The following is a 144,179-nucleotide window of genomic DNA, read 5'->3' on the forward strand; positions in this document are numbered from 1 at the left end:
TATTGATCATGCCTGTGGCTCAGATGATATTTATCCCTAGGTTTTAAGGGAATTGAGTTTAGTAATTGATAAACCATGGTATCTCACTTTCTTCTAACAGGGACGATATTGGAACATCGGAGGATAGCTGATATTGTATCAATACCTGAGAAGGGTGAAAAAGGTGGAATGATGTAACTACCCTCAGGTATGACTAATATCTGTTATGTGTAAAATATGTTAAGGGATTCTAAAAAATAACCTGCGGAAGTATATGGCGGAGAAAAATGTAATAACTCATGAACAGTAATGATTCATGAAGATGTCTTGTCCAACCAATATGCTGGATTTCTTTTTGAGTAATTTAAAGGAACCTGTCACTAGATTTTCCCAATATAAAGTACGACCAGCACCTGTAAGTCCTCTGTTATATCTTTCTAGTATGCTGTATGTATGTCCCCAATTTCCAGTGCAAGATTACAAAAGACGTTTCATTATACTCAGAGGCGGCACGGTCCGGTCCGATGGTCTTCATCTGGCGCTTTCTCTCTACTTACACTTGCCATCCTCCTTCCATGCTTCATGTGGTTGACGTGTCTTACGTCATACACACGGTATCCATCATCATGCTCCTGCTCAGGCATACTACTCTCTACCATACCCAGGGCAGAGCAAAGGCCAAAGAACACCGATGACCCAAAAGTAAAGCCGGTACATGCGCGTCACAGGGCTTTGCTCTGCCATTGGCGGGGCAGAGAAGAAGTGCGACTGAGCAGAAGAAAGATGGAGGACACTGTGTGGATGACATAGGACGCATCATCTATATGAAGCACGAAAGGAAGATGGTAGTCGTAAGAAGAGAGGAGGCGCCGAATCCAGACCAGGGATGCCAATCTGGCCGGACAGCGCCGTCTGTAGTTATGATAATCAGTTTTTTTGTGTGTCTTGCAAATGGATAGGGAACATGCATACTTCAAATTAAAGAGTGCCGAAAGGAGCTGGCTCTATATTGGAAAAACCAGGTGACCGGTCTCCTTTAAGTGCAAGTCTAAATGTTGTTCATCCAACAGATGTGATGTAACGGGATCTGTAAATGATGTTGCGCCAAGCCTCCAGCTCAGAAGAGGAGCTGGGGATTACGACAGGTAGAAGCTTGTTCACCAGGCTAAATCCATGACCACGGACTACTGGCATGGCCTCTGGACCAGGATCCTGTGAAGGTATTCACTCTTCTCTGTTCAATTAATTCCATTTAATTGTTCTTAACATTTATTATTCGGTATTATATTAATTTGATCTTTCCTTAAATTAATCCATTATATTTGATTGTTCGTAAAACTCATTAATTGATAATATGTATTTCATCAGTCATACTGTTCCTTAATTTCATTGGCCCTCCATTCATAGACAATACGCAAATTTTATTCTTTTATTGCAAAGCGTAATATGTTGATTGTACAATATAGCTACATCAAATGGCGTTACATAAATGTTATTGTTTATTACATTATTTTTATTGATTTTACTAGTAAGTTAAAACATTTAGTAGATAAGTGCACATCTACACGTTACAGGAGCCAGAGTTGTCAACTAAAAAAGTGGAGGTGGAGATACATGTAAAGAAAGTAGGTAGGAGGTGCACTGAGCCGTTTGGCCCCACCAAGAGTGCACAAAGCATCTCATTACACCTCAATGGACTATAGTACTAAAATTTTTATTAGGGATATGTCCACTAAAAGGTGATGTTTTTAGGATGGACACTTATTTTAGTCTGCATCTGACAGACTCCCTTGAACCCCATAATGCAAAATATATATATCATTTGTGGGGCATCTGTGTATGGCGTTGGCTCAGGAGACCTCTCTGCAGACGTGGTAGATGCCGGATGTGTTACACAGCCAGCATCCGTGTCTAACGGCAGCAGCCAGAGTTGAGCTCCGATCGCTGCTGTTAACCACTTAAATGCTGCTATCTCTGACAGTGGAGTTTAAATAAAATATGCTTTGGTGCTCATGCACACTGGCTTTCATCGGCCCCCTATGACGCAATTGAGGAGCACCAATAAATTACCATTACAGCTGGGGGCCTACTGAAGTATAGGCACATAAAAAATATATATATATATATATCACATGCCTTTCTATATTAAACGGAATTGGTCATTGAGTTTTTGCTACCTATTCTGAGAGCAGCATGATGTCGAGACAGAGATCCCGATTCCAACAATGAGTCACTTACTGAGCTGCTTGCTGTAGTTTTGATAAACCCACTCTTTTATCAGCGGGAGATTATCAGTAGAGGACTAGTAAACCTGCTGATATGTAGTCCAACTCCGCCCCCAACACTGATTGGCAGCTTTTTGTGGTGTGGGTGGGGTTATACACAGCTCAGCATTCAGAGATCTGCAGCAGATAAAACAGGAATTTTACGAAAACTACACTACGCAGCCCAAAAATTAATACATCGCTGGGATCAGGGTCTCTGCACCCTTTGTAATGCTGCTCTTAGATGGGGTTAAAAAAAATCTGGTGACAGATTCCCTTTAATTAGCCCATCACATATCCTTTAAAGGAATACAAAATATTTCTCAGTTAGACATACTGACATTCCATAACAAAAAAAATTACACTACACTTCAGATTAACAGCAATAGCTGGGATCAGATGGCAAATATGTAGAGGAATGACGCAAGATGCGAATCTGAGCATACGAGACGGATTCCATGTCATATTCATTAGCAGCATATGAATACCAAGGAGAGAAATATATCAATACCCAGGCATTCATCTTACAGACCGCAATCATTCATTGCATGAGGCAGAAAACCATTTTGCCAATGTTTCTTCTGCAAATGCATGAGGGTATTCGAAGACATGAAAATAATGAACCTGCAAACATCCTCTATTGTACGTTTGTAGTAAAATGTGTATTAAATGACATACGCTACATACAACTCACAGCCGTCACCTGGTTACTAATGTTCGTGCTGCTTGACGTTGCTTGGTTTGTGCAGACAAAAGCTCTCTCCGTCTCTCTAGATATATATATATATATATATATATATATAATCGATGGTACGCATGTGTTCTTATGACATTGTACCATGCAGCATCTCGGGGGGAATTGCAGATTTCTAACATGAATATAATGAAATCATGTGGGGAACAGGTGCAAATTTTATGAGTTTAACAAAAAATTTTTTTTACAAGAATTGTTCTCCTCATCCATCTTCATAGAAATGCAAGCATCTCGCTGATGGTGATAAATGCAGTACGGAATTTGCAATTAATATAACCAGCAATCTTTCTCAGATAGAGTAAGAATAATTGCTTAAGATCAAAAACTGCGCGTGGTGGAAAGTGTGGAGAATTTTAATACTGTATTAGGTGAACACATCCAGAGATGAGGACTGAACTATCTGATACTGTCCCTTCTTGTCTCTTCCTCCTTGAAGAACATGCGTATTGCTGTATTGTGTAATGGGAACTGTGACATTCGTTAAAAGCGTTGGTATTGTGTTCTGTAGTAGGGAGAGTTAGAGTTTAAGACTGGGACCAGTCCAGAGTGGGAAGGGTTAAGGGGAAGGGACAGAGACAGTTTCCTGTCAGATAGGGCCCAGTGTGCGTCTGAAGAAGGCCTAAGGTCTGGACAGTAGTTAGCGCCGCATGACGTGGGTTTCCCTGAGTGGAATGAGCTAAGGTGAAAGGACAGAGAAAGTTTCCTGTCAAAACGTCAGATAGGGCCCGGTGTGTGTCTGAAGTAGACCTAAGGTCTGGACAGTAGGCAGTACCGCATGTCGTGAGTGCCACATGAGGTGGTTAGTGTGAATCAGAGTAAAGAGAGAAGGAATACTGGCCGGAGGATGAAGGGATCAATTGGAGATGGGTCCTGGGAAAGGACGCCTAGCAGTACAGACCAGAGTTTATAACTTAGAGAGGTAACGGGTCAAGACGGGACAGAGTACATGAGACAAAGAGCATGCCCTGGGCGGGAGTTCCACATCGGCAGTAGCAATGAAGCTATCAGCCATACTGGCAAACTAGGACCCTTTGAGGGGAAAGAAGATGCAGAACCGCGAGTTGAGAATTGGACTCCTGCTAACTAGACTTTGATACTGAGCTGAGAGAGAAACAGTGGGGATAGAGAAGAAACAAGTAAAGAGAAAGGAATTAACACCATGTGAAAATGCTCCGTATGGTGAAGGAAATGTTTTTAAAGTTGTGCACCCGCTACATACTGTGCATAATTTCCACAAAGTTATTAAGTAAAAAGTTTATTTTCGACTGGTGGTCTCCCTCATTGAAGTCCTCAATATTTATTCCTGGCAAACCAAAGTCATTGGTAACATGTGGCCTGCAAGGGTGTTGTGCCCCAAAAGCATAAGTCTACCTACCTGCCAGGATCTCCACATTCATGTAATGTCCCGGGGCATTAGATACGAGCATCTCGCCCATGGCTACTGCCCCACACCATATTACATCTCTATCAAAAAAAGATTCCTCTAGAGTACAAGTCAACAAACTTGGCCAGCGAATAAAATAAGTCACTGGCACTGATAGACACTGTCGATGACTACTAATCTACCCTGGCCTGTTTTGGGGGTTCATCAGGGGCATTATTAGCCTCTTATTCCCTATCCCTAGATTGCAAATAATAAATTGAAGAGACAGACTGGATACATGTCATCTCCTTGGGTCCCCAAATAATAATGCCACGGTTTGGCAAAATAACTAAATAAATGTGCTGACCACGTCTTCTGTTTTCATGTCAAACATTCGCTGGGTGTGGGATAGATCCATAGCGCTTAATAATAAAATACTATTGATCAATTATCAATATACTATTTCCCTATCTCTAGATTGGAAATAGTGTATTGAAGAAGAGCCAGATAGATGTCATCTACTTGGGTACCCAAAAAACAATGCCATACTTTAGCCAATCAAATGTGCTGGCTATGACTTCTGTTGTGACCTCAAACATTTGTCAGATGTGTGATAGATCCATAGACATCAATAATAAGAGACATAAGAGCGCTATGTAAGTAATAAAAATCACAATAAATAAGTGCATACAGGACATACAGCTGAGTCTATTGAATCAAGCAATTCCCTCTCCTTTGAATAGGCAACCACTGGTAAGTAGAACTCACACAATGATGCTCGGGTGCTGTATGTACTGGAGTAAATTCTCAAGTTGTCTCTTGAGCAGCTAAGAGCCGTGCAGTCTCCTTACTTCCTGGTTTCTAGTAGGGCAGGCTCTACTACTTGAGCGACAGATATGGTGAAGAGTAAAAATATAGTATTAGTAGAACTATAAAGCGCTGCACAAATTCTGCTGTAACACATTCAGATACAAATAATTTGTTCTAAGTCTACACTGCGATCACTATGTTTACGTATCCCTCTTAATGAATCAGGCGAGGCACTTAGTAGTGTGCGCCACTGCGTGTGCCTCGCTACAAATCTTACCCCAGCCTCTGGAGGAGTAAGATTTGAGGCATAGCGAATTCTGTTGCTTGTCATGAATTTGACAAGCGTAGGTCATCACACATCATCACGCTTCTGCCCACTTTGTTTGGTCAAGAATGGTGTGAAAATTCCAGAAAAGGCATATTTTGAGCAAACTCATTGTAATGAATGGAAGCGAAGGCACAGATGGTGAAGTGTACATTCGTTTATTGCGATTTTGGTGGAGCCACTGGACCACAGTCTGGGGGGCGTGACTATGCGAACCCCAGACACCCGTAGTAAGACCCATCAAACAGGATCAGAGTGGAATGTCCGAGGTACACAGGTGCTACCTGCAGTGAGACCCCGGACATGTGGAAGTTGGCCCAGCGAAACGGGTGCACAAACATGGGGTAACAGATAATGTAGAACTCGACAGGCTGGATGCGGCTGGCCGGGACAGAGCTGGCAGGCAGCACAGACGTCATCGTAGATAACGGAGAGACGGACATCAGAGCCTGATGGAACTTGCACAGGCAGCACTGGTGTCATCCTGAGGATGGAGTAGCAAGCCGCAGATAGTCTAAAAAAACAAGTAGTATTAGCTGGGTACAGACAGGACACAGGCAAAGCACAACAGATCACTGGAACGTCAGATCACTGAACCGGAAACTAGCAACAGGAAACACTTGTTGCTCCGGAGCCCTCTCTATGGCAGAGGGGCCAGAAGTAGTACATACAATGCTATCATTGGTTAATCACATTTTAAAAAATGCGCACTGTCTCTTTAAGAGACAGAGAGAGCATGCTCGGCCTTAGTCTCATACTCAGGGATATGCTGGCCGCGCGCCAGGAAGCAGGGGCAGGAGCAGAGCAGCAGGAAGCAGACTGAGAGCGGGGACCCCGCTGGGGGCCCCGCGAGGGTATGGGCACCACAGTAGAAGGACGGGGCCCCGGCGGGGACCCTGTGCGGGCATGGGTGTTACACTCATTTTGCAGAAAAAGTAGGAACTTTTCAAAGCTTTTCTCACCAGAAATCTGGCAAAAAAGCTTTGATGATTACACCCCTTTCTTTTAAAATAAGCTGTGGAGACAGATTCTCAGTGAGATCTATGTCAAGCCCATAGATCTTAATAGCTCATTTGCATATCAATAAAAACGTGGATTTCTCTGAAGTAACACATCAAATCTCAGATATCAAGGTGTCATTTTATTTCACTTTCTCTGATCTACATGCCTGTAAAGATGGCTTAGGGAGATTGATTTTCTGATAGATGCCCTTTAACATGACACAAAATTGTTTTTAACAGATTCCCCAGTGACCTTAATTAGTAATGAGTGAACCAGAACAGTAAAGTTCTGGGTCCGTATTGGATACCAAGTGTCCGTGCACGGACTCTGAACAAGGAATTCTCATGGATGTCCGTGTTACTGTTCAGGTTCAGCAGCCATGACAAAGTTTCTTGAAAGACACTTCCGGCTCCATCAAGAACATGCCAAGTGGCAGGCACAATATGTAAAAAAAAATGTAATTAAAAAAATAGACGTTGGGTCCCCTCTATTTTTGATAGCAAGCGCAGGTAAAACAGACAGCTACAGACTGCAGCCCTCAGCTGTCTGGATTATCTTCGCTGGATATCACAAATAGAGGGATTCCGATGCCGTTTTTTAATTATTTAGATAAAAAAATGGTGTGGGGTTCCCCCTATTGTTTAATAACCAGCCAAGGTTAAGCAGACAGCTGGAGGATGGTATTCTCAGGCTGGGAAGGTCCATGGATATTTGGCCCTCCGCAGCCTAAAAATAGCAGCCTCTCCAGAAAAAGTGCATCCCTTAGAAGCGCCACATCTGCTGCTTTGCCCGGCTCTTTCTGCTTGGCATGTTAGCAAGTGGGGTAATGGTTTTGGAGTTGATGTCAGCTGTGTAATGTCCTCTGACATCAAACCCAAGGGTTAGTAATGGAGAGTCATCTATAAAACACCCCATTACTAACCCCATAGTCAAAAGTAATAAACACACTGAGAAAAGTCCTTTAATTGTATAAAACACTCTCCGACCCTCTTTTACACACTTATTACCTTTAAAGAATAAATTCATCAAAGGGGTCCTCCGTAAATCAGTCCCACGGAGATCCCTGACTCTGCTACATCTGAATGCAGTGCTGAGCGATGACATCACTAATGTGACCACTCAATACGACTGCCAGAACACAATGACAGTAGCATATGAATCCGGATGCTGTGACGAGCACTGACATCAGTAAGGTTATCGTAGTTCACAGCCAATGAACATCAACCCCAAAACCATTACTTGCCAACCCATCAAGGCAATTGGGAAGAACCGAGGCTAAGAAGCATGATTGGTGCATCTAATGGATGCGTCATTTCTGGGGCAGGTGGTGTTATTAGTTAGGGATGGGGCCAATATCCATGGCCCCTTCCAAGCCCATTAATATCAGCACCCAGCTGTCTGCTTAGCCTTTACTGGTTATTAAAAATGCATAGACCCCATTTAATTTTCTGGTTGGGTCCCCCCATTTTGATAACCAGTTAAGGATATGCAGACAGCTGTGAGCCTGGAAAGCTTCATGGGTATTGGCCTGTTCCCAGAAAAATAACACCAATTCCCAGCTGTCTGCTTTCCCTCAGCTGGGTATTAAAAATAAGGGGAACTGCACACCATTTTTTTGTTTTATTTCTGAGCTAAATACATGTACGTAAGCTACACATGCGCTGCACTTATTATGTATCTCACTGATATATTTCTTACTATGCAAAGGCTGATAAATACTCTCATCAGCACACGCCTGCTTTCTGTGCTATCAGCGAGAGCAGACAACACTGAGGAGGGTACTAGTCATCAGCTGATGCCTGATCGGCGGTAACCTTTTCACTGCCGGTCACAGCCGCTGACTCACACGCTGTCCTTTGTGCAACAGTGTGGGAACCCACAGAGGTCCGTGATACCCAGCTACTGTAACTGTCGGTGACTTCAGTAAGGTTAACGCTGGTCAGAACCATTGTTTCATGCTGTCAAACAGAGGACAACGTGGGAACCGCCGGATGTTCGGGTCCTTCATTCACGTGAATGGGGTCCTGGTTCGGGATCAAGTTCAGGTACCAGTTTTGTACCTGAACCAAACATTTTTTTATAAAGTTTGGCCGAACCCGACAAAACCGAACATCCACTGGTCCGCCCATCCCCAGTCTTAATAAAACAACTAGGTTTGTTCCTTTCCTGTAAACATCTCTGCAAATATTTATTTCTATTATCACTGTTTGTTTTATTACTATTTTAAGTGTCTAATATGTGGTTATTTGTCTTCCTTTACAGTTCGGTTTACATGCACTAGTGTTTCCCTGTATCTCACATCCTATTGAGAATTATATGTGCTTTTTATCTTTTTACCTAATGAAGAAAAACTAACAAATAAGAAAATGTAAATGTGAAAAGTGAAATGTAATAAATATAAAAAGCATTTAATCAACACTGAAGAAATTATTCACTTATGCACTTTTTATATATTATTTTTATTTTTTGCGAATAACTCTTAATATTACTTCTACAATGTAATTATCTTATTTGTCCTATTAATTATGCTTTCTTCACATGTTTTCTCAGCAATGTTACTATCATAATCACAAGACTTATATCTTAGTTTGATGTATTGTTGCCATTCTCAGCAGTTGGAGCACATGTGTACTTAGCCTCCGCGCCTCACTCCATTGTCTTTATGCAATTGTGCCTTCCTGGTATGTGATAATATACATCCTCAACCCAGATATGCTCAGTTTGGCTTGACTAACAGGAAACATCTCAAGAGCTGTGAGATCAGGTGCACATGTGCCACAAATTGTGCTGTGAATGACTGAGTTCTGATCATATGAAGGACAGACTGGACTGAACATTTAGGAGGCTTTGGGACTGATTACAACCACGACCCCTGAAGAAGCTGCAGATGCAAAACACACATTGGGGTTGGTGGCTGGCTAGCAACTTTGGCACAATGTGTGTAAAGATTATCCTGGGATTTTTGTCTATATGTTATGTGATGTTCTGTATAGCACTTTTTTTTTGTATATTTTCATTTGTTCGCATCCATATGTGGTTTATAGTGACCTTTATTATTTCATTTCTACATTTATATGCATCCACAATTTGTCATGTAAATCTTACAATCTCTCATTTGAATCTGTGGCATTTCTGATGATCAGACAATTCAGAAATCATATATATAGTATATCATATACAGTACTGTATATAGCATTGTGTATTTACAATTGCTCATTTTGCTATTTTACCCAATTAATTCTTATCTTTTATATTAGGTCTATAACATCACATGATTTAAAACAGACTAGTGGAATGCTTCTAAGCTTTTTGTAAAAACAGGAAGTCTCTTTTCCCTCCATGAATCATCATTAGTAGAGTTGAGCGAAACGGGTCGAAAAATTTCAAAAGTCGCCGACTTTTGGCAAAGTCGGGTTTCATGAAACGGAACCCGACCCTAGGATGAGGTCGGCCACGAGGTCGGCGACTTACGCGCCAAAGTAGCGTTTCAAAAGTTTGTTTTGCGCTCTTTTTCAGCCAATCAGGATCCACGGACACTGTGGGCAACGTGATGACATAGACAGGGGTCGCCACCATCTTTCAGAAGGGCATGCAAGTGATTGGCTTGCTTTGGTGGGCGTCACAGGGGTTATAAAAGGGCGTGCACGCCGACCGCCATCTTACTTCTGCCGATCTTAGCATAGGGAGAGGTTGCTGATTCTGTAGGGAGAGCGTTAGGCAGGGAAGAAGAAAAAAAAACTGCTTCTGCTGCTAGCGATTTTGCCTGTACAACACACCAGTCACTGTGTGTGCAGTGCAAGGGGAGGCTATATTGTGGTGGATCAGCGGTGTTAGTTGTTAGGCTGCCTTCTAAGGCTTCCTGACAGCTGCATTGCTGTTTACCCACTGCTCTGCAAACTGCTTTTTTAAAAGCAATCCCAATTTTTTTTTTGTCCTGCTGAGGTACTGAGCGTGCATTTTTTCACACCATACAGCGTCAGTGGGCCTCACACAATCCAGAAGTGTCCAGTGTCCACAAGTGTCTGCAGAAATTCAAAATCTCCCTTATCCTGTAGTCACTTTTTTCACACCTGTGCCATCGAGCCTGTGACATACTGCTCTGATATTCAGTGGGCCTCACACAATCCAAAAGTGTCCAGTGTCCACTAGTGTCTGCAGAAATTCAAAATCTCCCTTAACCTGTAGTCACTTTTTTCACACCTGTGCCATCGAGCCTGTGACATAGCGCTCTGATATTCAGTGGGCCTCACACAATCCAAAATTGTCCAGTGTCCACTAGTGTCTGCAGAAATTCAAAATCTCCGTTATCCTGTAGTCACTTTTTTCACACCTATGCCATCGAGCCTGTGACATAGCGCTCTGATATTCAGTGGGCCTCACACAATCCAAAAGTGTCCAGTGTCCACTAGTGTCTGCAGAAATTCAAAATCTCCCTTATCCTGTAGTCACTTTTTTCACACCTGTGCCATCGAGCCTGTGACATAGTGCTCTGATATTCAGTGGGCCTCACACAATCCAAAAGTGTCCAGTGTCCACTAGTGTCTGCAGAAATTCAAAATCTCCCTTATCCTGTAGTCACTTTTTTCACACCTGTGCCATCGAGCCTGTGACATAGCCCTCTGATATTCAGTGGGCCTCACACAATCCAAAAGTGTCCAGTGTCCACTAGTGTCTGCAGAAATTCAAAATCTCCCTTATCCTGTAGTCACTTTTTTCACACCTGTGCCATCGAGCCTGTGACATAGCGCTCTGATATTCAGTGGGCCTCACACAATCCAAAAGTGTCCAGTGTCCACTAGTGTCTGCAGAAATTCAAAATCTCCCTTATCCTGTAGTCACTTTTTTCACACCTGTGCCATCGAGCCTGTGACATAGCGCTCTGATATTCAGTGGGCCTCACACAATCCAAAAGTGTCCAGTGTCCACAAATGTCTGCAGAAATTCAAAATCTCCCCTGTCCTATAGACACCTTGTACCTTGTTTTACATTACTATATAGTTTGTTGGATTTTGTCTACATTTCTACCAAAAATGAGGAAGGCTGGTGGAAGAGGCCGTGGAATTGGGCGGGGGTTGGCAGCTGGTAATGATGGTGTTGGTGGTGGATCTGATGGTAGTGGCAAAAGAAAAATAGGACCGAATGCAGGAGGTGTTGAGCCTGCGTCATCATCTGGCTCCACAAGGCCTCAAAGGCTTAGTTTTCAAAGAGTTGGCAAACCGCTTTTAAAGCCAGAGCTTCAGGAAAAAGTTTTGTCTTACATTGCTGACTCAGCCTCCAGCTCTATCGCCTCCTCTTCTGAAGTTGTAAAAAATAAAAGCACTGAGTCGTCATTGGAGGCTCATGTTCATGAACCACACCTTTCCTTGTGTCCTTCACCCCAACCAAGATTGAAGGATGACGCAGGCCATACTACTGATTACTCCATGGAGCTGTTTTCACATACCATGCCTGGATTATCAAGTGAAATGGTGAATTACCCAGGCCAAGATGAATCTGACATGGAGTGCACTGATTCACAGCCGCTGATAGATGATTCTGTTGGTACATTCACTCAGAGCACTACATTGTCCTCGCAGTGTACAGAGCCAGATTCTGACCCTGATGAGACTCAGGTGCCCCTTCCCGCACACTATACCACCATACACGGTGACACAGAGGAAGGTGCACATGACATTGAAGAGGAGGTGATGGATGACCCAGTTGCTGACCCAGATTGGCATCCATTGGTGGAAGAGGGTGCTGCTTCCAATAGCTCAGATGAGGAGGAGCATCCACAGCAGACATCGACATCGCAACAGCTGTTATCTGGCAGGCCCGGAGCACTCCAAAGACAGGTTCCAAAAATCAAAAGAGTTGCTGGACAGCTTGTCCAGAGGGTCAAAAGATCACAGCGTGCTAGGCCGCAAAATGTCTGCCAAAGTAGGAAGAGTGCAGTGTGGCACTTTTTTGAACAAAATCCTCATGATCAGGCCAAGGTTATCTGTAAGAAGTGCGCAAAGACCTTTAGCCGAGGGAAAAATCTGAAAAATTTGAATACCAGTTGCATGCTTAGACATTTAACCACCATGCACTTGCAAGCGTGGACACAACACCAAACCTCAAGTGCCACATGTGCAACTGATCACAAAGAAGGTAGTCAACAACGCTACATTGTTTCCCCCACTGTAAGCCCACCAGTTAGCACAGCAGCAAATGTTGAGGTGTCGTTGCAAGGCCACAGCAGTCAGGGAATCCCACTGTTATATCAACGAAATACTGAATCTAGGCCATCAGAAAGAACACCAACTCCATCACCATCATCAACCCTCTCTCAGTCCACCCTGTCCACCGCTACTTCCACCATATGCAGCTCTCAAGTCCAGCTCACCCTCCCAGACACTATGAGTAGGTCAAGAAAGTACTCAGTCTCTCATCCGCGTACACTGGGTTTGAACGCCCACATTGCCAAACTAATCTCGTTTGAGATGATGCTCTATCGGTTGGTGGAAAGCGCAGCTTTCCGCGAACTCATGGCCTATGCAGTACCACGCTATGACCTACCCAGTCGCCACTTCTTCTCTCGCAAAGCCATCCCAGCCCTCCACCATCATGTAAAAGACCGCATTGTCCATGCACTCAAGCAGTCTGTGAGTGGAAAGGTGCACCTCACAACTGATGCATGGTCCAGTCGGCATGGCCAGGGCCGTTACGTGTCCATCACTGCGCACTGGGTTAATGTGGTGGATGCAGGGTCCACAGGGGACAGCGGTGGTGGGACAGTGCTGCCTAGCCCACGGTATAGGAAACAGTTGGCTGTAGGCGTTCGACCCTCCTCCTCCTCCTCCTCCAGAAGTGAAAGCTTGTCCACAGAGCGCAGTCGTACGAGCACTCCATCTGCAGCTGCCACTGTTGCACACGAGGTGTCCCCCTATCGAGCAGCTAGTGGAAAGCGTCAGCAGGCTGTGTTGCAGATGATGTGTTTGGGCGACAGACACACCGCTGAGGTGCTGGCCGAGTACTTGAATCGACAAACTGATTCATGGCTTGGCAGTGTACATCTTGAGGCAGGCAAGGTAGTTAGTGATAACGGCCGTAATTTTGTGGCAGCCATAGGCCTTTCAAAACTCAGCCACATACCTTGCTTGGCTCACACCTTGAACCTGGTGGTGCAGTGCTTCCTCAAAAATTATCCGGAGTTAACAGCCCTGCTCCAGAAGGTGCGAAGACTGTGCGCGCACATCCGCCGGTCGCCTGTACACTCCGTTCGTATGCAGAAGCTGCAGCGATTGCTCCACCTTCCCAACCACCGCCTCATTATCGACATTGCAACAAGGTGGAACTCCACCCTGCACATGGTGGAGCGGCTGTGCGAGCAGAGGCAGGCCATAATGCATTTGTGGGAGGATACACGGCCAGGCACTTTGAGAGCAGACATGGAGTTGACAGGTGTGCAGTGGTCGAAGCTGAAAGACCTCTGTAAAGTCCTTCAGTGTTTTGAGGAATGCACACGGCTGGTAAGCGCAGACGACACCATCCTAAGCATGAGCATCCCACTTATGTGTCTGCTCATGCAAACTTTTACGCACCTTAAGGAGCAGGCGTCTGCAGCCAATGTTGATGAGGAGGAAGAGGAGGAGGGAATCCTTGATGACATTCAGCCATTGTCTGCTCAGGGACCTCTCCTGGACGAGGTGAAGGAAGAAGAGGAGGAGGAGGATGATGATGGGGATGATTACTTAGGGGAGGAGGATGCATCTCGTGGGGCAAGTGAAAATATTGGCGTGGCAAGGTCTGGTACAGGGTTTGTGCGTGACTGGAGGGATGTGGATTTGCCAGAAAGTGCTCCTCCACCCAGCACTCGCAGTGCATCATTGACACCGGGAACATTGGCCCACATGTCAGATTATGCCTTGCAGATCCTAAAAAGGGACCCCCGCATTGCCAAAATGATGAACGATGATGACTACTGGTTGGCCAGCATCCTGGATCCACGCTATAAAGGCAAATTACAAAACATCATGCCACAGGAGAACCTTGACCTAATATTGGCTAATAAACAAGCAACTCTGGTAAATCGGCTGCTTGAGGCATTCCCAGCACACAGCAGCGGTGATGGTTCTCACACGAGCCGTACGGGCCGGGGGCAGCTTGGCAGAGGTGTTCATGGTGCACACAGCAGAAGTGGCGTTGGAGACAGGGGTTTCATGACAATGTTGTGGACTGATTTTTCACGGACCGCTCACACAACTGGTAATACTGCATCGATGGAAAGTGACAGGAGACAGCAGTTGTCAACTATGGTTGCAAACTACTTTTCCTCCCATATCGATGTTCTCCCACACAGGTCATTCCCCTTTGACTATTGGGCCGCTAAACTGGACACCTGGCCTGAATTGGCACAATATGCCTTACAGGAGCTCGCTTGCCCAGCTGCAAGTGTGCTATCGGAAAGAGTCTTCAGTGCAGCTGGATCAATCCTGACAGAAAAAAGGACCCGTCTGTCAACCCAAAATGTGGATGATCTAACCTTCATTAAAATGAACCACGCATGGGTTTCCAAGGATTTTGTCCCACCTTCCCCTGATGACACATAGGGTGACAGAAAAATGGCTTGCTTTGGTCCACCTCTTCCAGGGACTTGACCTATTTCGCCTTTTGCATCAGCTGAATGTCCAACATCAACATATGCCACTTTCTAAAACTCCCTAACTGTGCTGACTCCCCCCCCATGGCCGGGGTCACCACCTAGCGCATGACAGCGTGCGAGTGCCGTTGCCCTGGACAGGTGGGTAGGCCGACTCTTGGGCGCGGGCACTGGCACAGGGTCCCTCATAGTGCAATCAAGTGTCTCTGACGGTGGTGGTGCACACCCGCCGTCAGACACACCACCGTACTATGAGGGGCCCAGTGCCAGTACCGACGCCCACGAGTGGGCCCCCCTTGCTTGGGCAGGGCCCCAGCATTTGCAATCTTTACCTCTCCCTGCTCCTCCGCTGTGTAGTCTGGGCCGTCAAATCCATACTGTGCCTGACACCGTCTGAGCCTGCCTCCTGATGTATAGACATATATTTTGAATGTGTACGCTATACATACATGTTATCCGGGGATACGGTACCCTTTCTCACCTTTGTGCAATCACTTGCAAGCCATACTGGGCCTAACACCGTCTGAGCCTGCCTCCTGATGTATAGACATATATTTTGAATGTGTACGCTATCCATACATGTTATCCGGGGATACGGTACCCTTTCTCACCTTTGTGCAATCACGTGCAATCCATACTGGGCCTAACACCATCTGAGCCTGCCTCCTGATGTATATACATATCTTTTGAATGTGTACGCTATACATACATGTTATCCTGGGATACGGTACCCTTTCTCACCTTTGTGCAATCACGTGCAAGCCATACTGGGCCTAACACCGTCTGAGCCTGCCTCCTGATGTATAGACATATCTTTTGAATGTGTACGCTATCCATACATGTTATCCTGGGATACGGTACCCTTTCTCACCTTTGTGCAATCACGTGTAATCCATACTGGGCGTGAGAACGGCTGGCGAGCTGTTAAGCAAGTTACAGCACCTGTGGTTTGCACACGTAAGTTTTTCATTTTTTCAGGAATGACGGTTAGGCCTAATTCCGGAACTGCGGTTGACCTGCACTTTCTGGGAAATCATCGTTCGCGGGTAATAATTGTAATCAGTGATCCCCATCACTAACGTTGTTCAGCGGGTTATCTGCACCTGTAAGCGACAAACGCTGGCCTTTTCAGTGTAGCACACATGCAGCCACGGACATGTAAGGGCATGACACACCAGTTATTGGCCAATCTCATGTGCCAGAGCCTCACGTGTCCCTCTAGTAAGCCGGACTCGGACCGCGGGGCATGACGGAGTCTCGTTCGTTAACGGAATTAAGCTTGCAATCTGTGCATCTTTTCTGTAGCTGGCATGGTTGAGGTTTCCCAGGTGGAGTCGAATTTAACCGTACGCTCCACTCCTGGTGGTGCCCTTCTGGACATTCCTTTAAGGTTCAGCTTTGCAACCATACTGCCCACGTAAAACAAACACTTTGCCTTCATGAACGCTGTTTGGAGGGTCATGACTCGTGGGAATAACGCCGCCCAATCAGTTAACCTGCTAGAGAGATCCTTCGTTGCTCCCAAGCATGACATCACACTCCCTAGGAGGAAGGTAATGCCACTGTGGCGACCGTACTCCTGGGGGCGACACAAGTGCACTGATGCCCAGCCACTGCTCGATGAATCTGCTGGTACATTGACCCAGACCACTACATTCCCCTCGCACGCTACACGGCCTGAATCTGACCCTGATGAAACTCAGGTTACCCTTCCCATATACAGTTCCATCTTACACGGTGACAAAGAGGAAGCTGCAGATGAAAGTGCAGGTTCGGCCCACCCGCCATCAGACACACCACCGTACTATCAGGGGCCCTGTGCCAGTGCCGTCGCCAACGAGTGGGCCCCCCCTGCTTGTTCAGGATCACAGCACTTGCAAGGTTGAAATACTGTGCAGTGAGATGGAAGATGGGGACGACGAGGAGTCCAGACTAGTACAGGGATTCCCTAGCGAGGAGACTTATTTGATTGTTTTCAATGTTGGGACAGCAATTTTTGGGGAGCACTACACTCTGGAGAATGATAGATGGGGCCCACCATACACTGGAACATTCCAAAGGTGGACATCAGACACTGGAGCAGCATTTACAGGGCCCATTATACACTAGAGCATTAGAAATGGGGCCCATTATGTTTGGAGCATTATTTGGGCCCATAAGACAGTGGAGCTTCATCCATGGGGACCAACATATACTGTAGCATTATGTGGAGCTCATCATATACTGTTTCAAACATTATATGGGACCAATGATTCTGTATGGAGAAATAGATGGGCCTCGTCATGAGATGTAAAAAGTGAAGTATTTTTCATTGTACTATACCGCTATTTATCTGCCGTATCGGAGCATGATGAGTTGTGATATGTGTTAAAGGGGCGCTCTTTCGCCCAGGGCACATGAAAACCTGGAGCCAGCCCTACCCCCCCACAACTTTAGCCAAATAACCCCCATTTTTCAGTGCGTAACTTGTATTATGAAGTTAATTAAGGTTCACAAGCTTAAGTAAGAAGAATTGATGCTTTTGGCATTCAAATGGGCACTGTAGGTGTGTTTCCTGTCCTCCTCTCACTGCCGACTTTTATTCCCCATTGACTTACATTGGGTTTCGTGTTTCGGGACGACCCCGACTTTTCCCTATAATCGGCCGATCTTGCTCGACCCGACTTTTGGAAAAGTCGGGTTTCACAAAACGAAACTCGACCCTAAAAAACCAAAAGTCGCTCAACTCTAATCATTAGAACTACAATTCTACCTTACTACAAAGTAACTAACAGGCAAGCTCAATCTCCTCTTCAACTCCTGACCCAGCTTCTTCACTCCTTCCCCTGCCAGGGAATTTGCAGTAATGTAGAATTGCAGTTCTAATGATGACTCATGCAGGGAAAATAGATTTCCTATTTCTACATGGAGCTTAGAAGTATTTAGCTAGTCTCTTTCTAATCATATGATGTCATAGACCTAATTGAAAAGAGAAGAATTAACTGGATAGAAGGGCAAAATGAGCAATTGTAAGTACCCAGTGTTCTATAATATAATGACTGCTATATTTTACAAGAATAAAAACTTTGATAGGAGTGCTACTTAAACATTTTTACTGTACTTTATGTGCAGCTTATTCATTTGTTTTGAACTGATGTATAGTTATATGGATTTTGATTAGCGATAAGCTGATCTTTTGACATTCAAATTCTCCAGCTTCAGAAAAAAAATTGATTTGCGGCAAACAAATTTGTATGAATCTCAATACTGGAAAGCTTGTGCTTGCTTGGAAAATACACATAGGAGAAAGGATAAATAGGGAGAGCGAAAACCCTATTGTTCAACATTCATACACAGTGTGCACTCTAGCATACAGCATAAACCACCTTCTATCTTCCAAAATAAGCAGACTGTTCTCTGTAGTCTAACTGGCTTATTGGTGAAGAGTATAGAACATGCGGTAAAACTATAAAGAATACAAACATGGGTAAGTATTGGGCAGATGATCACACAGTTAACACAGTTACAGGAAGTATACAGTGTGATGCTGTTAGGCGTCGGGTTTCTGCGTCTGCTCTGCAGGAATCCAGAGCCTCACATTCTGCAGTCTCCTGCTGTCTATCTACTGCAGAGGAGATTACTTTGCAGCAGACCGCTCCAGAGACTAAGTCCCTCTGTGCTCCTACTGGGCATGCTCACGAGACGATCTCCCATTGGAGATCAGGAGTCATATGCTCAGGTCCTGTTTCTGATCTCATTGGTCCATCTCGGAGATCTGGAAGGTCCCGCATGGCTATAACAAGCGCGCATGACCGTTTGGCCATGCGCTAGTATAGGTTATATTTGCTAGATGTGTGAATGGTGACGGATGTATGATTCTGGTGACTGACTCATTTGAAACCCCTTCCCTCTGATATTACGCATGTGGATAGGGAATTAGTTCAGCAGTCAGCGCCAGTCAGTGGCAAGTCTTAGGCCACTGTCTACGCTAGCACCTCTACGCTAGCACCTCTACGCTAGCGTCCGACATTGCGCTTGCTTTCTAGCTTTGTCGTCGAGCGGCAGTGTCCTACGCCGCGCTGCAGTTGCAGTCCTTCTTGGCGCTTGCAGTAGCGATGCCGCACACACGGTAGGTCTAGACAGACGCAGCTCCTCTGTCTTAGGTCCTGCTCCTGTGACCAGATACCGTGTGTGCATTTACCTGAGACCTGTGACACTAACAGGCTCAGAGTTTTTGTATGTTTATGTTGCGGCGCCTCTGTGTGTGCACAGAGCCCGCACTGCGCACTTCAGGTGAAGTTGAACCCGTGCGCATTATACCGCCATATTGCTCGTCTGTTATTACCTAGCAGTGGTGTAACATCTACTGCACGGTGGACCCCGAGTGGCGAACGCACTTTATTATTTATTTTTATTTAGTGCGTTCCGCCGTTCCTAACAGATGCAAACTTTACATAGAAACACACAGGTGTCTAATTATATCTACTGAGCACTGGCTGCCATACAGTTAATAACATCTCTGTACAACACTGCATTGTAAGAAAAGATATTAATCTTACCAGATATGCTTTACCCGGATAACCAACTCAAGTAGGGGAGTTACAGGAGGACAAAAAACACCTGTGTCCTTATGAAATACACAGAATAAAATGGCATCTTCCTCATCCCAGAACACATTGCTTCAACCCACAATGCAACACTCTGTTAAAGACACAGGCTGTAAATGCTAGTAAAGACACAGCTATAAATTCAGCCACCACTAGATGGGCAGAACACCTATAAGAGCTTACACTATACAGGAGAGAGAGGACCCCGCTGATCATAAGCGCTCACACTCTACAGGAGAGAGAGGACCCCACTGATCATAAGAGCTTACACTCTACAGGAGAGAGAGGAACCCTGCTGACCATAAGAGCTTACACTCTACAAGAGAGAGAGAGCGAGGACCCCGCTGACCATAAGAATTTACACTCTACAGGAGAGAGAGAGGACCCTGCTGACCATAAGAGCTTACACTCTACAGGAGAGAGAGCGAGGACCCCACTGACCATAAGAGCTTACACTCTACAGGAGAGAGAGCGAGGACCCTGCTGACGGTAAGAGCTTACACTCTACAGGAGAGAGAGGACCGCGCTGACCATAAGAGCTTACACTCTACAGGAGAGGACCCAACTGACCATAAGAGCTTACACTCTACAGGAGAGAGAGAGAGTACCCTGCTGACCATAAGAACTTACACTCTAGAGAAGAAAGAGAGGACCCCACTGACTATAAGAGCTTACACTCTACAGGAGAGAGAGAGAGGACCCGCTGACCATAAGAACTTACACTCTACAGGAGAGAGAGGACTCCGCTGACCATAAGAGCTTACACTCTACAGGAGAGAGAGGACCCCGCTGACCATAAGAGCTTACACTCTATAGGAGAGCGAGGACCCCACTGATCATAAGAGCTTACACTCTACAGGAGAGAGAGGAACCCTGCTGACCATAAGAGCTTACACTCTACAGGAGAGAGAGAGCGAGGACCCCGCTGACCATAAGAACTTACACTCTACAGGAGAGAGAATGGACCCCGCTGACCATAAGAGCTTACACTCTACAGGAGAGAGAGGACTCCACTGATCATAAGAGCTTACACTCTACAAGAGAGAGAGGACCCCGCTAACCATAAGAGCTTACATTCTACCGGATAGAGAGGACCCCGCTGACCATAAGAGCTTACACTCTACAGGAGAGAGAGAGCGAGGACCCCGCTGACCATAAGAACTTACACTCTACAGGAGAGAGAATGGACCCCGCTGACCATAAGAGCTTACACTCTACAGGACAGAGAGAGGACTCCACTGACAATAAGAGCTTACACTCTACAGGAGAGAGAGAGACGAACCCTGCTGACCATAAGAGCTTACACTCTACAGGAGAGAGAGGACCCCACTGACCATAAGAGCTTACACTCTACAGGAGAGAGAGGACCCCACTGACCATAAGAACTTGCACTCTACAGAAGAAAGAGAGGACCCCGCTGACCATAAGAACTTACACTCTGCAGGAGAAAGAGCGGACTCCACTGACCATAAGAGCTTACACTCTACGAGAGAGAGAGGACTCTGCTGACCATAAGAGCTTACACTCTATAGGAGAAAGAGAGGATCCCGCTGACCATAAGAGCTTACACTCTACAGAAGAGAGAGAGAGGACCCTGCTGACCATAAGAGCTTACACGCTACAGGAGAGAGAGAGGACATCACTGACTATAAGAGCTTACACTCTACAGGAGAGAGAGGACACCACTGGCCACAAGAGCTTACACTCTACAGGAGAGAGGACCCCGCTGACCATAAGAGCTTAAACTCTACGGGAGAGAGAGAGGACCCCACTGACCATAAGGCGGAGTTCACACGTGGCGGTTTTAACCGCGCAATTTTGCAGCGAAAGCGCAAAAAATAAGCATCCCATGCATTCCTATGGGATTCCGCAATGCTGTGCTAATGCTGCACTTTTTACCGCGGCAGAATCGCTTCGCGGTAAAAAACGCAGCATGCTCATTAATTTAGAGGAATCGCGGCGATCCCACACCCATAGGAATGCATTGTTCTGCTTACTTTCCTCATGTGGCTGTGCCCACCATGCGAAAAGTAAGCAGAACATTTGCGGATGGTACCCACGGTCCAGAGGAGAGGAGACTGTCCTTCAGGCTCTGGGTACCATATCCCTGTAAAAAATAGAATTAAAATAAAAAATATTGTTTTTCTCACCTTCCGGCATCCCACGCAGCCTTCCCGCCTCTCTCCATGCTCCTGGTCCCAGTAATCCTTTGCGAGAATTACCGCGATGACGTCCGTTCTCGCGGGATCGCGAAGTCTCGCTGTCATTCGCGCGACGTCATCGCGAATGACCGCGAGACGTCACGATTAGAGTTGAGCGATACCGTCCGATACTTCAAAGTATCGGATCGGAATGGATCGGCCGATCTTAAAAAAAAGTATCGGTATCGCCGATTCCGATACCGGAAGTCCCATTCAAGTCTATGGGACTTCCGGTATCGGAATAAGAAAAATCCTGTTTTTCCCTTGTACAGCCTCTCTGGGGTCTGTACGGGCCTTTCGGGGGGCTGTGCCGGCCTGCCAGGGGGTCTGTGCAGGCTCCGGTGGTCTGTGCCGACCTGCCGTGGGGCTGTGCCGGCCTGCCAGGGGGGCTGTGCAGGCTCCGGTGGGCTGTGCCGGCCTGCCGGGGGGCTGTGCCGGCCTGCCGGGGGGCTGTGCAGGCTCCGGGGGGCTGTGCCGGCCTGCCGGGGGGCTGTGCAGGCTTCGGGGGTCTGTGCAGGCATCGTCCGATGGGACTACAAGTCCCATCGGGCGATGTCTGCTACCATGACAGTGATTGACACATTAGCCAATGATGGGACAGTAGTAGTCCCATCATCCGGCTAATGTGTTGAATGTAAAAAAAAAAAAAAAAAAAAAAAAAAATTACATGCTACATACATACAACATGCATACTACATACATGCTACATTCATACTACATACTACATACATGCTACATTCATACTACATATATACTACATGCAACATACATACTACATACATACTACATGCAACATACATACTACATATATACTACATGCATGCAACATGCATACTACATATATACTACATGCTACATACATACTACATATATGCTACATACATACTACATATATACTACATGCATGCTACATACATACTACATACATACTACATATATGCTACATACATACTACATGCTACATACATACTACATATATACTACATATATACTACATATATACTACATGCATGCTACATACATACTACATACATACTACATATATGCTACATACATACTACATGCTACATACATACTACATATATACTACATGCATGCTACATACATACTACATGCTACATACATACTACATATATACTACATACATACTACATATATACTACATGCATGCTACATACATACTACATACATACTACATATATGCTACATACATACTACATGCTACATACATACTACATATATACTACATGCATGCTACATACATACTACATATATACTACATACATACTACATACATACTACATGCATGCTACATACTACATGCATGCTACATACATACTACATGCTACATACATACTACATATATACTACATGCATGCTACATACATACTACATGCTACATACATACTACATATATACTACATGCATGCTACATACATACTGCATGCTACATGCATGCTACATACATACTACATACATACTACATGCTACATACATACCACATATATACTACATACATACTACATACAATACATTCATACAATACATACATAGACATACAGTACATATAACATAGAGTAACATACTTACCAATACTTGTCACATTGTTCCCCGAAGCCATTGTCTTTTACGGAATAAATATTAACATAACAAACCACAAAAATACTCACCCACGATCCGAAGCAGTCCACGAGTGTGTCCCACGACGATCTTGGGTAGAGAACTGCAGCATCAGCTGTTGCTGCCGTTCTCTACGGGCTGCAGGAATCCAATGACAGAAGGTAGGTATCCTTCCGCACTGTATTCCTCCGCCACTTAAAAAAAAAAAAAGTCCCTAGTCTCACTTTATGCCATTGCTGCGTGGGAATTTCCCACACAGCAATGGCATAAAGTGAGACTAGGGACCTATGTGGGACCTATGTGGTATGCGTGGGACCTATGTGGTATGCGTGGGAATTTCCCACACAGCAATGGCATAAAGTGAGACTAGGGACTTTTTTTTTTTTTAAGTGGCGGAGGAATACAGTGCAGAAGGATACCTACCTTCCGTCATTGGATTCCTGCAGCCCGTAGAGAACGGCAGCAACAGCTGATGCTGCAGTTCTCTACCCAAGATCGTCGTGGGACACACTCGTGGACTGCTTCGGATCATGGATGAGTATTTTTGTGGTTTGTTATGTTAATATTTATTCCGTAAAAGACAATGGCTTCGGGGAACAATGTGACAAGTATTGGTAAGTATGTTACTCTATGTTATATGTACTGTATGTCTATGTATGTATTGTATGAATGTATTGTATGTAGTATGTATGTAGTATATATGTGGTATGTATGTAGCATGTAGTATGTATGTAGTATGTATGTAGCATGCATGTAGCATGCAGTATGTATGTAGCATGCATGTAGTATATATGTAGTATGTATGTAGCATGTAGTATGTATGTAGCATGCATGTAGTATATATGTAGTATGTATGTAGCATGCATGTAGTATGTAGCATGCATGTAGTATGTATGTAGTATGTATGTAGTATATATGTAGTATGTATGTAGCATGTAGTATGTATGTAGCATGCATGTAGTATATATGTAGTATGTATGTAGCATGTAGTATGTATGTAGCATGCATGTAGTATGTATGTAGTATGTATGTAGTATTTATGTAGTATGTATGTAGCATGTAGTATGTATGTAGCATGCATGTAGTATATATGTAGTATGTATGTAGCATGTAGTATGTATGTAGCATGCATGTAGTATGTATGTAGTATGTATGTAGTATATATGTAGTATGTATGTAGCATGTAGTATGTATGTAGCATGCATGTAGTATATATGTAGTATGTATGTAGCATGCATGTAGTATGTATGTAGTATGTATGTAGCATGTAGTATGTATGTAGCATGTAGTATATATGTAGTATGTATGTAGTATTTATGTAGTATGTATGTAGTATATATGTGTTATGTATGTAGTATGTATGTAGTATATATGTGGTATGTATGTAGTATGTATGTAGTATGTATGTAGTATGTATGTAGCATGTAGTATGTATGTAGCATGCATGTAGTATGTATGTAGTATTTTTTTTTTTTTTTTTTTTTTTTTTTAACATTTAACACATTAGCCGGATGATGGGACTACTACTGTCCCATCATTGGCTAATGTTTCAATCACTGTCATGGTAGCAGGCATCGCCAGATGGGACTTGTAGTCCCATCAGACGATGCTTGCACAGACCCCCGGACATCAGCACAGCCCCCCGGCAGGCCGGCACAGCCCCCCGGCAGGCCGGTACAGACCCCCACAGGGTGCACAGACCACCGGCAGGCCGGCACAGCCCCCCGGCAGGCCGGTACAGACCCCGGGCAGTCCACACAGCCCCCCGGCAGGCCGGCACAGCCCCCCGGCAGGCCGGCAGAGACCCCCGGAAGGCCCGAAATGACGGCGCATCATGATGCGCACACACCGCGCATCATGATGACGTCAGGCTGTCAATCAACTTTGAACTTCCGATTCCGATGCCGACTTCCGATATTGAAAAAATATCGGAAGTCGGTATCGGAATTCCGATACAGCAAGTATCGGCCGATACCCGATACTTGCGGTATTGGAATGCTCAACACTAGTCACGATCCCGCGAGAACGGACGTCATCGCGGTAATTCTCGCAAAGGATTACTGGGACCGGGAGAGTGGAGAGAGGCGGGAAGTCTGCGCGGGACGCCGGAAGGTGAGAATAACAATATTTTTTATTTTTTTTATTATTTTTTACATCCTATCTTTTACTATTGATGCCGCATAGGCAGCCTCAATAGTAAAAAGTTTTTTCACACTCGTCAAACACTATGTTTGACGAGTGTGACCAACCTGTCAATCAGTTCTCCAAGTGATGCTACAGATCGCTTTGAAAACACTAGCATTCTGCAAGCTAATTACGCTTGCAAAACGCTAGTTTTTCAGCGGGAAAATCGCGGGAATTTAAAATGTGATTTTCCCGCGGAATGGAATTCTGAATTCTCGCGGTAATTTCCACGAGAGTTCCGCTATGTGTGAACGTAGCCTTAGAGCTAACACTCCACAGGAGAGAGAGGACCCCGTTGACCAAAAGAGCTTACACTCTACTGGAGAGAGTACCCCACTGATCATAGGAGCTTACACTCTACAGGAGAGAGAGAGGACCCTGCTGAACATAAGAGCTTACATTCTACAGGAGAGAGAGAACCCCGCTGACCATAAGAGCTTACACTCTACAGGACAGAGAGGACCCCGCTGTCCATAAGAGCTTACACTCTACAGGAGAGAGAGGACTCCACTGATCATAAGAGCTTACACTCTACAGGAGAGAGAGGACCCTGCTAACCATAAGAGCTTACACTCTACAGGAGAGAGAGGACCCCGCTGACCATAAGAGCTTACACTCTACAGGACAGAGAGGACCCCACTGACCATAAGAGCTTACACTCTACAGGAGAGAGAAAGGACCCCGCTGACCATAAGAGCTTACACTCTACAGGAGAGAGAGGATTCCACTGAGCATAAGAGCTACGCTCTACAGGAAAGAGAGGACCCCGCTAACCATAAAAGCTTACACTCTTCAGGAGAGAGAGGACCCTGCTGACCATAGGAGCTTACACTCTACAGGAGAGAGAGTACCCTATTGATCATAAGAGCTTACACTCTACAGGAGAGAGAAAGGACCCCGCTGACCATAAGAGCTTACACTCTACAGGAGAGAGAGGACTCTGCTGACCATAAGAGCTTACACTCTACAGGAGAGAGAGGACCCCGCTGACCATAAGAGCTTACACTCTACAGGAGAGAGAGGACTCCGCTCACCATAAGAGCTTACACTCTACAGGAAAGAGAGGACCCCACTGACCATAAGAGCTTACACTCTACAGGAAAGAGAGAGGACCCCACTGACCAGAAGAGCTTACACTGTATAGGAGAGAGAGGACGCCGCTGACCATAAGAGCTTACACTCTACAGGAGAGAGAGAGGACTCCACTGACCATAAGAGCTTACACTCTACAGAACAGAGAGGACCCCACTGACCATAAGAGCTTACACTCTACAGGAGAGAGAAAGGACCCCGCTGACCATAAGAGCTTACACTCTACAGGAGAGAGAGGATTCCACTGAGCATAAGAGCTACGCTCTACAGGAGAGAGAGGACCCCGCTAACCATAAAAGCTTACACTCTACAGGAAAGAGAGGACCCCACTGACCATAAGAGATTACACTCTACAGGAGAGAGAGAGGACCTCACTGACCATAAGAGCTTACACTCTACAGGAGAGAGAGGACTCCGCTGACCATAAGAGCTTACACTCTACAGGAAAGAGATGACTCCACTCACCATAAGAGCTTACACTCTACAGAAAAGAGAGGACCCCACTGACCATAAGAGCTTACACTCTAAAGGAGAGAGAAAGGACCCCGCTGACCATAAGAGCTTACACTCTACAGGGGAGAGAGAGGACTCCGCTGACCATAAGAGCTTACACTCTACAGGAGAGAGAGGACTCCGCTGATCATAAGAGCTTACATTCTGCAGGAGAAAGAGGACCCTGCTGACCATAAGAGCTTACACTCTACAGGAGAGAGAGAGGACCCCACTGACCAGAAGAGCTTACACTGTACAGGAGAGAGAGGATGCCGCTGACCATAAGAGCTTACACTCTACAGGAGAGAGAGGACCCCGCTGACCATAAGAGCTTACACTCTACAGGAGAGAGAGGACTCCGCTCAACATAAGAGCATACACTCTACAGGAAAGAGAGGACCCCACTGACCATAAGAGCTTACACTCTACAGGAGAGAGAATGGACCCCGCTGACCATAAGAGCTTACACTCTACAGGAGAGAGAGAGAGGACTCCGCTGACCATAAGAGCTTACACTCTACAGGAGACAGAGGACTCCGCTGACCATAAGAGCTTACATTCTGCAGGAGAAAGAGGACCCTGCTGACCATAAGAGCTTACACTCTACAGGAGAGAGAGGACTCCGCTCACCATAAGAGCTTACACTCTACAGGAAAGAGAGGACCCACTGACCAAAAGAGCTTACACTCTACAGGAGAGAGAGAGGACCCCACTGACCATAAGAGCTTACACTGTACAGGAGAGAGAAGACGCCGCTGACCATATGAGCTTACACTCTACAGGACAGAGAGGACCCCGCTGACTATAAGAGCTTACACTCTACAGGAGAGAGAAAGGACCCTGCTGACCATAAGAGCTTGCACTCTACAGGAGAGAGAGAGGACTCCGCTGACCATAAGAGCTTACACTCTACAGGAGAGAGAGGACTCCGCTGACCATAAGAACTTACATTCTGCAGGAGAAAGAGGACCCTGCTGACCATAAGAGCTTACACTCTACAGGAGAGAGAGGACTCCGCTCACCATAAGAGCTTTCACTCTACAGGAAAGAGAGGACCCACTGACCAAAAGAGCTTACACTCTACAGGAGAGAGAGAGGACCCCACTGACCATAAGAGCTTACACTGTACAGGAGAGAGAAGACGCCGCTGACCATAAGAGCTTACACTCTACAGGAGAGAGAGAGGACTCCGCTGACCATAAGAGCTTACACTCTACAGGAGAGAGAGGACTCCGCTGATCATAAGAGCTTACATTCTGCAGGAGAAAGAGGACCCTGCTGACCATAAGAGCTTACACTCTACAGGAGAGAGAGAGGACCCCACTGACCAGAAGAGCTTACACTGTACAGGAGAGAGAGGATGCCGCTGACCATAAGAGCTTACACTCTACAGGAGAGAGAGGACCCCGCTGACCATAAGAGCTTACACTCTACAGGAGAGAGAGGACTCCGCTCAACATAAGAGCATACACTCTACAGGAAAGAGAGGACCCCACTGACCATAAGAGCTTACACTCTACAGGAGAGAGAATGGACCCCGCTGACCATAAGAGCTTACACTCTACAGGAGAGAGAGAGAGGACTCCGCTGACCATAAGAGCTTACACTCTACAGGAGACAGAGGACTCCGCTGACCATAAGAGCTTACATTCTGCAGGAGAAAGAGGACCCTGCTGACCATAAGAGCTTACACTCTACAGGAGAGAGAGGACTCCGCTCACCATAAGAGCTTACACTCTACAGGAAAGAGAGGACCCACTGACCAAAAGAGCTTACACTCTACAGGAGAGAGAGAGGACCCCACTGACCATAAGAGCTTACACTGTACAGGAGAGAGAAGACGCCGCTGACCATATGAGCTTACACTCTACAGGACAGAGAGGACCCCGCTGACTATAAGAGCTTACACTCTACAGGAGAGAGAAAGGACCCTGCTGACCATAAGAGCTTGCACTCTACAGGAGAGAGAGAGGACTCCGCTGACCATAAGAGCTTACACTCTACAGGAGAGAGAGGACTCCGCTGACCATAAGAACTTACATTCTGCAGGAGAAAGAGGACCCTGCTGACCATAAGAGCTTACACTCTACAGGAGAGAGAGGACTCCGCTCACCATAAGAGCTTTCACTCTACAGGAAAGAGAGGACCCACTGACCAAAAGAGCTTACACTCTACAGGAGAGAGAGAGGACCCCACTGACCATAAGAGCTTACACTGTACAGGAGAGAGAAGACGCCGCTGACCATAAGAGCTTACACTCTACAGGAGAGAGAGAGGACTCCGCTGACCATAAGAGCTTACACTCTACAGGAGAGAGAGAGGACTCCGCTGACCATAAGAGCTTACACTCTACAGGAGAGAGAGAGGACTCCGCTGACCATAAGAGCTTACACTCTACAGGAGAGAGAGGACCCCACTGACCATAAGAGCTTACACTCTACAGGACAGAGAGGACCCCACTGACCATAAGAGCTTACACTCTACAGGAGAGAGAGGACTTCAGCGACCATAAGAGCTAACACTTCACAGGAGAGAGAGAGGACCCCGCTGACCATAAGAGCTTACACTCTACAGGAGAGAGAGGACCCCGCTGACCATAAGAGCTTACACTCTACAGGAGAGAGAGGACTTCGGTGACCATAAGAGCTAACACTTCACAGGAGAGAGAGAGGACCCCGCTGACCATAAGAGCTTACACTCTACAGAAGAGAGAGGACCCCGCTGACCATAAGAGCTTACACTACCATATACAGAGACTTACCCAGTAATTCTGGAGATTGAAAACGACTCTCTCGTATAAACTATGCTGACCACCACTCAGGTATGATAATAATAATAATAATAATTTTATTTCTATAGCGCCAACATATTCCGCAGCACTTTACATTATAGTATGATAATCAGCTAGATGTCATAGCTGCAGGGCATTATGGGAGACCCGCATGGCAACGCAAAAAGACATTAGCCCACTCTCTTATGCTTCAGCAGTGTGTAAAAGGGAACGTTAACGACAACAAACAGCAAGAATGTCATAGGTGTGTCAATGGATTTATCTGTACAGGAACACACATGTGTGATCACTGATATCTACCATTATAAGTTCACTGTATGTTGGTATTATCAGGCTTAGTTACAGAAGTTTTGGCTAAAGATCAGTATGGTGGTATTATCACTGTTGAATGCTGGCAAAATGTGGTTTTGGTCTGGCCATAGTATTTGTGCCTTATATTGCAGTATTGATGTTAAAAACGGTCTTGGTACAGTCATGTTGGTAATGTTTAGTATAATGTCAATATTAGGTCACTACGTAGTGGTATTATGTGGTCACAGCGTGGCAATATTATTTACCCTTGCATTGCAGAAATATTTTTATTATTCGTCTTGCAATTAATTTTTATTTCCCCCAACGTTAGTCAAGGTCATATTTGTGATGGAGACCCCCCATCTAGGGAGTGAATGTGTGGTGGGGAGGGCTTTGTTCTTTCTAATGCAGGGCTTCATTTCAGTCCCCGTCTGGCCCTGCATATTACAAACACTGCAAAATATGTATCCAATTATTATTGCACGTGTACAATCATCACATTATATTTTATTATTATTTTTGTCGTGATGATGATGATTATTATTATAAATTAGTTTTTCAGCCACTTAAAATAAACCCTTTTCACAAATAATTAGTTCAGCGCTCACACGTTTATGCCACTCACATCAGACTCACTTAGAACATTCCCAGTAGCATTTTTGTCCACTTTAATTACTATCAATTTTTTTTTCTGAAGCTTTGACAGACAACGGCCATTTATTTAACATGTGTTTTATTTTATCACTAAACCTTCTCATCATAGAAAATTAGTGGGAAAAACATGTCACGGCAGATGTCCTGCTAATATTGTGTTACGCTATTCTGGTAGTGGAGCTGATTGTGCCTTGTGCTGTATATTTTTTTAATCATTTAGACTTAGCAAAATTTGATTTATTTGCTATTCTATTTAATTTTTAACCCAAAGCCTTCGATTCATTAAGAATGACGTTATGTATCTAAATAACGAAGTTGCGCCGGAGTGAAATGCACCAAGTTCATTAAGAGGCATGCACCGCTTAATGGATTTAGTGCATTATTCAGCTGCCGCATGTCACCGCCAGAAGTATACACCGGCCTGTCGTAATTTACTGCACTTTTATGGCAATGATGATAATGAATTTGTTGGGCACACTCGGCAACACTCCATCCAAGCTACTCCCACTTTTCAAAAAGCTGGCCAAGACTGCGTGAAAACACCAAAAATGACAACATTTTTGCATACAAAATTTGCAACATTTCAAACTATTTTTTTGCCAGAATTCTTAAAAAAACTGCTCGATTAATTAGGTCCCAAGTCATAATGTCATTCGCCAATGTGTAAGAACCCACCCGACATACATATTTTACCTGTTGTATGGCGGCCACTATTTCTATTTTTCCTTACTTTTCTTTCCAAAGTATCTTCCAAAATCTTCCAAAGTGAATGCTTTATCTATTACCTGTGACAATCTTATTTCTCCCTAAAAAGTAACTTTGGCCTTATACACATTGTAAAACTGTACAAATAAATTGGCACACACAGCATGGGATTTTCCAACAGACACAGTAGGCTCTTTATTACAGGCAGCTCTGAAGGAAAATGAATATACAGTATGCCTATGCAAACTTTTACAATTTGTTGGGATTTTTTTTGCCTCATCCACCATATAAAGTTACCAGTATTTTTCATGTGCATTTTCATTGTTTTATTAGTCAGTAGCAAAATCTTTTTTTAATCCAATCATTCTCCAGAAAGTACACAGTTTTGAACTTTCATGCTATACTTCATTATATTATTTTGTTTTCTTCTCTCCCAAACACTATGCCACAGTGCTGTTTCATGCTCTTTTATATTCTGCTTTCAACTGCTTCTCAGCAAGAACACCACATAATTTTCTAAAAGTCTGTGTATGAGACATTCCCTATCTGAGACTTTTTGCTCTCATGTTTTTAATCAGACAGGGGAATTCTGAGTGTTTGAATATAGTGTATGGGTCTTACCAAGCAGAAGTTGAAAGATCTGTGTGTGTATATATATACTGTATATACAGTGGGCACGGACAGTATTCAGACCCCTTTAAATTTTTCACTCTTTCTTTCATTGCAGCCATTTGGCAAATTCAGAAAAGTTCATTTTTTCTCATTAATGTACACTCTGGGCCCCATCTTGACTGAAAAAAACAGAAATGTAGACATTTTTGCAAATGTATTAAAGAAAAACTGAAATATCACATGGTCATAAGTATTCAGACCCTTTGCTCAGTCACTTATAGTGGAAGTGGAAGCCGAGGTGGTGGATGATGTAGTAACTGACACAACCTGGCAGGAGGACATGCAGAGCGAGGACAGCAGCACACAGGGGGAGGGAGGTGTAGCACCCCAACAGGCAGGAAGAAGCAGTGTGTTGGCCGCAGACAGAAGGCAAGCAACCGTTACTCGTAACACCAACACGACGGAAGTTGGCTGTACAATTGTTAGGTCTCGAGTTTGGTTGTTCTATAAAGACTCTGCCGATAACCCCAAACAAGCACCACCTGCCAAGCTCGCATCAGCAGGGGTAGCAAAACTAACAGCCTGACCACCACCAGCATGATCAGGCACATGGCAGCAAAGCACCCGACTTTGTGGGCCCAACCCCAGGCTCCAGGAACAGTGTCTGTGGATGAAGACACTGCTTCTTCCACTGTTGTGCGTGCAAGCCAATCCCCTGTCTACGGTGCATGCAGAGATGCCTCCTGCCCTGCACCTGTCGTTGCCCACACTCAACTACCACCATCATCAAGCACATCCACGTCCTTGTCCCAGCGCAGCCTTCAGTTGTCCATTCCCCAGTCATTGGAACACAAGCGTAAATACGCAGCCAACTCCCCTCAGGCCACAGTGCTAAATTCACACATTTCTCGTCTGCTTGTGGTCGAAATGCTGCCTTTTAGACTTGTGGAGACGGAAGCTTTCCGCAACCTGATGGTGGTGGTCATCCCAAGGTACTCGGCCCGAGCCGCCACTATTTCTCCCGGTGTGCTGTCCCAGCATTACACAAGTATGTTTCCCTCAACATTACCCATGCCCTGAACAATTCTGTTACTGGGAAAGTCCACCTAACCACGGACATGTGGATAATTGTTTGTGGGCAGGGACGCTAGACCTCACTGATGGCACACTGGGTTAACATAGTGGAAGCCAGGACCCTGACGGACTTTGGAATGGAACACGTCCTCCTGACGCCGAGAATTTTGGGCCCTACATCAATCAGGGGTGCCCCCACAGTTCGTTGGACAACCAAAGAGTACAGGCAAGAGAGACACAACTCCAATCCAGCAGAGGCAGGGGAACACTGGCAACATTCTGGGAGAATTTTCTCATACCCTCCCATCGCAGTGGCCCTGATGCGTGGCGTACTCTCACAAGCAGTTTTGGAATATGGTGTGAGAGTCCCTTGCTGACCGTACCAACGTCCTCCAAGATTCCTCTGTGCCTTTTAATTACTGGGTCTCAAAGCTGGACATGTGGCATGAACTGGCTCTCTAAGCCTTGGAGGTCCTGGCCTGCCCTGCTGCTAGCGTTTTGTCAGAGAGCATTTTAAATGGCGCTGGAGGAATTATAACTGATAAGTGCATTTGCCTGTCAACTGAGAATGCTGACAGGCTGACTCTTATAAAAATGAACAAGGGCTGGATTGAGCCAGACTTCTCTACACCACCGAATGATAACAGCGAAACATAACCTCCAATACAGTGTCTTTTTTTGTGAGGTATATTCCTATGCACCTCTTCACACCCACACATGGGTATACGCTTTCTGATTTTGGATATTTGCTGTTATCCTCCTACTTCTCCTCATCCTCATCATCCACCACCACTAGATCACCAAGGTGACCCTGGTCCGTGATGCAACAGCCACTAGAAAGTTTTGCAAGGGTGTTTATGATGCCCGTTCCAAAAATGTTTACACTCTATGTTGTGGTGCCCCCCAAGGGGAAAATGTTTGTCAGCCCATACACTTAGTGTATGGGCATTACAAGTATAGGAAACCTGCTTCTGTAAACTGGGAAAACAGTTTTAGTAGGCCATCCTCCACGTCTCTTCCGACACCACCTCTAGATCACCAGGGCAATCGTGGTCCGTGATGCAACAGCCACTATACTTTTTTACAAGGGTGTTTATGATGGCCATAAAAAAAATATTTACACAGTAGGTTGATGTGTACCCCCTAGGGGGAAATGTTTGTCAGCCCATACATTTAGTGTATGGGCATTACAAGTATAGGAAACCTGCTCCTGTAAACGGGGAAGACTTTCTGTGGAGACCATCCTCCACATTTCTTCCTTGGGGGATTGGAGTGTGTGCAAATTTTGGACAGCCCTGCCACTCACTGCATACGCAATAGTAGTTTAAGAGACCCAATGTTTAATTATGGGAGCAACAAAGCATAGCCGGCTGATGGCTCTCTAAGAATAGTGAGGGCCGTCTGCTGGCTCTCTAAAAATAGGCTTTGTGACTTTCAGAGTCCCTCCTTCATGAATGAAACAGGATGTGTCTGATGATGTGTTACACACCACATGGCCAAAGAAGGTTGTAAACTGTTAAAATGACATTTCCCAGTGAATGCATTTGTCTTGGTTGAAAGCAATGTTAAAGTTGAAAAACGCATCAAAAACGCTACGTGTGAAGCTAGCCCAAGTGGTGGAGGAACATTTTTGCTTTGGGTTAATTATTTTGCGTTGTATAAAAGTCATTACCCTTAACATATTTCCCAGGAAAATCCATTTTGGTTTCGTTTTTGTACTTTTTATTGTGCGCCTGTAAAAATGGCGTAAGACTCTGACAGCATTGTTCACAGCTGTGACCTGGGAGTCAGAAATTCTTCCAGGGACATTCCCCATGATGTTCCCATATCATCTGAGCACTGTTTCCATCATTTTCAGACATTTTTAGACTTTAGAAGGACCCCCGGGGGGGTCGTGGGAAAAATACTCGGTTTTCCCATAGACTTACATTGGGCTCATTGTTCAGGTCGAGTACCCGAGTATTCCAATTTGCTCGACTCGAGCAACGAGCACCTGAGCTTTTTAGTGCTTGCTCATCACTAGTCTGGATGGTTCGGCCAAACAGTTACAAAAAATTCAGGTTCGGGTACCAAAACAGTACCCGGACCTGAACCCTGAGCATCCAGTGTTTGCCACGCTGTCATTTGCATGTGCATGTGCTCTCTGACCAGTGGTAATGATTTTACTGCCAATCAGAGGCAGTGTTTGCCATGCTGTCATTCACATGACAGCGCGACAAACATCCACTGTTCGGGAGGCCGAACACTAACAGCAGCACAAACTTCCTGTTGAAGTCCGTGTTAAATGTCTGTGCCCGAACTGTAGGTGTTAGGTTCGGACGCCGAACTTTACTGTTCAGGTTCGCCCATCTCTATTAGTGCCATGACATTGGGTGTGTAATGGTGTGGCCTATAAAAAAGGTGGAGCTGGTGTGCTAGAGAGTTGGGTGGATGCCTGTTAGTGTAAAGTGATCGTCATTCTTAGAAAGAGCTTTCATCGTAGACCAAAGTACTGTGTTTCACAGAGCTCCTGTGAGTCCAACTACAGCGGCAATGTTTTGAGGCTTTAATAAGCTGGTAGAGAAAGTGCGATCCTATGTTACGAATCCGAGCGAGGTTGAGATTGGAATTCCTGATTGAGAGGGCAGGCAGACTGAGAATGACGGACCCTTCCCCTTGAGAGAGAGACCTATAGGCATGCCCTAAGAGTTGTTGGCCATCAGAGAACTATAATGGACTTAAAAGGACTACCACCACCGGGCTCATTGCTATTGCATTATATATAACTAGCCTATATTATGCCTCTCCGGAGCACCATAAATCTCATGTGCCTCATAAATCAATGTTTGTATTTATATATAACTTACATACTCACAGGAAGACACACATGGGATTTGGCATTGGAAGGAGCCAGAAGGGCATGTGAATGTTTAACTTTATTTATATAAAAGCAAATATTTTAACTCCCTCGTAGGTTTGTCCATTTTAAAATAATATTAGTCCATAGGCTCAAAGATGTATAAAATAGCGAACTCAGTTTTTACTAACTCTTCTCCAATAGTTTGCAGCAAGGACTGTATATCGATAGTAGAGAAGAGCAAATTTTTCAAAATTTGGTTCCGATTATGATCGGCAGCGAATATTGTTTTGGCAGGTGAAAGTCATTGGAGACAATGGGAGTAGAAATTACTGAATATGTTCGGAACCGATCATCGAACATAAATTTGGTACGAATAGGGTAGCAATATGGCACGAATATGGCAAATTCATATTCGGCGACCTGTTGGGGTCCGCGAGGACTGGAGTTTGGGAACCACTGGTCTAGAGAGAGAAAAATAGGGCATATTCAATCTGTGGAGAATACCTTGACTTCCGGTAAAATCTGCACAATTTGGCAAATTTGATCAAATTTGCCATATTTGTCACATTTGCTATTTTCACAGATTTTTTCATCTCTAGTTGTGAGTCATACTGGCCTTTCATTGAGAGTAGAATGAGATGTTAATATTGTTTTTTTTGCTAATTTTCACAATGCATTTAAGTACAGTAATCACTGCAATCAAAGAAAACTATATTAAGAGTAGAGTATATAACCTGGCACTCGCTATACAATTCTGATGTGCCGTGGATATTAAAGCATAGCCAAGAAAAGAAATCTATCTTGCTCCATAATTATTTCACCTCCTTTCCGTTCCCAATAATGGTATGGGCAGCGTAATTTCTCAGCATGAAGCTATTATTAGTGACGGAGACAAAAGATTCCTGAGAACAATAAGACGACATTGTTAGCGCTACAATAGTGTGCCACATAGATGGCATACATAATACGACCGTAAAAATAGCCCGAGACGATAATTAAGACATTAAGGTCATCTTTGTTGTACAATGGCAAGTAAGCCAGTACCCAAAGAGGTATAGAGCTATAAAAAAAATCCTTTTGCCGTTGAAGTAGAGAAATAATAAAGTAAATGTAACATATAATAAAACGTACTTGTCTAGATTCAATAATAAAAGTATGTGCATTATCAGCGGTAGGTCAAGCTTTGTAAATGCGGTAATTGGCACATATACCTTGGTTATAATGAAGGCATTCCCTGCGGAGGTGTTACCACTGACTTGTGTCTCTGCTGTTTTATGTATCTCTTTCTGATAGCTTTAAGCTTCTGTGCTTGTATCACACCAGGGGCAGGAAAGGTCCAGAGCAGCCGAAATCAAGGACACCACATTATTCTCACGTGTACTGTTCGCAGTACCGATACATAATGTAATGTGGCATGCGCTGATTTATAGTGTTCTTGATGTGAGAATAAAATATCATCCATATTGCTTAAGTGTAAAACAGACTGACATATGCATTGGGGTATGTAACACGCAACCCTAGAATGTTGGGGGGGGGAGGATGCAAGATCCAACGTGAAAAAATAGGCTTTGTTTCTGAAAACAGCTTCTGGCGTATATTAGATAAAAGCTGTCAGGCAGCAGGAGGGTTCGGCCCTCTCCCGCTAAGTCCCACTCACTTTTGAGCCAATCGACAAGAAAGGTGTAAAAACTTCAAGAAGTTGACATTTGTAGCTTTTTCTCTCCAACATTCTAGTGTAAAGTCAATAATACATTTTACGTAGAGATATTTTAAATAAATATTAAAAAGAGTGATCAAGGGCGTACTTGTCAGAGGAAGACCATGCCATCGAGAGAGGGCAGCAATTTGTTATAGTTTTCTGATCTTATTTGATTACACGGGACATACTGTATTATTAATGAGATCGAATAACTTTTCTGTAAATCAGCTCAACCCAAAAATACAACCAGAAGTTCATTTGATACACACCTATCCCAGGCATCAGATTTCTGTCGCTGCACAGCAAGAATCCCGCGCCTTACTTTCAGCGGTCTCCCATTCCTCTCCAGCCGCAGAGGAGGTTGCTCAGCAAACTTGTCGGTCCAGGCGCTCTGCCCAGACCAGCTCCGTGGGTTTTCTTGCTGCTGCTGCTCCTCTGGCACATCTATGGCAATACATACTGCTCAGCAGCGAGATTCTCCAGGGACTAAGTCCCCATGTCAGGCCACTGAGCATGCCCGTGGAGTGATCTCCCATTGGAGATCGAAGGTCACATGCTCAGGTCCTGCTCGTGTTCGGATTAGCCCATCCGAGAAGCCAGGAAGGTCCCGGACGCTCGCGGCTATAAAGGGTTCGCATGGCCGCTCGGCCATGCGCTAGGATAGACTGTATTTACAGACTATGTGGAATGAGTGATGTATGCATGTATGAATGTCTCTGGTGAATGACTCATTAAGAAACCCCTACCCTTGGTACGTATGTGTTGTGCAGCTTAGCCTGCTAGCGCCCAGGCTGAGGTGTAGGTAGGACAGAGGTTGAGTCAGGCATCAGTCCTCACCAGGGACTCGGCACGCCTCAGTGCACGTGCTCCACTTCATAGCCAGCGTCTCTAGTGGCGCTTGCGGCAGCGACGCTGCGCGCTCAGTGGGCCTAGAGGGACTCTAACCCCGTGTCCTTGGGGTAGAGTTCTGTGGCCATACACTGTGCGCTCTTTTGGCCGGGCTGTGTGAGCTAAACAGGCTCCGGCATTTACGTTCAGCGGTTGTGCGACTCTGTGCATTAACAGAGTTCGCACCTGTTCACATTGGGTGACGTAACCCACGTGTGACTGTTTTTACGCCGCTCTATTCTTCTGCCATTACTTAGCAGCAGTGTACCACCTCTGCACGGTGGACCCCGGGCTGCGAATGCACCTACTATTATTTTATAATTTGGTGCGTTCCGCCAGCCCTAACATTATCCTAGTGCCAGGGTCTGGCTAGTAATGGCAAACGAACAGCAACTGCTGCAGTACATCCGGCAGCTGCAGGGCAGGTTGGCGGCTCTCGAGCGTCCAGCCTCAGCTGTGGATGTTACTGCGGTCGCTGTTCAGGCAGCCACAGAGGCTGTCTCCCGTGTGACCTCTGCCATCCCTGCCCCGACTTTGTCCCGCCTCCCACTGCCCGAGAAGTTCTCGGGTGATAGTGCCTCTTGTAGGGGTTTCGTGAGCCAGTGCTCGATACAGCTGGAGCTGCTGGCAGCACGATTCCCCTCCGAGCAGGCCAAAGTGGGATTTATTATTTCCCTCTTGTCGGGCAGGGCTTTGGAGTGGGCCACACCGCTGTGGGAGCGTAGTGATCATGTGGTGCAGAGTGCCTCTCGGTTCCTGGACACTCTGAAGCATGTCTTCCTGGGACCACGAGTCACCCATGACACCGCGCTCCGGCTGCTGGCATTGTCACAGGGTTCGTCCATGGTCAGCCACTTTGCCTTCCAGTTCCGGATGCTGGCCTCGGAGTTAGAGTGGCCAGATAAGGTCCTCATTCCGGCATTCTGGAGAGGTTTGGCTGGCCATGTGAAGGACGCTCTAGCCACCAGGGAGATTCCTGCTACACTGGAGGAGCTTATCACCGTTTCCACCCGTATAGACCTTCGGTTTGCCGAGCGAAGGTTGGAGCAGACCCAGTGTAGGCAGAGGTTTAGGTTGGCACCCAGTTTTGCTAAACCTCTGGAATCTCCCGATCGGGTGTCTGAGGGTCAGGGGGCTTCCCGCGAGGGATCCAGGCCCCGGCCCGCTCGAGCCCCTGTGATCTGTCATGGTTGCCGGCAGTCCGGTCACTTTGCCAACCAGTGCCCACAGCGGCTGGGAAGACGCTCGCCCCTAGTGGCCGTAGGAGGCGGCTCACTAGGATCTACGGCGTTTTCCTCCAAGTTGTCCTTTAAGGGGACACTTGGGTTTGGTTCTTCCACTCTGGCGGTGGAGGTTTGCGTGGATTCCGGAGCAGAGGTCAATTTTATGTCATCTGCCTTCGCTCAATGGCACGCTATACCCCTGGCTATGATGTTTACACCAGTCACCGTCAGAGTAGTGAATGGCGCTGCTATGCCCTCACATAGTTACCCACCAAACCGCTCCACTGTTACTCTCGGTGTCTCCATATCATCAGGAGATGATATCCCTCCTCATCATGCCCGATGGTATCGACCTGGTCCCTCTGGGGTCCCCTGGTTGCTGTATCACTCTCCCCATATAGAGTGGTCCTCGGGGAGAATTCTTGGTTGGAGTAAGTCATGTGAGGGTAGATGTCTGAGGGAATGCATCCAGATTGCCTCCACCGAGGTCCCCGCAGATCTTTCCTCGCTTCCCAAACACTATCGACAGTATGCGGACGTGTTCTCCAAAAAGGCGGCGGAGACACTTCCACCGCATCGCCCCTATGACTGTCCTATTGACCTCTTGCCTGGTGCTGAGCCTCCTCGGGGTCAAGTCTTTCCCCTATCTCTCCCGGAGACAGAGGCCATGTCTCAATACATCAGGGAGAATCTGGCAAGAGGATTCATTAGGAAGTCAGTGTCACCAGCAGGGGCGGGATTCTTCTTTGTCCAGAAGAAGAACGGGGAACTACGTCCTTGCATCGATTACAGGAGTCTTAACGCCATCACCATTAAGAATAAGTATCCTCTACCCCTGATATCGGAGCTGTTTGATAGGCTACGGGGAGTGAGAGTGTTTACCAAACTTGATCTGTGGGGGGCTTACAACCTGATTCGCATCCATGATGGGGACGAATGGAAGACCGCATTTAACACCAGAGACGGGCACTATGAATATCTGGTGATGCCCTTCGGGTTCTGTAATGCCCCAGCCATCTTCCAAGACTTTGTGAACGATATCTTCTGGGATATGCTTACCACCTCGGTAGTAGTCTATCTGGATGATATTCTCATCTACGCTCCAGATACTGACTCCCACCGGAGAGATGTTTGCAAAGTTTTCGACCTCCTGCGGGCAAACTCCCTCTATGCCAAGTTGGAGAAGTGTGTGTTTGAGCAGGAGTCCTTGCCTTTTTTGGGCTATATCATCTCAGCCCAGGGTTTGGCCATGGATCCTGCCAAGCTACAGGCGGTGATGGATTGGCAGGAACCCCATTCTCTCAAAGCGGTGCAGCGCTTTATGGGGTTCATAAATTACTATCGCCAATTCATTCCCCACTTCTCAACTTTGGTAGCGTCCTTGGTAGCCCTCACCAAGAAGGGTGCAAACCCCAAGTTGTGGTCAGAACCTGTCTCCAAGGCCTTCTCCTATATTAAATGCCATTTCGCTAGCGCTCCCATTCTACATCGCCCCGATGTGGATAAACCCTTTATTCTGGAGGTGGATGCCTCTTCCGTCGGTGCTGGAGCAGTCCTGTTCCAGAAGGACTCGCAAGGTCGGAAGCACCCATGCTTCTTCTTCTCCAAGTCCTTCACACCGGCGGAGAGGAATTATTCCATCGGGGACCAGGAGTTGCTAGCTATGAAGTTGGCCTTTTCAGGGTGGAGACTCCTCCTGGAGGGGGCTCACCACCCTTTCCAGGTATTCACCGACCACTAGAATTTGGTCTATTTACAAACAGCCCACTGGCTGAATTCTCGCCAGGCCAGATGGTCCTTGTTCTTCTCCCATCTCCACTTCACCCTGCATTTTCTCTCCGGGGAGAAGAACGTCCGGGCTGATGCTCTCTCCCGCTCCGTGGTGTCATCGGAGGAGGAGGAGCAGCAGCCTCGGCTGATAGTCCCATCTGAGAGCCTGAGGACAGTGGCTCCGGTCGCCCTTGAGTCTGTACCTCCGGGCAAGACTTTTGTCCCTGCCCATCTGCGACCGGAAGTCCTCTCTTGGGCTCATTCGTCCAGACTGGGTGGACATTTTGGGATCAAATGGACCTCTGAGCTTCTGGCGAGAACGTACTGGTGGCCGCATATGGCCCGTGACGTCAGGGACTATATACGGGCATGCGTCTCTTGCGCCCAAAATCGGCCCTCTCGGCAGTGGCCCGCTGGGTTACTCTACCCTCTGCCGGTTGCTGACAGGCCCTGGGAGATGGTCGGTATGGACTTTGTGGTGGGTCTGCCCAAGTCCAGTGGCAGCACCGTCATTTGGGTGGTCACGGATCATTTCTCCAAGATGGTGCATCTGGTACCACTCTCTCGGCTACCTTCGGCACGGGGCCTGGCAGCGTTGTTTATTAAACATGTTTTCCGCCTGCACGGCAAGCCGGATTAGATTGTCAGCGACCGGGGTCCTCAGTTTCTGGAGAGAGCTCTGTTCTCTGCTCAGCATAGAGCTAAACCTCTCCTCAGCCTATCATTCCGAGACGAACGGGTTGGTTGAGAGAGCCAACCAGACCCTGGTGACATATCTGCGACATTTTGTCTCGGCCATGCCGTGGGCGGAGTTCGCCTTGAACAACGCTGTGGCCGACTCCACTGGTCAGACCCCATTCCTCTTAAATTACGGCCAGCATCCGCGCTTCCCCGTGCCCATACCCGTGTCATCCACAGACTCTAGGGTGGCAGACTGGGCGGTGGAGGCACGTGACATTTGGGATCGCACGCAGGATGCTATCCAGGCCTCCAAGGAGAGAATGAGGTCCTCCGCTGACACTCGCCGGCGCCCGGCTCTGACCTTCGCTCCTGGCGACTTAGTGTGGCTCTCCGCTCGAAACATCAGGCTGCGGGTGGAATCTGCTAAGTTTGCACCGCGCTATATTGGCCCTTTCAAGGTCCTCGAGCAGATCAACCCTGTGGTCTACCGCCTGGCTCTTCCACCACACTTGGCTATCTCGGACACATTTCATGTGTCTCTCCTTAAGCCGGTGCACATGTCCCGGTTTTCTGAGCCATCTGCCGGGACATCAGACCTGTCGTCAGACGAGTTTGAGGTCAATGCCATCGTGGGATGCAAGATGATGCGGGGCAAAATTTTTTACTTGGTGGATTGGAAGGGTCATGGTCCAGAGGCTCAGACCTGGGAGCCAGTGGAGAACATCCACGCTCCTCTTCTCATTGTAGAATAAGGCTCAGAGAGGGGGGCCCTAGGAAGGGGGATAATGTTTGGTGTCGGATTTCTGTTGCTGCACAGCGAGAATCCCGAGCCTTACTTCCAGCAGTCTCCCATTCCTCTCCAGCCGCAGAGGAGGTTGCTCAGCAAACTCATCGGTCCAGGTGCTCTGCCCAGACCAGCTCCATGGGTTTTCTTGCTGCTGCCACCTCTGGCACATCTATGGCAATACATGCTGCTCAGCAGCAAGATTCTCCAGGGACTAAGTCCCCATGTCAGGCCACTGAGCATGCCCGTGAAGTGATCTCCCATTAGAGATCGAAGGTCACGTGCTCAGGTCCTGCTCGTGTTCAGATTGGCCCATCCGAGAAGCCAGGAAGGTCCCGGACGCTCGCAGCTATAAAAGGTTCGCATGGCCGCTCGGCCATGCGCTAGGATAGATTGTATTTACAGACTATGTGGAATGAGTGATGTATGCACGTATGAATGTCTCTGGTGAATGACTCATTAAGAAACCCCTACCCTTGATAGGCATGTGTTGTGCAGCCTAGCCTGCTAGCGCCCAGGCTTAGGTGTAGGTAGGACAGAGGTTGAGTCAGGCATCAGTCCTCACCAGGGACTCGGCACACCTCAGTGCACGTGCTCCACTTCATAGCCAGCGTCTATAGCATTGCTCGCGGCAGCGACGCTGCGCGCTCAGTGGGCCTAGAGGGACTCTAACCCCATGTCCTTGGGGTAGAGTTCTGTGACTGTACACTGTGCGCTCTTTTGGCCGGGCTCTGTGAGCTAAACAGGCTCCGGCATTTACGTTCAGCAATTGTGCGACTCTGTGCATTAACAGAGTTCGCACCTGTTCACATTGGGTGACGTAACCCACGTGTGACTGTTTTTACGCCGCTCTATTCTTCCGCCATTACTTAGCAGCAGTGTACCACCTCTGCACGGTAGACCCCGGGCTGTGAACGCACCTACTATTATTTTATAATTTGGTGCGTTCCGCCAGCCCTGACACCAGATCTGGGCTATGCTCCCCTCACCCTGGTCCACTTAACTCTGCTGTCTTTTGTGTCTCCTGTACTCCCTTGTGATCGTCTGCTTAGGCCTCACCACCAACACACACACACACCTACGTCTTGGTATTAAGACTCTTAGTTTCATCTGTGTCCTGTCCGCCTGCAGCCTCCAGTGCTTCCAGTACCTGCTCTATATCCATACCTACTGTCCAATGTCAGGTCTGCCTGCAGACCCAATTGCTTCCAGTCCTTGTATCTTGTATGCCTTACCTGCTGCACCGACGTGTGTGGCCCGTGTGCCCAACCAGCCCATAGGCTTGGAGGATCCACCTCACTAGGTAAGCTGAAACATAAGTGATTGGGCACCAAAGTGAACTTGAAATAAAGCTGTCCTCTACTGTACCATGGAGCTCCATAGTTTTAGAGACTTGGCCCTTTGAATGGTCCCCTGGTTCTCTGGTGGGCCAGTGTTACCATCAGTTTTGCGGCACAGGCTCTATCCAGCCACTTAGAGTAGGATGGCCGAGACCTGCAGTTATTAACTCATCTGGACAGCGCTCACACCTTTCCTGCTAGTTGAAGTAATCAGCTTCATGCTTCAACCAACTGGACAGCACCACACCCTACTAAAGCTCCCAGCTTACCGGTGGTATCTTCCAGTTGTAATTAGCTCTTCTCCTGGATTGCCGCTGCTTCTCAGCTCCTGTTTAGCCTATTCGTTTATTGCTCTGACCTTGACCCAATTATTGACCAATTTTCTGCCTCCTGATTTTGTACATTGTCTGCACTCCTGATTCTAACCCAGCTACCTGACAATTTCTGCCAGCTTGGACCACCAGCCAGTAGCTTACTCCATGGCCCCAACTCAGAGGCCCTGTGTAATTCCATATCCCTGTAAAGGTGTTAAAGAATGAAGGCCAGGGCAACACATGGGATCTGATAAACAGTGTGGCTAGCGCTGAACATCTAAGCCTGTCCATTTTTACATCTGCCAGGTGACCACTGACAAAACCCCATTGCAGGCCGAATGTGACAATACACTTTAAACAGATTTCTACCCTTTGTGTTAAAGCCATTTTGTTATATATTCAGTATAGTAAAGAACTCATGTAAGGTAATGTTTATTCAAGTTGTTTCATTTTAAAGTTTTAATTCAGCATCATCTAATATGTGCTGGATAGAAATATGTGTTTTACTATATAGTAAAATAAAATCTTAAAATAAAAAAACATATAACAAAATAAATAAATATAATTTTCATACCACTTTTCTGACATCAAATAGTTGCATGATTTGGAGCAATTTTAGAGAAAAATAATGTGAACTTTTTGTATTTTAATGCTGCGCTTGCCACTTTTCAAAAAGGTGGTTAACAAGGAAAATAAGGTTTTAGCCTTATTTATGAATTACGACTTGTAATCTTGCAAAAAAAAAAAAATTGGAATATCACTCCTATAAGGGTATGGCATAAAATAGTAGACTAACATTTCTAGGTAGAATAAATGTGCCTTAAGATGTGACAAATTTAACACTATAGTCCCAAGGAAAAATGACTTTAAAAAGTCTCCTCTGAATAATTTTACCCCTTTAACAGACAGTCTTAAAATTAGCCAGATATATTACAGAGGTTCATACAGTTTGAAAAATATGGCATATTTTTAGACTGTATAATTTAATTTGAGCTGCTGGTCAGTGCTGGGGCGGAGTTGGACTAGATCTCATGTGGGCACTAGTCCAGGCAGTGATAATCTCCTGTTGATAAAACACTCATTGTGCCGAAACAACACCAGACAGCCTAATAATTGACCCATCTCTGAAATTAGTGCCTCATCACCTAAGTCATGCTGCCCTCAGATTACATAGCAAACACCTGGTGACAGATTCCCTATTATATGGAATTTCAAGTCTTTATGATCAGGGTCAGGTTGTTGTTATACTAATACTGTATTCCACTTTGTGTTATTTAGTTGTGAACACTTTTATAGCACTTTCTTATACAGGATTTTTTTTATCTTGACAAAAGACAGGAAAAAAAATAACTAAAAGCTATGGAGTTTTTCTGCTGAGTTTTCGAAGCATAAAAACCAAGTTTTTGAGATTTCGAGAGTTTCCGTTCAGGTTTTGACCCAAAAACTCAAGTCCCTAAGAAGTTTTTAATATCTTTACTAACCAGTTCCATTTTTCTTAAAAAAAAAAAAAAAAATTTTGTGAATGATTCTTTTGAAATACTGTTGAATTTTTTCCACTGCCGTCGTACAATTCAATCCACCTCTCTAACTCCCTAATCCGGAATAAGTTGGAATATTGTTTGATAATGATAACCATTTATACGCGATATTAAAGTTTGCCAAAAGCAAGAGTGGAAGTGTCAATCTCACATCTTCGCCACTCTCGATTTTTCCCTTTTGTCTAAAATGATTAAAGTAGGATTCATCATGTCCGACCAATACTGATGCAATTTTGGGTACTTCCATATCGAGTGCAAGAGGTAGAAGGACGTATTTGTAATCACTAGGAAGAATTAGGGCATTCCGGTTACAGTTTGTGCCGCAGATTCTCAGACGTTCGGCTTTCCGGCGGTTGATAGAAATTCAGCATTTGATTCTTCTATCTGATCTTCTAAATTCCCTTAATCTCAGGGTCAAAGACAGATCCTTGAGGGACCAAAACACAGCTTTATTCCGCATTTGACAGCTCGATTACTGCATTACTGGGAGGCATATGACCAGAACACCACCTTTTCTAATGATTCCAATGTTCTTATTGTTTTAAATTAATCGGCTAAAGAGGACGCATGGTACTTGTCTTTTATAATCTATCTACCAATATTTCTCAATTAGTCCTACTGAAGAAATTGATATGTTCTATTGTATAGAGGAAGAGCAAAAGATCACTTTAATTTCGTACTTCTAAATTTATTTATTTTTTATTATTAAATCTAGCTATCACTGAAGCTCAAAGTGGATTTTCCTCCTTAACATTTTACAACATAACTTTCTGAGCCAGACTGATGATATCAAGATTAGGATGAGTCCTTTTCCCATTTACCGGGAAAGGACCTATCCGTCTGCCATCACCAGCATGTCGCTTATATGCAAGGGCCCCAGTAGCATGACTAAAGAAAAATACTGATAAAATATATAAATCTCAAAGAAAACTCAGCAATAAGATCATTTTCTAAATAATAGTTGTAATGAAGTCAGTTACCAAATAAATATTATCACCGAACTGTTACTGAACAAAGTCCACTATGCCGAAACCAATATTTACCAATATTCCTGTGCAATGGCAAAATAATATTACCGCTGTTAAGTGCCAGGATTTTTCCACTGCACAGGATAGATCCCAAGCCTTGTCTGGTGCTGTGGTCTCCCATTCAAGCTCGGCCGCTGGGATGACTGCTCAGCACAGACTCCGGACCCAGCACCTTGCCCAGGCTCTTGCTGCATGTTTAGTTGCTGCTGGCTCTCTAGCTAAGCCTATGGTGACTACTGGTTTACACGTGCAGCGTTGTACTCTGGAGACTAAGTCCAGATTTCACCCTACTGAGCATGTCCATGATGTGGTGCCTTCTCATTGGTGCTCGGATGTCAGCTGCTCTGGTGATGTGGCAGCTTCAGATTGGTCCACAAGCAAGGTCCTGTCTGGACTTGAGCTTAAGGTATAAAAGGCTCTCAATGGCGCACGCCTATGCGCTAGTATCATTTGTGATTGTGTGTGGGTACACTACCACTCTGTGAGCACATGTGTGTGGGACGCTCTTATAGTGGTGAATGTGGGTCTAGGCAGGCAACTCCCGCTTGGCTAAGCATCTGACTCCGGGCGTCCTAAGTCGAGGGTGCAGTTTGCACACCGAGTGTCAGAGCAAGCACAACCACCAGCCTAGACTACCCTAGGGGAAGCGATAGGGACCCCACCTAGCTTCATATTGGCTGTATCCCTGTGGCGGTTAACAGGGTATAGTACTCAGTGTTCTGCTGTACGTTACCGCTCTGTGGAGTAACAGAGCTTGGAACTTAGCTTTCTGTTGACACAGTGTGACAGCACTGTGCATTTTGATTGCTTTTAGTTCGCCATTGTTCACATTAGCTTCAGTTTTACATCTCTGCATGGTGGACCCCGGGTTGCGAACCCACTTCATTATTATATTTTATTTAGTTGGTTCCGCCAACCCTAACAACCGCAACATGGCCTGTTGTTATCCCGATTCATCAAAGCTTTCACGCCAGAATTCTTGAGTAAAACCTTTGAAAAGTTGAAAAATTTTGGCACAACTCAAAATTGCGCCTAAATTTTGAGACTTTTAGCATTTTCACGACAGTTTCTCCCAGCTCTGCCAAAATAGATGGTGATAAATTGGGATAAGGCATGGCGGTAGCTGGATGCCAATGGTCATCTAATTCATGACGAGCTGTGACATTCCGTATGACAGAAATCTCACTCCAGTATTTGACTGGAATGAGATTTCTGGTGTAGCGCATGGAGGCGCACACCACTGGTTAGACTTTCCAGATTTGTGAAGAATTGTGCACTTCTTCAGGCATCAGGAGCAGCTGACTCCAGCGTGTCCCCTCATCAAGAACAACGCCAGCCTTGATGAATCAGGCCCATAGTATCAAAATATAACTATTATCCTATAAATAAAGAGATGCGTGGTACTCCTTATTAAATGAGTGCTCAAGTAGAACTCCACTCCATCTTTAATATAGACAAAAAACATGGAATTACAAATGGATGCAAAAACCAAGAACTGTTTCTTTCAGGACAGCAATCCTCTATATATACAGTTTAAGGTTTCAGCCATTACTCAGGCCTTCAGCAGAAACAGATTGCAGAGTGTAAGAGAAAAACGGAGAGATGCAGCATTTCTGATGAAGGCCAAAATGACGGCCGAAACGTTAAACTGTATATACAGAGGTATGGGGTCCGGAAATAAACTGTTCTTAAGTTTTGAAGTGCCAAGCTTTTTGCCTACACAACAACAATCCTGTTAGGCTAGTTTCACACTAGCGTTTATGAGCGCAGCGACGGCCTGCGCACGGCCGCTGCTAAGCCCCGCCCCCTGCCGCGCCTCCGCCGGTAGCTCCGCCTACCGGCGCATGACGCTGCATGCGCCCTGCATCCCCTTTCTTTATCACTGGGGGCGCAGGCCGTGCGCAGTATGCGTTTGGCGGCGCATGCGTCCTTTTGACGGTGCGCCGACCTGCGCCAAACGCAACCTGCTGCAGTTTGGTTGCGCCGGCGCACCGTCAAAAAGGCGCATGCGCCGCCAAACGCATACTGCGCACGGCCTGTGCCCCCAGTGATAAAGATAGGGGACGCAGGGCGCATGCAGCGTCATGCGCCGGTAGGCGGAGCTACCGGCGGATGCGCTGCAGGGGGCGGGGATTAGCGACGGCCATGCGCAGGCCGTCGCTGCGCTCATAAACGCTAGTGTGAAACTAGCCTTACTGAGCAAAGTTCACTATACTAAGACCAATATATTAATAATGTATCATACAAGAGACAAATAACATCACACAGTGACCATCTATTGCCAACATACTCGTATACAGTCACAACCAAATATTACCACCATACTGATCATTAACAAAAGCCACTATACTATCACTAATATCTCCACTAGTGACAGTTGTAAACAGGAGCTCTGTAGACCACATAAGTGTAAATCCACTTGACTTATCAATGATGCCTACGCATGAAGTAATTAATTTTCACTTATATTCTTTATCAGACATGTATGACCTCTTCCAGCCATGACTCTTCCCCGCAGAACGCACAGACACCTATGGCTGATCACTTTTAGCGTGGCCTTCTACTTATGCCCTACTTCTACACTGTATTGGATGAAGAAGAAATGTTCCATCATGCTGCCCCGATGCACCAACACATTAACACATCCTCCTTCTGTACCACCTCAAAGTAACAGTATCCCCAAAAATAAAATACTCTCACTTAGGCAAATCATCAAGATCCGCTGCTGGCAGTGCCCAGTGCAGTCACCAACCAATGACGCCCCAGATGTACTCGATAGGAGACAAGTCCATTGATGATGGAGAGGAAACAGAGAAAAAAATAGATTGAGGAGTCTTGGACTAAAGGGAAACACCTGACTAGTCAAATGCTGCCCTTCTTCCTGCACTGTTCTAGTTGATTGACAGGACTCTCCCTATGTACACACATAGGAGAGAACTATCAATCAAATGAAGCAGTGAGTGAGAGAATCCGGCTGGAAGCGTTGTTGGACTAGTCACGTCACTTATTATAGTCACCAGCTCTTCATTTCATGTTTTCTTTTAAATGCCGGAGCATTTCCGAGAAAAACATACCTGGCTGCAATCATACAATCGGGCTGATTCTTGCTGCCCATGGTTTAGGAGTACGAATCAAGAGACAGGTTCCCTTTAAGCTAAAAAGCTTTTTTTCTCAGACGATTCTTTGTCGCATAGACAATCAATACTTTTTTTTTTATGTTCAACCACAGAAATACCATGAAGATATTCCGACCACGGGAGACTGGCCGAAAAAAATTGCATATTTCTCTGCAAATCTACGTAGCAGCATCAAGTAACGATACCGACTTTTATTAAATTTCCATTCTTTTATAGTGTCGGATTCCATTTGAAGGAAAATAAAAATTTACCTTAACTTGGAAGTCTGCAATAAAAAACAAATTTACAATAAATATTTTCTGCAGCAATCAGAAGTGTCATATAAATACCAGAAACATCATAAAATGATTACAAACTCCTGTTGGCAAAACTATGAAATTTGTAGTGCAGCCAAAATCACATTATTTATTCCTTCCAATGAGCTATGTCTTCCAACTCTTGAAATGTAAATGTGCATGTGATAGAAACTTTGTGAACTTTCCTAATCTAGCAGCAAAAAAATAGCAAATAATATATAGGTATTGGCACTTTTTTCCCTATGCAATATTGACAAAAGTACATGCGTGGACATCACACAAATAAGAGCTTTCTGGACCGCACGTCACTCCGGCAGCACATCACCCGGACAGCACATTACCCAGACATGGACTCAACCAGGACAGCACATCATAGTGACAGCACGTCACCCAGACATGAGCTCAACCAGGACAGCACGTCACCCAGACAGCACGTCACACAGACATGAACTCGTCCTGGACAGCACATCACCCAGACAGCACGTCACACAGACATGAACTCAACTAGGACAGCACATCAACCAGGACAGCACATCACTCGGACAGCACATCACTCGGACAGCACGTCACACAGACATGAACTCAAATAGGACAGGACATCAACCAGGACAGCACGTCACACAGACATGAAATCAACTAGGATAGCACATCAACCAGGACAGCACATCACTCAGACAGCACATCACCAGACATGAACTCAACAAGGACAGCACGTCACTCGGACAGCACATCACCAGACATGAACTCAACTAGGACAGCACATCAACCAGGACAGCACATCACCCAGACATGAACTCAACCAGGGCAGCACGTCACCCAGACAGCACGTCACACAGACATGAACTCAACTAGGACAGCACATCAACCAGGACAGCACATCACCCAGACATGAACTCAACCAGGGCAGCACGTCACCCAGACAGCACGTCACACAGACATGAAATCAACTAGGACAGCACATCAACCAGGACAGCACATCACTCCGACAGCACATCACTCGGACAGCACATTACCCAGACATGGACTCAACCAGGACAGCACATCCCACTGACCGCACGTCACCCAGACATGAGCTCAACCAGGACAGCACATCACACTGACATCACGTCACACAGACATGAGCTCAACCAGGACAGCACATCACACTGACAGCACGTCACCCAGACATGAGCTCAACCAGGACAGCACATCACACTGACATCACGTCACACAGACATGAGCTCAACCAGGACAGCATGTCACCCGGACAGCACGTCACACAGACATGAACTCAACCTGAACACCACGTGATACAGACAGCACATCTTCTGAACAGAATATCATTCAGACATGATCTCAACCCGGACAGCACATCATTCAGGCAGCACGTCACACAGACATGAACTCATCCTTGACAGCACATCACCCGGTCAACACCTCACCCAGACATGAACTCAACCTGAAAAGCACTTGATCTGGACAGCACATCATTCGGACAGCACAGCACATCACCCGGACAGCACATCAACCAGACGGCACATCACGCAGACTTGAACTCAACCTGGACATCATGTCACGCATACAGTACATCACCGAGACAGCACATTACCCAGACATTAACCCAACCAAGCCAGTACATCACCCGGACAGCACATCACCTGGACAGGATCTCATTCAGACATGAACTCAACCCAGACAGCACATCACCAGTACAGTACATCACCCGGACACCACATTACCCAGACATTAACCCAACCCAGACAGCACATCAACTGGACAGCGCATCACCCGGGCAAGACAGTAAGTCACCCTAAAACCTTTAGCAGTTACAGTTGTGGCCAAAAGTATTGACACCCCTGAAATTCTGTCAGATAATACTCAGTTTCTTCCTGAAAATGATTGCAAACACAAATTCTTTGTTATTATTATCTTCATTTAATTTGTCTTAAATGAAAAAATACAAAAAGAATTGTCCTAAAGCCAAATTGGATATAATTCCACACCAAACATAAAAAAGAGGGTGGACAAAAGTATTGGCACTGTTGGAAAAATCATGTAATGCTTCTCTAATTTGTGTAATTAACAGCACCTGTAACTTACCTGTGGCACCTAACAGGTGTTGGCAATAACTAAATCACACTTGCAGCCAGTTGACATGGATTAAAGTTGACCCAACCTCTGTCCTGTGTCCTTGTGTGTACCACATTGAGCATGGAGAAAAGAAAGATGACCAAAGAACTGTCTGAGGACTTGAGAAACCAAATTGTGAGGAAGCATGAGCAATCTCAAGGCTACAAGTCCATCTCCAAAGACCTGAATGTTCCTGTGTCTACCGTACGCAGTGTCATCAAGAAGTTTAACCCTAGAACGCATACCTGGGGCCTCGCAGGCCTGCCAGGTTACTTGTTTTCTATTTTCTGTAAAAGTACTTTAGTTAGAATTTTGAAAATCTAGGTAATCCTCAGGTATATAGTTGTTAGTAATTTCCAGTTATTCATATATTTTTATGTTACAGACATTTCGGTATAACAACCTTTTTTTGGAACTACCCCATATTCACGCACCTGGGGCCTTTTAGGCCTGTGTGCAAATAACATGGAATAACTCAAATAAAAATACTTTTCAAAATTTATTTTACAATTGCAAAGTAAGGATGCATTCCCACTAGCGCTGGGGTCCGCCAGGAGGTGATCCGTAATGGATCCGTAATCCGTAGAGCAAGTGTTTTTACTATGTCGGAACTGGGGTCACCAGGAGGTCAGATCCATTACGGAATCCCGTACTGGCGGACCCCAGCGCTAGTCGGAATGCATCCTTACTTTGCAATAAACTTTGAAAAGTATTTTTATTTGAGTTATTCCATGATAATTGTAAACAGGCCTAAAAGGCCCCAGGTGCGTGAATGTGTAGATTTCTATGGGTATGCGTTCTAGGGTTAAAGCCCATGGCACTGTGGCTAACCTCCTTAGATGTGGATGGAAAAGAAAAATTGACAAGAGATTTCAACGCAAGACTATGCGGATGTTGGATAAAGAACCTCGATTAACATCCAAACAAGTTCAAGCTGCCCTGCAGTCCGAGGGTACAACAGTGTCAACCCGTACTAACCGTCGGCATCTAAATGAGAAGGGACTGTATGGTAGGAAACCCAGGAAGACCCCACTTCTTACCCCGAGACATAAAAAAGCCAGGCTGGAGTTTGCCAAAACTTACCTGAAAAAACCTAAAACGTTTTGGAAGAATGTTCTCTGGTCAGATGAGACAAAAGTAGAGCTTTTTGGGCAAAGGCATCAACATAGAGTTTACAGGAGAAAAAAGAGGCATTCAAAGAAAAGAACACGGTCCCTGATGTTTTGGGGTTGCTTTGCTGCCTCTGGCACTGGACTGCTTGACCGTGTGCATGGCATTATGAAGTCAGAAGATTACCAACAAATTTTGCAGCATAATGTAGGGCCCAGTGTGAGAAAGCTGGGTCTCCTCAGAGGTCATGGGTCTTCCAGCAGGACAATGACACAAAGCACACTTCAAAAAGCACTAGAAAATGGTTTGAGAGAAAGCACTGGAGACTTCTAAGGTGGCCAGCAATGAGTCCAGACCTGAATCCCATAGAACACCTGTGGAGAGATCTAAAAATGGCAGTTTGGAGAAGGCACCCTTCTAATATCAGGGACCTGGAGCAGTTTGCCAAAGAAGAATGGTCTAAAATTCCAGCAGAGCATTGTAAGAAACTCATTGATGGTTACCGGAAGCGGTTGGTCGCAGTTATTTTGGCTAAAGGTTGTGCAACCAAGTATTAGGCTGAGGGTGCCAATACTTTTGTCTGGCCCATTTATGGAGTTTTGTGTGAAATCATTAATATTTTCCTTTTTGCTTCATTCTCTTTTGTGTTTTTTCATTTAAGACAAAATAAATGAAGATAATAATACCAAAGAATTTGTGTTTGCAATCATTTTCAGGAAGAAACTGAGTATTATCTGACAGAATTGCAGGGGTGTCAATACTTTTGGCCACAACTGTATATGGAGTTATACCCTCTCATGCACATAGAAAATGTTCACCTCTCTTGGCAAGAAGGTCTAGCTGCCAATCTGGATTCCAATGTCCAAATGTGTTGGCCGGACTACCTGCAGACAACTCCATTTTCAAGCATGACTTTCTTCTTCTGACACACGAACGCATACATGTGGATTTATCCTATTTCCTTGCCCAACCTTCATCACCAGGCAGGGTCACTGACGGAGGTAGGAGGACAATCAGAGGTATAACAGTACTGACAGTGAGTCTTTCCGGGCAGAAGAAGCTGAATTTATACCTCCTTCCTCAGCTATACTGCATATAATGTGTGCTTTTTTATGTAATTACAGTTTGCTTCATGTGAATATATGTGTATATGATGTGTATGTAATGAGTGTTTTTTGTCCAGTGGGTGGTTGCTGTGTACAGTATATACCGTATGTGTAATGCCATATTCCTAAATTGTACATATATTTAATGGTATAGTATATAGAGGTGTTACCGTAAAGATACGCCTAGTTGCATCTATATGGCGATAATACTGCTGCAAGTCACAACAGCATGTAGCAATACCGCAGGTCGGCGCAGTTCTCAATTGTTAACATCCTTGAAGATTTTTTTGAAATAAAATTGCTGTTTCGAAGACATTTGAAAGTTGCACCAATTCACAGCAGAAGTAAATACAAAGTGCCTTGAAAAACTATTCATACTCTGTGAACTTTTCCACATTACACCCACAAACTTAAATGCATTTTATGGGATTTACCAACACAAAGTAGCAAGTATTTGTGAAGTATAAAGGAAATGATATCCGGTTTTCTAATTATTTAAAAAATATAAATTTGAAAATTGTGACATTCATTTGTATTCAGCCCTTTTGAGTCAATGCTTTGTAGGACCACCTTTATCTGCAATTAATGCTGCAAGTCTTTTGGGGTCTGTCTCTATCAGCTTTGCACACCTATAGGATGAAGTTTTTGCTAACCCGTCTGAGAAAATCATAATGTAAGGGCATAGATCCTGATTCCAGTGATGTTTTACTTACCGGGCTGTATGCTGTCAATTTGATAAGATCACTGTGTCTACTGCACAACTACCAGTTCTATAAATGCTGACCTCTGTATAACCCCTCCCACACCATTGATTGGTAGCTTTCTGTATACACTGTGCATAGCCAGAAAGATGCCAATTAGTGGTGGGGGTGGACTATATGGCAGCAGGTTAAGAGTCTTCTAGTAATACTCTCTTGCTGATAAAAGAGTGATTTTATCAAAACTGCAAGTCTCTTTCTCACGTGCTGTTGCTTAGTTCTATTCGTCCCATTCTGTAATTTTTGTTTTTCTTGCCCAAATGTAGAATCTTACATTTCCCCCTGCTAAGTACCATTCTATTCGTCGCTGTCCATTGTTCAAGCTTATCTAGATCCTTCTGAATCCTTTCTCTGGCTTCGCTAGAGTTAGCTATCCCTCCTAACTTTGCATCATCTGCAAATTTGATCAGTTTACCTTCAGTTCCCTTTTCTAGATCATTTATAAAATGTTGAACAACACTGTGGCCAGGACAGAACTTTGTAGTGCCCTAATTGAAATGCTTTTCCAATTGGATGTGCAAACATTTATCACCACTCTTTGAGTATGATCACTGAATCAGTTATTAATACACCTATCCGTAGCCTTGTCAATCCCATACCTGGCAATTTTTTCCAATAAGGATAGTATGATGTACTTTATCAAACGCTTTGGTGAAGTCGAGATTTCCTATATCTACCGCATTTCTCTGATCCACCCAGTCAGTGTTTCCATCATAGAAGGAAATTAGATTAGTCTGGAATGTCTTGTTTCAAACCCATGCCAGCTCTGGTAAATTAGTATATTCTTATCCAAGTACTTACATACATGCCTTTTAATAATTTGTTCTTTCCAGGTATAGAAGTAAGGCTTACTGGCCTGTAATTTCCTGGCTCCATCTTCATTCCTTTTTTAAAGAGAGGGACAATGTTTGCCTTTCTCCAATATTCTGGGACTTCTCCTGTTCGCTGGGATTTTTCAAAGATTCTGGCTAGTGGTTGTGCAATTTCCTCTGCTAACTCTTTCAGTACCCTAGGAATAATCCATCTGGACCAGGAGATCTAAATTCCTTTAAATTAGCTAAGTATTACCTCACTATCTCTCTGTTTATAGATAGTGTGGATTCTTTTATTCTTTCGATGGAACTGTGAAGATCAGTGGATGTTACAATAGCTTTATTGGAGAACACAGGTTCAAGATAGGAACCTTATCTGCATAGTGTACCTAAATCCCTGGTCCTGGCTCTGTTTACAACATTCACTTAAAACCTCAAATAATTTTATTTTTTTATGTTGCATCCATATTGAGTCTTAAGGTTGATGCTCCATTTTCTATTTCCCTTTACAGTCATTATCTATAGTAACCTGAAAAAAATATAATACATTGCATTACTTACTTAACTCGTCTTGTTAGCTCAAAATTCCATGATCTGACTAAAACCCTCTTATGGAAGGTATAAATTATTATTTGCTCTCAACATGGCATAAAATAGTTTATTACACTCAGAATGCCACTTTACTGGCTTGTCTATGACCTTTAAAATGGCTGACTATAACAATGTTTTTAGCACTAGAAATCTTTTTTTGCCTTCTAAATATCTCCCAGAACAGTAGATCCAATAAAACATGTAATATTTTATATTTAGAGCCTGCGGACAGCTTTAACATGGAAAAATATATTATTACTTGTGTCTGGTGCTTGCCTTTAGTTAATAAACATAATAAATATGCATTTTTATTTTAAAATCTTCATATCATCATTCATTTTCATACCCTACTGTGTCCAATTTGCAACTTCATTCAAGTTTCTAATATTCCTCTCGTAGGAGCATCACTCCCAGCAATGTAGGCTGGATGGTATATCTGTGTATATCCAGGGTACTGTTGTCTTCACTAGCAGCAAAGCTTCTATCCTGCACTTATTTCTTCTTCCTGTGCTTCCTTCATCTGAAATCTGCTTTCTCTGCACTCCTTGAGACTGTAAATACTTTCACCTCTCTACACACTGTGAAGACCTGTATAGAACCTCGGCCCCTCAGTGCTGCTATCTCTAAGACAGAGAGAAGGGAGAAGGAAATCAGAGACGGCCGTAAAAGTATCTCTATCAGTTTTGCAAAAACACTTAGTTAGATAAAGGACCTACAGACACTCTACAGCAGCAAAATGTTAGTATTTTTAATGAAAAACAGTGCTCAATTGTTGCTCCATGCATTTTCTATGAAACTTTTGGAAATAATGACAGTCAGTGATAAGCTTAGTAGTTAGCCGTCCATAGGTCTAGAAGTTAGCATCTATAATGTGGATAAGTGATATCTTTTTTTTATCAGTATACGCCTTTAATTCACAATACTATGTCACAGCCTATATAATCTCAATTTCTTGGATCCTACAGGACAGCCCTTCTTCTGCCCTGAGTCCAAAACAATGGTGTCAATGATTCCAAATGTAAAATAAAGCAATTAGGAAGAAATAATCCTTTGTCAGATCATCATATTTTGTAATTAAATGTTAGCCAAGACTTTAGAACAGAAGAATTTAGAGTGACTGATTTCCAATAGCTTCAAAATAAATTAATAGTAAGGTCAGCAGGTAAGTAAAGGAAGTAGGATGCTTACCTGTATAGATAGAAGTATAACCGGCAGAAAGATGAAGATTGTTATCCTAGTGTATTGTCACGTGTGTGTCAGAGGCTGCAGACAGTCACACAGTATCTGACTGCAGAAGGTCTCAGCGGTTGGCCTTGCAGACTAGTGGCCACCTCCCCCGGCCTTAATGGTGTCACCTGGATCTCGGTGTTTATAACTCCCAACTTCCTGTTAGGAGTTGCAGGTGTTATTTTCTATTTGCACTTCCCTGTTGAGGCTAGGAGCTGTAGCAGTCGGCTAGCATCCTCTTTGGAGTTTGAAGGATGACAGTGTTTCTCTCTGAGTCTACTCAAGCTAAGTGTTCCCTTGTTTTGTGTATCCTTGCTGTCTGTAGTGTTAGTAGGGTTCGACCTGTGTTCACCCCTTCCTTCCCTAAGCAGGGCTTACCAAATGTCTCCATTTTCTCCATTGTGTCAGCGCGCGGATTCGAACTGCACTTAGATGACATCCGAGTACAGTCTGATGTTTTTCCCTTCCCTCATTGACTTGCTTGGCCGAGTGCAATCTGAATATCGGGTCAAACTCAGACATGTAGCGATATTTTTCCTCGGACGGACTCTGCACAGCAACATAAAATAGCATTGGTCCAGATACAATCTGATGTTTTGTCGGTTCGCATTCAGACCAATAATATGGCCATCTGCAGGAGCCCATAGATGTTTGGAAGAAATTTCCAACACATGTAATTGGATAATGAAAAGTAAGTCAATGTATCCATGCCCATAAACATATATCTATCCTAATTTATATAAGTAAAGGACAAAATGTTATCATAACCTAGGTCGACCATGTGGTCTGTTTCAACCATCAGGACTAGAACATATAAACTGAGCTATGTTGTGTCTTACTCACAGAGAGGGAACACTTTCACTTGGCAGTGTACAGACAACTTATTTTTCATAATTTGCTGAAAAATTTTGACGAGCCAGTATGGCCACCTGGCTGCCATATTGCTGGATTCTAAGGGTCGGGAAGGAGATAGGGAAAACAAAATGTTATGCTGATGTCTCCTTGGCCCTCTCCAAAACACTAATGCTTTCACTAGTCCTCAGATCGATTCTTTCATCTTCTCTCGTGTTATGTCTTCTTCTCTTTCCGGGCCTTCACAGCTGTCGTTCTTCTCCAGGCACCAACCGGTCGTATTGGACGCGACACACGTTATCAACATTAATGTTGTGCATTGCACCCGAGGTGAAGGAAATGAAGAAAAGAAAACGGACAGAAGATTAAGGAACTGGTCAGAGGACTGACTGTGGTATTAGAAGAATTGGAAGGGCCAAGTAGAGGTGAATATATGGGGTGGGGTTAACTCATTCCTGACCGTTTGGTTTCTTAATGAATTTATTGACTGCAATTTGTGTTTTCCAGCAAAATTCAAGCAAATCTGACAAATTTGAATTTCAAGCATATACCAACTTATCCTCCGGCTCATTTCTTTGGTTTTGATGTAGTTTCTTGTACTTTGTACAAACAGGGGTGTGGCCCTCTTTTTTGAGCTAGGCATTTTATCTATATACGTGTCTGAACAGTCAAATCCTAGTCCTGCTCTGCCAACATCTACTATGAGGTCATCTGACACAAGGTGAGATTTTAATACTAGAGGATCAGAACGTCCCAACCGGGGCACACAGTGTCATGGTGGGATGGCTCTCACACTTTTTTTTGAACGAAAACAATATTTACTAACGATCCTATGTTATTTATATGTACCATCACTTTCACTTCCAATATGCTCATTTTGTTTTTTGTCTTGGGTTTTGTCGGTTAAATAGCGACAGTGTGAACATGCTCTTATACATTGTATGTATGCCAACTTGTGCTCCGGCTCATTTCTTTGGTTTTGCCGTAAATCTAAATTTTGGCAAAATTTTCTAACCTCAGCTCTTAATCCTGATTGATTTGGATACTGATTCAGAGGAAAACTGTATATGTGTCATGGAGTGACTGGCCCTGTTTGACATGACCCAACAATCGGTCGGTCACTAAACGGTAAAACAAACAAGGGAACACCGGGGACACAATTACAACGGTGGGCCCGGCAATAGGGAATGGGGAAATGGACACCTCCTGCACTCTCCTGAGGATGTGCCCTTCTCTTACTAGTGTCCCTATACAGGTTCTTTCAACCTGTCGCCGAGCAGGATACCTTAGCTCTCACTTGCCCTGCACCTATCCCTAAGTAAGCAATTGGCAAGTGAAGACACTGGTCCCACCACTGCACTAATACAACACAAGGTAAGAATAGACAGACAGCAAAAGGAACAGGGTAGCAAAAACCACATGTCAGGAACACCGCACTGAACTTGCTCACTGAGCCAGTGCGCGTGTTCTGAGTAAAGCGAACTGTGCTCAAAGATACCTGTGGATTTGGCAGCTGCCGAGTAGGTGCGTACTTCAGAACAGCAGGACCTGAAGCACATGACTACTAGGGGCGTGGCCTAAGCTCCAGAGAGCTAGGAGCTGCAAGATAACTCCTAGCAGGGTAACTGAGAGACAAAGTTTCCAAGGGGCATAGACAGGGAGGATAGTCAGGACTTAGCCAATGAGTCATACACAGAGATAGCTGCAAGGTACAAGAGGGGCGAGCAGAGAGTAGTCAGATAACAGTCCACGAGTCATATACAGAGAGGATAGCGCAGTACCGAATCAACAGGCAAACTCACAACGGGGAACAGAATGGGGTCAGAACCATATAAACAAGCTATAACAACGAACAGGCACACAGAGGTCACCACACTCGGCCAAAGGCAAAAGTATAACTGACAGGGGTTAGAGCTTCCCAGGGGTTTAAGAAGCTCTCCCAGAACCAAAAAGAGGCCACAATCATTGACCCGAGGTGTGCAGGTCAAAACCTGCACTGAGCTCCAGACATTAACCCCTGACGTGCAGCTCAAAAACCTGCACTGGGATCATGACACCACACTTAGCTTTCTCTGCTGCAATGCACCGCACGGCAGAGTAAGGCACCAGATAACAGCATACAGCTGAATTGCCACTGCACCAGAAAGCTCCTGTCTAAAGCACGGTTGGTATCCAAAAGGACCTGTATCACCAACAGTCAGCTGATTGATCAGGTGCCCTTTTAAAGGAAGGAAGGAGTGGTCACCACCTGCATCAGCAAACTCACCAGCAATTAACCCCCCGATGGCCTGAAAGGAAAAAAGTTTATATGTGAAAATGCAGATCTGCCACAGATCCAAAAATGGATTGTGACAATATGCCACTAACCACAGAAAACAGGGCTAATAGTGGCAAGTAATGTACGATAAAGTAGGGAGCACACATCAATTTACGGGTGTGCTGGCCCATATACTGATATAATAGTCAAACCTTCAGAAACAATTCTTATAATGTGTGAAAAAAAATCTATATAAGGAATTTTACATGGGACGGATAATTATATAAAACATAATTATGTAAAAATCCTGGTTAACGGTCTGGATTACACAAACCAGGACTGTAATGTGAAATCGTTATATCTTTTACATAGTTTAACAGTAGTATCTTCTAATGAAAATTCCCTTTAAGCATTTAAGTAAGCAACTTAAGTCTTACGACTCCCGAAATAAAATAAAAAAATTAAAAAAAATGAAAATAGATTCATGTAGTTAGAAGTATTTTAATATGAAGGATTAGAAAAGAACTGGAAAATCCAGATGGTAATGCAGTTTTAATCACTGAATGAGATATTAGATTTCAGCCTCATACCAGACCCTTTCGGTAGCACACATGGATAAATCCATTGTAAGGGAAGCATGAAGCAATTACCCATATGTTCCAAGCTTTCAATTCTGTATGACACCAATTAAAATCACGGATAGTATAAAAGGCAATCGAGTGAGTTGTGCGCCAGTGAAAAACTATAAAGTAGATATAGCAAATACATCAACAAATGGAGACATTACTTATCTACAGTGCATCCGATATACCCGCTGCAAGAATGCGTTCACATGTTGCAGTTGCTTTGCATTTGTTTCCAAAATTGAACCAAGAACTTTGCAGGTCTATTGTGATTACGGCAAAAAAAATGCGAATGGACGAAGGTTCAAATTCCCCTAGAGGGGACTAAATAAAAGAAACAAATGTTTTAAAAGTTTACATAAAAAAAATAACTACATTAAAAAAATAAACCTATTTGGCATTGTCGTGTCCCAAAAAAAAAATCCAATCTATCAAAATATAAATTTAGATAAATCGTACATTAAACACCAAAAGGATAAAAAACTGGAAAACTGAAATTGCCATTTTTAGGTTGCCGCACTTCCTCTAAAATAATGCGATCAAATTGTCATGTACCACAAAAGTGTCAATAAAAAGGACGGCTCATCGTGCAAAAAAAGCATTGATTGAAAAATCAAACTTTTATAAGTCCCAGAAAATGACGACTAAAATTATTTTTTCTAAGAGATATGAAAGAATGACTAGAGTTGAGCGAAACAGGTCGGCCAAATTCAGAATCCTCCGACTTTTGCTAAAGTCGGGTTTCGCCGATCGAAACCCCACCATAGCGTGAGGTCGGCCATGAGGTTGCCGACTTGAGTGCCAAAGTCGCGTTTCCCACAATCCTTCCAGCACCTATTCTCAGCCAATCATGAAGGACGCACACTGTGGGCAACGCGATTACGTCGGCAGCAGCCCCCACCATGTTAGAGCAGGGCATTGCAGTGATTGGCTTGCTTTGTGTGGCATCACAGTGCCTATAAAAGGCAGTGACCGCCGACCGCCATCTTACTTCTGCCGATCTTAGCATAGGGAGAGGTTGCTGCTGATCGTTCTCAATAGGGAGAGTGTTTAGGCAGGGAAAAAGAATAAAAATTGCTTGTGCTGATAGCGAATGTCACTATAAAACACAACTGTATAGTGTGCAGTCACAGGGGAGGATATATTTGTGTGCAGCAGCTGTGTTGGTTATTAGGCTGCCTTGTAAGGCTCCCTGATAGCTGCATTGCTGTTTGCACACTGCTGTGCAGACTGCTTTTTAAAAGCAAAAATCCTTTTATTCCTTTTTTCTGCACAGTAGATACTGAGCATAAAATTTTTCACACACCGTATAGAGGTGTACGCTCCTCACACACTACCGTGTACCGGCTGGTATCACAGAGAAATACTTGCTAAATGTGTGTGACTCCATAAAAAAAAATACACGGAGATTAACATTTTTCCATACATACACCGTATAGAGGTGTCCGATTCTCAAACAGTGTTTTTATTACGGTCACATCTACACAGAGTCAGCGTGTGTGTGTGACACTCCATTAATACATATATGGACATTTCCATTTCTCCATACACCGTATTGAGCAGTCCGATTATCAAACAGTATCTGATGTCTGGTGTTCTTATTACGGTCACATCTGCACAGTGTCAGCGTGTGTGTGTGACACTCCATAAATAAATATACGGACATTTCCATTTCTCCATACACCGTATTGACTGCTGTCCGATTATCAAACAATATCGGATATCTGGTGTTCTTAGTTATTACGGTCACATCTCCACAGAGTCAGCGTGTGTGTGTGACACTCCGTAAATACATGTATGGACATTTCCATTTCTCCATACACCATATTGACTGCTGTCCGATTATCAAACAGTATCGGATATCTGGTGTTCTTATTACAGTCAGTGCACATCTACACAGTGTCAGCGTGTGGGTGTGACACTCCGTAAAGACATACGGAGATTGACATTTTCACCAACAACATATACAGCTGTACACTTCTGATACAGTACCGTATATCTGCTTGTTGGATTACAGTCAAATACATACTTGGTGAGCATCTGTGACTACCAAAATATATACGGAGATTCCACTTTTTACATACACCTTAAACAGCTGTACGCTCCTCAGACAGTACCATTTCTCTGCTGGTATTTTTGGTACATTTTCCCAAACATGAGGAAGTGTGGTGGAAGAGGCCACGGACGTGGGCGAGGGGGCGCAGCTGGTACTGATGGTGGTGGTGGTGCATCTGCTGGTATTGCTAAAAGCACAATAGCAGCTAAGGCAGGAGGTGTTGAGCCTGCATCATCGTCTGGCACAAGAAGGCCTTTAAGGTTCCCTCTTCTGGGAGTAGGTAAACCGCTTTTAAAGCCGGAGCATCAGGAACAGGTTTTGGCTTACATTGCCGAAACAGCCTCCAGCTCTAGTGCCTCCTCTTCTGAAGTTACAAAAACTGCAAGCACAGAGTCATCAGTGCAGGCCTCTGGTCAGGAACAACACCTTTCGTTGTGCCCTTCACCCACACCAAAAGTGAAGAATGCTGCAGCACACACTTCAGATTGCTCCATGGAGCTCTTTTCACATACCATTCCTGGGTTATCAAGTCAAATCCTGAATTCCCCAGTCCAAGATGAATCTGACATGGAGTGCACTGATGCACAGCCGCTGATAGATGAATCTGCTGGTACATTCACCCACAGCACTACATTGCCCTCGCAGTCTACTTAGCCTGAATCAGATCCTGATGAAACTCCGGTGCCCCTTCCTGCATACTATACCACCTTACACGGTGACACAGAGGAAGGTACAGAGGAAGGTGCAGATGGCATTGAAGAACGAGGTCATGGATGACCCAGTTGTTGACCCGAATTGGCATCCATTAGGGGAAGAGGGTGCTGGTGACAATAGGTCAGAACAGGAGAAGGATCTGCAGCAGGCATCGTCATCGCAGCAGTGGTTATCCGGCAGGCCCGTAGCTGTCAAAAAACTTGGCAAGAAAACTAAGAGTTGCAGGACCGCTTGGCCAGACGGTCAAATTGGCACAGCGTGCAAGCCCTGAAAATTTGTACCATAGTAGGAAGAGTGCAGTGTGGCACTTTTTTGAACAAAATCTTACTGATGATGCAAAGGTTATCTGTAAGAAGTGCCGAAGGACCTTTAGCAGAGGGCAAAATCTAAGAAATTTGAATACCATTTGCATGCTTAGACATTTAACCAACATGCACTTGCAAGCATGGACGGACTACAAAAACTCAGGTAGCACATGTGCACCTGCTCCGACTGAAGTTAGCCGGCAATGGTCCATCGCTTCCCCCACTGTAAGGCCACCGCTAAGCACACCACCATCAAGAAACGTTGAGGTGTCGTCGCTAGGCCAAACCAGTCAGGGAATCAGAATATTTTCGCGAGGAAAAACTGAATCTAGGCCATCAACACCCTCACCATCACCAACCCCTTCTCAGTCCGTCATGTCCAAAGCTAGTTCCCCCATATACAGCTCTCAAGTCCAGCTCACCCTACCAGACACTCTGAGTAGGACAAGAAAGTACTCATCCTCTCATCCGCGTACACTGGCTTTGAATGCCTACATTGACAAACTTATCTCATTAGAGATGATGCCCTTCCGCTTGGTAGAAAGCAAAGCTTTCCGAGAGCTCATGGCCTACGCTGTCCCACGCTATGACCTACCCAGTCGGCACTTCTTTTCTCGAAAAGCCATCCCTGCCCTCCACTGGCATGTGAAAGACCGCATTGTCCATGCACTAAAACAATCAGTGAGTGGAAAGGTGCACCTCACAACTGATGCATGGACCAGTAGGCATGGCCAGGGCCGTTACGTGTCCATCACTGCGCACTGGGTTAAAGTAGTGGATGCAGGGTCCACAGGGGACAGCGGCGGTGGAACAGTGCTGCCTAGCCCATGGTATAGGAAACAGTTGGCTGTAGGCGTGACCCTCCTCCTCCAGAAGTGAAAGCTCGTCGACAGAGCGCAGTCGCAGGAGCACTCCTTCCACATCTGTCAGTGTTGCACACGAGGTGTCCCACTATGGAACAGATAGTGGTAAGCGGCAGCAGGCTGTTTTAAAAATGATGTCTTTGAGCGATAGTAGACACACCGCGGAGGTACTGGCCGACTACTTGCAGCGACAAACTGAGTCATGGCTGGGCAGTCTACATCTTGAGCCAGGCAAGGTAGTCAGTGATAATGGGCGGAATTTTGTGGCAGCCATAGCCCTTTCAAAACTCACACACATACCTTGCCTGGCTCACACCTTGAACCTGGTGGTGCAGTGCTTCCTTAATAATTATCCGGAGAGTTAACAGCCCTGCTCCATAAGGTGCAAAGACTGTGCTCGCACATGCGTCGCTCAAACGTCCACTCCAGTCGTATGCAGAAGCTGCAGCAATCACTCAACCTCCCCAAGCACCGCCTAATCATAGACGTTGCTACAAGATGGAACTCCACCATGCACATGGTTGAGAGGCTGTGCTATAATGCATTTGTGGGAGGAAACACGGGTAGGCAGTTTGAGGGCAGACATGGAATTGTCGGGTGTGCAGTGGTCAAAGCTGAAAGACCTCTGTAAAGTCCTTCAGTGTTTTGAGGAATGCACACCGCTGGTAAGCGCAGATGATGCCATCATAAGCATGAGCATACCACTTATGCGTCTGCTCATGCAAACTTTGACGCACATCAAGGATCAGGCGTCTGTAGCTGAGGAGCAACAGGAGGAGGAGGAGGAGGGAAGCCTTGATGACAGTCAGCCATTGTCTGGTCAGGGAACTGGCGTGAACAAGGTGGAGGAAGAAGAGGAAGATGAGGAGGAGGATGAGGGGAATGATTATTTTGGGGAGGAGGATGCTTCTCAGGGGGCAAGAGATCATGTGGGCGTGCCAAGGTCAGGTACAGGGTTTGTGTGTGACTGGAGGGATGTGGATTTGCCAGAAAGTGCTCCTCCACCCACCACTGGCAATGCAGCATTGACACCTGGAACATTGGCCCACATGTGGGACTATGCCTTGCGGATCCTAAAAAGGGATCCCCGCATTGCCAAAATGATGAGGGATGACGACTACTGGTTGGCTAGCATCCTCGATCCACGCTATAAAGGCAAATTACACATCATCATGCCACAGGAGAACCTAGAGCTAATATTGACTAACAAACAAGCAACTCTGGTAAACAGGTTGTTTGTGGCATTGCCAGCACACAGCAGCGGCGCTGGTTCTCCCACGAGCCGTAGTGGCCAAAATGGAAGAGGTGTTCATGGTGCACACAGCCGAACTGGCGTTGGAGACAGGGGTTTCCTGACCATGTTGTGGTCTGATTTTTCAAGTCCCGCGCACATGACAGCTAATACAGAATCGATTGCAAGTGACAGGAGACAGCAGTTGTCAACTATGGTTACAAACTACTTCTCCCACATCGAGGTTCTCCCTCACAGGTCTTTCCCCTTTGATTATTGGGCCTCAAAATTGGACACATGGCCTGAATTGGCACAATATGCCTTACAGGAGCTCGCTTGCCCTGCTGGTAGTGTACTATCTGAAAGTGTCTTCAGTGCCGCTTGATCAATCCTGACAGAAAAAAGGACCCGTCTGTCGACCCAAAAAGTTGATTATCTAACCATCATTAAAATGAACCATGCATGGGTTTCAAAAGATTTTGTCCCACCCTCCCCTAACTAGATAACTAGAGATGATCGACTTTGCCTTTTTTCGGGTCGAGGCGGGTTTCATGAAACCTGACTTTCGCAAAAGTCGGGTCGAACGAAATCGGCCCATTATAGTGAAAAGTCGAAGGCCGACTGAAACATGAAACCCAATGCAAGTCAATGGGGAAGAAAAGTCGGCAGTGAGTGGAGGACAGGAAACACACCTACAGTGCCCATTTTAATGCCAAAACATCAATTCTTATTACTTAAGCTTGTCAACCTTAATTTACGTTATAATAATAGTTAGGCATTGAAAACTGGGGGTTATTTGGCTAAAGTTGTGGGGGAGGGTAGGGCTGGCTCCAGATTTTCGTGGGCCCAGGGCCAAAGAGTGTCAATGGGCTCCTTTAACACATGCCACAATTCATGATCCTCTGATACGGCAGAGAAATAGCGGTATAGTACAATGGAAAATACTTCACTTCTTACATCACATGACTGATATCCATTTTAAATTCTCCAATAGCTCCAAAAACGGACAGTATATTACTCCATACAGTATTATGGCCACCACCTAGTGCGCCATACAGAGTAATGAGGCCCATATATTTCTCCATACAGAATCATTGGTCCCATATAATGTTCCATACAGTATATGATGAGCTCCACATAATGCTACAGTATATGTTGGTCCCCATGGATGAAGCTCCACTGTTTTATGGGCCCAAATAATGCTCCATATATAATGGGCCCCATTTCTAATGCTCCAGTGTGTAATGGGCCCTGTAAATGCTGCTCCAGTGTCTGATATCCACCTTTGGAATGCTCCAGTGTATGGTGGGCCCCATATATCATTCTCCAGAGTATAGTGCCCCCCAAAAATTGCTCCCAACCTTTAAAACAATTAAATAAGTCTCGTCACTAGGGAATCCCTGTACTAGTCTGGACTCCTCATCGTCCCCATCTTCCATCTCTCTGCACTTGGACTGTTTAGGCAGCGTGCGTACAGACGTGATGTCATCGCGCTCTCTGACCAGAATGTCACTGTCAGGAAACGTGGAAGACGTCACGGCGGTGGAGCAGGGAGAGGTAAATATTTCAACTTTGCAAGTGCTGTGATCCTGAGCAAGCAGGGGGGGCCCACTCGTGGGCAGCAGTACTGGCACAGGGCCCCTCATAGTACGCCGGTGTGTCTGATGGCGGGTGAGCACCCCCCCCCCGTCAGAGACACTTGATTGTACTATGAGGGACCCTGTGCAAGTGCTGTCGCCCAAGAGTGGGCCCACCCACCTGTCCAGGTCAACGGCAATCACACGGGTGCATGCGCCAGGTGGACCCCGGCCCTGGGGAGGAGGCAGCCCAGTTAGGGAGGTTGAAAAAATGGCATATGTTGATGTTGGACATTCAGCAGCTGAAAATGGAGGAATTGGAAAAGTCCGAGGAAGAGGAGGACAAAAGCGAGCCATTTTTCTGGCAACCTACATGTCAGCAGGGGAAGGTGGGACAAAATGAAGGTTAGATCATCAACATTTTGGGTCGACAGACGGGTCCTTTTTTCTGTCAGGATTGATCCAGCAGCACTGAAGACTCTTTCGGGTAGCACACTAGCAGCAGGGCAAGCGAGCTCCTGTAAGGCATATTGTGCCAATTCAGGCCAGGTGTCCAGTTTACAGGCCCAATAGTCAAAGGGGAATGACCTGTGAGGGAGAACATCGATATGGGAGGAGAAGTAGTTTGTAACCATAGTTGACAACTGCTGTCTCCTGTCACTTTCAATTGATGCAGTATTATCAGTCGTGTGAGCGGTACTTGAAAAATCAGTCCACAACATGGTCATGAAACCCCTGTGTCCAACGCCACTTCAGCTGTGTGCACCATGAACACCTCTTCCATGCTGTCCCTTACGGCTCGTGGGAGAACCATCACCGCCGCTGTGTGCTGGGAATGCCTCAAACAAACGGTTTACCAGAGTTGCTGTCAGGATCCTGTCAGCGCTGGCGTGCAGCCTCCGCTGAGCAGGGACTCACCCGCACTGTAGGGGGGGCCCAGGGTCAGGTACAGCTGGAAAGTACAGATACACAGGACCTGTGGACGTTAAAGTTTAGCAAGCAGTCATAGGACCTACGGTCATGTGACTGCAAGGGGGCGGGGCTTAGCATCCTGCTTTCAGAGATGGCAGGACACTAAACAGAAATACTCAGAGTCAGGCAAAACGGAGGTCACACACAGAGATATCAGTAAAGTACCAGGGATGAGACAGAACGGATAGTCAGGGCCAAGCAGAAGTCAAAACCAAACAGACATAGAAGGTACCAAGCAGAATCCAAAGCAATATCCAGAGAACAGCCCGAGTCATACACAGAGAATCAAGCAACCAGAACACAGCACAAACACACTCAGGGGTCACCACACAATGCCAAGGGCAAAAGTATAACTGACGGGGATGGGAGCGTCCTGAGGTTATAAGAAGCCTCTCCCAGAACCAGGGAAAGGCCACAATCAAAGCCCCAGGTGTGCAGGTAAGCCTGCACTGGGATCAAAACCTTTAACCCCAGAAATGCCAGTCATCAGCACTGGTTCCAGACATTAACCCCACGTGTGCGAGTCAAACCCGCACTGAGATCATGACAGTTGCTTGTTTGTTGGCCAATATTAGCTCTAGGTTCTCCTGTGGCATGATGTTTTGGAATTTGCCTTTATAGCGTGGATCCAGGATGCTGGCCAACCAGTAGTCGTCATCTTTCATCATTTTGGCAATGCGGGGGTCCCTTTTTAGGATCTGAAAGGCATAATCACACATGTGGGCCAATGTTCTAGGTGTCAATGATGCACTGCGAGTGCTGGGTGGAGGAGCACTTTCTGGCAAATCAACATCCCTCCAGTCACGCACAAACCCTGTACCTGACCTTGCCACGCCAACATTTTCTCTTGCCCCCTGAGAAGCATCCTCCTCCCCTAAATAATCATCACCATCATCCTCCTCTTCCTCCATCTCATCCAGGAGAGTTCCCTGACCAGACAATGGCTGACTGTCATCATGGCTTCCCTCCTCCTCTTCCTCCTCGGCTGCAGACACCTGCTCCTTAATGTGCATCAAAGTTTGCATGAGCAGACGCATAAGTGGGATGCTCATGCTTAAGATGGCATCGTCTGCGCTTACCTGCCTGTGCATTCCTCAAAACACTGAAGGACTTTACAGAGGTCTTTCAGCTTCGACCACTGCACACCAGACAACTCCATGTCTGCCTTCAAACTGCCTGCCCGTGTATCCTCCCACAAATGCATTACAGCCTGCCTCTGTTCGCGCAGCCTCTGAACCATGTGCAGGGTGGAGTTCCACCTTGTTGCAGCGTCGATAATTAGGCGGTGCCTGGGAAGGTGGAGCAATCGCTGCAGCTTCTGCATACGACTGGAGTGTACGGGCGACCGGCAGATGTGCGAGCACAGTCTTCGCACCTTATGGAGCAGGGCTGTTAACTCCGGATAATTATTGAGGAAGCACTGCACCACCAGGTTCAAGGTGTGAGCCAGGCAAGGTATGTGTCTGAGTTTAGAAAGGGCTACGGCTGCCACAAAATTCCATCCGTTATCATTAACTACCTTGCCTGCCTCAAGATGTAGACTTCCCAGCCATGACTCAGTTTGTCGCTGCAAGTAGTCGGCCAGTACCTCCGCGGTGTGTCTGTTGTCGCCCAAACACATCATCTTCAACACAGCCTGCTAACGCTTACCACTAGCTGTTCAATAGTAGGATACCTCGTGTGCAACACTGGCAGCAGCGGATGGAGTGCTCGTGCGATTGCGCTCTGTGGACGAGCTTTCGCTTCGGGAGGAGGAGGAGGGGGTCGAACACCTATAGCCAACTGTTTCCTATACCATGGGCTAGGCAGCACTGTCCCACCACCGCTGTCCCCTGTGGACCCTGCATCCACCACATTAACCCAGTGCGCAGTGATGGACACGTAACGGCCCTGGCCATGCCTACTGGACCATGCATCTGTTGTGAGGTGCACCTTTCCACTCACTGACTGCTTGAGTGCATGGACAATGCGATCTTTCACATGCAGGTGGAGGGCTGGGATGGCTTTTCGAGAAAAGAAGTGCCGACTGGGTAGGCCATAGCATGGTACTGCATAGGCCATGAGCTCGCGGAAAGCTTCGCTTTCAACCAACCGGTAGGGCATCATCTCTAACGAGATTAGTTTGGCAATGTAGGCCTTCAAACACCGTGTACGCGGATGAGAGGATGAATACTTTCTTGTCCTACTGAGAGTCTCTGGTAGGGTGAGCTGGACTTGAGAGCTGCATATGGTGGAACTAGCGGTGGACATGGCGGACTGAGAGAGAGTTGGTGATGGTGATGGTGTTGGTAGTCTTGCTGATGGCCTAGATTCAGTCTTTCGTAGCAATAACATTGTGATTCCCTGACTGCTTTGGCCTTGCGACGACACCTCAACATTTGGTGCTGGTGGTGTGCTAACTGGTGGGCTTACAGTGGGGGAAGCGATGTAGCGTTGCTGACTACCTTCATTCGGAGCAGGTGCACATGTGGTACGTGAGGTTTGGTAGTCCGTCCACGCTTGCAAGTGCATGGTGGTTAAATGTCTAAGCATGCAACTGGTATTCAAATTTCTCAGATTTTTCCCTCGGCTAAAGGTCTTTGCACACTTCTTACAGATAACCTTTGCCTGATCATTAGGATTTTGTTCAAAAAAGTGCCACACTGCACTCTTCCTACTATTGGAAGACATTTTGAGGCCTTGCACTCTGTGCTAATTTGACCGTCTGGCCAAGCTGTCCTGCAACTCTTTGGGCTTTTGTAAACCGTTTTTGGACTGCTACGGGCCTACCAGATAACAGCTGTTGCGATGTCGATGCCTGCTGCGGATCCTCCTCCTCTTCTGAGCTATTGGCAGCGGCACCCTCTTCCCCCAATGGATGCCAATCTGGGTCAACAACTGGGTCATCCATCACCTCCTCTTCAATTTCATGTGCACTTTCCTCTGTGTCACCGTGTAAGGTGGTATAGTATGCGGGAAGGGGCACCTGAGTCTCATCAGGATCAGATTCTGGCTCAGTACATTGCGAGGACAATGTAGTGCTCTGAGTGAATGTACCAGCAGAAAAATCTAGCAGTGGCTGTGCATCAGTGCACTCCATGTCCGATTCATCTTGGACTGTGGAATTCACGATTTGACTTGATAACCCAGGCATGGTATGTGAAAAGAGCTCCATGGAGTAATCTGTAGTGTGACCTGCTGCATCCTTCACTTTTGGTAGGGGTGAAGGACACAAGGAAAGGTGTTGTTCCTGACCAGGAGCCTCCACTGACTCCACTCAGTGCTTTTATTTTTTGAAACTTCAGAAGAGGAGGCGATAGAGCTGGAGGCTGTGTCAGCAATGTAAGCCAAAACTAGTTCCTGAAGCTCGGCTTTAAAAGCGGTTTACCTACTCCCAGAAAAGGGAGCCTTCGAGGCCTTGTGGAGCCAGACGATGACGCAGGCTCAACACCTCCTGCCTTAGGTGCTATTGTGCTTTTGCCACTACCAGCAGATGCACCACCACCCCCACCACCTTCAGTACCAGCTGGCAACCCCCGCCCACTTCCACGGCCTCTTCCACCATACTTCCTCATTTTTGGAAAAATGTACCCAAAATACCACCAGCTATATGGTACTGTAAAACAAGATACAAGGTGTATATAGTGTTGTGGAAAATTTGAATCTCCCTAGAGATTTTAGGAGGCTGAACTATTATCTCAAGCCCACTATAGATTACACCTCAATTTAACAGGCTGAAATTGGCTGGTGTATGACAAAGTACAAGGCATATATAGTATTGGGGAGAATTGGAAGCTTCCTAGAGATTTTAGGAGGCTGACAATGATGCTCTCAATCCAAGTATGGCAGCAGGCAGCCTAATAAGCAGGACTGCTGCACACAAAAGTGTGGAAAAATGAACGTTTGGTAACTGTGCAGAAAAGTGAAGGAAAAGTATTTTTGCTTTTAAAAAAGCAGTTTGCACAGCAGTGTGCAAACAGCAATGCAGCTATCAGGGAGCCTTATAAGGCAGCCTAATAACCAACAGAGCTGATCCACAAAAATAGAGCCTCCCCTGTCACTGCACACAAACTGTTGGGTTGTACAGTGGAAATCGCTAACAGCAGAAGCAGTTTTTTTGTTCTTCTTCCCTGCCTAACACTCTCCCTTATTCAGAATCAGCAGCTGCAACCTCTCCCTAATGCTAATATCGGCAGAAGTAAGATGGCGGTCGGCGTGCACGCCCTTTTATAGCCCCTGTGATGCCATACAAAGCAAGCCAATCACTTGCATGCCCTTGATGGTGGTGACCAATGCCTATGTCATCGCGTTGCCCACAGTGTGCGTCCTCCATCATTGGCTGAAAAAGGGCACTGGAAGCATCATTTGAAACGCGACTTTGGCGCTCTGGTCGCCGACCTCGTGGCCGACCTCACGCTATGGTCGGGTTTCGTTTCATGAAACCCGACTTCAGCGAAAGTCGGCGACTTATGAATTTGACCGACCCGTTTCGCTCAACTCTACTGATAACACATAGGTTGCCAGAAAAAAGGCTCGCTTTTGTCCTCCTCTTCCTCTGACTTCTCCAATTCCTCCATTTGCAGCAGCTGAAAGTCAAGCCTACACATCAACATATGCCATTTTTTAAACCACCCGAAAGGGGCTGCCCCCCCCCACCCCAGGCCCAGTGTCAACACCTGCCGCACCCGGGCAAGTGCTGTTGCCCTGAACAGGTGTGTGGCCCCACCCTTTGGGCGATGGGACTGGCACAGGGCCTCTCATAGTACAATAAAGTGTCTCTGACGGTGGGGGGGGCCCACTTGCCGTCAAACACACTGGCGTACTATGAGGACACTGTGCCAGTACCGGCACCCACGAGTGGGTCCCCCCTGCTTGCTCAGGGACACAGCACTTGCAATACTTACCTCTCCATGCTCCACCACTGTGTAGTCTGGCCAGTTAAATCTGTCACAGGGACGGCCACTACAAATTTGGTGTACAGCTCCATGATTGTTAAGATGTAGCTATGTCCTGTGCTGCTGGCCTCTACCTTCAGATTACCAATGGCTACCATTTGTAATGGACGTCAACTCCCAATCGGATGCAGTGGTGCTTTATGATCACCTTTCACATTTTACTGTGATACAGCAACCCTTTCTTCACTAATATGCGTTTTAGCTGTATCCACAGTTAAAGTTATTGAGAGTCAGCATCGCCTCTGCGAATTCTCCCAGGAGGTTTTCCCATGATTATTAATTCAAAAACATCTAAAATCCCTCGACTTTACGTCTGTACTTTTATCCATCTACCTTCCTCCAGCGGAGAGTCTGGACTTGCAGACTGACACTGAAATATTAACGAAGATTTCAAAGCACTCCAACGCTGTATACTGTTGTACGTTTCGAATACATTTCCCTTTTTCTTATTCTTATATTCGGGTGTAATCCATACTGAGCCTGTGAGAGTTTGTGTCTTACTCTGGTAAAATATAAGGAGATTTAAAATGACACCAACACTGTATGCAGCTGAACGATTGTAAAACATTACCCTTTTTCAAGTTTTTATATTCTTGTGTAATCCATACTGAGCCTGTGAGAGGCTGTGTGTTACTCTTGAAATATATATGTAGATTGCCAAATGACCCCAACACTGTATACAGCAGTACGCTTGGGATCCATTCCCCTTTTACTGCTTTTTCTATTGTTGTGTAAACCATACTGGGCCTCAGAGCGTCTGTGTCTGCCTCCTGAAATAAATACAGAGATTTTGAATGTTGAAACTAAACTATATATATCTTGGATCTGGTGCTACTGTACCTTTTTTTGACTTTTTAGATTGTTGTCAAATCCATACTGGCCATGACGGCGTCTGTGTCTGCCTCCTCAAATATATACATAGATTTATAATGTTGAAACTATGCAATATATCCCTGTTATCTGGTGTTAAAATGAAACGCCATGCAGGGCCGGGGGTTACTCAGTACTGGGCCTTTCAGGCTCTTTTAAGGGGGAAGTATGTCACGGTGGTGATTGGGACCCGGTCCGTGGCCCTGGGTGTCCAATAAAGAAGATGACAGTTCACATGAGGGGGAAGATGGTATGATAATTAATTTGGAAAAGGGGGATCGTGACGCCACCCGTGGTACTCGGCTAGGGTAGCCGACGCTGCAATGCAGATCCTCTGGGCCGGTGTTAAAGCAGCAAAGATGATGAAGCTCTCCACGGGCAGAGCAGTATCCCAGGGCAGTTGAGATGGTGTTTGTGAGCCATTGACGGTGATGGTGAGTGTAGCGTGTGTACCAGGCGAGTTGTAAAAGCCACCAAGGACACAGTTGGGTGCAGTTTCTGAGTTTTTCCTGTAAAGTTTTGTGCACAAGATGACCCGATTGGTCACCCTGTGCCAGTGCCATCACCCACGAGTGGGCCCCCCATGCTTGCTCAGGGCCACAGCACTTACAATACTTACCTCTCCCTGCTCCACCGCCGTGATGTCTTCCGCCTTTCCCGACAGTGACATTCAGGTTACAGAGCGCGATGACATCACGTCTGTATGCCCTCTACCAAAACAGTACAAGTGCAGAGAGATTTAAAATGGCAATGCTGAGGAGTCCAGAGTAGAGCAGTGCCCAGCGAGGAGAGGTATTTAATTTTTTTAAATGTTGGGAGCATTTTTTGGGGAGCAATATACACTGGAGAATGATATATGGGGCCCATCATACACTGAAGCATCATCCATTTGGCCCATCATATACTGGAGCATTCCAAATGGGGGACATCAGACACTGGAGCAGCATTTACGGGGCCCATTATACACTGGAGCATTAGAAATGGGGCCCATTATATATGGACTCTATGGAGCATTATTTGGGCCCATAAGACAGTGGAGCATCATCCATGGGGACCAACATATACTGTAGCATTATGTGGAGCTCATAATATACTGTATGGAACATTATGTGTGACCAATTATCTGTATGGAGAAATATATGGGGCTCATTATTCTGTATGGCGCACTAGGTGGTGGCCATAATACTGTATGGAGTAATATACTGTCCTTTTCTTTTTAGCTATTGTACAATTTAAAATAGATATCAGTCATGTCATGTAAGCAGTGAAGTATTTATCATTGTACTATACCTATATTTCTGTGCTGTATCGGAGCATCATGAATTGTGGCATGTGTTAAAAGGGCGCACTGACACTCTTTGGCTCAGGGCACACGAAAACCTGGTGCCAGCCCTCCCCTCCCCACAACTTTAGACAAATAACCCCCAGTTTTCAGTGTGTAACTATTATTATAAAGTAAATTAAGGTTGCCAAGCTTAAGTAATAAGAATTGATGTTGTTGGCATTGAAATGGGCACTGTAGGTGTGTTTACTGTCCTCCACTCACTGCCGACTTTTCTTCTCCATTGACTTGCATTGGGTTTCGTGTTTCAGTCGGACACCGACTTTTCCCTATAGCCAGCCAATTTCGTTCGACCCGACTTTTTAGAAAGTCGGGTTTCATGAAACCCAACTCGACCCGAAAAAAGGCAAAGTCGCTCATCTCTAAAAATGACCATTTAAAAAAATAAAATCTGGACAAGTTTGGTTTTACGATAATACAATAAACACTGTAAGAACAAGAACCAAAAAACAGTGGCAGAATTGCTTTTTTTTTCACCGCACTTGGAATTTTTCAGCGCACTTGGAGTTTTTTCCCCGTTTCCAGTACATTATATGGTACAATTAAAAAACAGAACTGATCTATCTAAAAACAAGCCATCATTCGTCTATTAAAAAGTTATGGCTCTTGGAACAGGAAAAAATTGAAGCACAAAATGAAAAAAATACCCTGGCCATTGCAGGGTTAAGGATATATGTTCTATTTACACTGGTCACTTTGAATTACCACCCGATTGATTACAAGTACCATCACTTGACATCAACTATCCTCCATTATCCTGCCTGGTATTTTACACAATGCTGCCAATTTTATACATTAAAATCATATTGATCATTTATCAGAAACCGAAGACTCGACAAAGAAGTAAACAGAGCCTGAGCTCGGGTTCACAAAGTGCAGTTTTTCTCTATGTTTTATGTCTTCTTTTAACTGTACTGTACCTGTCATTTCAGGCAACTGTTTAGAATCAACCGTCACATGTGTACATGATATATCCTGTATTTTTCACTAGCTTTCTCCTCTTCAAGCTCTAACTCTAGTTGTCAGTTGTCTCAGAGCTAGTAGGTGGAGACTAACTGCTATAGTGTTTCTCACACAGACATAAGAGATCTTGATTTCCTGCCTCTATGTGTCATGAATCAGCTGTCGGGTGACCCGGGACCAGGGGCTCCTTCCCTGTCCCTAACATTAGGGGCCACCCTAGTTTGCCCTATTCCCCGGGATACTTCTGAAGGTGAAGATGCCGGGGCCTCCACCCTTGCCTTGCCTCCTGAATCTACCCTCCATCTGTTCCCTTCCCCCACCCAAGGAAGAGGGGAGCTGCCGTTCCCCACAGTACACCAACCCTACAAACAAGGCAACCCAAACAAGGGGTACCTGAAAATACCTGCCATACAAATATTCACTTACTCTACATATAACAGAGGAAAGCACCAGGGAGTGGAGTAAAGGGGAAAAAAAATAATAAGAGGACAGAAGAGAATTATCACACTTACAAAGCCATGCAACAGTCACAGATAACTCCTCAAAACTCCTCATATAAACACCTCTCCTCCAAGCCATGCAGCATAAGCTAGCTCTGACATGAGTTCCAATCAGGGCACAGATTATATAGGGGATAGGAGTGGCAAACCGAGCTCAGTTGAGAGCTCAGACTCCCAGAGCTCTCGACATGGCCGATTAACCCCTGTTCTGCCAAAATAAATTAACACCATTTAAAAAGAAGGCAAAGTGCTTCTTTTCAGCGCAGTTGTAGAAGCAATCTAACACTGTGGTCTTCTGGCTCCTCTCTTTTGCAGTAACCTCGTGACACTATGTATCACATGTTTAAAACAGCATCATGGAGTGCTTTATACAGCAGTACTGATTACTGTAGCTGTGAATCCAGCTCTGGTGTGAGATTAAACACTTACTAGAAAGCAGCAATATGGTTCTTTGTGTATCTCCATTTCTTTTTACTCTTCTTGGCTCATAATAGAAAAATAAGCATATTTCTCTGCTAAAAATATAAGACAAAGTTTCCTAGATGTACTATCTCTATGGATTTATGCAACGTATGTTGAAACAACCTTGATGCTTTGAAGTCAAGATTAGTAGTAGATGGTGAGAAATACATAATTTATAGAATAAATGTTTTAAACTTTTTCCTTTTTTATTCAAAACACAGCTCAGCCAGCACCAAAACAATGGAGACGAGGCCCATATTCCGATGATAACATTTTCTTGTTCAAGGCATCCCTCAATTAAAAGCAATTGCCTTGAAGAGCAGAAATTCTGTTTGACATTTAAAATATTAAGTGTAAGACCTGCAGCACCACAGATTTACCCTTCAGTGCCCCTTTTATTCTGCATGCCGTAGCATGTGATGTACATATATATTAGACAATTAAAGATATTAATATTCACTGCGTCAGACAGGGCAATGCTCCAAGGGGATTCTGTCTTCTAATTAATTGTTTATCAGCTTGTTTCTTTCATTAGACTTTACCGCTGTGACAAATACAGAGACTAATGAAAAATGTTTCTCATCTGATTTCATATTTTCCCAGACATTTTCTTTAAGCAGGGTTAACGTTAGATTTTTAACATATAAGGTGACATGCTTTATCTTTTCAAACCAACCTGTTCCCAAGTTTTCTCAAGATGTTGTTAAAAAAAATCTGAGCTTAAAGGGGTTGTTCAGACTTTGGCTACAAATCTACAGTCACTTAAAGTGACTGCAGACTTGTGAATCTTCACAGTGCGCAGTGTGCATGCTGTCAGGATTCTGAGGTGCCTACTCCGGGAGCAGCGGGCCAGTGACTGCAAGTATGCATGATGTCACATAACGACTAGACGTTATGTCACATAATGACTAGATGTAAATGAATTGAGCAAGGCTAAATACAGAGGAGAAAATAAGTATTTGATACACTGTCGATTTTGCAAGTTTTCCCTCTTAGAAAGAATGGAGAAGTCTGTAATTTTTATCGTAGGTACACTTCAAATGTGGGAGACAGAATCTAAAAATAAAAAAAGAAAACCATATTTTATGATTTTTACATAATTAAATTGCATTTTATTGCATGAAATAAGTGTTTGATCACCGACCAACCAGCAAGAATTCTGGCTCTCACAGACCTGTTAGTTCTTCTTTAACCCCTTAGCGACAGAGCCAGTTTGCAGCTTAATGACCAGGCCAATTTTTACAATTCTGACCACTGTCCCTTTATGAGGTTATAACTCTGGAACGCTTTAATGGATCCCGCTGATTCTAAGACTGTTTTTTCGTGACATATTGTACTTCATGTTAGTGGTAAAATTTCTTCGATAAGTCTTGTGTTTATTTATGAAAAAAACGGAAATATGGCGAAAATTTTGAAAATTTTGCAATTTTAAAACTTTAAATTTTTATGCCCTCAAATCAGAGAGATGTGTCACACAAATTTCTTAATAAATAACATTTCCCACATGTCTACTTTACATCAGCACAATTTTGGAAGCAAAATTTTTTTTTGTTAGGAAGTTATAAGGGTTAAAAGTTGACCAGCGATTTCTCATTTTTACAACAAAATTTACAAAACCATTTTTTTTAGGGACCACATCATATTTAAAGTCATTTTGAGGGGTGTACATGACAGAAAATACCCAAAAGTGGCACCATTCTAAACACTAGACCCCTCAAGGTGCTCAAAACCACATTCAAGAAGTTTATTAACCCTTTAAGTGCTTCACAGGAACTAAAGCAATGTGGAAGGAAAAAATTAACATTTAACTTTTTTTTGCAAAAAATTTACTTCAGAACCATTTTTTTTTATTTTCACAAGTGTTAAAAGAGAAAATCAACCACACAATTTGTTGAACAATTTCTCCTGAATACGCTGATACCCTATATGTGGGGGTAAACCACTTTTTCAGCACACGGCAGAGCTCGCAAGGGATGGAGCGCCGTTTGACTTTTTCAACGCAGAATTGGCTGGAATTGAGATCGGATGCCATGTTGCGTTCGGAGAGCCCTTAATGTGCCTAAACAGTTGAAACCTCCAACAAGTGACCCCATTTTGGAAACTAGACCCATTAAGGAACTTATCTAGATGTGTGGTGAGCACTTTGAACCTACAAGTGCTTCACAGAAGTTTATAACGTAGAGCCGTGAAAATAAAAAATCAATTTTTTTTCCACAAAAATGATCTTTTCGCCCCCAAATATTTATTTTTACAAGGGTAACAGGAGAAATCATACCCGCACAGTTGTTATGCGATTTGTCCTGAGTACGCCGATACCCCATATGTGGGGGGAACCACTGTTTGGGCGCATGGGAGAGCTCGGAAGGGAAGGAGTGCCATTTTGGAATGCAGACTTTGATGGAATGGTCTGCGGGCATCATGTTGCGCTTGCAGAGCCCCTGATGGGCCTAAACAGTGGAAACCCCCCACAAGTGACCCCATTTTGGAAATTAGACCCCCTAAGGAACTTATCTAGATGTGTGGTGAGCACTTTGAACCCCCAAGCGCTTCACAAAAGTTTATAAACGCAGAGCCGTGAAAATAAAAAGTCTTTTTTTATTTCCACAAAAGTGATTTTTAGACCCCAATTTTTAGACCCCCAAAGTTGGCAAATAGTGGAAACCCCTCAATTCTTGCTCCAACCCTAACCCCAACACACCCCTAACCCTAATCCCAACCCTAACCCTAATCCCAACCCTAATCCCTAATCCTAATTCTAACCCTAATTCTAGTTCGCCCTAACCCTAATTCTAACCCTAGTCGTGACCCGAGCCCTAACCCTAGCCCAGCCCTAGCCCTAGCACAACCCTAACCCTAACCCTAGCCCTAACCCTAGCCCAACCCTAGCCCAACCCTAACCCTAGCCCAACCCTAACCCTAACCCTAACCCTAGCCCAACCCTATCCCTAACCCTAGCCCTAACCCTACCCTAACCCTAGCCCTAACCCTAGCCCTAACCCTACCCTAACCCTAACCCTAGCCCTAACCCTACCCTAACCCTAACCCTAATGGAAAACTGAAAAAAAAAATATTTTCTTTATTTCATTATATTGGCCTACATAAGGGAGTGATAAACGGGGGGGTTATGTACTATTTTTTTTATTTTGATCACTATGATCGTTTATCATAGTGATCAAAATAATGAATGGAATCTGCCAGCCGGAGCCGGCAGATTCCCGGCGGGCGCACTGCGCATGCGCCCGCGATTTTCAAGATGGCGGCACCCATCGGAGGATGCCAGCGGGACGTGGGACCACCGGGAGGGGACGGAGGGCCACGAAGAGGTACCGGGGGGGATCGGGGACCCTATTTCTCTCTCCTCTGATGTGCGATCACATCAGAGGAGAGAGAAATTAAATGTAAAATCACGGCTTTTTTTTTTTTTTTGCGGTCGCCGTTATAGGGTTTATAACGGCGATCGTAAAAACCGACCGATTCATGTTCTCTGGGGTCTCGGCTACCCCTGGCAGCCGAGACCCCGGAGAAAATCCGACACTGGGGGGCGCTATTCACTTAAATCACAGCGCCGTGAATTAACGGCGCTGTGGTTTTAGTACCCTTAATTACCGCCGTTAAAAGGCGTATCGGCGGTCGTTAAGGGGTTAAAAAGCCCTCCTACTCTGCACTCATTACCTGTATTAATTACAGCTATTTGAACTCATTACCTGTATAAAAAGACACCTATCCACACACTCATTCAATCACATTCCAACCTCTCCACCATGGCCAGGACAAAAGATCCATCTAAGGATGTCCGGGCCAAAATTGTAGACCTGCACTACGCTGGGATGGGCCACAGAACAATAGGCAAGCAGCTTGGTGAGAAAGCAACAACTCTTGTTGCGATTATTAGAAAATGGAAGAAACACAAGATGACTGTCAATCTTCCTCGGTCTGGGGCTCCATGCATGGCCTCGCCTTGTGGGTAAGGATGATTCTGAAAAAGGTCAGGAATCAGCCTAGAATTACAGGGGAGGACCCGGTCAATGACCTGAAGAGAGCTGGAACCACAGACTCAAACATTACCATTAGTAACACACTATGTCATTGTGGATTAAAATCCTGCAAGGCACACAAGGTCTCCCTTCTCACACCAGCACATGTCCAGGCCCATTTGAAGTTCGCCAATGATCATCTAGATAATGCAGAGGAGGCATGGGAGAAGTGTCATGATCCAGGCTGGATCTGACAAGTTAAATGGACAAAGTGAACTTTTTTCCTTTGGCTTGGTGCCAAAATGGGTTGATTGCCCCCAGTGGCCATTGGAGTTACTACACGTGGTGTCGTTCATTCTAAGTTGCCCCGGTGGTGGTGAGCGGTAGTGCACTGTGGTTTCTTTGGTTTAATGTGCACGTAATTACAAATCAGGTGTTAGGCTCTATAAAAGAGAGCCAGGTGTGTTCAATCACTGTTGGTGATATTGTGTGTTAGTCATTCACAAGGAAGCCTGGGTGAATGAAGGAGCTGAACACGAGTCCTGCACAGCCCAGCCAGAGGGGACGAGTGGCAGCTAGGTGGTCTGCAAGAAGGGCTGGCATGGCGTGGTGGAGTCACAGTTTATGGTGTCGGCAGGAGGTGTTTGCATGGCTTGGTGGAGTGGCGACGATGGTGAGAGTTGCACTCACCATGCTGGACCTGGTTGCTGAGAGCTGGACTCAAGCATGCTTGACTTTTTGGGCAGGAGCTGAACTCATCTTTGGGACTCTGTTACTGGACTTCTGCAATTGGTGGTGGACTCTGCTCCAAGGCTGCACTATGGTGAAGGATCCAGTTATGGTGATGGATCCCGGTGGAGGAGAAGATGCACACAGGTGGTGGGCTCTGTTGCTAGGAGCGTACGCAACAGAGCAAAGCTAAGTGGTGTTTTCCCTGTTTTGTCATCTCTCCTCATGTGTGTTTTAGTGCATTGGTGAGATTAGTTTCCGCACCGACCAATTCCCTAGTGAGGGTTTAGGTCAGGACAAGCTAGGGTTTTTAGGTTCCTGATGCGTGCCTGGTGTGGAATCGGCATAGGGAACGTTAGGAGTGCAGGGACACTGGCTCAGGGATGCTCAGGAGGTCTCCACTTCCCTATTCCCTATCACAGGGCCCACCATTGTTAATGTTTCCCAGGTTCCCCTTTATTATTTAAATTCGCCTTACTGGAGGCGGGGTTTCCAGACTTGTATATACGTGTAATGTCTAAATTCGCCAGTTTGAGGCGCTGTATCCAGCTGCACGTGTTTATTATTTAAATTCGCCCCACTGGAGGCGGTGTATCCAGGGTCATGTGTGTCACATGGGTTCGCCTTGCGGTACTCGCTGCGTCCAGACACACGTGACCGTGACATTATCACCAACATTACATTTTTTTTTCTGGTGAGCTTTGGCCATGTGGAGACCTGTGAGTAATTTCTGCCGGGCCTCACTGTAGGTGAGTGGGGAGCGGCAAGGTGCTTAGAGCCGCTGCAGCAGCAGTTATCAGGGTCTGGGGCCTCTGCTCAGGCAACCAGGAAATCAAAATGCGGCTTTGGCAAATTGCGGGTCTGGCAAAAGCCCCCTTGAGTCGCTGCTGGGGAGCGGGACTTGTTCATACAGGTGGATGTAACCAGACAGGTGGGTGGAGTTGGTGATCCCCATGGTGCTGTCTGGGGTTCCCCGAGGTGAAGGGGTACGTCCCTGTAGTGAGCAGACTGGTGATAGTCTGCGGGGCCCATGCCAAATCTTCAGTACCACTGAAGAAGCCTCCCTCTCCTGGTCGTGTGGAGGAAGGCGACCAGCGAGTGTATTTTTCCTCCATGCCCCTGCGGCTTTGGTAAAAGCCCCCTGGAGTCGCTGCTGGGGAGCGGGACTTGTTCATACAGGTGGACGTAACCAGACAGGTGGGTGGAGTTGGTGATCCCCATGGTGCTGTCTGGGGTTCCCCGAGGTGAAGGGGTACGTCCCTGTAGGGAGCAGACTGGTGTTATAGTCCGCGGGGCTGACGCCAAATCTTCTATACCACCGAAGAGGCCGCCCCTTCCTGGTCGTTTGGAGGAAGGCGACCAGCGAGTGTATATTTCCTCCATATTCCTGTCCCCTTCTCCTCCAGGTGTGTGCAGCAGGTGCGCTGCGGGGGAGTAGGGACAAATCTCAACTCTTGCCGTTAACCAACCCTGGGAGGCGCAGACCTCATGGTGAAAGGGTTGGAGGGTGGTGTCCCTTGGTGAATAGCGGGGGTGTGAGTGTGGTGACGCAGAGGGACGCCTCTGTTGTCGAGTCCAGTATGAGTTCACCAAATTTATGACAAACGAATGTGTGGCAATAAACGTTCAGGTCCGGACCTGTGTGTGAACAAGCATGTATGGGTGGCCACCAAAAAACATCTTGTGGAAGTGTGTTGTGGAGTCTGATCAGCTCATAGCAAACATACACATACATAAACTCGTTCCCCAGGTCTTCGCTGTTGAGATGAGTGGTGCCTCCAGAACACATATTGCCAATACCAGCGGTGCGTTTGTCATTAACCTGAAGTGTCAGGTAGTGGTGGGGTGAACTCAGGATTTGGGCGTCCCCGCTGTTGGTGTTTCCCTAATGAGGAGTGGTCTTGAGGGTCCAGAGGCCCCTCATTAAGGAGGGGGTACTGTCATGATCCAGGCTGGATCTGACAAGTTAAATGGACAAAGTTAACTTTTTTTCCTTTGGCTTGGTGCCAAAGTGGGTTGATTGCCCCCGGTGGCCATTGGAGTTACTACACGTGATGTCGTTCATTCTAAGCTGCCCTGGTGGTGGTGAGCGGTAGTGCACTGTGGTTTCTTTGGTTTAATATGCACTTAATTACAAATCAGGTGTTAGGCTCTATAAAAGAGAGCCAGGTGTGTTCAATCACTGTTGGTGATATTGTGTGTTAGTCATTCACAAGGAAGCCTGGGTGAATGAAGGAGCTGAACACGAGTCCTGCACAGCCCAGCCAGAGGGGACGAGTGGCAGCTAGGTGGTCTGCAAGAAGGGCTGGCATGGCGTGGTGGAGTCACAGTTTATGGTGTCGGCAGGAGGTGTTTGCATGGCTTGGTGGAGTGGCGACGATGGTGAGAGTTGCACTCACCATGCTGGACCTGGTTGCTGAGAGCTGGACTCAAGCATGCTTGACTTTTTGGGCAGGAGCTGAACTCATCTTTGGGACTCTGTTACTTGACTTCTGCAATTGGTGGTGGACTTGGCTCCAAGGCTGCACTATGGTGAAGGATCCAGTTATGGTGATGGATCCGGGTGGAGGAGAAGATGCACACAGGTGGTGGGCTCTGTTGCTAGGAGCGTACGCAACAGAGTAAAGCTAAGTGGTGTTTTCCCTGTTTTGTCATCTTTCCTCATGTGTGTTTTAGTGCAGTGGTGGGATTAGTTTCCGCACCGACCAATTCCCTAGTGAGGGTTTAGGTCAGGACGAGCTAGGGTTTTTAGGTTCCTTTTGCGCGCCCGGTGCGGAACCGGCATAGGGAACGTTAGGAGTGCAGGGACACTGGCTCAGAGGAGCTCAGGAGGTCTCCACTTCCCTATTCCCTATCACAGGGCCCACCAAATTCACCAGTTGGAGGCGCTGTATCCAGCTGCACATGTTTATTATTTAAATTCGCCCCACTGGAGGCGGTGTATCCAGGGTCAAGTGTGTCACATGGGTTCGCCTTGCAGTACTCGCTGCGTCCAGACACGCGTGACCGTGACAAGAAGATTATGTGGTCAGATGAGACCAAAATAGAAATCTTTGGTATCAACTCCACTCGTCATGTTTGGAGGAAGAAGGAGGATGAGTACAACCTCAAGAACAATGTCCCAACTGTGAAGCATGGTGGGGGGAAACCATTCTTTAGGGGTGCTTTTCTGCACGGGGCAGAATGATTCCACCATATTGAAGGGAAGATGGATGAGGTCATGTATTGTGAAATTTTGGCCAGGAACCTCCTTCCCTCAGTGAGAGCATTGAAGATGAGTCATGTCTGGGTCTTCCAGCATGACAATGACCCGAACACACAGCCAGGGCCACTAAGAAGTCGCTCCGTAAGAAGCATTTCAAGGTCCCTGAGTGGCCTAGCCATTCTCTAGATCTGAATCCGAAAGAAAATCTTTGGAGGGAGCTGAAACTCAATGTTGCCCAGCGACAGCCCTATAACCTGAAAGATCTGGAGAAGATCTGTATGGAGGAGTGGGCCAAAATTCCATACTGCCATAACAAGAGAAACTGGAGTGCGCGGTGACAGCAAGAAAAATACTTTTTTGTATAAAAATATAAATGTTTATTATGCATACAAAATATATAAATAATTATACATAGTAGGATAGTGCACCAAGGAGCATACAAGCAAAACACGAGGGCCACCCCTCTGGCAAAGCAATCCTATTGCAAGCAAATACTCAGGTCAAGTGACCAAAAGAAAAAATGTATAAGAGGCAGGTCAGGAAGTTCCCATCATGGACCGCAATAATACCACGATATATCCTGAGCAGCCAGGTTAAATAAATGAATGATGCCGCTTACCGGGATCTAAGAAGCCAGAGAGGGAGCCCCAGGTGCCTAATGTCCACCCCATACAAAAAAGTATTTTTCTTGCTGTCACCGCGCACTCCAGTTTCTCTTGTTATGACATAATTTATTGGAGTTGGTGTATTTGTTTGCTGGGAGGCTCACCAGGTGGTGATGTCATCCTGTGCATTTTTATGCACACTGATTTTGTTTTCAAAATTCCATACTGCAGTTTGTGCAAACTTGGTCAAGAACTACAGGAAACATCTGACCTCTGAAATTGCAAACAAAGATTTCTGTGCTAAATATTAAGTTCTGTTTTTCTATTGTATCAAATACTTATTTCATGTAACAAAATGCTATTTAATTGTATAAAAATCATACAGTGTGATTTTCTTTTTTTTTTTATTTTTAGATTCTGTCTCTCAGAGGTGACGTGTACCTACGATAAAAATTTCTTTGTAGGTGGGAAAACTTGCAAAACTGGCAGTGTATCAATACTTATTCTCCCCACTGAATGTCTAGTCGGAATGTGGCCAGAAGTAGCCAAATTGTATACTTGCATTCACATCCTGCCTGCTCCCGGCACCGCAGAATCCTCACAGCATGCACTATGCACGCTGCAAGGATTCACAAGTCTGCAGACTTGTACCCCAAAGCCGAACAATCCCTTTAGACGAAGTTAATTACATACACAAGTTTTTCATTTCAATGCTTCATACAACTCTTATATAGAATTAACCATTTGTTTGCTTATATTAGAGAGGTTTTTGAGTTTAGGCTCAATTCATTGAACTAATTTACCAAAATTTAATTTTTGCAGGTTCCCTCAATTCAGTTGTGACTTTTCAATTGACATCTAATAAATATGATGCAAATTAGCTAGGTTTAAAAATTTACCTTGTATACTTACCTATCTTCGGCCCTCCTCGTTCCTGTCCCACCGCAGCTAGTCTTTCCATCAGCTCTTCTATCTTCTTTTTTTTATTTTCCTTCTGGCCTTCCCTATTGCTGTCCCAGTGCCACCAGTCCTTCCATCAGCTCTTCTATCTTCATTCTTGCCTTCAATGTTCTTGTCCCACCGCCACCAGTCCTTCCATCAGCTCTTCTATCTTCATTCTGGCCTTCAATGTTCTTGTCCCACCGCCACCAGTCCTTCCATCAGCAATTCTATCTTCATTCTGGCACTCAATGTTCTTGTCCCACCGCCACCAGTCCCTCCATCGGCTCTTTTACCATCTTTTTTCAATCTTCATTCTTAACTTCTGGCCATTTCAGACCTGGTCTTTCGTTCACTATGCCCCACGTCGTTACACAGGGCATGAGCCACATAATTAATTTGCATATCACCGTGTGTGGTCTATCTAGTGCCCATCTTCTTTTTGGGTCTCTGGCAACCTTCGGCCTAGTCTTCTGTTCACTCTGTCCCATGCCATCACGTTACGAATTACGATACGAGATTGAAATAGAAAGCAGAAGACCCAATCAAAAATATAACAGGTATAAGAAAGACCAAGAGAGGAGGCCGGCGAGATTTAGTGGTCATTTTGCTAGGTTTGTCAAACTAAATCGCAAAAAAAATTTAGTCAAATTTGATTCTTTCATCGCTACTGTTTAGTTATTTTCTTTCAATTCTTACTATTTTCTATGTCCCTTTTTTTCCTTTTCAATAAATGAGAACGTATTTAGATTTAATCAGGAAGCTGAAACTACGCACGCATATAGTGATATGCTTCTGTCAGCTGAGAGTTTGTTATAATCGTATCCAGCCCAGACAATTTTCTGGCAGCTAAGTACATAAGCAACACAAATCTGTCTCTCGCCACTGTAGGTAAAATGCATTAGTCTGTAATCTACGTTTCTTAAACTTATAAACAGAGGTGTAACAAAAAGCTCCTGGACATCAATATTAAAATCTATTTTTACATGGCATGAATACTTGGGCTCCCTCAGGCACCAGAACTTGGACATACCAGCCTCTGAAACCCTAAAGCAATTCCTCTGCAATAGAGGTTTATCACTCAATCGATGTATGCCATTCTGATAGCACTAATAATGAGTTCTCTACTAATACTACAAAAAATCCTAAAAACAAAATAGCCGTTACGCACCTGTCCCGAGTATCCTGGGCTTCGCTTCCTTCCTCTGTGCTTGCTGCCCTCTGTTGTGCTCCACGTTAAGTTTTGCAAGTTGCCTAGCATTGATCAATGATATCATCTCCCTAGACCTAAATAAGACACATTACCATAGTCACCTGTGTCTTGTGATTGATACTTTAAACCTCTATGTTTGGTGTGCTCCACCTCTTGAGATTGATGCTTTAAACCTCTATGTTTGGTGTGCTCCACCTTCCATGCATACTGTGCTTTAACTTGCCTCCATCACTGCGGGTTTCACTTCATTCGTGCTGCTGCCCCTGAAATTCAAGAATGTGCCAAGTCAACACTGCCCATGTGCCTTCCTGCTTTCTGCATCAATGCCTGGGGGCCGTGTGCCCACCCAGACCTGAAGCTTAGAGGAGCCACCTTACCTGATGAGCCTATTACTAGGTGTTGTAAGCAAATATGTTTTGTAAGTACAGTGAAACTTTTACTGTTGCAATCCTTCTAGACATTTAATAGTATTCCAGTCTGTTGCGGTGTTTCCATCATTGCCAAACCCTGATCTAGACAATGGAAACTCACAGAGTAACAGAGCAAGGTCTAAATAGTTTTTTAGTCTTTTGAGGCATTTATTCACTGCCAGAAAATAGAATTGTGAGACATGGTAAAAAATGAAAAAAAATTAAAAATAAAAATGAAAATAAAAAGTATATTCGACATCTGAAACAGAACTTCTCATCCTTAATGTGTGCTTAAAGGGGTGTTCCCATATTCAAGATCCTACCCCAATATGTTGTAGGTGTAATAATAATATTAGCAAGTACCTGCGATTAGAAATGTATAGTTTTTCTGATTTGCTATGGAAATGGAAAATGGGGGGTGCGTCTTATAGTCTGGATGTACGATGCCTGATGGGGGCTGTGGATGGGGAGATGGGGGAGAGGCGGAGCAACATGTCACAGGAGGCAGGAGCCGGTTGCTGACTAACCCCTGTGCCCGCTGTTAAAGAAAAATGAATATTCACTGCTCCCCAGTCCTATAGTCCCACCCACTTCTGTGCAGTGAAGCCAGTGCCGAGACGTGGGAGGCACTATGGGCGTGGAGACCAGTGAATATTCATTTTCTTAAATAGCAGGCACACATAAGCGGCAGGACAATCACGTGTGCCCGCTACTAAAGAGAATGAATATTCACTGCTTTCCACTCGCATAGGCGTGGGGAGCAGTGAATATTCATTGATATTTAATAGTGTTCACAGGAGGTGCAGCCGCCAATTTCCTGCCGCAGCCCAGGCAATCACATGTGCCCACTATTAAAGATCAATGAATATTCACTGGTCCCCACGCCTATGGGAGTGAAGAGAAGTGAATATTCATTCCTTAAGTAGCGGGCACACGTGATTGCCTGGCCATTGCAGGAAGCCAGCGGCTGTGGCTACTGTGCCCACTATTAAAGTGAAATGAATATTCACTGCTCCACACTCCCATAGTCCCGGGCGTGGGGAGCAGTGAGTATTTCAGCAGCTGTCTGTGGCTTGTAAGCAGCACATGGCATGATTTCAGGTGGACCAGCTTCGCAACATGATCATGAAGCCAATGATTTTCCATGTGGCTGGAAAAATAAAAATGATGGCTCTTGGAACAGGGGGGAGGAGAAAAAAAACATGAAGCGCAAATACAAAAGAAAATCCAGGTCTTTAAAGGGTTAAAAACAAGACCATTTTCCAATGGCACATTGCCTGTAATCCATATAGTTGGTCACATCAATATCACATCAATACTAGTCAATATTAGTCACCCACAGACCTTAATGCGTCACAATAGTGTTGCCGTAGCCTTAAAGTGCACCTGTCTGTGCGTACTTTTATTTTTTATATTCTGAGCTCACCTGCTCACAAAGAAAAGAAAAAACAAACAAAATCCTCTCGATAGAGCGATTCTAGCTACTAAATGTATTCTTCATCCATAGCAGTGACCCAATGTGAACCCATGATGTGTTTGGCCATTAGAATCAGGCTTCAGCAAAGCTGGCATTTACCGAGCGGCATGCCCTTAACCGGAGCCACTCGGAGCTGCACTCATATAGAGATTACTACATTTATGTTACTCTTGAGACTAAAGATAGGTCAGTTCAGATTAAAACGTCTTCTTTTTGCAGCAGTTGCTCAAACTTCAGTCACTATTGCCTTTATAGAAAAAAATGCCCAATTTGCTATCTTTTGCTTTTTATTCAAAAGTATATTAACATTATTTTATTATTGTTATTATTTATTTTTTTTTTTACATTTTCATTATTGTTATCTAGAGATAAATTAATCTCCAGATTTGCTAAAATTTGGATGGTAAGGCCGGGGTCACACTTGCAAGTGTAATGCGAGAAAATCACGCAAGTCTCCCGCTTTAATACCCGGCACTGCCGCCGGCAACAGGTTTTTAATTTGAGAATTCAAATAACATGGTAATTTAAAGCAAAAGTTTATGCAGGTATTGGTTCCGCTTAACTTGAGTCCGATGCTGATCACTTCTTCACAGTTGAAAGCTGAAAGCCGGCTGATGCCGGTGTTGCGGTCTTCAGGCTTACCCGCCCAACAGATCTGCTCCAACTCATCTGACTCTGACGGCAGTAGGTGGTCACCAGTCTGACCCGCTGAGCCCCTAGTCTATCATGCTGCCCTCAGCATCTGTTCACACAAGATCTCCCGCTCGGCACACTCTGCAGTCAGGAGTCCCGTGCCTCAGTCTCCCTCTTGGCATGCTTCATCCTGCATGCCCGGCAGCATTCCTGGTCCTTCCTGCACTTCTCACCCCTTGCTACTGCATGGGCTCAGGCTACCCATGGCACTCGCTAGAGCTCTGCTCTCTCTACTCTCTGGCTGGAACTTTCTGACTCTTCCCGCTCAAATTCCCTCTTTTTCTCCCTCGCTCCCCACGCCCCTCCTCTGCAGGTCATGGGTCCTCTCCGTCTCCCATTTCCTTTCTCCCTGCAACACTGGACACGGCCTCAGCAGTTCCGGACGGGTGCCCTTTTGGTACCCACATCCTGGTCTTCTCCCTTACACTAACACTAAAGACAGCAAGGATAAATGCAACAAGGAGGACACTTAGCTTACGTAGACTCAGAGACACGCTGATGCCCTCCAAACCCCAAGAGGATGCTAGCAGACTGCTACAGCTCCCAGTCTCAACAGAGAAGGGCAAACAAGAAATAACACCCGCACCTTCCAACAGGAAGTAAGGAGCTAAAAACACTCAGGTCCAGGTGTGGTCATTAGCACCTGGGGAGGTGGCCACCACTAGTCTGCAAAGCAAACAACGGACACCTTCTGCAGACAGATGCAGTGCAACGGTCTGCAGCCTCTGACACATCCGTGACATTGAGCGAATCAAATTCCCCCAAAATTTGGCATCCATTAAATCCCCAAAAATTTGGTGAGATTCCAAACAATTTCGAATCACCTCCAAACACCTCCAATCGTTCTGCGCATCTCGATAATCAGCAATATAATTCGATATGAGAGAATCGATTCGCAAGTCCCTATTTTAGCGGCTGTGTTAATATTCAATGACCACCGGACGGAGGCCGTGTGAACCACCTTCTTCCGATCTGGTGCAATATCATCATTGCATCGCAACGCACACTTGACGTTGAGCCAGGTCGGCTGACCAAAAGAGGTGCCGTGAATGTCGGGAGGTAAGAAGAAGTTCTCAGGGCTCCAGTCCTGTGGCCACGGAATCTTGAATGGTCCACTAGGCCAGGATCCTGTGCATTTATTCCCACATCTCTAATTATAATTAATATTATGATGATTACTTTGAAAAAGTGTCACTATATAACTGAAGAATAGCATATATGCTGAGAGCAGTGATACCTTTTTGCGATGACTTACATTTATGTTATGTAGGTGTGTCCGGTGTATCACGTGCCTTCAGGTTTCAGGCAGACCTGCTGCAGTGCACTGTATTTTCCATTCGGTTTTATATATGATATAATTTACAAGATTAGCAGCACCTGATAGGCTATGCAAAAGGAAGAATATGTAAGAAACAGAACCCCCAGTGTATAATGCAATCTTGTTAGCTCCCCCTTGTTGCATAACCTTTCTTTTATCCACATAGAATCTAATATTTCATTCTATCTCCGTCCCGGTGGAGATAAGATTTGAGACATTATTTTCTTTCTTTGCATCTTGCCTTGCGTATTCATGGAAAATATTCCCCAATGCATCAGTAAAAATTGTTTTCATAAGCCCCCAAAAAATAACGGACGGTCGTCTTAAGTGCAAATTTGTGGAAATGTAGAACACGCCGCATCCTGCCTCGTTGCAATAAAATGCAAATATATGCACGGTATTAGACATTTGTTACTCATGAGTGGAGCAATATCATACAGAACGTGTTCCTTTCCGAAAAGGTGCTTTCTCATTCCTCCTTCTATCTTTTGAGTTCTTAAGAATAAGTCCTCGTAAGCATTGCAGCGCTGTGTGCAGGGAGCTGCAGGCAGCGCACAGTCCCCTGGAGCTCTGTTCTGCAGAGCTTTGTGCACTCTGTGTATCGCCATATGGTGCTCTCTGCGGTATCGTATGTCAGAGATATGCTTACCTGGAGGCAATGCTAGGGCCTCGCATTAGATTCTCTACAACACATGAAATTGGAGGTATGCTGAGGTCAACAGTCTTTTGATTTTGTTGGTCGAGCATCAAAAAGTATATGAATTATATAATGCAAGAGGGAAAAAAAGAGAGCATCTCTGTAAAATATAATAGGGACACAAAAGAGGAAGGAATGGAGAAAGCGAAGACTGCAGGATTTTATACCTTAAACTATTTATAAGTGGTGTAGGATTTCTACTCACTCGGTTGCACTTGAGGTAGGCACAGGAAGCGGTTTTCTGTAAAATGTCCAGGTTGGTTTATTAAAAACCTTCATAAACCACTCAGTACAACAAAACAAAACAGCCATTTCTGGCACAAAGCGAAAACAAAAAATAAATAGTCCATACAATAGTACGGGTTCGCCCCGCTCGGATTAGTGTCCAGCTCTTGAGTCCTTAGCACACACAAACAGTACTGGAGGTCTGCACACCTCTATGCACTGAATGAGACAACTCGTCTCCTTTTTATCTGCCGTACCATGCTCCGGGGTGGAGATATGTGAGCAGCTAGTCTCACCCATCTCTCTGCTGCTCGAAAACATGTCCCATTAAATCTCTTAGCACTGCTTTACTTGGCTTACATCACCGAGGCTACCAACCTTGATGATACATATCTCCCCTCGTGAACCTGTTTAAATAATTGTCCCTATATGAGGGGTTATCTGTGACTATTTTTTTAACAATGTGCCTAAGAATTAACAGGCAGGTAAATGCTAATTAACTACGAGTTGTGACCAGCGTTGATATCCGCCTGCACATAGAATCATAGAATCGTAGAGTTGGAAGGGACCTCCTGGGCCATCTGGTCCAACCCCCTGCTCAAAGCAGGATTCGCTAAATCATCCCAGTCAGATGTCTGTCCAGCCTCTGTTTGAAGACATCCATTGAAGGAGAACTCACCACCTCTCGTGGCAGCTTGTTCCACTCATTGATCACTCTAACTGTCAATATCTGTCACAGACCACTCCTGGCAGCGATTCAGCAGTTTCTGCTAACATCTCGTCCACAGAGCAGCTGCTTCTCTTCTGCTCTGCTCTGTTGATGGGGTGTGACTGCCGATGTCATGCTGATTGACTGCCATCTTCCTGCTGGCTAACTACAGGAAGCTGGTTGTTAATCAGCATGATATCGGCAGTCACACCGCGTCAACAGAGCAGAGCAGAAGAGGAAGAGCTGCTCTGTTGAAGTGGAGCAGCTGAATCACTGGCAGGAGTGGTTAGTGAGTGCTCTGAGCCATGACTGGGTATAACAGGCAGGTAGTTGTCTCTGTTATCAAGTTTTTAGGCCCATAGTAAAAAAAATAGAAAAGTAAAAAAATAAAGTCCTGGACAACCTCTTTAAATTGATAGTCCCCTCTTGAGCATTTATCGCAGGCAGTGCCTCATAGAAGATGAATACATTTAGAGTAAGTATTGTATCTCTGATCAACCGACTCCTAGGGGACAAGAAAAAGAGCCAAAAAATTTTTAAAGGTAGTTTAATTTCCATGATTGTACTAACTCACAGAATAAAGATAACATGTAATTTTTACTGAACAGTGAAAGCAATATAAACAAATTTCAAACTAAAATGTAGAATTGTGTTTTTTTCCCATTCTGCACCATTTTTTTTTAAATTTTCAGTACAATATATGGTAAATTAAATGATGCTGCTTAAAAAAATTTAAAAATACAACTCGTCGCGCTCTCATACTGTTATGTTGATGTAAAATTTTAAGAAATGTTATGCGTCTCGGAAAGCAAAGACCAAAAGACACAAAAAAAGAAAGAAAAAATTACTTATTCATAAAGGGTGTGAGGTAGCGCTGTTATTCAGTTAGGGGATCCTCGCTAGGCAGTGAACAAAACACATCTGGCTCCAGGTTTTCCACCAAACCAAAACAGTCCATGTGGTATATTCAGCAGCATAAACCAATAGAAGCAACATAAAGTTCTTATAACAGCATAGCGTCCATGACAGAGTTCAGCTCTGTAATCCCTGTGGTCACACGGGTTAAACATGCACAGGCTTTCTAGCCTCAAATATCTCACCCACGTCAGGGTCACTCATGGTTCCTTTAGGATACTGCAGACGTCCATTCCCTCCACTGGGAACTCTCAGACACGTGCAGCCATTCACCAAAGCCACTTCACAGGCTGTTAGCCAGGAAGCTCCACCTCAGCGGGACCTTCCACACTGGACCAATCGGGTCCCAGCATTCACCTCATGTTACCTACCCTGGCCACATTATATGGTCCATAGCCACGCCCACCAGGTCACATGACTATGACCTCATCACAGGTCCTTCACACACACATATAGACTTTACAATAGCGTTATTAAACACACCCTCTGGGTGGGTTTGTAGGTAATTAGTCCCTGACACATTGAACTAGCACCTCAGCAGTATCACTGCTGATTAACACACACATAAACCTCCATCTCAAGGCCACCCACCTTGAGATACATAACGGTCATTCAGTATCTTGCCATTCATCCACTCTCCTGGGACATCCATACAGCGCCCCTTAGTGGACACAGTGGTCACTACACCACAAGGGGTTACTTGCAAAAATAAATAAATAAATCAGCCTTGATAGCTGTTTGAATGCTTCAATTATTACAGTCAGGGATGTTTTTTTCAAAGTAAAAAAAAAATTATTCTCAATTGATCCTTTTTAATTTATACTAACAATATGTTTTCAAGGACCTGGTTTCCAGAGAGTCACTCGCACTGCCTTCATCAGGTAAAAGCAGTTCTGATTCACATAGCATAAAAAGGAGATGAAAGCAAATCTTACCAATCAATCATGGAAATCAAAACTCAAGACAATGGAAATAAAGTGAAAACTCTATAAAAGACCACCCTTTTGAGACCACCCCCTCATTCATACCGGATATTTTATGACAGATTTTTATGCCTACTGGTCTTCATCTATGAGAAGACCATCCCCTAGAAGACAACTTGTCAGTGCAATTTGGACTGATCGTCTCAAAGAGGTTTCACTCGATCTATGATAGGGAGAAGTGAGGGTTGTTCTGAGAAGTTATAGGTAAGGATGATTGTCACGATCCTGCTGCTGACACCAATATGTCACGGACAGAGGGACGCAGTGCACTGCTGACACACGGCTATTACATGCACAGGGGGGCTTATTTTAGTTATCCCACCACTGCCACAATGTGATAAAAACAGCAAGCTAGTCTTGCCCTAACAATTTATCACAGGGGGGTTATTTTGGATGTCCCACCACTGCTAACAGTATTTCACGAACTGCGGGTATTTATGTATATCCCACTTTTCACTTCCACTTTGGAATGTGCAGCTCTCCGGCACCCCCCCTTACCCTCAGGTCAGTCAGGGAACTACACCTGGGATAATTGGTCGCCAGCCGGCTACTTCAATGAGGACTGGCCACCCGGCACGCTGTAGTGAGGGAATTATCAATGCTCTGGCCACAGCCACCCAATTTAACTTATAAAATCCCTTCCGTCACTCTCAGCAGTGCCCAGGACCCAGAGCACACTTCGCCGCCACCAGCTCCAGATTCCTCTGATTAATTTATAAACTTAATAGAGGGGTTCAAAGCCAACCCAATTCAGTAGCGTAATTATCTTAAAGGCACGTAAATTCGTTTCTAGAGCATGGAGACAGACTAAAGTTATTTATTCCCAAAAAGGCGGGCAGTGTTTACAGAGATAAAAGATTTTATGAAGTTGAGACATTAGATATGTACAATGCAAATATAAAATAAACAGGTTTAAAAAACAGAGGTTAACACTTAGGGTGTGTGCACAAGCTGCGGATTCTGCTGCGGATCTGCAGCGGATTTGGTCCTGCGGATCTGCAGCAGTTTCTGCTGCGGTGTACAGTACCATAATATCCTATGGGAAATGGAAACCGCTGTGCACATGCTGCGGATTTTTCCGCACGGATTTGCTGCAGTTTCTAATCCACAAAAAGAATTGACATGTCAATTCTTTCTGTGGATTCTGCTGCAGTTTACCATCTACTCCATTGTAGAGGTGATAAGCCGCAGGGCAAAACCGCAGGCTACTCTGCAGATAAACCGCAGGTCTTTTGACCTGTGGATTTACCTGCGGATTTTGCAAAATCCGTGCGGATCAATCCACAGCAGAATCTGCAGCGTGTGCACGTACCCTTACATGTGCTTAGATGGTCCTAGGCTAACCATGTGGGGGGAGGGGCAGCAGCCACACGTCTCCACTCATCTGAGAACCTCTTGGCATGAGATCTCTAGCTGGAATGACCCATTTTAGGGAGGGAATACCTTATCGCTTAGGGTTTGTGACCTCACTAAAGGGGCTGGCTGATGAGTGTCCTCCTCCTGCTCAAAGTACAGATGTAGGTCCAGAAAGCTTATTACCACCATATCTGGGCTTGAAAACCTAGCAGAGTATCGGCAGAACCATCATTCATCTTATATTGAAATTTGCTTTGTAATGACACCAAGCACCAGCTGTTTATTCCACTCTGGTTAGGAGAACTCCATTTCTCTGGTTCTGTTGGGGCGAGAACATAGCTAGAACCACCGTAGTGAAGCCGGATCGGAGCACGTCGAAGAAATGTCCGTTTCATTTTTCTGTCGCGAACGGGGTCTGAGCTATGGCTTCGCTAATATCTCCCATACTTGAATTTGCCGCATGGTGAGGACAAAAGACATTCTTTCCACTTAGCTAATTAACATTCCTTTTCTGGGGAGAGAGAAGGTTGGCACAGGAAGTGTCTGGTGTCTTGTTACAGATGCAGGCACAGAGCTGAAATGTGTTTGAGCTGTGGGTGAGGAAGGGGGTGTCGCAGCTACTGACAGGTAAAAATCTCATCTGCAGTGTAATACTCAGGGAACCTTATGTCCTATCGTACAGTATCATTACAATGATCATGGATGCAAAAGTGTGTGAAGACCATCAATATTAAAGGCTTGTTCCAAAATAGTAAATTATTTCTCATGCACTAAATAGGGAATGATGTATTGAGATTGGACATCAGACTGATGGGATCCCTTGAAATTCCAGTAATGGGGCTCTTCAACATATGCAGAGCCCCATCGTAAATGAAGCATACACAGGCATATCAAGGTGGGCAGCTGGGGCATCGACCCTGGACACAGCAGGTTTCTGGTGTTTCTTTGTCATAGAAAGTGCAGCACGTTGGCTCCCAGTGATGAATTGTACTTGCGTCTTTCAAACGTGAGTACAATTGAAGCTCTGATTTAGTGCCATGAAGGGGGGATTTAGTGAAGTGGCAGGGAGATATAGCGCAACAGAGGGGAGGGGGTAAGTAAGATATGATGACACAGTTTGGGGAGCAAGGAAGGGTCAGGTGCAGACACAATATGGGGAGTGAAAGAAACTTGAAAACACAAAATTATGAGCAAGAGGGAAGATTGGGGGCAGGTTTGAGGAAGCAGTATGGGTGCAGACAGAGTATGGTAAGTAAGGGGATTGGTGTGGACACACAATGGGGAGGATGGGTGTGGACACAGTATGGAGATGGGGGTTTGGTGCTGACACAGAATGGGGCAGATGGGTGTGGATGCAGTATGGGGAGCGAGGGAGGGGATGGGTGCAGACACAGTATGGTGAGTAGGGGGATTGATGTGGGCACAGAATGGGGAAGATGGGGGCAGGCTCAGAATGGGGAGCAAGGGGAAGAATGTATGTTGACATAGTATGGTGAGTGGGTGAATGGATGTGGACACAGTATGAGTAGCAAAGGGAAGAATGTATGCGGACACAGAATAGGGAGCAAGGGTGATGGGATGGGTGCGGACACAGTATGGGGAGTCGAGGTGATGTGTGAGGATGCAGTATAGAAAGCAAGGGGGTAGATATATGAGGAGACAGTAAGATCAGCAGGGGGGATGTGAGAGGAGACAGTATGAGGAGGGAGGGGAAATGTGTGAGGACACTATTGAAGGGAAAAGTGTGAGAAGAGAGTATGGGGTAGAAAATTGTGAGTGGGCATAGAATAGAGAATGGGTAGTGTGGGGTGTAGCATGGGGGACAGTGTAAGTGCACAACCAGGAGAGGACAGTCAGCAAAGGAGGGGGAGTGTGATGAGGGGGCATAGTATAGAGACTGGGCTTTATAAGGGTTACACAGTGTGAGAGGAAATTTTAAAGAAGGGCTGAGTATGAAAAGAAGGGGGCAGTGTGGAGTACATATATCATAAGAACAGTGTATGGGTCATAATTTGTGCAGGGAATGTAATGTGTGGCAATTATTTATTCAGGGGATCAGAGACAACATCATCTATAAGGTACCTGGATGTAAAAAAATTTGGTGATACTGATTAATTCTTATATTTTTATGTATGTTAGGAGCTTTAAAGGGTTGTCCAAGTTTGTGATGAGTCTGCAGTCATTCTATGTGACTGCAGACTTCTGAATTCTCACAGTGTGCAGTGCACATTATCAGGATCTTCTGATGCTGGCGATTTGCATACATTCGATCACATGATAATGAGACGTGTGTGGCCTCACTCAATGAAAGTGAATTGATCGAGGCCGGACACGTCTATTCGGAATGTGGCCAGAAGTATATAAATCACATACTTGTGTTCACATGACCATCCACTCTTGGCAGCGGCAAGGGAGAATCGTAAAAGTGAGTGGATCGCCCGCTAGGGCTGTGGGGTACTCGGTACCGGGCCAGTATTAAAAGGGGTAGTGTCACGGCAGCAGTTGACTCGGTCCGTGGCCCTGGGCGTCCAATTCACGGCAGCAGTTGACCTGGTCTGTGGCCTTGAGCTTCCAATTAAAGGAATATTTACAAGGGATAAATAAAGTTTGTAATAAAGTGTTCGTGACGCCACCTGTGGTATTCGGTCAGGGGACTGACGCTGCAAAGCAGATCCTCTGGGATGGTGACAGGGCAGCAGAGGTGGTATAGCTCTCCACAGGTAGAGCTGTATCCCAGTGAGTGTAGATGTTAAAGGTGATGTTGCATGTGATGCAGGGCAGGTGACGCAGGAATAATTAGAGGACACGGTTGAGTGCAGTTCCAAAGGTTTACTCACTGTTCTGGCATGCACAGATGCCCGTTTGGCACTGCGTCCTCCAGGTGAGGGGCCCAGCAAACTCCCAGGTAGTTCAGGATACACCTTTCCAGGACTCCCTTCAGTATATGCCTCTCCTGGCCATCTCACTGTGCTGGCCTTCCGCCTCTCCTGCCCAACACCTCACAGTCAGTGTCCCAGGCCAGCAGCCGCGGACCTTGTCGGGTGACGTCCTCTCTGTGTCCCCTTGCTCCCTTATGGCTGCCTTTCTGGCGAAGATAACTGTGGCTTGTGGCTGAAACACCTACAGGTGCCTCTGCCTCCAGCTTCTATTTGAGTCCGGTGATTTCTCCACTAGGCTCGGGGGCTGGTACCCCCATGCAACCTGGTCTCTCCAATACTGGATCGGGCCCCACGGGTGGCATCCACTTTTCCTGTGCCCCTAACACCCCTTCTGCTCTCCGGGAGCTTCCTTCTGTCTCTTTCCCTCCTTCTGCAGCTCCTCCTGACATGGAGCTGCTTCACCTATCTCTCCACTCTCCTTCCTCCTGACTGAACTGGACTGTGGTCTCCTGCTCTCTTCCTACCAACGTCACCCATCTCCCAACACCTTTTACTACCCAGCCAGGGATGAGACCATTCTACCATAGGGTAAGTCCAGGGTGCCCTGCTACTGTTGTGTGTGTTGGGTTCAGGTGTTTGAGTTCTGGGTGGTGCTCCCTCCTTACCTGAGAGTGGAGCACCACACCTCTGGGTGAGGTGCAGTACCTCTGTGGCGACTGGATCCTCAGGGGTGCCACATACCCCCCCATTAAACACAGCACGTCCGTGGGCTGAAACAAAGTAAAACAGGTATTAAAGGAACATACAAAAGATTTTTGGGTAATGCATTACAACAGGTAAACAAATCAAATGCAACTTCCCTTTATGGGAGGCACTTATTCTTTAACGTTGCATAACAACTACTTCCAAGTTATAAAGTTATTCCTTACAACATATATATTACCTTCTATATAAAATATTTAAACATTTTTATTTTACAATAAAACATTTAAATGCAAGTAAACTTCTATTAAACTCAATAGGGTTCAGCTAAACTTTGAACTGAAGTAGTTCTTTAGTGCAATCCCCACCTGGTGTATTCTTCTTATGTCCTTAGTGCAAAATGGGAGACCTGTTGTGAACTCATTTTCTGGTCTACCAGTTGTGAGTTCTCCTTCCGGGCTCCCTCTGGTGGTAACAGGAGGTAGTGAGGTTGATTTAATTAGCAGAGATCTGCCACCTGATGATGAGGATAACGATTGGATCTGTGGAATCTCAGACTGGATTTAACACAGCCGACGCCCTATTCTGGTGCTGGTGATTCCTTCTGGCTTTTCAGGTCTTGGTTTTCAGCTCTGTTCCAGTCATCTCAAGCTAAGTGTTTCTGCTAATGTTGACACTTGATTTTGTTGGTCTGTTCAGTTTTCTGTGTGATCAGCCAGCCCTGGCTGGGGCTGTGCTGAATTTCCACTCTTATTTATCTGTATTTGCCAATTTGCTTTTTGTCCCTTATTAGATTGGCCTCTTTTTTGCTCTGTCTCAGAATATTTCAGAGTGCTGATATAGTGGGAGAAGTCTAGTGACTTCAGGGTTAATTTTGTTATCAGAAGTGTTGGACATTATTTTTGTAGGGTTTTTTGGGCAGATTGCAGACAGTGTCTTTCCTTTCCTGTCCTTTCTAGTTAGTTTGGGCCCCATCATTTGCTCAGCCTATTTTCCTGCCTGTGTTTGTGTTTTCATCTTGTTTCACCGTCAATACTTGTGTGGGGGCTGTCTATTCCTTTGGGGTCTGCTCTGGGGCAGTTAGTTTTCCCCTTTTCTTGCTTTAGGCTTATTTAGTCCTCCGGTTGTGACGAGGCGTCTAGATTCATCATAGGAACGCTCCACGGCTGCTGCTAGTTGTGTGGTTAGGATCAGGGGTCTGCAATCTACATAGTTACCAACCTCTCTGGTTTTCTGTGACTTAGCTTGTTTAGTTTTCCTCCTCCGTGACCCATGAAAACCACAAAAAGAGGAAAAAAAAATCCTCCAAAAAATTCAGTTACAAATGAGACAGGCCCAAATGCATCTGCACTAATCCAGGGTGCAGCGGACCCAAGTAAAATGGCAGCTGCACAGGTGCATAAATACCAAATGAAATAGCCAGCCTACAATCAGAGATTGGCCGTGTTGTACACCAGTGCAGAAAAAATAATCCGCATGTGGCAGTGTTCACACAGGGAATGTAGGGCTTCTGGCTCACAACCTCTTAGTAACACCATTTAGGGGGGCTGCCCAGTGCCAACTAGAATACATCCCGTGTGAACAGAGGCCACAAGTTTGCAGAACCATTTGGGCCCAACTGCACCCTGGAAAAAATATAAAAAGTGCACAACAAACATATCAATATATGTAAGGTATTGGTTGATATTGAGGCCTTAATACGGAAGCTGACAAACTGCGTCAAAGTTCCTTACACTTGTCAGTCCCTACTCTAACATGAAAACCGTGACCCATTCATAACAGGGACCTGTCCCAAAACCCCCAACGTAGGCCTTGGGGTGATGCAAGGCATGGCTGGTCTCCTTCTGGGACCACATCTTCGGCCACGCCAAAGGAGTTTTTGTTCTGTGATGAATTGGCAAGTGAACTTTCACTTTTAAAGGCTACAAGTAAAACCAAGAGGAAACACCTTAAGAGGCACTAACTATTTATAGGTAAAAGTTTTTGGACCACTCACCATTCATGATCACATAGTCCTGGTAACTTGGCAAACTTTGGCAAACAAAAACCCTACCGGGTTAACTTTAACTGTTTAACTATGTACAGTAACGTATTTGTCATGATCCAAGGTGGATCTGACAAGTAAATGGACAAAGTGAACTTTTTTTCCTTTGGCTTAGTGCCAAAGTGGATTGATTGCCCCCGGTGGCAATTAGAATTATTACACGTGGTGTCGTTCATTCTAAGTTGCGTCAGTGGTGGTGAGCGGTAGTGCACTTTAGTTTCTTTGGTTTAATGTGCACGTAATTATAAAACAGGTGTGATGCTCTATAAATGAGTGTCAGGTGTGTTTGATCACTGTTGGTGATAGTTATTCACAAGTAAGCCTGGGTGAAAGATGGAGCTGAACAGGAGTCCTGGGCAGCCCAGCCAGAAGAGACGAGTGCCAGCTATGGAGTCTGCAGGGAGTGCTGGCATGGATTGGTGGAGTCCAATGATGTGGCAAGAAGGGCTGGCATGGCGTGGTGGAGTCGCAGTTTATGTTGTCAGCAGTAAGTGCTAGCATGGCTTGGTGGAGTGGCGACTATGGTGAGAGTTGAACTCAGCATGCTGGACTTCGTTGCTGAAAACTGGACTCAAGCATGCTGGACTTATTGGCAGAAAAGTTGGACTCAAGCATGCTGGACTTTTTGGCAGAAGCTGGACTCATCTTTGGGACTCTGTTTACTGGGCAGCTGCAACTGGTGGTGGACTCTGCTCCAAGGCTGCACTATGGTGATGGATCCGGTTATCGTGATGGATCTGGTTGGAGGAGAAGATGCATGCAGGTGGTGGGCTCTGTTGCTGGGAGCGTAAGCAACAGAGCAAAGCAAAGTGGTGTCCCCCTGTATTGTCTTTTCCTTATGTGTGTTTAGTGCAGTGGTGGGATTAGTTTCCACCGACCAATTCCCTAGTGAGGGTTTACATGCAGGGTGAGTCAGGGTTTGAGGTACACGTGCGTCGCCCGGTGCGGAACGGGCATAGGGAACGTTAGGAGTGCAGGGACACTGGCTCAGGGGAGTACAGGAGGTCTCCACGTCCCTATTCCCTATCGCAGGGCCCACAATTGTTATTGTTACCCAGGTTTCCCCTTTATTATTTAAATTTGCCTTACTGGAGGCGGGTTTCCAGACTACTGTATATATAACGTGTATTACCTAAATTCGCCAGTTTGAGGCGGTGTATCCAGCTGTTCGTTTCATTATTTAAATTCGCCCTACTGGAGGCGGTGTATCCAGGGTCACGTGTGTCATATGGGCTCACCTTGCGGTACTCGCTGCGTCCAGATACACTTGACCGCGACAGTATTTATTTGTCTATTTCAAGGGTCCTGCTGCTGTGCCTGTGAACTGGCCGCTGCTGTGCTAGTAGCAGACGGGTGTTCTACAGCTCCCAAGTGTTCACTTCTGGCCAACAGTTTTACAGGTACCTTTCTAACATGGAGGGTGTACCAGCCTCATTCCCCCCAGTGCCAGATGAAAGACACGTTCTCCCGGGAAGAGGTTGCAGTGTGGGTGTCCTTTGATGAGGTGGAACTCCACATCCCTCCGGTTGACAAAGAGTTCTTTTGACTTGCCGGGTTCTTTGATAAATCCCCAACCTCTGTCTAGGTTGAAGGACACCACGGTACCCCAACTCAGCGGGTTCCGGTCCGCCATCCTCAGCTTGCGGGCCTGGGCTTTGGCCTGCATATTCCTTCTCTCCATTGCCTCCTAGCAGGCCTGAGGCTCCCTCTCCTCCTGTTCCAGCTTCAGCACCTGCTGGCGACAGAGCCTCTCCTCCTCATCTATCAGGAACCCCATCAGATCTGACCCCTGGTTCTCCCACGGGATTGTTTCCTGGCTGCTGCGCACAACCAGGAGCAGGTTTCAGTCCTTACCGGCTCCAATAGCCCACAACTGGGGTCTGTCATCCAGCATCACCTGGCTAGGTCTAGGGGTTGGCAGTGGTTCTAGGGGTCCCAGCAGGGTCTCCCGTTCCCCAGGGGCAGCACTGGTACCTGCTCTTCCAGTGCCGGTGTTATCCGCTGAGCTTCCAGGATAGAGGGTGCAGGTGGCATGGGCATCTGGGGCCCGGTAGCTCTCTCCAGCACCATCTCCTTCCACCGAGTAATTGCGGCCAGCTGCGTTCGCAGGAAGCGGCATGTCAGCTCCTCCACTTCTCCCTCCAGGAGCGCTAGGTCAGTTGCAGACAAGTGGGTGGAGCCTCTATCTTCCTGGCCGGGGAGCTTTCCGCTTTCACCCCACGCCCGACAGGCCTCCGCTCACCGCTCGCCATGTCGTCTTCCAGGGGCTCACACTTCTGTTCCACTTCTTTTCCCGCCACCGGATTTTTCTCCGCCCACCACCGGAGGCGGCACCTTGTCCCTTTGCCACCATACAGGCCAGGAGGCGGACCTCCCTGGCCACTGGCCATGTTTGAGTCACATAGTACTAAAGGCAAGGGGCGGCCATCGTCTTTCATGCCATCGTCTGTGTACCGCCCACGACACCACGCCTCACCACACACTGTGTGGGACAGTAATGGCAGCCATCTTTACAGTTCAATAAATTTACACTCTTGCACATTCTGTTAGGTGCGCGGGACCCCGGTTAAAGGATCGGTTCATCCTGTTCGTGACGCCAAGTTGGATCGCCCGCTAGAGCCACGGGGTACTCGTTACCGGGCCAGTATTTAAAGGGGTAGTATCAGAGCAGCAGTTGACCTGGTCTGTGGCCCTGGGCATCCAATTAAAGGAATATTTGCAAGGGATAAATAAAGTTTGTAATAAAGTGCTGATGACGCCACCTGTGGTATTCGGTCAGGGGACTGACGCTGCAAAGCAGATCCTCTGGGATGGTGACAGGGCAGCAGAGATGGTATAGCTCTCCACAGGTAGAGCTGTATCCCAGGGCAATTTGAGTGTAGATGTTAAAGGTGATGTTGTTGGATGTGATTCAGGGCAGGTGACGCAGGAATAATTAGAGGACACGGCTGGGTGCAGTTCCAAAGGTTTACTCACTGTTCTGGCATGCACAGATGGCCGCTTGGCGCTGCTTCCTCCAGGTGAGGGGCCAAGCAAACTCCCAGGTAGATCAGGATACACCTTTCCAGGACTCCCTTCAGTATATACCTCTCCTGGCTGTCTCACAGTGCTGGCTTTCCACCTCTCCTGCCCAACACCTCACAGTCAGTGTCCCAGGCCAGCAGCCACAGACCTCGTTGGGTGACGTCCTCTCTGCGTCCCCTTGCTCCCTTAAGGCTGCCTTTCCGTTGAAGATAACTGTGGCTTATGGCTGAAGCACCAACTCCACCCATCTCCCAACACCCTTTACTACCCATCCAAGGATGAGACCATCCTCCCGTAGGGTACGTCCAGGGTGCCCTACTACTGTAGTGTGTGTTGGGTGCAGGTGTTTGAGTCCTGGGTGGTGCTCCCTCCTTACCTGAGAGATGGGCACGGTGCAGTACCTCTGTGGCGACTGGACCCTCAGGGGTGCCACATGAGCAGTGCACGCTCTGTGAGAATTCAGGAACCTGCAGCCACCTGGAGGGCTGCCACATGTTAGGGCAGGTTAGGACAGGATATGGGTTGAACTAGATGGACTTAAAGTCTCCCTTCAACCTTAATAACTATGTTACTATGTTATGTTACTATGTTACCTATAGTAACTGAAGACTTTCATCTCAAACCCGGACAAGACCTTTAATTATAAAATGAAGTCTGCAGCCAATCCTAACAGCATGTAATATCCTCACTGTCATGATTCCTCTCTGCTTTCTGGCTCTATCAGTCATCACATGGCCTCTTCAATCATATGCGATTTTCATACTTAAGGTCACGTGACAATGAGCTTTTCTTCCTGCTTCTCTCAGTTTTCACTGAACTTTGAGAGAATTAGGGAAAGCAGCTCGTCGGCACATGTCTAAGCATGCAAATAGCTTATGTACTGGTGGAGGGTTGAACCCCTTAGAGCATTGTCAATTGTACTCACCAAACTTCTATTACACCATTGATATTATTACAATGCAATAATATGATGGGGGAAAAAGTTAAAAATAAATAAATAAAAAATAAAAAAGTCTAAAGTAAAAAAATGAAAAAATGACCTTCAGTAAAAATAATTCCCTTGTTTAAAAAAGAAAACTAAGATTAAAAAAGATGACTGGCCAGCTTTTTATCACAATGACCAAAGGGTTGAGCACATTGGATATTTACTATAACTTAAAAAAAAAGATATAATCACTGCAGCTCTATAGACACCTCAGTAATAAATTGTATGTTCTACATGTTTAATACCGTATATACTCGTGTATAAGCCAACCCTTGTATAAGCCGACCCCCCTAATTTTGCCACAGAAAACTGGGAAAACTTATTGACTCGTGTATAAGCCGAGAGGTGGAATCCATAGACTATGCCCCCATATGCTGCTCCATAGTTTATGCCCCCATATGCTGCTCCATAGTTTATGCCCCCATATGCTGCTCCATAGTTTATGCCCCATATGCTGCCCCATAGAATATGCCCCCATATACTGCTCCATAGACTATGCCCCCATATACTGCTCCATAGACTATGCCCCCATATACTTCTCCATAGACTATGCCCCCATATGCTGCCCCATAGAAAATTCCCCGTATGCTGCTCCATAGAATATGCCCCCCATATGCTGCCCCATAGACTATGCCCCCATATACTGCTCCATAGACAATGCCCCCATATGCTGCCCCACAGAATATGCCCCCATATGCTGCTTCATAGAATATGGCCCCATATGCTGCTCCATAGTTTATGCCCCCATATGCTTCTCCATAGTTTATGCCCCCCATATGCAGCTCCATAGATTATGCCCCAATATGCTTCTCCATAGTTTATGCCCCCCATATGCTGCCCCATAGACTTTGCCCCCATATACTGCTCCATAGACTTTGCCCCCATATGCTGCCCCATAGAATATGCCCCCATATGCTGCCCCATAGAATATGCCCCATATGCTGCTCCATAGAATATGCCCCCATATGCTGCAAAAAAATTGCCATACTCACCTCTCCTGGGTCCATCGCCGCTCTCTGCTGCTTCTTGTGTCAGTGACTGTTCAGCCAGCAGAGGGGCTGCGCACACTAATCACGTCACCACGCCCCCTGCTGCTTAAACGTCACTGACACAGGATGCAGCAGAGACAGCGGTGAGCAGCGATGGACCGAGGGACAGGTGAATATCGCTATACTCACCCATCCTGCCGCAGTCTCTGCAGCCTCGCTCGCTTCTCCACTGTCTCCCTTCCTTTCCTGTCTTCAGCGGTCATGTGGTACCGCTCATTACCACTCATGAATATGCGCATATTCATGAGTGGCGATGAGCGGCACCACGTAACCGCTAAAGACAGGAAGGGAGACAGTGGTGCAGTATCAGAAAGCTGCCAATCAGTGCTGGGTGTGTGGTTGTACCAGGAGGCACAAGACAAAATAGTCCTGCAGTGATAATCTTCTGCTCATAAAACACTGATTTTATCAAAACTACACCAAGTAGCCCAGTAAGTGACGCATCACTGGAATCAGGGTCTCAGCCCCTACTTCATGTTACTCTCAGATTAGGTAGCAAAAACCTAGTGACAGAATCCCTTTAAGCTTCCTGCATCTAAGCGTGACAGATAGAAGTTACACTGTTGATTTTGAATCATCCAGCAACTATAGGGTTATAGCAGACAATAAGTGGTTAGCTCAGCACCCAAGGATGCTGGAAAAGTTGTTATTGTGTCCTGGACATCCAAGAGTAAAGTGTGTGCTAGAGAATCTCCTGTCAGACTGAAATCAGACAAGCAGTATAAACCAGTTCTTCCAGAGAAGTGATTGCTGTAATCATTGACGCAGTCAGGACAGCCAGGAGCATCTTTATTACCTCAAGATAGACGTGAGAGAGCTACAGCACCGGACTCATCCCCCTCCCCCCACCTCACTACATGAGGAAAGTACAGTTGTGCTTAGGTTAAGACACTGTGTGTGAAGAGAAGTTATCTGTGAAGAGACTTTCATATATGTTGAAGCATTGCATGAAGAGAAGTGATTTTCTGTGATGAAAAGAAGCTTGAATAAAACCCCTGTGATCAACTCCAGCTCAGATCTGTGTCATAACTGTGTGCATGTAAATCATTACCGCCCCTCTACTGTAAAGAATTATAAGTAATGGTTGCCGCGAGTAAGATTTCCCCAGGAATCCAAAAAGAACTCATGTTTCCTTTGTATCGCCTTCACGTACTGAGTGGCATGCATGCAACCTATGCACTAGTAATGAGGAAACGGCTAAACAATACCAGTCACACACAGATGTAACTGTTGGGTCAGATAATTGTGGGAACGTTGGCATCTGTGCTTTAGCTGAATAGATAAGCTGTGGTACCATGTTTCAGTAGTTATCTCCTTGGTGTGGTGGGATTTATCTCTTGCCATACTATTCCCACCCAGACTTCAGGCTCACAGAGAGGAAACCGTAGTTCTCCTCTTCTTGGTAGGAGCAATAAATGGAAACATTAAAAGTAGGTCCTAATTATCCGTAATTGGAAATATTGGAACATAGAAAGAAGCTGTCAAGGGTGTGTCAGAGGCTGCAGACAGTCTCACTGCATCTGGCTGCAGAAGGTCTCAGCGGTTGGCCTTGCAGACTAGAAGACACCTCCCCCCAGTGGAGTCACCTTGATCTCGGTGTTTATAACTCCCAATTTCCTTTTGGGAGTTGCAGGTGTTATTTTCTATTTGCACTTCCCTGTTGAGGCTTGGAGTTGTAGCAGTCGGCTAGCGTCCACTTTGGTGTTTGAAGGACGACGGTGTTCCTCTATGCGTCTACTCAAGCTAAAGGCCCCGTTACATTAAACGATGCACCAGCGATCCTGACAACAATATGACATTGTCAGGATCGATGGTGCATCGCTACACGATTGCTGGTGAGCTGCCAAACAGGCAGCTTCACCAGCGATCAGCACCAGCGAGGATGCTGGTATCTAAGGTAAATATCGGGTTGCTAAGCGGCCCGCGTCATTTAGTAACCTGATATTTACCTTAGATACCAGCTCTCAGCGCCTGCTTAGAGCGCTGGGAGCCTCGTTGATCATTGGCTCCCGCTGCCACACGCAGCGATGCACGCTGGCCAGCGGGAGAGTAACGATCAAAAACGACCGGGCACGATCAGCGATACCCGTGGGGGGGCAGTCACTGATTCCCTTCATACAGCGATCTCGCTTGTAAGATTGCTGTGGCGTCACAAAATCAGCAATCTCATTAGTGAGATTGCTGTGTGTGACGGGGCCATTAGTGTTCCCTTGTTTTGTGTATCCTAGCTGTCTTTAATGGTGGTGGGGATTGATTAGCGCTCATCCTATCCTTCCCTAAGCGGCTTATCACCAGGGTCAGGCAGGGGTTAGTTATCTTGCTTGGCGATAGGTACACAACCTATACAGGGACATTAGGGCAGACAGGATGAGGTTAGATCTGTCTATGGCTCTCCACTCCCCCTTCCCTAGTGGTTCCCCTTCCCTTTATCCCTTTGTGTTGTACTTAGTCTGTGTGTGACAGAAGCTTTCTTAGATTCATCCTTGGCATGTAAACTATTCATTGTGCAAACATGGACTATATCGTTGAAATTGGGATTATGTTGCCCCGCAATTTACATCTGCGAACATGCATAAAACACTTACACAGCGTAATTGGTTCATGGCACCCATTAGAGTCCATACATTAATCACTGAAAGGTAGCATTCTATAGCTGGTCTTCACTTAGCGATATTCTTTGCATTAAGTAGATTACTTTGTACGCTGCTACGTATAATGATTCTATACATCATGTAATGAGGGAACAAGGTCGCTAAGATGCCCGGCATTTTTCGTCTTCCTACACAGCAGCTGTGTGGTCATGTTTATTCTGTGTAGAGGTTCTACAGAGGAGTCAGTACGTCCCTAAGGTTTCTGTCTGACCTGATTTACAAAGAGCCTTAAAGTAGGGATTAATATTTTAACACGACAGTACAGTGACCTCATCACTCATGTAACGCGGCGCTATAGTACTATTGCCGCGCTGTAAACCAGAGCAGATGTTCTTTTTGTCATTCATGGACTCTACCTTGTATTGTTTTGGAAATCTTGTTACAGTCATATTTTATGCAAGAGGAACATTTTGAGACTCTGTTAAAGGGGTTCTCCGGAAAGGGAAAAAAAAAAAACAGAAGAAGCTAAAGGAAATTTCATTATAAAAATATTCCTATAAATTACTATATAAGTTTAATTAGCATATCACAATTGTTTTGTCTAGGGGATAATCACTGTAGACTTTTAATAGCCATCATATTGTTACACTAAAGAAACCTGTCCTATGATAGTACAAGTGACTGTGAGCATGAACAGTAGGAAGCTTCGCTGCTGTGACCCGAAGATACCCATACCACATACTAGCACTCTATCTTCAGGTGACACCGGCCACTCACTATCCAGAAAGACATGGAAGACAGCAGGGTGAGCAGCCTCTTAAATCAATCGTTACTTTGATAAAACCTGTCCTACGATGTCAATAGTATGGTGGCTGTGAGCATGTGCAATAGGAAGCTTCGCTGCTGTGACCTGAAGATACCCTATGTGGTAGCATAGCATTTTATCGTCAGGTGACGCCAACCGCTTACCATCCAGAAAGACAAGGTGGATGGCAGGCTGAGCAGCCTCTTAGCCTCAGCTCCCAGTATATGGACTGTTACTCTAATATAACCTGTCCTATGATGTCAATAGTAAAGGTGGCTGTGAGCACGTCCAGTAGTAAGCTCCACTGCTGTGTCCTGAAAATAACCTGCACCACATAATTTCAAGCTTTCTTCAGGTGACACCAGCAGCTCACCATCCAGAAAGCCAAGGTGGACCGCATGTTGAGCAGTCTGTTAGGTACAGCTCCCAGTATATCGACTTGGAGTGTGGCACCCCTGAGGCTCAGTCGCCCCTGAGGCTCAGTCGCCACAGAGGTACTGCACCTTCTCCTAAGGTGTGGTGCCCCACCAACTAGGTAAGTTGGAGGCTCCTGACCACGCTCCAACACTCGCACCCCACACAATAGAGTAGTTCAGCAAAACCACCTTGCGGCTCCTTGCTTAGAGAGAAGCAGAGCACCTTTGGTGCTTCCCTGCATGGAACACTAGACATGCTGGGAGGTGGGTGGAGTTGAGAAGACATATAAAAGAGCGGGACAGTTCCAGGATTGGGGTTCAGTCTGAGTAGAGGGTCAGTCAGACGGAGAGTCTGAGGGAGAGGAAGCCACTCGGAGAGGAGTGGGAATCCCTGGAAGAGGGATGGAGGAAGGAGTGCTGCAGCTGCCTCAGTGACCTGAGCCAGCTGGCACGGGAAAGGAAAGAAGGAGAAAGACATTGAACTGAAGCCTGAGCTTCCATAGAAGAAAAAAGACAAGTACGGAATGTAGGAGTAAAAGGGAACACAGAGGACGTGGGTTAGTGAAGAACCCTGCCTAGAAGTTCTAAGCCAAGGCCGGGGCCCGGTCCCTGAGGTTGTATGGACACTAATGGTTCTGCAGCAGACACCGGTGGAGTAGTGGGCTGTAAATGCACTACTCCCATCTAAGACTTGAGGGCACAACAGCAACACGGATAGAGAGCCGGGATTCAGGAGTAGAGAGTCCTCAAAGCAGGCTACAGCTGTCTGCCGTACAAGTAGTGTTCTTGGGAACATCTGTCAGGAGGAACTCCAGTGTAACACAGTACTAGGAGATCTTCACACTTAAAGGCGCTATAGAGGAGACGTTCAGAAAAGGCACATAAGTTGGCAGAGTGTGGAAGGGAGTATTCCATCTTGCCTGGAGGTTAACTGAGTGTCTGACCCGGAGGACACGGCACAGAAGCGGGCACTACAGACTGTGAGTAAAGCTTTGGAACTACATGCCTTGGTGTCCACCATTCCTTCCTGTGTCCGTCCGCCTGGCACTGCTGCATCCCCTGCACCAAACACTACACCATCTAGGTGTCCCCACATCTACACTGCCCTGGGACAACAGCCCTGCCTGTGGAGGGCTATACCATCATTGCTGCATCACACCATCTGTCCCGGAGGATCTGTTTGCAGCGTCGGCTTAACACCTCCCTTGCCGAACACCACAGGTGGCGTCACGAACTACTCCATTAACTACATTACACCATTCACATCTTCCTATTACTTGGGCGCCCAGGGCCACGGTCCGGGTCACCGCTGCTGTGACACATCCCGCTGATACCGGCCCGGTACCGAGTACCCCACGGCCCTGGCAGGGAAACCCAGGAGCAAATCTTTCTAAAAAAATAAATGGAGGCGGTGGAGCTTCCTACTGCACATGTAGGAGTTAAGTTGAACTTCTACTGTATGCAAAATCTTTGAGGGTTTTCTAAAAGATTCTATCCTGCAACAAATCAATTAACACCTTTCTGCCAGCAGACGTACTATCCCGTCAATGTGCTCTGGGACTTAATTCCCAGGGACGGGATAGTACGTCATAGCGATCAGTGGCGCCCAAGTGGTGAGCGCCGCTGATCGCGGCCGGGTGTCAGCTGATTATCACAGCTGACACCCGGCACAATGTGTCAGGGGCGGTCACGGACCGCCCCCGACACGTTAACCCCTTGTACACCGCGATCAAACATGATCGCGGTGTACCGGGGGTTAAAGGGAAGCATCGGCAGGGAGGGGGCTCCCTCCGTGCTTCCCTGAGCCCCCCACAGCAGTGCAATGTGCAGTGCTACTGCAGGGGGCTCCATCCCTGCAGGTCCCCGAATCCAAGATGGCGACGGGGACCTTCGGGGGCCTGTAGGGAGCCGGCTTCCTCAGTGCCTGCAAAGCAGGGGCATGAGGAAGTCTGCAGCAGTGCCTGTGACAGATCGCTGATCTGTCACAGTGATCTGTGATGTGACAGATCAGCGATCTGTCACAGGACAGTGATGTCCCACCTGGGACAATGTAATAAAGTTAAAAAAAAAAAAAAGTGTAAAAATAATTTTAAATAAATCGCTAAATAAATTAGTAAAAAAAAAAAATATTCCCCAATAAATTCTTTTTTTGAAAATAAAATAAAAAAACAATAAAAGTACACATATTTGGTATCGCCGCGTCCGTAACGACCCGCCCTATAAAACTGTCCCATTAGTTAACCCCTTTATCGAACCCCTTAAAAAATAAAAACAAAAAACGAAGCAAAAAATGATTTATTATCATACCACTGAACAAAAAGTGCAATAACGCGCGATCAAAAAGACGCATATAAATATCCATGGTACCGCTGAAAACGTCAGCTTGTCCCGCAAAAAGCGAGCTGCCATACAGCGTCATCAGCAAAAAAATAAAAAAGTTATAGCTCACAGAATAAAGCGATGCAAAAATAATTATTTTTTATATAAAATAGTTTTCATTGCATAAAACTGACAAAACATAAAAAAAGACATAAATGAGGTATCGCTGTAACCGTACTGACCCGAAGAATAAAATCAGTTTTACCGCAGGCGGAACGGTGTAAACGCACCCCCCCCAAAAGAAATTCATGAAACGCTGGTTTTTGTTCATTCTGCGTCCCAAAAATCGGAATAAAAAGCGATCAAAAAATGTCACGTGCCCGAAAATGGTACCAATAAAAACGTCAACTCGTCCCGCAAAAAATAAGACCTCACATGACTCAGTGGGTCAAAATACGGAAAAATTATAGCTCTCAATATGTGGTGATGCAAAAACTATTTTTACAATAAAAAGCGTCTTTTAGCGTGCGACAGCCGCCAAACATAAAAACCGCCATAAATAGTAAATCAAACCCCCCGTTATCACCCCCTTAGTTAGGGAAAAATAATAAAATTAAAAAAATGTATTTATTTCCATTTTTCCATTAGGGTTAGGGCTAGGCTAAAAGCTGAGATTAGGGTTAGGGGTGTGTTGGGGTTAGCTGTGGAGTTAAAATTGGGGGGTTTCCACTGTTTGGGCACATCAGGTGCTCTCCAAATGCAACATGGCGTCTGATCTCAATTCCAGCCAATTCTGCGTTGAAAAAGTCAAACGGTGCTCCTTCCCTTCCAAGCTCTGCCATGCGCCCAAACAGTGTTTTACCCCCACATGTAGGGTATCAGCATACTCAGGACAAATTGCAAAACAACCTTTGGGGTCCAATTTCTCCTGTTACCCTTAGAAAAATAAAAAATTGGGGGCAAAAATATCATTTTTGTGGAAAAAAATGATTTTTTTATTTTCACACCCAGGCGTTAAAACTTCTGTGAAGCACTTGGGGGTTCAAAGTGCTCACCACACATCTACATAAGTTCCGTGGGGGGTCTAGTTTCCAAAATGGGGTCACTTGTGGGGAGTTTCAATAGTTTAGGTACATCAGGGGCTCTCCAAACGCACATGATACCCGCAGACCATTCCATCAAAGTCTGCATTCCAAAACGTCACTACTTCCCTTCCGAGCCCCGACGTGTGCCCATACAGTAGTTTTCTCCCACATATGAGCGTACTCAGGACAAATTGGACAACAACTTTTGGGGTCCAATTTCTCATGTTACCCTTGGGAAAATGAAAAAAAATTGGGGACTAATTGATCATGTTTGTGGAAAAAATATGATTTTTTTATTTTCATGCCTGGGCATTATAAGCTTCTGTGAAGCCCTTGGGGGTTCAAAGTGCTCACCACACATCTAGATAAGTTCCTTAGGGGGTCTAGTTTCCAAAATGGGGTCATTTGTGGGGGTTTTCCACTGTTTAGGTACATTAGGGGCTCTCCAAAGGCAACATGACACCTGCAGACCATTCCATCAAAGTCTGCATTCCAAAACGTCACTACTTCCCTTCCGAGCCTCGACGTGTGCCCATACAGTAGTTTTCTCCCACATATGGGGTGTCAGTGTACTCAGGACAAATTGGACAACAACTTTTGGGTCCAATTTCTCCTTGTACCCTTGGGAAAATAAAAAAAATGGGGACTAAAAGATGATGTTTGTTGAAAAAATACGATATTTTTATTTTCACGCCCGGTCGTTATAAACTTCTGTGAAGCACTGGGGGGTTCAAAGTGCTCACCATACATCTAGATAAGTTCCTTAGGGGGTTTAGTTTCCAAAATGGGGTCACTTTTGGGAGGTTTCCACTGTTTAGGTACATCAGGGGCTCTCCAAAAGCAACATGACACCCGCAGACCATTCCATCAAAGTCTGCATTCCAAAACGTCACTACTTCCCTTCCGAGCCCCGACGTGTGCCCATACAGTAGTCTTCTCCCACATTGGGGTATCAGCGTACTCAGGACAAATTGGGCAACAACTTTTGGGGTCCAATTTCTCCTTGTACCATTGGGAAAATAAAAAAAATTGGTGATTAAAAGATCATGTTTGTGGAAAAAATATGATTTTTTTATTTTCACGCCCGGGCGTTATAAACTTCTGTGAAGCACTGGGGGGTTCAAAGTGCTCACCACACATCTAGATAAGTTCCTTGGGGGGTCTAGTTTACAAAATGGTGTCATTTGTGGGGGGTTCTACTGTTTTGGTACATCAGGGGCTTTCCAAACGCGACATGGTGTCCGATCTCAATTCCAGCCAAAAACGTCAAATGGCGCTGCTTCCCTTCCGAGCTCTGCCATGCGCCCAAATAGTCATTTACACCCACATATGGGGTATCAGCGTACTCAGGACAAATTGCACAATAACTTTTAGGGTCCTGTTACCCTTGGAAAAATAAAAATTAGGGGTGAAAAGATCATTTTTGTGGAAAAAATATGATTTATTAATTGTACCGCTGTACGTTATAAACTTCTGTGAAGCCCTTGTGGGTTCAAAGTTCTCACCACATATCTAGATAAGTTCCTTGGGGGGTCTAGTTTCCAAAATGGGGTCACTTGTGGGGGGTTTCCACTGTTTAGGTACATCAGGGGCTCTCCAAACGCGACATGGCGTCCGATCTGAATTCCAGCCTATTTTGCATTGAAAAAGTCAAACGGCGCTCCTTCCCTTCTGAGGTCTGCCATGCGCCGAAACAGTGGTTCCACCCCACATATCAGGTATCAGCGTACTCAGGACAAATTGCACAATAACTTTTGCAGTCCAATTTCTCCTGTTACCCTTGGTAAAATAAAAAAATTGAACCTGAAGTATTTTTTTTGTGAAAAAAAGTTAAATGTTCATTTTTTTCTAAATATTCAAAAAATTCCTGTGACGCACATAAAGGGTTAATGAACTTCTTGAATGTGGTTTTGAGCACCTTAAGGGGTGCAGTTTTTAGAATGGTGTCACTTTTGGGTATTTTCTATCATATAGACCCCTCAAAGTGGCTTCAAATGTGATGTGGTCCATAAAAATAAAATGGTGTTGCAAAAATGAGAAATCGCTGGTCTATTTTTAACCCTTATAACTTCCTAACAAAAAAAATTTGGTTCCAAAATTGTGCTGATGTAAAGTAAACATGTGGGAAATGTTATTTATTAAGTTTTTTGTGTGCCGTATCTCTGTGATTTAAGGGCATAAAAATTCAAATTTGGAAAATTGCAAAATTTTCAAAATTGTCGCCAAATTTCCATTTTTTTCACAAATAAATGCAAGTTATATGAATGAAATTTTACCACTAACATGAAGTACAATATGTCACGAGAAAACAATGTCAGAATCACCGGGATCCATGAAACCGTTTCAGAGTTATAACCTCATAAAGGGACAGTGGTCAGAATTGTAAAAAATTGGCCCGGTCATTAACGTGTAAACCACCCTTGGGGCTTAAGGGGTTAAAATATTCACATAACACAGCATCAACATGGGTTTATGAGGGATCAGTCCTCTTAAACTAATTTGATCAGCATCTATTTGGATGTAAATTCCATGTTGGACCAGGTTAAAAACGTAGATACAATGCCACATAAAATATTGGTATATAAAATGGAACCAGGGAATATATGTGTAACTTGGTTAACAACTGGCTGAGTGATAGGAAAGAGAGGTTGGAACACAGTTTGGCTGGGTTAGTTAACCATGGGATACCACAGGGGTGGGTACTGGTCCCTCTTCTTTTTAATACATTTATTAATGACTTTACAAATTTCAATATTTGCAGATGATGCTAAATTATGAAAAGCAATCAATACGGAGGAGGATAGTTTATTACTATAGAGGGATTTGGAGAAGCTGTAAGCGTTGGGCTGAGAAATGACAATTGAAGTTTAACTTACAGAAATGTGAGCTTTTGCCGAGACAGAGAAAATAAAATGCACAAATATGTAATAAACAGTAAAGCAACTGGTGAAACTGTTACTGACTTGAACAAGTTGGTGGACAGAACTCAACTTGTGATACATTGACAGAAGTATAGATTCTCTTTTCCTATGTACATGCTGCTTGTCTCCGCTATTGTACTTTTCCACTGATTTTTCCACTCCTGGTTTTGGCTACAAATACTGATGTAAAATACTGACCAAACACTTAACGTGGCCATAGGCTGCAAGCACACATTCATTGTATAGAGAGCACACAGACCCATAAAGCTTAATTTATTCTTACATCCATTTTAAAAATGGATCTATGTTCCCAATCCATGAGATTCACAGAATGTCCTATTCTCATCCATTTTACGGACCAGATTCGGCTATTAACCCCAAAACTCACAGGCAAATTTTAGTTTTTGCACTTTTATTTGTTCCTTTCCTTCTTTCCAGAGGCATACTTTTTCTTTAAAGGGAATCTGTCAGCAAGGTTTTGCTATGTAATATGAGAGCAGCATGATGCAGGGAAAGAGACCTTGATTGCAGCAATGCATCACTTAGTTTACTGGATATAGCAGTTGTGATACACTCACTTTTCTCTGCTGCAGAGTTATCGCTGTAACGCTGTATAACGCCACCCACATCACTGATTAGACGTGTACGGAGGGGGAGGTGTTGCCCAATCCCCCTTAAGACATGTCTTTTGTTGCAATGCGTTATGACATTTGAATGCTTAATAAGCTGTATTCTTAGTGATAGGTTGTGTTCTACCCAGAACTAGGTAGCCTATTGGGTTATTAACTGGGACTAGCCAGTACTAAGGCCTTAGGCTGGGGTCACACTAACCGGCGCAAAATACGGTCCGTAGTTTACAGGCGTAATACGGATGAATGACCCCTAAACAGTGCTACGTATGTCATCCGTATGCAAGGTGTGGTTGCGTATTTTGCGCATGTAAGCATCCGTAGGTAATCCGTATGGCGAGATTTTCTCACCGCCTTGCAAAATGGACATATAATGGAGCCCTATGACAGGGTTTATAACAGAAACCAAAGAATAGATATAGACACATAGAATGCATATATATATACTGTATATATATACCCACAAGTCATTGAGATAAACATATATATATATATATTTATATTTCACAGAGTTCTTCATAGCAGAATAGCCGCTAATTAAATTGCCGGCTTCTATCAAATCATTCCCCAACCCGACATGAAATGACACATGGTTTACATTCAGTAAAGCATTTCATTTCATATTTTTTTATATGTCCTTGACTAATAATTAGATGAGGGTTTGTGTGCAAAATTTGGGAGTTGTAGTTGTTATTTAAAGGGGTTAATTCGTTTATAAAAAATGCGTGGGCTTCCCATTGCCCTATAGTGGTGGCGAGTGGGTTAATCTAACAAAGGGTTAATGTCACCATTCAATTGTAAGGTGACATTAACCCTTTGTTAGATTAACCCATTCGCCACCGCTACAGGGCAATGGGAAGCCCACGCATTTTTTATAAATGAATTAACCCCTTTAAATAACAACTACAACTCCCAAATTTTGCACACAAACCCTCATCTAATTATTAGTCAAGGACATATAAAAAAACATGAAATGAATTGCTTTACTGAATGTAAGCCATGTGTCATTTCATGTCGGGTTGGGGAATGATTTGATAGAAGCCGGCAATTTAATTAGCGGCTATTCTGCTATGAAGAACTCTGTGAAATATAAATATATATATATATGTTTGTCACAATGACATGTGTGTATATATATATATATGTATTCTATGTGTATATATCTATTCTTTCTTTCTTTATTATACCTGTCAGTGTGAGTTTACTGTATCGCGCACTGAATTGCCGGCTTTTCTAAGACACTGGGTGCGTATTTCTCGCAGGTCACACGTGTGGTCCGTGTGTAATCCGTATTTTTAGCGCTCCCATAGACTTGCATTGGCGTACTACGGGCGTAGTACGCTGACAATCGCAGCATGCTGCGATTGGCACGGACCGTAGAATACGGACGAGAAATATACGGCTGATGGGAGCTGCCCCAAAGAGAATCATTGGTCCGTGTGTAATGCGTGCTTCTAACGCCTCTCACTCGTCCGTATTCCTCGCCAGTGTGACCCCGGCCTTAACGTGGGCACAATGGAGAGGTTCCGGGTAGAACGGCAGACCTTTGGTCTGATTACTCAGCAGAGTTGCAAGAATTGGGTGTCCCTAAAGTGAGTGGAAACCGAGGCATTTGATAGCGTGATCCAGAGACAAGGAAAAGTGTTAGGCTGTGTGCACACGATGCGGATATCCAGCGGATCCGCAGTGGATTTTTCCACGTAGAAACGCTGCATATCCGCATTGTGATGTATAGTAGCATTAAAATAAATGGAAAAAAAAAACGCTGTGCAGACACTGCAGATTTTTCCGCGCGGTTTTCCTGCGGTACAAAATCCGCAGCATGTTACTTCTTTTGTGCGGTTTTCCACCTCCCCTGTCTCCAAATCTGCAGGGGGGAATCCGCAGTGGAAAACTGCACAAAAACCGCACGAAAACCACGCTAAAAATGGAAGAAATCCGCAGGGCAAAAAAGTCCGTCTGCACTCAGCCTTAGGGTGGTTTCACATTTGCGTTTAAGGCCGCAGCGACGGCCTGCGCACGGCCACCGCTAAGCCCCGCCCCCTGCCGCGCCTCCTCTGGTAGCTCCGCCTACGGGCGCATGACGCTGCATGCGTCCTGCGTCCCCTATCTTTAGCACTGGGGACGCAGGCCGTGCGCAGGTATGCGTTTGATGGCGCATGCGTCCTTTTGACGCTGCGCCGACCGCATCAAATTGCAACAGGTTGCGTTTGGCGCTGGTCGGAGCAGCGTCAAAAGGACGCATGCGCCGCCAAACGCATACCTGCGCACTGCCTGCGTCCCCAGTGCTAAAGATAGGGGACGCAGGACGCATGCAGCGTCATGGGCCCGTAGGTGGAGCTACCGGAGGAGGCGCGGCAGGGGGCAGGGCTTAGCGGCGGCCGTGCGCAGGCCGTCGCTGCGGCCTTAACCGCAAATGTGAAACCACCCTTAGTGATTCTCCAGAGACGAGGTCTGGGGGCAACAAGCCTAGTGAGATAGTATGGAGTTATCTGACAGTTAAATTTTGGAGCAGCACAGAGAAGAAGAGCAGGATGAAGAGACAGTGCCTCGGGAGGTAGGTCCAAGATGTTGGCAGGCAGAGAAGTTAAGTAATGGCCATAGCGGCAAAAGTAGCTCCTCTTAGGGGAAAAGGGCGCGGAACTGCCGGCTGAAGAATAGGACTCTCACTTACTGGTTAGTGATGCTGTTGTTGGAGACTAGGAAAGCTCCCGATGTGCTGTGATGGGTGGTGGTGAAGCTGGAGAAAGAGGCTAATGGTCAGAGAGCGGAGCGAGCTCAGGAAGAAACAGAATGTGTAAGAAAATGTCATATGTTCTAAGAGAAAAGTCCATGAAGTTTTGCACCCGTTATCCACTGTACATACAGTACTCCTCCCTACAGTACTGTTCAGTAACAGACATTTTATTTTTGAGTGTTGATCGCTCTACAACATCTGGTTCTGGATGTTCAATGTCACCAACATCATGTGGTCAGCAAGGGCGTAGTAACCCTATAGCTTAAGTCCACACACCCAGGGAGGACCCCATTTTCATGTTGTGTTCCTGGGCATGAGGCAGTAGTTCCTCGTCCACAGCTACCACCCCGCGCAACGTTACATCAGCTTCCTGTGTATACTGTATATTGACAGAAAGCTGCTAATCAGTGGTGGGGGAGGGGTTACACAGAGCAGGAGGACTCGGAGGCACGAGACAGCTAGTCCTATAGTGATAATTTATTTGATGATTTTGTTGAAACAGCAAAACACAGCTTAGTAAGTGACATATCTATAGAATCAGGATCTCTGCCCCTGCGTCACGATGCTCTCAGATTGCACAGCAATAACCTACTGACAGATTATCTTTAAGACCACGTTCACACGTTCAATATTTGGTCAGTATTTTACATCAGTATTTGTAAGCCAAAACCAGGAGTGGGTGGGAAATACAGAAGTGGTGACGTGTTTCCATTATACTTTTCCTCGGATTGTTCCACTCCTGGTTTTGCCTTACAAATACTGATCTAAAATACTGACCAAATACTGAACATGTGAACGTGGCTTAATAAAGGTTTGGTGAGTTTGTTTTTAGTCACAAGAGTTGAAGCTTTGAATGACACCGTTCACTTACAAAACAACGTACTGAAAAACAAGGAAAAAAAATCCAAATGGGATGAAATGGCGACAAAAAAATGTTATTTCCCATTGTTTATTTTTGTTTTGTTTTTTTTTTACAAATTTTATTTTATGGTAAAAAATTATCTGCAATTATGATTCTCCCAATCAGTACAAAATATTCATAGTTTTTTTATTATTATTTTTTTTTTTTTAATCTGGTAAAAAAAAATTATAAGTTTGTAGAAAAAAAATAATTGTGTCGCCATTTTTTGAGTTCCAAAATGTTTTTGTTTTTCTGCAGATGGAGCTGCGTGAGGAGGGGTTTCTTGTGTCTTTTTATTGGCACCAATCAGAATCTCTTTGTTCGATTTTTATTGTATTCTTTTAGGCTAGTTTCACACTAGCGTTTCACTGACCTGCGTCGGTCTGCGCATGGTCGCCACTAAGCTCCGCCCCTGGCCGCACCTCCTCCCGGCCGCTCCGCTTATGGGCGCATGATGCTGTATGCGACTTGCGCAGGTATGCGTTTGCTGGCGCATGCGTGCTTTTGACGGTGCGCCGACCAGCACCAAACGCACCATGTTTCATTTTTGTGCGCTCGTCGCACTGTCAAAACGACGCATGCGCCGGCAAACGCATACCTGCACATGGCCTGCATACCCAATGCCAAAGATAGAGTAAACAGGTCGCATGCAGCATCATGCGACCATAGGTGGAGCGGCCGGGGGCGGAGCTTAGTGGCCACCATGCGCAGACTGACGCAGGTCAGTGAAACGCTAGTGTGAAACTTGCCTTAGAGACACATGGCGACAGAAAATCCACAATTCTAACATGTTTATATATTTTTTCTTTTACCATACAGGGTCATTAATTTTATATCCTATATGAAAGTGGTAATTGGCGAATATGCTTTTTTATATCTTTATTTTTAATTGCGGGAAACAGAAGAAGGAATACAAATTCTTTATATTTTTAAGAAAAAACTTTTTTGGAGTTTAGACTTTTTTTTAGTCCCCTTAGGCCACGTTCACACATTCAGTATTGGGTCAGTATTTTACCTCAGTATTAGGCGTGGGTGATAAATGCAGAAGTGGTGATGGGTTTCTATTATACTTTTCTTCTGATTGTTCCTCTCCTGGTTTTGGCTTATAAATGCGGATGTAAAATGCTGACCAAATACTGAACATGTGAACGTGGCCTTAGGTTGTGTTCACACACAATGGGTATGTGGTGGCTTTTAACAGCAACAGCACTGCGCTACTCCGGTCTATCCCTGCACAATCACTTTATCTTGCAGGGAAACAACTGTTCGACTATTCAGTCCTGTGTCGGTGCAGGAAATCAGTAGAAACACCACAGCAGCCTTTTACTGCAGCATGACCGCACTGTGTATACACAGTTCTGTATGTGTATGTGACTTCTTTATCAAAACAAAACACAAAATAAACATTAAAAGGAATGAAAATATTCACCATAATGTCAAAACCACTTGCTGTGCATATGTTGCTGTTTTTCACTGCAAAAACTGCTTCAGGCTTTGTTTGCAGTGAAGCAACTAAAAGAAGTGGCCTCCTACAGCAGGCACAGACTCTAGACTTCACCCAGCAGAAGATCCCATGCTGCATGTTCAGAACAGACGTATCAGATTAGCAATTAATCCGGGTCTGGTTTGTGTAGGAACCTTACACCTCTCATTTATTTTTTGCAGGACACTTGGAAGATTTCCATGTGCCGCCATCATCTTGTGTGAATAGCGACCAACGGGATCTGGTCAACCGCAGGAGGACACATGGGGAGTTTACAATTGCACTTCGGCACAAGAAGTCCCAGCGGTTTTGCGGTATAGACCATTACTGCGACCAGCTCCAAAACCAGCAGTTCAGGGGTAAGTCGTCACCTGTCCACCTGCAGACTTCTAGTATTTGGCACGTTTGTCACAAAACTGTATAAACTGATACTTTAAGGCCGGGATCACACATGCGAGAAACACGGCCGAGTCTCGCACGTTAATACCCGGCACTCAGGAGTGGAGCGTGCAGCTCCATGTATTGCTATGCGGCCAGACGCTCCGATTTCAAGTGCCGGGTATTAACATGCGAGACTCGGCCGTGTTTCTCGCATGTGTGATCCCGGCCTTACACACCGGCAGTGAATAGAGCTTAGAGTATAATTGCAATGTTGTGTGAACAGAGCCTACAAAGCCGTGTGAACCGTGTCCAAACTTGACCTTCAGGGCTTGTTCACACTCTGTGCTTTTGATGCATTTTTTTTTTTCCTTTTACCAAACATTTTTCATGTGGCAAAATAGGCATTTAATAGTGACAGCAAAATTGAGATTTCTCCAAACTTAATTCAGATTTTACTTTTTTTATTATTGCTTTTTTTTTGTTGTTAGTTTTTAACAAAAAGCTGCCTGTCAAATCTCTAAAGGAAACCTGCCCGCAGATACAAGTCGTCCGGTGATTGATTTTGAGCACGCTGAAGACACTCGATTAGGGCACGAGCATGCTCAGATAACACCTTATCCCAGCACATTCGCTCGAGTCGTCACCAGTAGATTTACTAAACTATATCTGAATTCTGTCCAAAATGGAGTCAGAATTTTGTCATACCTTACGTGTCAAATCTATTAAATTTCTTTTTTTTAACAAACGCCAATTCTGTTTTCCATTCAGATTTCTTTGACTTTTATTCTGTATACAACATAGTGATGGCTTCCAAGCAGAAGCCGCCTGAAGAGTGGACCGGTCACTTTTTAACTTCATTTTGGCTTTCCAAGACAAAATTACAAAAGATGGAACATCCAGTATGCACGGCAAGTCGTTTTTACATTCCTGTTAGTATGTTCAGTTGATCAAAGCTTTTTAGTGAAAAGTCACTTTTTTTTTTTGCGCAATGCCAGGTTGTGCAAAAATTGCAAATTCTGACGTTTTCATGCATTGCCCCAGCTCTGATAGTATGGAAGGAGCTGGTGTGAGATGTGTGTCGGCTCACCAGGGCGGCATAATTGAAGATAAATGTAATTGTACTCACTCCTGAATAATTCTTAGGGTGGTTTTACAGTTACCGCATTTTTTGTGGCCCGTATCACTGCATTTTTTTTGTGGTGTACCGCAACAACGGGCCGCAAAAAATGTTTGTGGATCGCCATTTTTTTCCCCCCAATACTATGGAAATAGTATTGGAGAAAAAAAACGGCGTTACGCTAAACCGTAAGTGACGGCGCCACAAAAACAAACTACCGGTTGACTTAAATGGGCGCTGTGTCCGTACGCCGTGAAAAATATCGAGCAAGCTCGATATTTTTTCACGGTCGTACGGCGCACCATTGATTTTTTAGCGGCCCCATAGAAATGCATTGGGGCTGCAAAATCGGCCCGCCAAAATGCAGTAATTGTAAAGCCACCCTTATACTTGTTTTCAGTAGATTTATTTCTTTATAATGGTGGTATACCCAGTAAATGGCAGCAGTTTGCAGATCCATACGACTGTCACCTGTATGTCCGTTGGCATACAGGGATAAAACCAGTTTGAGAACTGAGGTATGTCTGAGAGTTGCAGGCGGCCGTCTTGAGCAGGGTCTGCAAGTATGAGGAGTTTACGAGAACGCGCTGAAGGGGGATGTGGTAAAATCCCCTCTTAACAGCATCCGAACCTGTCTGGATGTGAGGGAATTCCTGCTGTAAAAGGTGTTAAAGAATAGAAGGACCTGGGATCTGTGAAGTGAAAGGTCCCGCAGCAAGCATAAGCCTTCTCGGTAGATAGATATATTGACTCCACGGACCACGTTTTTCCTACTGGAAGCAATCATCAAAAACCTTAGCTTTGTCACGACGTTTCCTTACTGTTCAGTAACTGTGCTGAACCGCAGGTGAGCCCGTGCTTTGCACTCAATTAAACCAGTTTGCTCTCAGGGTGTAATAAGGTAACGGCGGCCGGTTCAGACAGGCACGTGTGACACCCCAGAGTCCGGTTGTAACAGTGACATTGCCTCCGTCTAAGAGATGAAGTCATGCTTGGAGGCAGAAGGGGGGCCCCATGCCAGGTAACATAGATTAAATAACAATTCCTGCTGCAGGTCAGAAAAGCTGCCTTATAAATTCTGGCCAGCAGATGGGGTTGGTGAGTCAGCTAGAAATCAACTGAAGGAGTTGTCATGGAAACGAGAGCAGCTGAGAGCAAATGACAAGACAGTTAAACGTGAGGTAAAAAGAAGATCAAGTCAGTTCGAGAGGGAGCTGATCTGTGAGGAGTTGGAGATGGGGAGCTGATCTGTGAAGAGGGAAAGGACACGAGCAGAGACAGAGAGGCTCTGGGGAAGCTAAAAAACTGCGTATAGCAGACCCCAGAGCGAAGCGCTAGTAGAGAGAAAAGGGACGCCAGAGTCCTTGGTGGTCAGGAGCTGTAAGTCCTGATCGCCGAATCTGAAAGTACAGGGGTTTATAAACTCCTGTGCGACATTGAACACCTGAGGGTACGGCAGCAGATAAGGAGCCCGGGGCTAACTGTGAAAAGGATGGTACCCGTGGAATAGGCTCAAGCTGACAGCCGTACAGGTTAGAGAAACCATCACGTAATAGAGGGTCGCAGCTTAGTTATAAACAGCAGAGACCCACACACAAAGCGCAGAAAGGAAGGTCCAAAATCCCCACCTGGCAAGGTGGATCCCCTGAATGCCTCCAGGCGAGCCGGACTCATTCCATCACCTGTATGTGGTACTCCGGATTGCAACCAATTGCCAGTAAAAGGTAAAGAAACTGCACCTCTCTGTGTCCTCCTCTCATTTCTCTGCACCCCAATGTTCACAGCCATCTTAACTATTAAGCTAACATCTTTGCCCTGGGACTATTGTTCTACCTGTGGAGAGCTATTTTCACCTCAGCTGCGACACACCAACCGTCTCAGGGCAACAACACCACAGCGCTGGTCACCTCAACCAGAATACCACAGGTGGTGTCACTTATTTAATCATCTATAAACTTTAACTTCATTTTTACCACACTTCAACATCACAAACAACTTTTCGAGATGTAACAGGGTGTGGGGACCCCCGAATGGTGGCAGAGACTGGAGTAAGATTTGTGGTGAGGCGCACATAGTAGTGCACACCTTGCCTGAGTGATGGTGAGGGAAAATCATTCAGGGCACCATCCCTCGGGAGGCTGCTCATACACAGTGGTGCCATTCATTATTGCATTTTTTTTTTCGTCTGGCTTCTCATTTGCGACTTTTTATGTTTGTCACACATTCAGTATTTGGCCAGTATTTTATATCCGTATTTTTAACCTCTTTGCGCCGGAGCCCATTTTTGTTTTTGCGTTTGTTTTTTGCTCCCCTGCCCCTTCCCAGAGCCATAACTTTCTTTATTCGTCTGTCAATATGGCCATGTGAGGGCTTGTTTTTTTTGTGAGACAAGTTGTACTTTTGAATGACACCATTGGATTTTACCATATCGTGTACTCAAAAATGGGGGGAAAAAATTCCAAGTGCAGTGAAATTGCAAAAAAAGTGCAATCCCACACTTTTTTTTTTTTTACACCATGTTCACTAAATGCTAAAACTGCCCTGCCATTATGATTCTCCAAGTTATTACGAGTTTATAGACACCAAACATGTCTAGGATCATTTTTATCCAAGTGGTGAAAAACATTAAAAGCTTTGTTTAAAAAAAAAAAAAAATTGTGCCATTTTCCGATACCCGTAGCGTCTCCATTTTTCGTGATCTCGGGTTGGGTGAGGGCTTATTTTTTGCGTACCAAGCTGACGTTTTTAGGGATACCATTATGGTGCAGATACGTTCTTTTTTGCTGCCCGTTATTGCATTTTAACGCAATGTCGAGGTGACCAAAAAAAGTAATTCTGGCGTTTTGAATTTTTTTTCTCGTTACGCCGTTTAGCGATCAGGTTAATCCTTTTTTTTTATTGATAGATCGGGGGATTCTGAACGCGGCAATACCAAATATGTCTGTTTTTATTGTTTTATTTTGAATGGGGAGGTGTTTTTTTTTTTTTTTTTTTTTTTTTTTTTTATTCTTAGAATATTTTTAAAAACTTTTAACTTTTGGCATGCTTCAATAGCCTCCATGGGAGGCTAGAATCTGCCGTAGCCTAATCGGCTCTGCTGCATAGAGGCGATGCTCAGATCACCTCTATGTAGCTGAATTACTGCATGTCTACGAGCCCCGTCCACAGGGTGGCGCTCATAGCAGTCGGGTATCAACAACCATAGAGGTCTCAAGGAGACCTCTGGTTGTTATGGCGATGCACCGATACCCCCGATCGCGTGATGGTGGTCGGCAGTGTGCGTATTTCCGGCTCGACGGCGGGAAGCGCTTGTTAAATGCCACTGTCAGATTTTGATAGCGGCATTTAACTAGTTAATAGGTGCAGGTGGATTGCGATTCCGCCCTCGACTATTGCGGGCACATGTCAGCGGTTGAAGCTGTTGCGCATTGCAATCTGTACTTGCGCACGCGCAGTATGCTTTGCCCAACTGCGGGCAAAGCCGAAAAGCATTAGTTTGCATGCGCCGGTGAACTATGTCTCGGAAATATTTTGCTGTGTTCCGGGACATAGTTCACCGGCGCATGCGCACTAATGCTTTTCGGCTTTGCCCGCAGTCGGGCAAAGCATACTGTGCGAGTCCAGATTGCAATGCGCAGGCGCATAATATGGAGGCCAAGTACGGAGCTTCACAGAAATATTGTGGACTGCGGCCAAGGAGGGGTGTAGGAAAGGACCCGAAACACCGCCCATCGGACCAGACCCAGGTCATTTACCGTAAATACCGCACCAAAATGAGGTGACAGATTCCCTTTAAAGAAAAATGTGGATTTCTTTGGAATAAAACATCAGATTACAAATATCAATATATCATTTTATTCAGCTTCCTATGACCTACATGCCCATATTGACAGCTTAGGAGGGTAGATATTACAGACTCGACCCCTTTAAGGGTGGCATTCACTTCCACCTGGTGACCTGTGATAAAGGACATAACTTACAGAAGGTGCAGATGTTTACAGAAAAAAGTAGCCCTGTTTTATTAATCCTGTGCGACACTTTAACAACTTTGAAAGAGTGCTGTCCCATAACGTAGTGGAGCGCTTCCCCTAATGTTCGTGTTTAGCATTTTCTCCTTTATTGTAACATCTGTACAGGATTTTTTTTGAAGGCTGATAAGTGGTTTTCTCCTACATGGTGACATTTAGCTAAAAGTTATTTACAGTAAAACTTACAAAACGCGTTGAATCATTTATCTCCCTGTTTTCATACTGTCATTTCAAGGAGAATACATTCTGGGGAGATTTCTTATTTATTTTGAAAGCTACGGGGTTGTTTTCTATCTTTTTTTTTTTTTTTTTAACACACCCAGATACTAATGAAGAAACATTAATTAACATCTAATTACAGTGCAGAAAATTAACCTGCTGTCCCAGGAGTAATTAGAAGAGAATTCAGCCCGAGCGAACGGCATCTGATTCTGTGTGTAATGAATGTAATTGTTGGAGTGTGTCCAAATGAAATATACACAACATTTTCCTAGAAAGGGGAATAACGGAGGGTGGAAATGGAAGAACGCAAATAATTTTATGGACAAAAGGAGTTTGGTTTAAACTGGCAATTACCCGAAGCATGACTAGCATAAAAATGTTATCCGTTTCACAGCTTCATGATACCAAGTTGTCATAGCGCTAAGAAATCTATTATTCAGCACACAGTACCAGGGATTTTTGATTATTGTAGAAAAGTTATTCATGTTTTCTTGATATTTATTTGTATTTTTTCCCCAATCTTGAAGATTTATCATTTGTCTAGTAAAAGTCAGAGAAAAGATGTTTTGGAATACTTGCCAACTCTTCCCAAAAACTTTGAGTAGCTCCTAGAAAGAGTGGGGGAACCTGGACTCCTGAAAGAGTTGGCGAAACTCTAGGGCACCAACATGCTTTTCTTATTAATGTTTTATGTGCATGGTCCAAGAATGTTGCATTATCAGATGAAGGCCATTGTCGCGATTCAGCTGTCAGGTGACCTCCTTCCCTGTCCCTACCGCTAGGGGGTGCTCTAGCTCGCCTTATTCCCCGGGCTAATTCTGAAGATGCTGGGGCCACCATTCTTGCCTTATCTCCTGAATCAGCCCTCTGTATATTCTCTTTCCCCTCCCAGGGATGGGGGGCGCTACTCTGCAACGATGTACACAACACAACAAACAAAGCTACACAAACAAGGAGGTAACTGGAAATACCAGGCATACAAATATTCACTCGCATATAACAAAGGAATGCACTGGGGAGTGGAGGTCGAAGGAAAAACCAAAGTAGAGGAGGGAAAGGAATTACCACACTTATAAACCACGCAACAGTCACAGATAACTCCTTCTTATATGAACACCTCTCCTCCTAAGCCATGCAGCAAAAGTTAGCTCTGACATGGGTTTGAATCAAGACCCAGATTCTAAAGGGGCTGGGAGTGGCTGACTTCAGCTGAACTCATACTCTCAGAGTCTCCAGCATGGCAGATTAACCCCTTTTCTTCCCAAAGAAATAAACACTAGAGTTGAGCGACTTTTGGTTTTTTATGGTCGAGTTTCGTTTCGTGAAACCCGACTTTTCCAAAAGTCGGGTCGAGCAAGATCGGCCGATTATAGGGAAAAGTCGGGGTCGTCCCGAAACACGAAACCCAATGTAAGTCAATGGGGAATAAAAGTCGGCAGTGAGAGGACAGGAAACACACCTACAGTGCCCATTTGAATGCCAAAAGCATCAATTCTTCTTACTTAAGCTGGTCAACCTTAATTAACTTCATAATACAAGTTACGCACTGAAAAATGGGGGTTATTTGGCTAAAGTTGTGGGGGGGTAGGGCTGGCTCCAGGTTTTCATGTGCCCTGGGCGAAAGAGCGCCCCTTTAACACATAATACCACAACTCATCATGCTCCGATACGGCAGAGAAATAGCGGTATAGTACAATGAAAAATACTTCACTTTTTACATCTCATGACGAGGCCCATCTATTTCTCCATACAGAATCATTGGTCCCATATAATGTTTGAAACAGTATATGATGAGCTCCACATAATGCTACAGTATATGTTGGTCCCCATGGATGAAGCTCCACTGTCTTATGGGCCCAAATAATGCTCCAAACATAATGGGCCCCATTTCTAATGCTCTAGTGTATAATGGGCCCTGTAAATGCTGCTCCAGTGTCTGATGTCCACCTTTGGAATGTTCCAGTGTATGGTGGGCCCCATCTATCATTCTCCAGAGTATAGTGCTCCCCAAAAATTGCTGTCCCAACATTGAGAACAATGAAATAAGTCTCCTCGCTAGGGAATCCCTGTACTAGTCTGGACTCCTCGTCGTCCCCATCTTCCATCTCACTGCACAGTATTTCAACCTTGCAAGTGCTGTGATCCTGAGCAAGCAGGGGGGGGCCCACTCGCTGGCGACGGCACTGGCACAGGGCCCCTGATAGTACGGTGGTGTGTCTGATGGCGGGTGGGCCGAACCTGCACTTTCATCTGCAGCTTCCTCTTTGTCACCGTGTAAGATGGAACTGTATATGGGAAGGGTAACCTGAGTTTCATCAGGGTCAGATTCAGGCCGGGTAGCGTGCGAGGGGAATGTAGTGGTCTGGGTCAATGTACCAGCAGATTCATCGAGCAGTGGCTGGGCATCAGTGCACTTGTGTCGCCCCCAGGAGTACGGTTGCCACAGTGGCATTACCTTCCTCCTAGGGAGTGTGATGTCATGCTTGGGAGCAACGAAGGATCTCTCTAGCAGGTTAACTGATTGGGCGGCGTTATTTCCACGAGTCATGACCCTCCAAACAGCGTTCATGAAGGCAAAGTGTTTGTTTTACGTGGGCAGTATGGTTGCAAAGCTGAACCTTAAAGGAATGTCCAGAAGGGCACCACCAGGAGTGGAGCCTACGGCGTAATTTGACTCAACACGGGCAACCTCAACCATGCCAGCTACAGAACAGATGCACACATTGCAAGCTTAATTCCGTTAACGAACGAGACTCCGTCATGCCCCGCGGTCCGAGTCCGGCTTACTAGAGGGACACGTGAGGCTCTGGCACATGAGATTGGCCAATAACTGGTGTGTCATGCCCTTACATGTCCGTGGCTGCATGTGCGCTACACTGAAAAGGCCAGCGTTTGTCGCTTACAGGTGCAGATAACCCGCTGAACAACATTAGTGATGGGGATCACTGATTACAATTATTACTCGCGAACGATGATTTCCCAGTAAGTGCAGGTCAACCGCAGTTCCGGAATTAGGCCTAACCGTCATTCCTGAAAAAAATGAAAAACTTACGTGTGCAAACCACAGGTGCTGTAGCTTGCTTAACAGCTCGCCAGCCGTTCTCACGCCCAGTATGGGTTACACGTGATTGCACAAAGGTGAGAAAGAATACTGTATCCCCGGATAACATGTATGGATAGCGTACACATTCAAAAGATATGTCTATACATCAGGAGGCAGGCTCAGACGGTGTTAGGCCCAGTATGGCTTGCAAGTGATTGCACAAAGGTGAGAAAGGGTACCGTATCCCCGGATAACATGTATGGATAGCGTACACATTCAAAAGATATGTCTATACATCAGGAGGCAGGCTCAGACGGTGTCAGGCACAGTATGGATTTGACGGCCCAGACTACACAGCGGAGAAGCAGGGAGAGGTAAAGATTGCAAATGCTGGGGCCCTGCCCAAGCAAGGGGGGCCCACTCGTGGGCGTCGGTACTGGCACTGGGCCCCTCATAGTACGGCGGTGTGTCTGACGGCGGGTGTGCACCACCACCGTCAGAGACACTTGATTGCACTATGAGGGACCCTGTGCCAGTGCCCGCGCCCAAGAGTCGGCCTACCCACCTGTCCAGGGCAACGGCACTCGCACGGTGTCGTGCGCTAGGTGGTGACCCCGGCCATGGGGGGGGGGGGCAGCACAGTTAGGGAGTTTTAGAAAGTGGCATATGTTGATGTTGGACATTCAGCTGATGCAAAAGGCGAAATAGGTCAAGTCCCAGGAAGAGGTGGACCAAAGCAAGCCATTTTTCTGTCACCCTATGTGTCATCAGGGGAAGGTGGGACAAAATCCTTGGAAACCCATGCATGGTTCATTTTAATGAAGGTTAGATCATCCACATTTTGGGTTGACAGACGGGTCCTTTTTTCTGTCAGGATTGATCCAGCTGCACTGAAGACTCATTCCGATAGCACACTTGCAGCTGGGCAAGCGAGCTCCTGTAAGGCATATTGTGCCAATTCAGGCCAGGTGTCCAGTTTAGCAGCCCAATAGTCAAAGGGGAATGACCTGTGTGGGAGAACATCGATATGGGAGGAAAAGTAGTTTGTAACCATAGTTGACAACTGCTGTCTCCTGTCACTTTCCATCGATGCTGTATTACCAGTTGTGTGAGCGGTACTTGAAAAATCAGTCCACAATATTGTCATGAAACCCCTGTCTCCAACGCCACTTCTGCTGTGTGCACCATGAACACCTCTGCCAAGCTGCCCCCGGCCCGTACAGCTCGTGTGAGAACCATCACCGCTGCTGTGTGCTGGGAATGCCTCAAGCAACCGATTTACCAGAGTTGCTTGTTTATTAGCCAATATTAGGTCAAGGTTCTCATGTGGCATGATGTTTTGTAATTTGCCTTTATAGCGTGGATCCAGGATGCTGGCCAACCAGTAGTCGTCATCGTTCATCATTTTGGCAATGCGGGGGTCCATTTTTAGGATCCGCAAGGCATAATCTGACATGTGGGCCAATGTTCCCGGTGTCAATGATGCGCTGCGAGTGCTGGTTGGAGGAGCACTTTCTGGCAAATCCACATCCCTCCAGTCACGCACAAACCCTGTACCAGACCTTGCCACGCCAACATTTTCACTTGCCCCACGAGATGCATCCTCCTCCCCTAAGTAATCATCCCCATCATCATCCTCCTCCTCCTCCTCTTCTTCCTCCAACTCGTCCAGGAGAGGTCCCTGAGCAGACAATGGCTGAATGTCATCAAGGATTCCCTCCACCTCTTCCTGCTCGTCAACATTGGCTGCAGATGCCTGCTCCTTAAGGTGCGTCAAAGTTTGCATGAGCAGACGCATAAGTGGGATGCTCATGCTTAGGATGGTGTCGTCTGCGCTTACCAGCTGTGTGCATTCCTCAAAACACTGAAGGACTTTACAGAGGTCTTTCAGCTTCGACCACTGCACACCTGTCAACTCCATGTCTGCTCTCAAAGTGCCTGGCCGTGTATCCTCCCACAAATGCATTATGGCCTGCCTCTGCTCGCACAGCCGCTCCACCATGTGCAGGGTGGAGTTCCACCTTGTTGCAATGTCGATAATGAGGCGGTGGTTGGGAAGGTGGAGCAATCGCTGCAGCTTCTGCATACGAACGGAGTGTACAGGCGACCGGCGGATGTGCGCGCACAGTCTTCGCACCTTATGGAGCAGGGCTGTTAACTCCGGATAATTTTTGAGGAAGCACTGCACCACCAAGTTCAAGGTGTGAGCCAAGCAAGGTATGTGGCTGAGTTTTGAAAGGGCTATGGCTGCCACAAAATTACGGCCGTTATCACTAACTACCTTGCCTGCCTCAAGATGTACACTGCCCAGCCATGACTCAGTTTGTCGCTTCAAGTACTCGGCCAGCACCTCGGCGGTGTGTCTGTCACCCAAACACATCATCTGCAACACAGCCTGCTGACGCTTTCCACTAGCTGCTCGATAGGGGGACACCTCGTGTGCAACAGTGGCAGCTGCAGATGGAGTGCTCGTACGACTGCGCTCTGTGGACGAGCTTTCGCTTCTGGAGGAGGAGGAGGAGGAGGGTGGAACGCCTACAGCCAACTGATTCCTATACCGTGGGCTAGGCAGCACTGTCCCACCACCGCTGTCCCCTGTGGACCCTGCATCCACCACATTAACCCAGTGCGCAGTGATGGACACGTAATGGCCCTGGCCATGCCGACTGGACCATGCTTCAGTTGTGAGGTGCACCTTTCCACTCACTGACTGCTTGAGTGCATGGACAATGCAGTCTTTCACATGATGGTGGAGGGCTGGGATGGCTTTGCGAGAGAAGAAGTGGCGACTGGGTAGGTCATAGCGTGGTACTGCATAGGCCATGAGTTCGCGGAAAGCTGCGCTTTCCACCAACCGATAGGGCATCATCTCAAACGAGATTAGTTTGGCAATGTGGGCGTTCAAACCCAGTGTACGCGGATGAGAGACTGAGTACTTTCTTGACCTACTCATAGTGTCTGGGAGGGTGAGCTGGACTTGAGAGCTGCATATGGTGGAAGTAGCGGTGGACAGGGCGGACTGAGAGAGGGTTGATGATGGTGATGGAGTTGGTGTTCTTTCTGATGGCCTAGATTCAGTATTTCGTTGATATAACAGTGGGATTCCCTGACTGCTGTGGCCTTGCAACGACACCTCAACATTTGCTGCTGTGCTAACCGGTGGGCTTACAGTGGGGGAAACAATGTAGCGTTGCTGACTACCTTCTTTGTGATCAGTTGCACATGTGGCACTTGAGGTTTGGTGTTGTGTCCACGCTTGCAAGTGCATGGTGGTTAAATGTCTAAGCATGCAACTGGTATTCAAATTTTTCAGATTTTTCCCTCGGCTAAAGGTCTTTGCACACTTCTTACAGATAACCTTGGCCTGATCATGAGGATTTTGTTCAAAAAAGTGCCACACTGCACTCTTCCTACTTTGGCAGACATTCTGCGGCCTAGCACGCTGTGATGTTTTGACCCTCTGGACAAGCTGTCCAGCAACTCTTTTGATTTTTGGAACCTGTCTTTGGAGTGCTCCGGGCCTGCCAGATAACAGCTGTTGCGATGTTGATGTCTGCTGTGGATGCTCCTCATCTGAGCTATTGGAAGCAGCACCCTCTTCCCCCAATGGATGCCAATCTGGGTCAACAACTGGGTCATCCATCACCTCCTCTTCAATGTCATGTGCACCTTCCTCTGTGTCACCGTGTATGGTGGTATAGTGTGCGGGAAGGGGCACCTGAGTCTCATCAGGGTCAGAATCTGGCTCTGTACACTGCGAGGACAATGTAGTGCTCTGAGTGAATGTACCAGCAGAATCATCTATCAGTGGCTGTGCATCAGTGCACTCCATGTCAGATTCATCTTGGCCTGGGTAATTCACCATTTCACTTGATAATCCAGGCATGGTATGTGAAAACAGCTCCATGGAGTAATCAGTAGTATGGCCTGCGTCATCCTTCAATCTTGGTTGGGGTGAAGGACACAAGGAAAGGTGTGGTTCATGAACATGAGCCTCCAATGACGACTCAGTGCTTTTACTTTTTACAACTTCAGAAGAGGAGGCGATAGAGCTGGAGGCTGAGTCAGCAATGTAAGACAAACTTTTTCCTGATGCTCTGGCGTTAAAAGCGGTTTGCCAACTCCTAGAAAACTAAGGCTTCGAAGCCTTATGGAGCCAGACGATGACGAAGGCTCAACACCTCCTGCATTCGGTCCTATTTTGCTTTTGCCACTACCATCAGATCCACCACCAACACCATCATTACCAGCTGCCAACCCCCGCCCAATTCCACGGCCTCTTCCACCAGCCTTCCTCATTTTTGGTAGAAATGTAGACAAAATCCTACAAACTATATAGTAATGTAAAACAAGGTACAAGGTGTCTATAGGACAGGGGAGATATAGATTTTCTGCAGACACTTGTGGACACTGGACACTTGGATTGTGTGAGGCCCACTGAATATCACAGTGCTATGTCACAGGCTCGATGGCACAGGTGTGAAAAAAAAGTGACTACAGGATAAGGGAGATTTTGAATTTCTGGGAGATTTTGAATTTCTGCAGACACTTGTGGACACTGGACACTTGGATTGTGTGAGGCCCACTGAATATCACAGCGCTATGTCACAGGCTCGATGGCACAGGTATGAAAAAAGTGACTACAGGATAAGGGAGATTTTGAATTTCTGGGAGATTTTGAATTTCTGCAGACACTTGTGGACACTGGACACTTGGATTGTGTGAGGCCCACTGAATATCACAGTGCTATGTCACAGGCTCGATGGCACAGGTGTGAAAAAAGTGACTACAGGATAAGGGAGATTTTGAATTTCTGCAGACACTTGTGGACACTGGACACTTGGATTGTGTGAGGCCCACTGAATATCACAGCGCTATGTCACAGGCTCGATGCAGCAGGTGTGAAAAAAGTGACTACAGGATAAGGGAGATTTTAAATTTATGCAGACACTTGTGGACACTGGACACTTGGATTGTGTGAGGCCCACTGAATATCACAGTGCTATGTCACAGGCTCGATGGCACAGGTGTGAAAAAAGTGACTACAGGATAAGGGAGATTTTGAATTTCTGCAGACACTTGTGGACACTGGACACTTGGATTGTGTGAGGCCCACTGAATATCAGAGCGCTATGTCACAGGCTCGATGCAGCAGGTGTGAAAAAAGTGACTACAGGATAAGGGAGATTTTGAATTTCTGCAGACACTGGACACTTTTGGATTGTGTGAGGCCCAATGAATATCAGAGCGCTATGTCACAGGCTTGATGCAGCAGGTGTGAAAAAAGTGACTACAGGATAAGGGAGATTTTGAATTTCTGCAGACACTGGACACTTTTGGATTGTGTGAGGCCCACTGAATATCAGAGCGCTATGTCACAGGCTCGATGGCACAGGTGTGAAAAAAGTGAATTGTAGAATTGGGCAGAATAGGAATCTCCCTAGAGTGTAGGTCTGTAAGAACGGAACAAGTCCTCCACTTATCCTTCCACAGTGACACACAGCTTCACTGTGGCTGTGATAACAGCCGTTACACGGTACTGTGTGAGGAGCGTACACCGCTGTATGGTGTGAATAAATGCACGCTCAGTACCTTAGCAGGACAAAAAAAAAATTGGGATTGCTTTTAAAAAAGCAGTTTGCAGAGCAGTGGGGAAACAGCAATGCAGCTGTCAGGAAGCCTTAGAAGGCAGCCTAACAACCAACACCGCTGATCCACCACAATATAGCCTCCCCTTGCACTGCACACACAGTGACTGGTGTGTTGCACAGGCAAAATCGCTTGCAGCATAAGCAGTTTTTTTGTCTTCTTCCCTGCCTAACACTCTCCCTACATAATCAGCAACCTCTCCCTATGCTAAGATCGGCAGAAGTAAGATGGCAGTCGGCGTGCACGCCCTTTTATAACCCCTGTGACGCCCACCAAAGCAAGCCAATCACTTGCATGCCCTTCTGAAAGATGGTGGCGACCCCTGCCTATGTCATCACGTTGCCCACAGTGTCCGTGGATCCTGATTGGCTGAAAAAGAGCGCTAAACAAACTTTTGAAACGCGACTTTGGCGCGTAAGTCGCCGACCTCGTGGCCGACCTCATCCTAGGGTCGGGTTTCGTTTCATGAAACCCGACTTTGCCAAAAGTCGGCGACTTTTGAAATTGTTTGACCCGTTTCGCTCAACTCTAATAAACACCATTTAAAAAGAAAGCAAAGTGCTTCTTTTCAGTCTTCTGGTTCCTCTCTGTTATGGTCACCTCATGACAGCCAGATCCCCATGTAGGGGGTGAGATTGAAACAAAGAAAGGTTTGTGTGTTCTGAAAGATGGCCTTTCGAAAAAAAATTCTGCACTGATGACAAGAATTTCTAAAAGATGACAAGCATCTACAGTCATGGCCAAAAGTTTTGAGAATGACACAAATATTAATTTTTACAAAGTCTACTGCTTCATTTTTTCTAATGGAAATTTGCATATACTCCAGAATGTTATAAAGAGTGATCAGCTTAACAGCAGTTACTTGCAAAGTCAATATTTGCCTAGAAAATGAACTTTATCCCCCAAAACACATTTCAACATCATTGCAGCCCTGCCTTAAAAGGACCAGCTAACATCGTTTCAGTGATTGGTCTCCAGCCTTGTCCTCATCAACACCCACACCTGTGTTAATGGAGCAATGTGTCATGATTAAGTAAGAATGACACCACTGGACACTTTAAAAGGAGGCTGGTGCTTGGCATCATTGTTTCTCTTCTGTTAACCATGGTTATCTCTAAAGAAACACGTGCAGTCATCATTGCACTGCACAAAAATGGCCTAACAGGGAAGAGTATCGCAGCTAGAAAGATTGCACCTCAGTCAACAATCTATCGCATCATCAAGAACTTCAAGGAGAGAGGTTCCCTTGTTGCCAAAAAGGCTCCAGGGCGCCCAAGAAAGACCAGCAAGCGCCAGGACCGTCTCTTAAAAGTGTTTCAGCTGCGGGATTGGGCTACCAGCAATGCAGAGCTTGCTCAGGAATGGCAGCAGGCAGGTGTGAGTGCATCTGCACGCACTGTGAGGCGGAGACTCTTGGAGCAAGGCCTGGTCTCAAGGAGGGCAGCAAAGAAGCCACTTCTCTCCAGAAAAAACATCATGGACCGACTGATATTCTGCAAGAGGTACAGGGAGTGGACTGCTGAGGACAAGGGTAAAGTCATTTTCTCTGATGAATCCCCTTTTCGATTGTTTGGGACATCTGGAAAACGGCTTATTCGTAGAAGACGAGGTGAGCGCTACCACCAGTCTTGTCTCATGCCGACTGTCAAGCATCCTGAAACCATTCATGTGTGGGGTTGCTTCTCAGCCAAGGGAATGGGCTCTCTCTCAGTCTTGCCTAAAAACACAGCCATGAATAAAGAATGGTACCAGAATGTCCACCGAGAGCAACTTCTCCCAACCGTCCAAGAGCAGTTTGGCGATCAACAATGCCTTTTTCTACATGATGGAGCACCTTGCCATAAAGCAAAGGTGATAACTAAATGGCTCAGGGAACAAAACATAGAGATTTTGGGACCATGGCCAGGAAACTCCCCAGATCTTAATCCCATTGAGAACTTGTGGTCAATCATCAAGAGACGGGTGGACAAACAAAAACCTTCAAATTCAGACAAAATAAAAGCATTGATTTTGCAAGAATGGACTGCTATCAGTCAGGATTTGATCCAGAAGTTGATTGAGAGCATGCCAGGGAGATTTGCAGAGGTCCTGAAGAAGAAGGGTCAACACTGCAAATATTGACTTGCTGCATTAACTCATTCTAACTGTCAATATAACCTTTTGTTACTCATAATATTGTTGCAATTATATTTCTGTATGTGATAAAAACATCTGACAAACACACATAAAAACCAGAGGGCAATAGATCATGTGAAAATATAATATTTGTGTCATTCTCAAAACTTTTGGCCATGACTGTATACTGGCTGTATCTCTTGAGTTCCCTAAAATGGATATAATTCAAAAATGTATTTAAGGGGGAAGATTGTTAGTTACTTATGGCCCAAAAACACACCAGAAATAACCTTCTTCTGGGTGGGGGAAAAAAAATCCGCCATGCACAGTTGCAAACTGTCCCAAATTGAAAGAACTGTTCCAATTTTTCATCTATCATGGGCTGAAAATGTATGAGGATTTTGAAAATGCAGCTTAAAAATGGACAGTTCCTCTCAATTTGGTGTGATTCTCAGGAGGGAGTATGAGCATTCATGGCAGAGTTAGACAATCCTATTCTGCCAACAGCAATGTTGGTAAGTAATGCATCATGCCAGATTTTTTCATTTTGGCAACTATGGGTTCCTTGTCGTGTTGTGGTCTTTTTGTCCCCCCCCTCCAAGTAACAAAACAAGCATTTTGTCTGCACTGTGGTTTTTCTATTCCCACAATTTTACCATATCTACTGTACTAAAAGATACGCACTACCAAAGCTACTTTGGTTCTCCACGACAAGCGAATCGGGGTGGTGAAGGCATCTCTTGCAGTTACTAGACTGCAATGACCTCACTGTGTGGTGCACAACAATGGCTTGAGGGTTTAATAATCGCAAGAGGAACCCAGGATGTCAACATTTGACCCACCTACCATGTCTGACCAGTTGTGGCACTTAACTGGTCATATACTAAGAAGTCCATGCAGGACCAAGACTTTGAGTGTCCAACTTCACCATCCTCTGGCTTTTATGATGGCCACTCTTTAATTCAACATTCTCAAAGAGTGGTTGACAAATGGATGTCAAACTTTTAATCAGACTGAAATCCGAACAGTTTGCTAACCATGTTATAAAGTTGGTCTGCCTCTCTTGAGGAAAAGTTTTAATACTCTTTGTGCCGAGGGGTCCTCCACTGAAAAAATAATTCATCATCAGCTAACATATCAATGGAAAGACAAGTGTTCAAAAACTTCTAGCTATATTTTTGCGCTGACTTTGTTGAGGTAATAATGGCCATCTCCACTGGTCTTGACTTGAGATCCGATATGAATTTGGGGGAAATATTGTTTTCTTCAGGTAGTCATCTATAAATTTTATAAGTTCCAGGATCAGCTTCTTGGCCAATGCAGATTTGCGCATTATTATGGATGAAAGTCATTCACATCATTCGCACTCCATTATTGCTTCACGTAACCTTGTTTTTCTCTGTTTAGGCGTTAGAGAACAACACCTATTTCATTCAGATGATTCTTACAGTTCTGTCTCAAACATTTACGCCTATTTCTGCCCATCTGTTCTGTTGAGCTTTTTCTATTTTCAAGGTACAGTGCTTGAAATTTTCAATCCTGGCACCTTTCTCGGTCCATCTATGTTTCCCTCTTTATAATTTCCCTTTATATTTACATTTGCACCAAATTTTACACCGAGCTCAAAGGGAACATTCAACTTCTTGTGCCGCAATCCGTCTTGGATTTCTATTTTGAAGAGTTTTAGCATCTTTCCATTTGATAATTTATTTCCTTGGGGCATTTTCTTTTAAAGAAGCAAATTTCAACTGTCCATTAAGGTATTTAAGCCTTTCCTTTTAACTGCAAGACTCATTTTTTTTTTATTTTTAAATTTGAGTCCACAAATTGCAGAGTGAGTCCATAGTTTTCATCTACATGATCTAAAAAAGCATGTACTTAAAAGAATTATCCATTTTGTGTGCAATAGGTTTTCCGATGACAGATTGCCCAGCTATCAGACTATATGCTATTTTGTGTCATATATGATTTGGGCATTTCGTTTTGTAGCAAAAAAAACTGGATGAACATGAATTGATTGCACAAAAATAAGTGGCATCTTTTAGGGAATCTTCACATGGAGTATATTTTGCATGGATGTCAAAGAAGATCTGCTTCAAAAAGTTTCCAAATATTTATCGATGTGAATTTTGAAGTGAATCCTTTTTAAGGCAATGTGCAGACAGTGCGTTTTCGCGGCAGTTTCTCCACACGGAAATGGGCCAAAAACGCTATGGAATCCATATGCAAGCTAATTCAATGACAATCCTGAAGTGTTGTACACATGATCAGTAGATTTCCTTTGAGTAATTGCAGTGGTTTTTTTTTTTTTTTTTTTTTTTTTGCAGCATGTCAATTCTTTGTGCGTTTCTGCAGCATTTTTCACCCATTGACTTCAATTGAGTCAGTCAAATCTGCAGCAAAGCCACAGGTA

The sequence above is a fragment of the Dendrobates tinctorius genome, unplaced genomic scaffold (genome assembly GCF_039654945.1).
Source record: "Dendrobates tinctorius isolate UK_male_01 unplaced genomic scaffold, ASM3965494v1 ptg000059l, whole genome shotgun sequence".
NCBI lineage: Eukaryota > Metazoa > Chordata > Amphibia > Anura > Dendrobatidae > Dendrobates > Dendrobates tinctorius.